Below are 109,227 nucleotides of genomic sequence, written 5' to 3' on the forward strand. Positions count from 1 at the left end.
GTAATCTTTTTTTCCATCTAAGTTTAGGGAGGTTTATAAAGAGACATCCTATTTGAGTTTTAATCGTAAAATTTGAAATTAAAAAATTCTCTTTGCTAAGAAAAAAAATTACCGATGTTATGATTTGACATTTTACTTTTCAAATTTATGAAATAGTCCCAAAACTTTTATTCATTCTTTTTGAAAATTCCTAGTTTTTAATTCTCTTTGATTTCTTGACGGTGAAGTATTTCTTTTATATCTCAATGGTAAGAAAATACAGAAGGAATAATTGAATTGTATATCTTGATTCTACATTAATCGTATGATATATATTGTAGATGAAGATGGTTTAGGGTTTGACGAATTTTGAGTTTGGGATTGAATTCAATGGGTTTTAAAGTGGCTTAGGTAAAATCTAAATTGAGACATTGGTAAGAGACGATGATGTGATTTTGTCTATATCTTAAGTGGTCCTATAAAAAGTTAGAGAATAGTAGTTGCAGCGTCGACGTGAAATAGAAACGAAATCGTAAAACTTTTATCTTTGTTGAAAAGATATACAAGAAAAAATAAAAGGAAAAAAAGGATGACACAACTATTATTACGATTTCGTTTCAATTGTCCAATTATTATTTTAAATTATACTTAATATTATATTTTGGTTTTATTTTATTCATATGTTGTTAAAAATTTAACAGTTATATTGACATGTCACTATAAGATAATGTAACATCATCTTTAAAAAAAATAAAAAAAAAATATCACATCAAGACTTTTATTTTTTTAATAATGGATGTTTGAAAAAGAATAGTTGAATAATCAAAACTAAATTATAAAAATAAGTTAGTGACTAAATATGTAGTTTACCTTTTTTTCGGGTATTTATATGAGTAGTAATGTCTAGCCTAGGGCAGTAAATGAGACGAGACAGATCGTGAATTACTCGAGACCGACTCGATCAAGGCTCGATAAATACTCGGATCAAATGGACTTGACTCGAGCTCCACTCGAGTTCTTAACAAGCCGAAACGAGTTACTTTATATTCGATTCAAAAAGCTCGTGAGTAGCTCGAAAATATAATATATTAAGATTTTGTTTTTTAAAATAAATTATTAATAATATTAATATTTATGTATTATTTTTTTTAAATACAGTAAGATTTTCATGTATTTAAGGTTTAGGTTCAAGTTTGAGGCTTCAATTTAGTTAATTTTAAGATTTTTTTTTTCATTTTGAGCCTTTTCGAGCTACTCACGAGCTTTAGTTCAGGATTTCAAGTTTGAGTCAAGTTTGAAAATTTTAAACTCGTGTGTAACCCCCTAGACCCAACCTATGCGTTTCGACTAAGTCTAACGGATTACATTAAATATTATTAAAAATATTTTCCAAAAACGTTATTCGATAATTTAAAATCATATTACAAATGACATTTATAAAAGTATAATAAATAACAATAAAAATCCAACTCGTAAATATAAAACTAAAAGCGACTAGATAAAATAAAACATGTAATAAATCCGGAGTATAGTAAATCAAATAGCAATAGCAAAATGAATAAACATCATAAAAAGATAAGTACTTCAAAAATAAGGCATATGTCACCCTAATTAAAAGCAGTTTGAAAGATAGAACATTACAACAAAAAGATATGTACTAAATGTGTTAATCTTTCAAGTGTCTGCTACGGAATGTCTATCTAAGAGTATCTCAAAGGGGTAAAACAGTTTGAAAAGTGAGCTAGAAGCTCAGTGTGTCCCAACAGTGTAGAAATAAAAACATACAGTTATGCTTTTTTAAAATCAGTACAGATCACAGTAATTAAAAACATCATAGGAGTTTTTAATTTAAAAACTTCAAATCGTCCTCCAACCGAATGTCATGTGCAGTCCCCCAGAACTGCATAACCTAAGGGAGTACCTTGGGGCCTGAGAGCCTACCTAAGACAGTTCTCCGGGCCACATAGGCTTACCTAAGAAAAATCTCAAGGTCGTAGAGCCTAACCGAGGGTCGCCTTAGGTCCACAAGGAACACACCTCGTAAAATGGGTCAGTCCGGAAATCTATCGAACACCACTTTCACTAGGCTCTTCGAATGAACGGGAACCTAAGTCATATCAGAACAGAGTCATATTCTGAATAATATTCTAAACAGAATAACTAATAGGGTTACAAAACTATACGGGTAATTACGACCTCTCAAAGACGAGCGGATAGGGAGGAATCGGGTCGAGCAGTGAAACAGTCAGGAGATCCTTGAGTACCTTTAACATACGATAACATTAATTAGTCCTTGACCATTCGGTTCAATTAACTTAACTAAAACACTTAAATAAATATGCATTTTTCAGGTTTACAGGTCAATTCAGAGGATTTTGGGTTTGAATTTGGCAAGACGGACCTCATAATCGGACTCGGGATATTAAAAATAAAATATGATTTTTCAAAAGTTTTAACTTTTTGGTCAACGATCAACGTTCGGTCAACGTTTAATCAACAGTCAACGGATGATCAATGGTTAACGGGAGGTCAAATAGGGTCAGCAGGCAGGACGGGTCAATGATTCGGACACAGGTAAGGTCGGACAACCAATTACAGGCTGTACACCATGTGTGGACCTTCCCCACGCTCAGGGGCGGCGCGTAGTGGTGCATGCGGCGTCAAACGGCGTCCTAAAAATTACACAATTTTTTTAAAATTATTTGAAGGGATTTTGAGACACTTACCAAGCTCAATTCACAACTTTGAACGGCAGAGAGCCCGATTTTAAAACGTCGAAAACTTTATATTCCTCACCCCCTCACACTCCGACGACGACGAAGATAAGAAAGACACCGGTGGACTCGGAACGATGCAAGGAACACGATGGTGCGGGAGGTATTGAAAATGGGGCAACGATCTATGACGAATCAACGATTTTCATGATAATGGTGTTAAAAAAAACTTTGAAACTTTGAGTCGAAATTCACGGCGTTAGTCGATGTTTTACAACGAGATGGTTGATGGTTTTTGTTCATCGGTCGACGACGAACCAAACGGGAATGATGGCACTAACTGGAACGACCGAACGACGACGAATTTGGATGTGGAAGAAAGGTCGACGGGGAAGGAAATTTAGGGATTTTGAGATTTTATCAAGAGCATTAAGTATAACTCAGCAATACTCAAACTCGACTGAACTCGTTTACATTTCTAATCTAGCATGACGCGTCGTTACATTTCGTCGCCACGGATTTCACATGCGATTTCAGGGTTTTCAATTTAATTAGGCGGCCGAAAAGAAGAGAGTCGAGGAGGCTAAAGATAAGGACCGCGTGGTTCACCTCCATTCAGCAAATTCCACGTGTGAAGATTGAGCCAATAAACTATTGACAAGTGTATCTGAATATATCACGTTTGTATTTTGATTTTAATTGAAACAGTACCGTGTTAGCATTGTCATGTCATTCCGAACCTAGCGCGTACTTTATTATAAACCACGTGGGTTGGAGGCCCACATCTTTTAAGTGCGTATTACGGCTCCCTGCTATTCTATTTTGATTTTAATTATATCGTGTAAATATTAATTGTAACAGTACCATGTTAGCATTGTCATATCATTCCGATCCTAGTGCGTACTTTATTATAAACCACGTGGGTTGGAGGCCCACATCTTTTAAGTGCGTATTACAGCTCCCTGCTATTCTATTTTGATTTTTTTCCAGTTTATTTACGGTAATTTTATAAGAATGGTATATTTTTGGAAAAAGTTCAAAAATAATTTTTAAATTATAGGATGTAGTTTTATTAAATATTTCAAATATTTAAATTATAAAATTATCGTTTAATATTTATATGTTTTAAATTATTATTTTATTAAAAAATTAATAATCGTCTAGTTGAAAATTATTATGTTAAATAATATTATATTTCCATGTATGAGAAATATTTATTTGCAAGTCCTTTGAATCCAAAGCGTGTGCCATGTGTTCGTTGAAGCAAATACCAAAATGCACAAAGTTAGAATTCTCTTACAAGCAAACAAAAGCACATTATTTCAAACATAATAAACTGTTTCAAAGAAATATACGCAGTGCCCTAGAGCTGACACCAAGGAGTTTACCTACAGTTCATCCTCCAAATTAAAAAAGACACAAAGTTACAACAGTAATGCTATTAAAATCCATGGCACTATAAAGTGTTCTTTCTTTTCGTCAAAGAAACATTCAAACAGATTGATTAAATTGGTGCTGGTTCTCTTATGAGTGAATGCAAAGCTTGCATATTCTTCTTCTATTGTAATTTGTCATGGTAGCCATCCCATCATGTAGTTATTCACACTCGGACCTGCGTCGACGAACGATATCGGATCGTGCTGGTATCTGTGTTATTCAAACAAATCAATTCAGTAAGTAAAAGCTATAATGTAGTTTATATATGTCTGCAATCTGCACATGTTTCAATACAAATTTCAGAGTGGATGCAAGAGGCCGTACCCGATTTGTAATGTTGGTTCACACTCCAATGGGTGAAAGAAGCCATCATCCTGAGGATGATGATGATGATGAGCAGGTTGTCCGCCGAAGCCGACGTCTTCTTCATTCGGATTCAACTGGAGTGAATTTACTTGGTAGCTTTCAATCAACTGTAAAAAGATCCGATCCTCAATGAATATGGTGTTTGATACAATATCTCAATTCGAATCCGAACCCGAATCCGAATCAATTTTTTAAGCAGGAACATGAAGAATGGCATACCCTTTGTTTCAGGTTCTTATTGGCTTCATTGAGTAGTTGTTCCTATATTAAAGAGATTTATAAATGGAAAATATTGCATTAGTGAGAGAAACAAGAGAAATCTGAGTTTAGAAACTTAAACAAATCTTAGTTAACATGATAAATAACTGCATACCTTCCGTCGGAGATCAGCGAGCTGGTCCAGCATATATTGGGTCTACAAAATAACAGCAAATGATCCATGTTCATTAGAAACAAAAAGGCATGCATAAAATAGATTCTAAACTTGTACGTAGAAGTCAATCTCTAGGTATATCAGGAGATTGCATTGTTCAGATTCTTTATAAACCTACTTTAAGTAGATTTTATTAAAAAAAATGTCCTATATAATCAAGTGATTATCTTTATAAATAGACACTAGAGATTATGGTTAGAGAAAAAGTTGCCACAGGAGGATTCCTTGTATTCATCTATTTGAAAATTCTTATTTTGTTTGTGATTTTTCTGAAAAAGTGTTTTACTAAAATTTAAATATTTATTTTATTGTGTTATCACTATGCAAGTTATTATCTTCCAACACTTCTCGTGTTTGTCACATAATAATATATGATATCATCTCCAACGATCCTTCAAATACTTTAACCGAGCAATTGAATCAAACAATATATATACTCGTTTTAGGTATATGTAGAGATTGGATAAAAGATACGAAATCCCAAAGAAAAATAGTCTGGATTACCCGCATTGATCGGATCTGCTTCAAAGAAGAATCAAGCTGCTTCTCAAGGGACTCAAGCTCTTTGCTGCTTAAAGGACCCAGATCTTCTCCTAGTAAATTCCTAACAAGATAAAATCAAAATAAATAAAGAATCATCCAAAACAGCCTCTGGGTGTTAAGTTTTAGTCCTTTTTTGAGGTCACTGACTCACCTTTGGGACCTTTGTAGGGCCTCGTACCGGCCCTTAAGCTTCAGATATTCCTGTTGACTGCTTAACTCCTACAAAGTAAAATGAGTATATGTGTTCAACTCTCGTATCTTATAAAAACATGAGTGTTTTGATATGAATAGAAAAACTTCGAAAGTAGCTTAATGTACCTTGAAAACCCTAATTTCTCATACATGGAAATATGATATTCTTTCATTCACTACCCAAATTTACCATCCATAAGACATATTACTTAAGGACACACAAGATAAATGAATTAGTATACGTACTGAGAAGCAGTCTAAAAGTACTAAACCATGAAGAACAAAGAGCAAGCAAGGGACAGTCTTATGTAAGAATAAGTTGCAGAGTTTTAGCCATTACCAGAGCCTCCCTAGCTGACACATTTGTCTCTGGAGCTCCATAGTTGCACTTCTGGTACCTCTCCAGTGTTTTCACCATGCTATATATATTTCAACGAACAATGATGAACAAAAGTAAGCACATTGACAAAGTTTATTAATCTTCATTCCAAACAAAATCTTGTTCGTATCACGGCATCTGCAATTCCTTTTCGTTCTCTTATTCTCAAACTATGATAACTTTATACCAAAAAAAAGAAAACCCGAAAACGATCATTCGAATTCATTGTCAAAACATAAACATCCATAGGAAAAGGGAAACGAATAATCATGTAAAATTCCTATGCTATAGGAAATAATGGACTTGAAAAAGCTTTTAAAGTACACAAGGGCATTAATATATACATGGTAGTAAATGAAGCTATCAAAATATAAATAATGGAGTAGTTGGGATATTTATTTAATTTATTTGGTGTAATAAATTAGTTTATTTAATTCTTCACCATATGCGAACATATTCCTTAATTCTGAAGTTCAAAGTTAGACTTCCAGCTATTTTTCACAAAAAAATCTCATCTAAAGCGTAAGTACATATTGTAAGTTCAGAACACTTGCATTATACTTATTCATGGTACATCAAAAAAGATTGGTTGCATCTAAATTTTGTAAAGAAATGCATTGAATTCTTATCGCTCAACAGTACAAAGTTAAAATCAAATATTGGCAATGGTAAATTATTTAAGTTCAAAACAATTGAAACTTATTAGATATTTAATCTAAAATAATTAAAGGGAATAAAGGTTGAATTTTACTTAAAAAATAAACTAATAATGACCTAAAATATCATCCGAACAAAAATTTTGGGAGGGACAATAGCCCCTTCCAATCTACATATACCATCAACCCTAAACTCAACCCATCAGTGTGATTTTATGTTAGTAGATGATGAACTTCTAAAATCTTATAAGAGATGAACTTATAACATTTTAGTGGAAAAAAATATTATCAATAAAAAATATCTAAAATATATAATAATAATAATATATAATAATTTGAAAATTTTAGGGTAAATATATCCCTGCAACTCAGAGCATATCAAAAAAATTAAATTACGATGTAGAAATTTAAAAAAAATAATGATAATACTAGGTTAGAGCGGTGTCAATTTTTTGTACAAAAATTATTATAAAATTCTAAAAAAAATAGTTATGAGTTAAAGTAGAAAGGAGTCAATATAATTAATTAAAATTAGGGTTTGAATTTGATTCACCACTAGTTTACAATGCTATGAAATATAAGTGAGTCACATGATAAAAAATTTGATAAAACATTAGATCTGAAGGAATCTGGAGCTCTTAAGATGGTTGGGACGATGCTGTAACTTTAAAGAATTGAAATCTGAAACCGTAACATGAGGGGGGGCAGCTTTAGGAAACTCAGAAACCCTAAAATTCCTCTCCAACACATTTTTAAATACTGGTTTAAATCATTCTCAGGGAAAAAGAACAAGACAAGAAGAAAACACTTATTTCTGGTTTGTTAATCTGTGGAATCGAACACACTTATGTATGGTTTTGTTTTCGTTGCTTCATTGATTATTGACATCTGAAAATTGTCTGTAAATATCAGAAGATAGCTTTGAGTCCGGTGGATTTTTGACTGTGTTGTTTTTTAATTTTTTTAAGAAATGAAAACATCAATTCAAATTGTTAAAACAAACTTCCAGTCAGAGGAACAGTGCCTTGTACGTATGAAAAGAACTAAAGCTGAATTTAAGTTGAAACAATAAAACCCTAAACTCAGAAACGGGACAGCTAACGAAGATGGAACATGGTTTAAACTTTTTTTATATAAAAATTATGGTAATTAATTAAAAGTTAACAAAAAATGAGCTTTGTAGTGATTGATTAACCATAAAAACGGAAAGAGATGAGAGAAAAGCAAGAAAAGAAAAGAAAATTACAAACTGAAACTTCATCTGTTAAGAACAAAACTGTATGTGAAACTTGAACAGATTTGGAAAAAAGGATGGAAAAGAAAAGAAAAGAGAAGAAAATTAGATGATAATCAAGGGAGAAAACTGGTAAAAGGGAAAGGAAAATAACAAAGAAATGAAATTAGGGTCCCAATATAACAGTGATATTCTTTTCATGGTTTATCAGTTGCAGATCTAACATCACTGGGAACAGCCAACAACACTTGGTCACTGTTGTGCTACAAACACCGAGACATTCACCAAAACAGTAAAACTGAAACTCAACTCATTTTTTTAATAAAAAAATTATTTTTAACTTTTCTTTCTCGAATTTTCCCGCTACCCAATCACGAAACCACCCGAAGCCTAAGAAAGGGAAAACAAGAGAGAAAGAGAAAGAAAATAAATCCTTTTATTTTGTTGGTGAAAATGAAATACCTTGAACTGCTGCAAAATTCGTACAGCTTTCCTCTAGTGGAGAAGATGATGAGAGCAACTTCGGCATCGCAAAGAACAGAAAGCTCATAAGCTTTCTTCAAAAGCCCATTTCTTCTCTTAGCAAAAGTGACTTGCCTGTTGATCTTGTTCTCAATTCTCTTCAACTCAACCCTACCTCTCCCCATTTTTTAAACTAAAACCCAAACCAAAAATGGCTTCCAAATTAAGAACCAAAAACCAGAGAGAAAGAATATTGTTTTTTTTCTTGTGTGTGTTCTTCTCTTTCTTGTTGCTGACCTTTAATAACCCTTTCTCTTTTTGGACTCTGCACTTTTAGATAATCTTAGCTAACAACTTCATTAGACAGAGAAAACGTTTATCTCTAAAATATTTGTTTTTTTGTTTTTGTTGTTGACAAAATTGACAAGACGGCCTAAACAAATACGTAGCAAATAAGATAGTACATAGGGTTCCTAACTTTTGTACGTTTAGTTAATGCCAGTCGTTGGATGGATGATCCAACGGGGAAAGTTAAATTATTAGGACGAGGAGATGAATGAGAGTTAATATTTAATGCATTCATCATTTGTGCCATTGCTATTATAATATATATTATCAATTACCACTTAAATCAATCTCTAGATAAACTGATAATTGATTGAACTAAATATGAACGTGGGATGAGTTGAAAGGGAGGAGATAGCGAAGGACAACTAAGGGGTAAATCTTGCCCGAAAGTCATATGCAAAAGAAGTGAAAATGGACACTGCTACGTGTCGAGAGGAGTGGAGAGGCTTCTGAAAATCCACTAATCATATTCGGATCCGGGCAATTATCTGAACTAAACCAGACGAAATGTGGTCTTTCCTATGTTCCCTTGTATTTACGGAATTTAAACCAATAAATGTATATCTCTAATGTAAATAGTAATTTATTTTAATTAATATTTTTTAATCAATATGATACTTCTATTATAGTTACATTTATATAATTATTCAAATTATAAATTTTAATAGTATACGATTATAATTATTATAAATAAAAAAAAACTCATACATACACATATAACGTACATATCTAAAAATCTAGTGTATGTATATAAACATAGACGGTCACGAGATTTTGTGTTAAAATGATAAAATTTTAAGAATAAAAACAATTTATCAATAAAAGTACTAAAAAATAAAATATTTAATAATTTAAAATTTTTAGTGGAAACGACTACATCATCTACCCCTTATCCATCTATGTATATAAAGGAAAGCACTAATTTTATTATAAGAAGTTTATATTGGTGTTTTGAGTTGTTGAGACAGATATTTTAAAGGTGAGTTCAAAGGTGACGCCTGACAGGAATAACGATTATCCTGCAGGTTAGTTCCAACAGATGATCACAACCAGAGAAAAAAGTCTCTAGGGTTTAATAAAATATTATAAATCAAAACAATCCTCAAAATCAGTCCACAAGTCGGACTATTATAGCAAAAATCTTGTTTATCGGAATTTACCAAAAATAACAAAATCCCAAAATCATTCTAAATTGAAATTCAAAATAAAATAAGTAATCTGTAAAAAATCCTGCCAAAATCATATTTAAAATGACTTCCTAATTGACAATCAAAATATTATCAAAATAGTAAAAATATCTAAATCTAGTGATTCGGAGGGGAAAACGACAGAAGTTGAGGTCGAAAAAAAGGCCACATGGAGCATAGCTCGATGTAGACAGCGTGCGCGTCGAAAAGAACTTTCTGGATTGGGGTCTTATGCGCGATTCTGACACCCGTAGCCAAAATTATGGCCAAAAGACTGAAGCACACTCAAAACGACCCAAATGAGGAACATATTACAATCAATTCCCGCCTTTGCGCTGATCTGCCAACTCATGGTATCTCAGCGCCATCAAGGTGCAATCTGACAGCTCAGCATCATCTGTCTCGGATCCCCTTGCATCAAAAGGTAATATGGAAATTAAGGAGGTAAGGAATATTTGTTGAGATATATGGACTGCTAGTTGTTGCATACTACTTATACACATTACCCTTTTCAGCTTTTCTTGTAAGTGAAGATTAAGAGTACTAATAAAAGAAAAGAAGATTAACAATGGGTGATTTTATGTACAAAAATAATAACAATAATTGGGTTTTTTTTATCGAATATATAAAGTTAGCATTAATATCTAATATACCGGTAATAAAAGATATATTTTACAAACGGAATTTTAATGTTGTCATATATTTTATTTAAAATTTATGATAAATTTTAATTTTTAAAAGTTGAAATTTTTCACGGTCAATATATACAACAATTATGCATAAAATTATTCAACAAAAGAGCAAAGTTGATTTGCGAAAGGTACAATACCGTATTTTGGCCAAGCCAGAGAGTTGCTGCCATCAGTGGGTTCTCCTTGCCGACATCCCAATTTGATCATTCGTGAAAACATATTAACGATAATACATCTAAATATTATCACTGAATTAAAAAAATACTATACTGTCATATTAAACATAATACATCTAAATATTATAAAATTCTAAGAAAAATAATGATAAAAGATAACTTTATATAATATTTTATCGATATAATCTAACAAATTAAATAATCGCTATAAATATATCTAGATATTTTCTTCGACATCTACTCTGTCGACAACATTAGACGATAAAGGTAAATTTAATATTATTTCTTTATACACGGTAAATCAGATTACTGACCACATATATTATGTGTATCATACTCAAAATTTCATTAATGATACTGTATCAATTCTTACATGTATCCGGTCAAATTTTAATACATGACAATAATACGTATATAGCTGTGTGCTCATTGATATTGTATCAATCAGAGAGGGCGGTTGCATAGATGACGTGGCTTTCAATAATTGGTCAATATATGTCAGCATACAGTTGTTTCATCAGCTATCTTTGTAAAGTGTAGTACTAGTCCCATGATGCCTAGATTTTTCACTCATTAACTACACTTGGTTTTAAGGTTAATGTGTATAGTTCCTTGGATTCGATCGTTTCGTGGGAAACAAGGAATCTACTTCATTGCATGGGATATTTAGTGTTCGATATTCACATAAATTTCGTTTATATTTAGGGTTGAGTTTAATTTTAGGATAAAGATTTTCTATAAATAATTTTTATTCACAAGGATTGAATCCAAATTTATTTTAAAAGACATTGAACTCGATACTACTCGATCAAACAAGCATTAGTATTATATTTATATATACCTTGAGAGTTTATTTAATATACTTTAAAAATGATTTAATATTGTTTTTGAAAAGTATTTTTAAGGATTTTTTTATAGAATCCATTAGTTTTTTTATTAAAAATATAAATATCCAAAATTACAATGAATGTTTACAATCATAAATGTAAGCTAAACATATAATTAGGATATTTTCTTATAATCATGAACATAGAAACTAATCACTTAATACCACACAATGATTATACAAGAAAAATGTTAAAAATTTAACAAAAAAACTCGAATAAAAGATAGATAATAACATATATGACAATTTTAAAAGGCAAACAACCAATTTAAATACAATCTTGTAAGTTAAAAATGTCCTTTAGATGATCTTTAAATTCTTTAAATATATAAATTTAAATTATAATAAAAATATGAAAATGTTTTTATTAAAAATTTTTTTTAATAATGTATGTATTTATGAAATATATAAGATTTAAAATGATTTTTATCTAAAAAATTGAAATGGAAAGATAAAAAAATCAAAATCATGAAAAACTTTTAATTATATAATTATATTTTAAAAAAAGAAATTATAAAATAAACACACATGGGATATCAAGAATGTTAAAACTATAATTAGAATCAAAAAGCACTTTTTTCAAACACAAAAGTTAGAAATTTAGATTTTTACGTTGTGATTGAAAAAATGATTTTCAAAGCATTTCTTCAATCAAATTTATCTGTTTTATATAGTTTATGGTTCCAAAAGTGCTTTTGCTTTAGAGAGTACTTCAAATAAACAATGAGAAATAGGTTTATGCAGGGTTTGAAGAGTAACTCTAATAATGGATTATACAAAATTCGTTAGGAAGTAATCAAACAATAGATTGGATATTGATTGTTAAATCCATATATATATATATATATGGTCTTAATTTGCACAATCATTCCTATTTTAATATTAAACTTTGAAATCATAAATCCTAATATTTGAATTTAACCTCTAAACCTTAATTAAGACAAATGATATTTAAATAGATAGAGACATAAACTAAATTTTACATAATCTCTGTTCATTCTTTATAATTGTCAAATGAATGAATTGCTGTCGTCAATTAATTAATTTTAACTTAATTTAAAAATAATTTACTAAAACACTATTTTCTTTATTTTTTTATTAAGAAACTATCCGAACTTCACCAAAATCAAACCAGATTCATTAAATTCAACCTCCAATCTAACTGTTGGAAACTCAAATTAAAACTTAAAATCGAAAGTACATAATGTTTTCATAATAGAGTGGACAAAATTGAATGAGGGGGGATAATAATTTGAAAAAACGACGGGTAGACCCCAAAACTAGCAAGTAAATGAGACTTGGATGAGGAGGGAGGAACCAAAGGTGTGATTGAAATTCCAATGGCCAAAAACTAAAGTAAAAAAGCAGAGGTCCACCTGTTTTCCCCCAAAGTTTATATCAAATGTCAGATTTCATTTCAGTTTAGGGCAGACACCATCAACGTCGATCATAATAACACGTGGACCATTTACCATATCTGGATAATCCTTCTTGTGGAAGTCACGTCAGTTGAAGGGTTAAATGGCAAAGGGCGGCAGGTCCCATCATAGGGCAACCGACTCCCTAGAGAGCGTTTGTTTCATACAAATAATATCAATGGGAATAGAAGATTATTAAGAAATATGATTAATATGAATGTTGTATTTTGTGTTTGGTTGACTTAGCATGAATGTAAAATTATCGTATTTGGTTAAAGGAATAAAAGATTATTGGAATGTATATTTGATCAAATTATGCTTATTATATATTTGTATAATATTATAAGTTAAAAAATATTTATATATTTTATTTGAAAAAAAAATAAATTCATAATATTTATATAATTTTTTTACAAAATTAAAAATATAAAAAAAGTTTAATGAAAGGGTAAAATTTTATTTTAACTCCTGAACTTCATATAAAATTTTAATTATAGATTTTTTTTATAAATCTAAAATAATTTAAGGATAAATTTGTAATTTAACATTCGTAGAATTTTTATTATTCAATGACAAATATATTTTGAAAAAAAAATTAAGGACATTTTAGTCCAAAACGCCGAAAATGTTACAATACCTAAGGAAGGGAGGTAATGACATTCCGGTAATATACCCCAAAAAATCCGCTATTGGTAATAAAACATTACCGGGAATGACATTTCTTGCCAACTAAACGGGGAATGTGGATTCCATTCCCGGGGAATCCCACATTCCCCTATCCAAACGCTCGGTCATTACCCTCCTTCCCTTAGGTATTGTTGGATTGCCGGCGTTTTGGACTAAAATATCCTTAATTTTTTTCTTCAAAAATATCATTCTTCTATTATTGAATAATAAAAATTCTACGAAGGTTAAATTACAAATTTATCCTTAAACTATTTTAGATTTACAAAAAAATCTATAATTAAAATTTTATATGAAGTTCAGGAGTTAAAATAAAATTTTACCCTTTCAATAAACTTTTTTATATTTTTAATTTTGTAAAAAAATTATATAAATTTTATGAATTTAATTTTTTTAAAGAAAATATATAAATATTTTTCAACTTGTTAAAAAACAAATATATAATAAGGACAATTTGGTTAAATATACATTCTAATAATCTTTTATTCCTTTAACCAAACACAATAATCTTAAATTCTTGCTAAACCAACCAAACACAAAATACAACATTCCCAGTAATCCAATTCCCTGGTAATCTTTTATTCCCACCGGTAATCTTACATTCCGTGAACCAAATGCTCATTTATTGTTATTATTGTTATTAGTTTACCCTTTGGAATCTTTGCAAGAACCTTATAGCAATTGTCTTTTGTTTCTTCTTTAGCTTGGTTGCGTGACATTAATAGAGCTATTGAATATTGCGATAGATAAAATTTTAAAAAATATATTAAAATGGGTATTGTTAAACATTTCTTTATTAAATTATATCGGAACTCAATTGAGATATTTTTCTTATTAAAATTAAATTTGAGTTCATATAATGAAAAGAGAAAAAGAAAATATACCAAATCTTTATTCCAAAAAGCACTATACTTATGTTTACAAGCATAACGAGGCATAAAATCTAACAAATGATTTCAGTAATTAATAAAAGTGTTATTCTCTTAGAGGTTTTGAGTAGTTACTTCCATAAAGTATGTGTTGCTAATAGTTAAGAAATATTTTAAATAGATACTATCAAATGAAGGTGAGCATGTGTCTATCTTAAAATCTGAATTTTATTCGGATAATTATTTATTTGATTGAATATGTCTATCTTCAAATTTTATTTGTGTTTATCCCGTACAAATATGTTATGTTGTTAATATATATGTCCAACCTAAAAAAATATTTCTGAATCAATCATCAATCATCGTGTATTATTATTTATCAAACATTTATCGTTATTAGATAATATTATGAAACAAAACGAAATAATCTAATTTGGAAAGTAATATAAAATTAGCTTAAAATTTAGAACGGATCGTGCAAAGTATGGATGAAACATTCCATGTTCCAAATGAATGGTAATCGAGTCAAAGCAATCAAATACATACATTTATAATATGCTCAGGTGCATGAAAAATGTGATAGTGATCCTAAAATCCAGAGGATACTACTTGAGCAATGTGCATCACCATGTTCACATGAATTTTTGGAAAATTTTACAATATAGTTTATAATTAAGAAAAACTTATTTTTTTTTGTATACGGTGCCCCAAAACACTTTAAAAATTATCATAACAGCTATATTATATATATATATATATATATATATATATATATATATTATCGTTTTAGAATTGGTCCACCGAGAATCTAAAGACAAGATCTGCTATTACATATATACATATATAATATAACTCATGTAATATATACATGAAGAATTAGCTAATATGGAAATTATATAAATTTTAATTATACTTGTCTTATTTAAGGTTTAGATTTTAGATTTTATAATTTATAATTTAGAGTTCAAGGTTTAGGATTTTGGGATTGTGATTAAAAAGTTAGTTTTCATTGTTCAAATAAATAAGATTGTATAAACATATGTATCAAAAAATTACTCTCTACATATGTGTATGCAGTGTATTTATACATCAAAGATTTTGGCTTGGTTTCATGTCTTCACTAACTATCAGTTGGTCAAATGAAATGAAATGTTAGGTCTTTTAAATAATGTTAGAGATTCGAATCCCAACGTTATGAATGAAGGAAATTAGAATGAGATGTTTATCTTTAGAATGAGTCTATGTAATGCTCGATCCAAATTAGATAATCAATAAATTAAATTTCAATAATTATTAAAAATATATCTAATTTAAATTCATATATAATTAAAATTAATGTAGTTATCGAACAATAAGAGATCTAATATTGATAATTGAGGGATAAGTACAAGTTTGAATATCTATGAATCTTAGAGTACTCAACTTCTTATTATCTATTAATTTTTGTTCATTTTTAATCCGAAACATGATCATGATTACATATATATTTTTTAATTAAATCATTATAATAGGTAAAATAATAATTCAAGTACGACATTTATTGACAATGTTAATCTTGAAATCATAATAATACATGGAATAACGGTTTATGTATCATACTGGATATTTCAATAAAATATAAGTATCATATTGACTATTTCGATAAAATATAAGTACCATGTCGAATATTTTAAAATATAAGTAACATATTAGACATTTTATCAAAGTACATCTACCAAATATGATACTATCCTATTTAAAATTAAGAAACGTTTTTTACTCGTGTTTGGTTGGCAAGTTTGTTGATTAATTGTCCATTCAAGTTTGTTTGGCGTCTTCAAATGGTAAGCAACTTGATATTATTTACATAAGATCTCGAGTTCGAGTCTTTGTGTATGCAGAAAATTATTGCCGGAAGACTTGCCCACTAAAGTTAGGTGTATGACTGAGATCGATCTGAATTAGTCAAGGCAGAGCCTTGGAATCGGGTGGACAACAAAAAAAAATTCTATTTTATTGACAAACTATTCAAATTGAAAACTGTTACTATTATTATTCATAGCCCTGATTTAATAAAAAGTTTGCGGGGGGGGAATAATTCGTTCCAAAGATCCATACATCATAGGGAACTCATTTAAAATCTACATTAATGTTCTAAACTTACTAACATTTGCAACTTAAACCAATCTATTCGAAGGGTAAATGGATGGCAATGGTGAATATTACTCCCATGAGGAGGAGTGTGTCTGGTGAGTCCCGGTTGCAGATAACGAGCCAGAACGCCAATTTCGAAACATTTCGTTTTCGTGGAGGTTGGTGTTACTACTGTCATCAGTGGCTAGCATAGTTCCCTCCTGTTTGCCCTGCATTGCTAGACAAGAAAACTGCAAGTTTGGGATTAAGGATGAAGTTGTTCCAGATTGCACCATGGGGCTTAAACCGATCTCCCCAGCCTCAGCCAGCTGCAATGACAGAAGACAGCGAGCACGATCGCAACCATTGCTTGATGAAGGATTGACATCGAGAATCGGTTGGCAAATGGACACTCCGGGAAGTGAGGAATTATTGGTTTGTAAGAACGAGAATTGCTCTTCTCCTATGTAGTTGTGAGGTAAAGATCCACGGAAGGAACCATTTAGGTTGCCAAAGTTTAACTCCGGTTCCAAGCTTATATCGGTTTCGGCTTTGACGGTCCCCAACCAAGAAGAGGTTATGACAATAGGGGCTAACACTTGGTGGCTACCGAACTGTGTATGTCTAAAACCTGCAACAGTCTCATTTATACCGATGCATGCAAACTACTACAGTTTCTGATTTGAAGATTAAAAGTTCACTCAATTGCAAACCTTGGAGATTGGAAAGACATCTTCCTGGACTTACAGACAGATAATCGGGTTGCAGTTTTCTACGTCTTCGGTTATGTCCGTCGAGCCGTTTCCTGCAGCTTCGTTTTTCTTCATCGAACTCCACCAAAGAATGAAACCTACTAGAATGCTTTCACCAGAAACTAAGCAAGCACTTGATCATATTATCAAATGATATTATATGCAATCAAAATGAAGGATCGAAGCACATCAGAGAACTTCATTAATTTGATTTGCATTTCTCTTGGAAACAAATAGCTGAATCTGCATAAAGCTATTGTAATTATTTACCTGCTGCATTGCTGGCAAAATCGTTGTTCTTGACCCCTTATTGTGACTTTTGGTGTTTTGGAATGAACTTCACATACTTTATGACGTCTATGATAGTCCCTGCATTTGCTGAGGTCCGTGGTGCAACCGTCGACCAAGCACGAAGGTACTCGGTTTCCCCTGCCAGGAGGCCGAGCCCTTTTAAATGAAATCGATGATGACGGCTCCATCGATGGGATCCTAGGACACTTAATATATTTAAGATTACTCCAATTCTCAATCCAAAAATGTCAAGCCTTGAAGGCAATATTGCAGCAACATTCAGCTAGCCTTCAATCCTCCTCAAGCCATAGCCCATCATCATTTTTCTTCTTCCGGGTTTCATTAATCAGATCGTTCGTAATAACATAAATTGAACAAAATCAGAATCAAACCAAAAATTCAAAACTATAATAGTACCAGCTTGCACAAGAAAAATACCAAGTAAAAAGGCTTCATTTTTACTTTTTTTTCTTTGAGAGTGCTATGGCTTATCATCAATAATAGCAAATAAAGGGCAGACGACAATAAACCGCAATTTGTAAATGATAAGTTTAATTATGAAAACGAAATCTTCAAAGGAAATGCACAATTAAACAGTTATATTCTCAGGACATACTTCCGATCACATGTTATATTCTCGGTCACTTACTATCAATGTAATAATCGACAGAGAACAGTTTGACAGAAACGGTCCCTTAACTACTAAGCAACTAAACTTCTATAACCTTAATGCTGCCTGCCAATAGGAATCAATTTTATTTCACCTCACTTTGTCACTTGACACAAAGGACACAAAAATAAAGTATATATGAGATTTTTTTGAATGAATCCTCTCTCTTCACCTTATTCCTCTCTACTTTCTTCTTACAAGATCTCACCTTCTATCTTCGTGGTCGGAAGAAGATTCTTCACTCACACTAAAAAAGTAACCGCAATTGAACGATCAATCCACTACCATCTTCAGTATGACAAACTATACTAATACATCATCTTTTCTTTTGACTGATGGGATTAAATGGATTGTGGTAGCTTTAGGTTATTCACTCATTCTGATTTAGACAAAGAATTTCAGTTGATGGTGGATTGACCGTTGGACGATATTAAAGTTATTTTATCTCCATAATCAGGTAGAAAAGAGACAAATGAGGGTGAAGTGATTTCATCCGGGTCACATCCCATCTCTCATTCTTTTTCGAGATGTTTTATAATGATTTTAAGAGCTGATGCCAGACATAAGGTCATTATGGCTACTCGTATGCTGATAGTCTAACAATAGTCGGCTAACGATAGGTTTAACTCTAGCAGGTCATGTGTGTCTATCAGAAGTTATGTCAATCGATTGTGGCTTCCCAAGGGATGTTAGATATTCAAGATCCTTCTTCCATAGACGTACTCCTCATTTTTCTCAAAATTCTCGAGAAATTCTTTCTTTGGATACATTCTTACAGGATACGTTCTTACAGGATCCTGCCTATGGGAGGTTCTTTCTTAGAAGACTTTGAGATACAGGTGCGAAGATTATGGGCGAGTATTCGATCGAGTCAAAAAATTTATAGTTATTCGAGTTGATGTGTCATATTTTATAATTCAAACTTTATTTGAAATTTTTATGAGTTGAGTTGTTCAAGTTTATGTTTAAATTTATTTGTAATTATTTATAATACAATGATATTATTTGCTTCGAATTTATACGATTTTCTATAACCATATACAAAATATATATATATATATGTCTTCATTTTTTCATATGTGATATACATATATCATGCAGATTTGAGAGACTCGATTCGAACTTGAAAATTAATTCACTCATTATTAAAAGTTTTGATTTATTCGAGTTTTATTATATAACTCTACTCAAAATTAAAAAGAATCAAATCAAATCGAATTTTTAACATCAAATTGAGTCGAAAAAAATCATTTAAGTTGAATCGAGTTTTACATACCAAAATAGAAATGTCACGAACGAAATTTGACGAAGGTATAATAACTATCAACAAAAGGCTTCCCTACTCCTAGTCGTATCATCCAATAAGTGACATATAAACGTGTATAATGTTATACACTAACCGTAAATTAAACCAAATGAAAATTCCAATCGGAGATTAAAGGAAAAAATATATAGTTCCATGAATCATTGGAAATATTCATGGAGGATGAAAGCTAGAATTTGTGGTTAATAGTAATAATAATATAATTGATTTTTTTAATAGGATGTTTCCCAGAGTAGAGACATTTTCTTTTTCTTTGAAGTTTGAGCACAAGTTGCCAGTTGCCAGTTGCCACAACCACTTTCATTGATTGAAAAATCAAAAGGGGAGACTCCATCTAGGTTCTTTTCTTCTTCTTTTAACCCGTGACATATTTTATCATTACAACGTGTAGATAAGCTAGCAGAACCCTAACATTTTCATAAAGCAGAAATTATATCACCGTAAATGGAGAGAGATAGCCTGAAAATATACACTAATCCAATAAAAAATGAAGAGAAAAAACAAAGAAAGCTCAGTGAAAAACTGAAAGGGTACCTGAGAGAATCCCAAAAATCTAGCAGATGAGACGATGAAACAACTGTGGAAATAGAAAACGGTCCAACTCGAATCCGAAAGCACTAAGGCCAAAAGTAGAAAGAAGAGGTGGAAGTAGTGATGTATGATTGTAATGTATACTGTTAGAAAGGAGAGGAAGAGAGAGATGAATGGGAATGGCAAAAGGGTGAGAAGAAAGGGGAGCTTGATCTTTCTTTTTAAGTCTTTTTCCTTTCATTTTTATGCCTAGAGGGGGTTGAGAAAAAAAAAATTAGTTTTACTGTCCGACAACTATAATATACTGTTAAAAAATACTTTAATATAAGAGAAGGTTTTACAAAAAAAAATTAATATTTTTTTAATATTTTTGATAAAATATTATTTAAAATATTAGTTTTTTTAACGAAAATATTAAATTTACTAACTAATTTTTGGTAAAATCTAATATTAACATTTTTAATAAAAAATAATATTTTAAATAATATTTTATCAAAAATATTAAAAAATATTAATATTTATGATAACATATATATTAATACTACTGCATGTATGCCATAAAAAAATTGTGTGAATTATATAAAATAATGATAGCATAAGAAGAAAAAGGGGGCGGTGACAGTCTTTTTTTAGCCATTATGCTGTCGATCTTTCAAGGAGAAAGTAATAATAGGAAGGAAATAAAGTTTGAAGTATACATTTATATATTTATATTATTTTTTATTTCTTTAAGTTTCGGTTCGAACATCAATAATGTTAAAGGTACGAACGTTCAATGTCAAATAATTAAGAGTTATCTTTAAACATATATTATCTTATACTTACTCCAAATTAATCAAAAAAATATTTTTTTTCAAATTAATTGATTGATAAATTAATAGATTAGTGTTATATCTCTATAATAGTCTCTAAAAACCTTTCAACATCTGATTAATCTATATTCCTACTATATATACTTTAGTCAACTATAACACATATAAGACTTTTGATAGATAAGTCATTTGACAGGCTCATATGATGCGTCTGAATAAAATCTAAAATTTGATTGTCGTATCTATCTAGCATGTTGCTTTACAAATAATCGTGATGATCTTGTAGTTGATACACGCACTAAAATCCTCTATAAATATCTTTAATAAAAATTGATAAAAGGGTTGGAACGATCCTAATCGATTGACCATTTTATGATAAACTACTCTCACCTTTTTTTAGATTTTGACTCATTATCATAACTCTTTGATCGATCATAGTTCTCCGTTTAAATTAGAAGAATCGTTTACGATTGACAAGCCAAATTTACTCCCATCAACAATCAATAATCTTTAGATGGAGGGGTTTCAAGTGGGTGAGGACCTAAGTTTATCGAATCCTAGGTAACTCCTTAATTTATTCTATAATTTTTTTTGTTTTAATATTTTATTTTTGAGTAAAATATATTTTCTTTTAGTATGATTTAGCATTCAATAAGGGTTTATATTATTTATTTTCTATTTTTTAAAAGTTTAGTTTTAATATACTGGAATTTATAGAATTATATAAAGTGGTAATTCATATAATTTACTCTTTATTTATTTATTCCGTAAAAATCTTGAAATTCAACAAAGGCGGAATTGAGAGAAGAAGAAGAAGAGAGAGAGAAATTATTGCGTGTGCGCATATTTTCCAATTGGGATGCAAAGTCAAATTTGGAAACGTTTCGCTTGTAATCTTTGAGTGTATCCGTGAAAGAAATTTCACAAACATGCTTGATCCGATGTGGAAATTCTATGAATTCTAATTGCTCCACCAGACCTCAATTATTAAACTATATTTTCTGTTAATGTACGAATTAAATTATTTCAACAGTTAAAAAATTATTATTATTATTATTTAAATATATGAGTTTGAGTATCACATATATATGAGTCTTCAATATCAAATGATTTAGAGTCTTTCAGCATATATTACAGTGTATTCACCACAATTAAATTAAAATAATAATAATAATAAAGTTTTATTAAGTATTTAATTGAAAAAAATAAAATAATAAATATTTAAATTTATTTAAATTTAAGTTGTTAATGACTTAAAATGATATTAAATAAAAAACTTAAGAGTACAAAAATCTATCACACCCTCTACGTACCTTTGTTTGTATGAATTCATATGTTTTTTATATGAAAAATGAATTTATACTAGCAAATTTAAAATAAATTAAAAATTAAGAACAGTTAGGTATATATCTAGATCATATCTTTATGTGTTTTTAATAAGGCTTAATATAGAACAACAACAACAACAAAACCCAATTCCCATATGCAATGGGGTAAGGGAGAGGTAGGGTAGTAGGCTGCCCCCAACGCCAGGTTGAGGGTAGCTTCCGTGGAAGACCTCCGGCAGTCAGAAAATTAAAAATATAGATAAAATGCAAAGCATGTATAAATAAATACATAAATACATAGTTGAACAGTATTCATATGCAGTCATAAATATCATTAATATCATATGCGCGTTTGAAATGGGAAGTAATCCCTGCAAATAAATCCCTGCGAAAAAATCTCTGCATATAGACAGAAACGTAAGACCCGACTAAATTTAAAAGTGAATAGAATATTACACAGAAGTCCACGATAGCAAGCCCAGTTCTAAGCCTTCATAAATACCAATAACAGAAACGTATAAAAAGTAGAATTCATGGAAATTACTACAAATGCATTAAAAGAAGACAGAGATTATACACCCTAGAGATGTGACCCACACTACTCGACTACCCTAGTCTTTAGTCTCCATACTTTCCTATCAGAGGTCATGTCCTCGGTAAGGGCTAAATCCATCAAATCAGATCTCAAGTAGTATTCCCACTTCCGCCTTGGTCGTCCTCTCCTTCTGGCACCGTCGACTGTAATCGACTCTACCCTCCTAACCGCATCCGACGGTAGTTGCCTAAGGACATGCCCAAACCACCGTAGTCTTCCCTCCCTCGATTTTTCAGAAACAGGCACCACCCCCAAGGACATCCTAATAGTAGAGTTTGTTGTCATATCCCACAGAGTCCTACTGCATGTTCATCGAAGCATTCTCATTTTTGCAGCCTCTATCCTCTTTACATGATCCTTCTTGGTTGCCCAACATTCTGATCCATACAACAAGGCTTAATATAGAAGTAATGTCTAAATTATACTTCTTTTTCCATTTAGGCACCTAAATATTTTTTGGTCAATTTAAGTGCCTAATGTTTTTAATGTAATAATCTAAGTGTCTCGACTGTAATTTATATTAAAAAAATCACCAACCACTCAGAATGTGACACCTTTGTAAATTTTTAAAAAATTAAAATTATTATTATTTTCAAAATAATCTGAAAACATTTCTAAAATATAAAAAAAATCACAAAGTCCTTAATCCCAAAGCATCCACCCCACCCGTCGACTGCCTATTGTCACTATCATCCCCACCGATCACCTACCCACATACGTTGATCGTCAATTGTGACTTAACATCCCAAAAATACCTAAACTCAAATCCTAAATCTGACACTCATCCATCTCAACCGGTGGGTGAGTAGCCGGTTGGTGGCCGATGGACTGGTGATCGATGAATAAGTTGATGATCACCGATGATGGTGGTGGTCGGCGTCGAAATTAAAAGTCTTGATATATTTTATGCAAAATAGGAAAAGTTGATAATTTTATGTTGTTGAAAATTTATTATTATTTTTTAAATTAAACAAAATAAAAAATCAAGTCACGTGTCAAATACTATGTGGTTGACTTATTTTTACTAGTTTTTTTAACAGTCGTTACGACGTAGGCACCTAAATGATAATATTAGAAGCGTTTGACACTTTAATTGACAAAAAAAAATTAAACACCTAAATAAGAAAAAATATATAATTTGAATATTTATTTTTATATTAAACCTTTTAATAAAAATGAAAGAGAAAAGTCCCGACCCAAAGCATAATTCCGCCAAGAAACTATTATAGTTGAGATAACATTGTATTTATTATTGATAGATTAGCTTTCGAGGTTTGGCCAGTATTGGTTGATATTTTCCCTTTAAATTTAGGCTTAGAGAAGGATTATAGAGGACGAGAGGTGCAAAATGGAAACTACATGACTCTCCATTACGAGTATAAAAACTTTTTCTTTGGGTGCATTATGTCCACGAAGGATGAACTGAGGGAGAATTAAATAGAGGCGATTTTTTTTCTACAAAAATTAAATCTCTATATTTTGAATATTAATTTTATATTTTTGTCTCTTTTAAAATTTTATAAATTTATTTTCTCGTATAATTTTATAAATAATTTGTCTCATGCCATAAAATCTTATATATGTCATTAGATTCAAGTGTCCACCTTCATCTTCCCTCGTTAAAGATTATAATATGCTTCCCTGAAAAATTATTTTTATTTGGGATTCTTTTGCGTTCGATCATCACACGTGGTCGTAGAATCATATTAGAGTTAAAGAGGTCATAACCCATCTTCATTTTTATGGTTTAATTGCATTTTAAGTTTATGAAAGTTTTAAAATCATTAAAAATAAGTATTCTCCTTTCAAAATTTTTTGATTCAATTATTGTTAAGATCTTGTTAGTTTTAAAATTTATGAAATTAAATATTATATATATTTTTGGTTTAATTACTTTTCAGGAGGTATCGATTTTAAAAATAGTAAAATTAAATTACATTCTTTTATTTTTATGGTATAATTATATTTTAAAACCTTATTAATTTCAAGATAAACAACTTGGCCTCTTTGCTGTTTTTATCCCTTTTTCGCCCATGGTCGTATGTGTGGAGAAGAGAATTGCAGTAAGCAAAAAGGAATTTTTGTTTATTCTTATTTCATTTCAATTATGATCGACAGGGATCGATCTAGGGGTGTTGGATAGTGCGGTTGCACCTTTTAGAATTTTTAAATTCTTTTATATTTTAAAATTTTTTCTTTATATTTTCTATTGATTATTTAATTTTGTACCCTTAAAATTTTATAATTTCGCACCTCTGAAATTTTAATATAACTTGTTAAATTCGTACTCCTAACATAAATTTTTGCGTCCGTCCCTGATATTCAATATATTTATACAATAGTGCTTGTAATTAACGGTGGAGTATTCAATACAATAGATAAGATAAAGAAAGGTTGTTGCTAAGATTAAAGAGAATCACAACAACATTTGAAAACTAATGAGGCTGCGACATTAATCTTATCTATAATATTTGTTTGAAAATTTTCAATTATTTAATAATAAACGTTAAAACATCTTCATAAACGTCATATTTAAACTCAAAATTTTTAAAAATCAAAATAATTATTTTAAATCATTAAAATAACTTGATTCATATAAAAATAACATTATCTTAATAATATATAACCGATGAGATCGCAAAGCGGTCTTTCCGGTTCCCACAGAACAAAAACCACGGTGTATAGATGCCATTGTTTTTAATATTAGCATATTTTAAATTTATAATAGTCCGTGATTTGGTTGGTAGGAAGACAACAAAAAATTTTGGTCAACTTTTGTAAATAGTCGTTGCATTATGCGTAAATTATGAATTTAGTTGTTATATTTTGATTTCATCAATTTAGTTTGTACATTTTGAATTTTGAAATTTTAATCTTAATCAAAACAATATAAAAATAATATGATTAAATTAAAAAGATTTTAAATTATCAAAATTGGAAAACATAAAATAAATTTATAACTTCTGTATAATACATAGACTCATAGTAAAATATAAACTTACACCTTTATCGAGTACCATTTGGATCAAGAACAAAATTATGAAATTTTAAAGATCAAATAAAATATAATGATTACAAATAGGATAAATTTATAAATTTCATATCATTCTACTTTTTATTGTTCTTATTATAGTCATTAAGTTCTAAAAAATTCAATTTACTCGTTGAAATTTCGATTTTATCCTATTTTAGTCATTTAGTTGTTAAATAATAAAAAACATTGTGAGTAAATGATTATCTTTTAAAAATTAAGAAATAACCTCAAAACTATTTTCATTTTGTGAAAAACTCTGATTTTTTATTTTATTTAATTTCTCGACGATGGAACATCTTTTTTCAAATCTTAATGGTGGGAAGATGGAGAAGGAGGAAGCGAGTTGTATATCTCAACTTTACGCTGATCAAATAATGGAAACTATAGATCAAGTGATTTAAGACTAACAAGTTTTAGATTTTAGGTTGAGTTTCTCGAGTTTTAAAGTGAATTTGTGAAGATCTAAATTCATTGAATTGGACGATATGGTGGCGTGGGTTTGACGATAACTTATATGGTCAGAGAAGACACTAGAGAATGAAGATTTTAGCACCAATGTGACATAAAGATGAAATCGTAAAATTTTCATCTCTAGAAGAATAAGATAAAATTAAAAAATAAAGTAAAAAGGAAAAATGATGTGGATGATAAGTTGATGCCATGTCAGCAAAAAAAAACAATTCATGTCAACACATGTGACTGCCATGAAACTTGTCTAATTTTTCTTAACGCTTGAGTGACTAAAATAGAAATAAATCAAAATTTTATTGAATAATGTAATGATTTTTAAATTTTAATGATCAAAATATTAATATTAACAAAATGAAGTGACAAAATTTATAAGGCTGTAGCCTGTAGGTATTATTTCATTGTCATCTTCATCCTTTTCTACAGCTATATATTCATTTTTTCCATCAACAATCCTTGAGTTAACTTAAGCATTAGTGAGTGTTTCAGAATTCGAAACATAGATTCTATAATTTGTTAATGTGTTGTTATTTTTTCTAATCTTTCTACCAAAACAATCCTCAATCAAATCACTTTCGAGAGTACTATTAATTTTGTATTAATATAAAACGATTACAATAAATATTTATTCGATTTTTTAATTATTTAACAATGAACGTTCAAACACTCTTACATATATTATGCTCGAAATCGGGATATATGAAAATAAGAATGAATAATGAATAACTTTTTAGGCCAATTTTTTAAAACTAGATTTTAAATATTTTTCTAAAAAATAAAATTTATAATCTTTTATTATAAAAAGTACTTTTGAGCAAAATTATATATATATAACTATTTTTATAATATTATTTAAAATACATATTATATATTCAAAAATACTTTCAATAACCATGCTAAATAATTAAGTTTTGAATCAAATGATCTAAAAGTATTTTTCATAAATACTTTTTAAACATACTTCTTCAAAATATTTTTTTAAAACAATACTTTTGAGCATTATGATTTAATATTGTTGTTGTCAATTGGATTAATATATTTAAATATATAACAGTTATAAGATGGTTTAACAGAATTATAGATTATTATTATTAAATAAAATTACTTAAATTATAACATTATAAATAGAAAATTAATTAAAAAATAATTCAATAATAAATCTATGTAAAGCATGATTTTATTATATATATATTTTTTAAAAATGAGATATTTTTGTTTGTTATGATGATCATTGCAACTAGTAGACGAATAATTTAGTTGTTTGCGATAATGTCGAGTGAGAATTCTAAAAAGGAAAGGTGACGCAACGCAATCCAGAAAACGCACAACAGCAAAGGTACGTACCTTGCACGCGATTACCAAACTCCTTTAAAACTCTCCTCTCCGTTTCACACAAATCGTTTAATCTCCCCATCCTGGTTTTCATTTCTCTTCTTCCGAGAAAAAAAAGATATGGAATGTTATTTTTCTTCGTTTAGTTCATTCATAGCTCGCTTCAGAGTTTCTGCCAATCTGTTCCTTTCACAATTCGAACCTCTGGCTCTGCTTCTCGCCCCTATACTCACTCTCGTTATCGCACGTGCACTTCAATCGCTTCTCTCCGTTATTCACGACAAAGGGCTCAAGGCTACGCTCATAGGCTTGTTCATGACTTCCGTCAAGTACTGTGTTAATATCACCATCTTTGTAGTCGATTTAAATTTCCTAGCGGAAATATTCGTTTTCGTTGACTAATCCATTTGTTTTCCATTTGGCAAAAGGTTGATTCCTGGCGTTAAGAGTTATATTGATGCGGAACAACAAAAGGTCAGATAATATATATTATTTTGTACAATTTGAAGTCATATTTATTGATTTTTTCCATCTAATTTATAAATTTCAGTATTTTCCGTACAGTGTACTAATTTTTAGTTCTCCGATTCGTTGCGAACATTAGAGAATTTATTACTCTTTTCTTTTTGTTTTGTTTTGTTTGGGCAATAAATGAAATTAAATAACTGGGAAGCATTTAATAGAAATTCTAACTCTGGCTGCTACTATTGTTTGTAGGTATTTTAGGATAACATTTTTCTCCCTGCTGATTTGTGAAACACATTAGCTATTTGCATTTTGTACTACTGAACAGCTTCTTGGATTTATTTAACTGCATTTATTTGGCATCATAGACTATGATTTAGTCCTTACTCTGTATCAACGAATATTTTCTCTTTTATTGACATAGAATTGTTTTGTGCCTACTTTATGTGCATTTAATAAGGAAGTCATAAATAGATAAAAAGGCTTGCAGTTTGGGTTGTGAGACTGTAGTGCAGCACTTGTTTGCTTTTTTGGTTTCTTTCAAGATGGAAACGGACTGGGTCTTTGTTTGAACTTTGAACTAAGCATGAGTACTGTTTTCTTTAAACTGTAAGAGGCTATAAGAGAGAAAAATGTTGGAATTCTCTCTTGTTTATCAAGAGTGTTGTTTTTTTTAAATCCCTGACGGACGAAATTATGCAGAAGACCGTTGTTTTTACATGTTGCAGAAACACTCATGTTCTTGCTTGTAGAACTAGAATGCTAATTTCTTCTCTAGCTGTTTCACGCAGCTTTATTTTCAAAAATTTGTTTACAAAATTTTGTGCACCACTCAATCAGGTCTAAGTACATTTTGTCTTAAATGATTAAAATCTTCTAAGTCTTCACAATTATTATGAGTATAATTTGTTACATGTACCGGTCTGCTGAACAATGCAGGTTGTGGACAAGTTGCAATCTGGTAGCAAATCCAAACGAGAAGACTGGAGGACAGAATTACCAATCACAGGTTTTGGACCAGGTATTATAGAAGAAATGAAAGACGCAAAAAGCAAGGATGTTGATTGGCAAGGAAAATGCTCCGGTACAGTGTATGTTTATAATTTTGTCTTGGAAACAATTTGTTTTGCTACATCAAATGTAAATATCAGTTTTTGTTGAATTGTGCTTGAGACTGATAAGTTGCGGGTTTACTTCGGTCCAGCTATATTGGTGGAAGTGAATCTGAAGGACATTTTTCTTTGATCAACGAGGCATGTTCAATGTCAGTAAGATATCCCAAATTTTTTGTTATTTTATATTCCTAAGAACATCTCTAATCTTTTACTATCTGCAATAAACTAGCTTGATTGGATTGCAAGTTGCATAAAATTACTTCACAATATATTGGTTTACAAGAAAATGTGTTAAACTACACTATTTGCACCGGTTAAAATTTTATATTGTTTTCTATATACATATATATATATATATATATATATATATATATATATATATATATATATATATATTGTTTCTGTTATAACTTTGAAGAAATGATGTCTGCCCCATTCTGCTTTTAGTTACACATCTTTAAATAATGATGTTGACTATTTTCAGGTTTGCGCATACCAATCCATTACATTTAGATGTGTTCCAGAGTGTGGGGCGATTTGAGGCTGAAGTAGTCGCTATGACAGCGGATCTACTTGGCAGTAAAGAGAAAGCCTCTGGAGGACAAATATGTGGAAACATGACATCAGGAGGAACTGAGAGCATACTGTTAGCCGTGAAAACATCTCGGGATTACATGAAGATGAAGAAGGGGATTACAAAGCCAGAAATGTGCGCTTTCCCTTACATTTAATTAAATTATTTCATAAATTTATTATCATTACCAATTTTATTAATTTGAATTATCCTATTCCCAAGCATAGGGTAATAGCTGAATCTGCTCATTCAGCATATGACAAGGCAGCACAGTATTTTAACATCAAGCTCCGTCGTGTCCCTGTCAATAAGGAATTCAAAGCAGATGTGAAAGCAATCAGACAGCATATTAACAGAAACACTATAATGGTATAATTGTCTATTATTTTCAGTAATCTTATATGCAGCTAAGTTCTTTGTTGTAAGTTGGCCTGACAAAAATCTTATGATTCTGCAGATTGTTGGATCTGCACCTGGGTTTCCTCATGGCATCATTGACCCTATTGAGGTAAGCCACTGCTCATTGCTTTTTCCATCAGGGTAGGAAGAGCATTTAAATGTAATTTCTTAATGTTATTTTTGCTTGGGACCTTACTGATAAAATATATAATCTTTCCCGCAGGAGCTAGGTAAATTGGCTGATAGCTATGGAATTTGTTTCCATGTTGACCTTTGTCTTGGTGGCTTTGTTTTGCCTTTTGCTCGTAAACTCGGGTATATGCTTCTGAACTCTCAGTTGTATGGAATTATATTATTTATTTTCTTTTCAACATGGACTAAGATATTAGATTTGTGGTTGTCATCTTGTATGTTTGGTTCTTGTTCTTTAAAGGCATGTTGTGTCTATTGTTGATTTGGTGTCAATTTCCCTCACTAAGGAACTGTTTGCTCAGGTCATTAATTTTAGCTTTCAATGACCAACTGGTTATTCACATTATTCTGAAGTAGTTGTCTTTTCCCCTGTAAGTGGGACTTTATCTAATTATCTCCCTTATACCGTTGTTGAGTGTGCTAAGGTGACCTTACTCTCGAAAAGTGCCTTCACTTTGATTGACATCATTTTCCCCTTTGAATGAAGATTCTTTAAAGGCATGTAGTTAAGAAGCTGTTTATTTAGGTCATTGCTAAAGTGTTTTCAAAATTGATGCCTGTCTGTTGTATTAGTTTTAGTTTTCAATGACTATCTGGTTATTCACTTTATCCTGAAGAAGTTTTTTCTCTGTAATGGAGGCTTTATCTCCCTTACTGTTGTTGAATGTGCTAAGGTGATTTTACTCTCGAAAAGTGCCTTCATTTTGATTGACATCACTTTCCCCTTCAATGAAGAATGTCTATAATCGAGTTTTTCATGCCATTGAGTTGATGGTGTTATCTGTGTAACCTGCAATTAGGTACAATTAGAAAACTGTTTTATGAGATTGGGCTGCCACTTTGTTCGTCATTTCTCTATGATCGTATCAATTTACCTTTTCCATTTTTTTTATCTTAAGCTCTATGTGTCTGTTCCATCTCTATCAGGAATGTTGGCTACAACTTGTTTGGTTATATAGTTATATTTTACACCCTTTTCCTCTCAGGTACCCAATTCCACCATTTGATTTCACTGTTAAGGGAGTAACTTCAGTTTCAACTGATGTGCATAAATATGGGCTGGCTCCTAAAGGAACAAGCATAGTTCTTTACAGAAATCATGAAATTAGAAAGGTATCTATCGGTTTTCTGTGAACAACATTATCATTGTTCTAGCTCTATTATTCGATTATGTCTAGTTGCTGAAGTAAAAATTTTAAATTGGTGATTTGGATGTATTAGGCTCTATTGGTAACCGTAAATTTTATGTACAAGTTCTGTAATGTGTAATGTGTAATATGTGTTTTTGTTGCTTGGATTCTGCCTTTTGATTACGCACATTGTGTTCACATAAACTTGAATAGAAACATCATGATTAATTTTCTGATAAAATTGGATAATTTGTAGGTTTTATCTCAAATATTTGTTTAACATGTTAACTTTACACTTCTGATCAAGTTCTTTACGATATGTTTTTCTTTTCATGTCATCTTGATTGGTGGCTACGAAATATTATGCTGGACTTCTTTGTCGACCATTCTCCAACAGCATCAATTTGTAGCTGGTTAGTAGAATCTCTACTGTCAAAGAAAAGAAAAAATAGAAATGAACCTGAGATGGGAAAGAAGGGTGGAAAGGGAGATGCTTAGGGTTGTTTCAAACATCTAAAACCGAGGAAGCAGATTGCTTCTAGGACAGTATTTCCGATTGTCTGGGGACATCTAAACATTTAAGATGAGACTGAAAAGCAATAGTTTGGTATAACAGGGAGGGTTAATTGAGACTGGAAAGCAATAGTTTGGTATAACAGGGAGGGTTACTTAAGACTGGAAAGCAATAGTTTGGCTTAACAGGGAGGGTTACTTTGAAAACGAGCAGATACTGTATTGATAGATTCTTCGGATGCTAGTATTAATTCTTAATTCGTGTAAGAAATGCAGTAGCAGTTCTCTGCATCAAGAATCTGGTTAATTATATATTTTTTTATTTATTGTCCATGGATAGTTACCGAGTGGTCGGGTGGGCTATATGTGTCTCCAACCATAGCTGGAAGCAGGCCTGGAGCGTTGATTGCTGGAGCTTGGGCAGCGATGATGGCTCTAGGACAAGAAGGTAGCAAAATTAATCTGTGAAGCTATGAAATGGTCATCTACCCTGTTGTCCGGTGTTCTGTTTTTGGGCTAATTATTATTTTTTCCAAAACAACTCGTAGGCTATTTGGAGAATACAAGAAAAATCATGGAAGCATCAAAGATGATTGAGAAAGGGTTCGAATTTGTTTCACTTATTTATACCGAATTCCTTAATTTTGAGATATATAGAATGACTGCCACTTCAATTGTAGGATAAAGGAGATTTCTGAGTTGTTTATCATTGGAAAGCCGGACATGACACTAGTGGCATTTGGATCTTCTGTTCTAGACATATTTGAAGTCAACGATATCATGTCTGGCAAAGGTTGGCATTTGAATGCATTGCAGAGGCCCAACAGGTGAGCACTCTCCAGTACCTCGTTCTTTCTTTTGATGTTGTGGTGAATTGAATTCCCATTTATTGTGAATTTTAGCTTCTTCCGTAGGTTGTAGTAGTGTATTGTATACGGTTGTCTTCAAGTTAGAATCTGTATTGAAATTTAACCTTTTTAGCGATGTCTCTAATAGGAGACTGAGATTCTTTTCTTTGATGTGTTTGAATCAGCCTTCATATCTGTGTCACTCTTCAACATGTACCAGTTGTTGATACCTTCCTCCATGATTTGAAGGAAGCCGTGCAAACTGTAAGCACAAACTCGTCTTTCTTGTCAATCAACAACCAAATAGTTCATCGGCCATCAGGGGACATAATCTTGCTTACTGGTACTTCAGAGTAACTTGTGTTATTGTTTTGTGTCAGGTGAAAGAAAATCCAGGGCCTATAAGCGGAGGCCTAGCGCCCATATACGGTGCTGCAGGGAAGATGCCTGATCGAGGCATGGTTCAAGAATTGTTGGTAAATTACATGGACGGTACATGCTGATGTTCCGAATATATGCAATGCCAAGCACATGAAGGTTGATTTTAGATCAATAAGCGTGCATCACAGACTCAAGTGCTGCAAAGAGGTTACAAGTTCAAGTCTCGGCCAATGAAATTAATACATTGATTACCATGTCATCCCATACCTCAGTTCTGATCCATTTGCTTCTTTACAATCTTTATTGGTTTGTAGTCTGTACTATAAGAATTGTGCTTAATATATTAGTCATGGAAAATAAATGTACATTTGCTTCTTTATAAATGTGTTCATATGATAACAAAGTAAGCAAATTCACTTGAATTTGCAGCTAATGTTTCTATACACTGAACAACGGAACACACACACACACACACACACTACATACTTTGGATCTCTCTTTCAATGTATATTTCCTTTGATAATTCAACATTGATCTTCGCAATCTGCGAAACGTATTGTATTATTGGTTTGTTCGGTTTATTTATGTCGACTATCAACCTACGCTAACTACGTGGGGCTTGAGCTTGCACGATTGAAATTTCATTTTCTTCGTCTGATTGAGAAACCAATTAATTTCGAGTCTCCTGATACTTCAACAGAAGAAAATGAAACTTGAATAAGCAAACTATAGAGACACCGAAACAGTGGGCAATACGAGTTGAATAAGCAAACTATAAGAAATGACACATGAATAGATAGAGGGAATTGAAGAAGCGATCGTTCTTTAAAAAAAATTAAATTATCAAATAATTTAAATATTTTTATTGATAATCTATTTTTAATCTTTAAAATATTTTAAGTTCATATTCAACGTAAAATTTTATGTTTGTTCATGAAGGCAAAAAGATGAAGACCTGAGATATGACTGTTGAGGTTGGAAGGTTGTTCTGGTGGGTCTGGGCTTGCGGAGTGTAGTTGGACTTTAGGCTGGGCCCCGTATGAGAACCGGTACTGACAATCAACTACAATAATACCTTAATGACGATAATCCGTATAAGAAAGAATTTAAAATTAAAATCGTAGTTTAAAAATATTTGATTTAATTAAATTTAATTAAAAATTATAATAAATTTAAATACATAAAATAATAGTACCAACAATTAGCTAATAGGTATTACCAATGGTGACACTGTTGATATATTTATTTTAACTATTAAACTGATCTCATTAATAAAAAATATTATTCTTTTTATATTTAAATAGCTTAATCTATAAAATATATATAATTTTTTAATAAATAAATATAATCTTATAATTATTTAAATTATTACAAAAACTTGTTAAACTGCTTTCACTAGAAGAATAAAAAGCATAAAAGAATAGTAACATCTTCTAGAGCAACGGTCAGCAATAACAGCAAAACAATTCAACACTTGATAATTGAGTTAAATTAAGAATTTGTTTTATGCTTGCAAAATTTATATTTATGTTTAGTTATGTGTGATGCAGTTTCATTTTCAATTTGTAGATTAAATGTAAGATTATTAATTAATTTATACAACTTAATTCAATAATTACATATAAATAATAAATATAAAAATAATTTACCATCAATCGGTTGGTCAATGGGATGAGGCACTAGGTCCGTTTAATTTATATTTTCTTCTATGTTCTATTACTAAAATGATACAACGTAATTATTAAAATCTAATAATTAAAATCAGATTAATATAATATATAAAAAATAAATATATTGAAAATGGATAGAATAGTTATAAGGAGTAATATTTTTCAGCAAAAGTATATTACATTAAATGGAAGTGTAAAAATAGTTCAGCTAAAACTTCAGTAGTAAGTATTTATCTTGGCCAATTAGCCATGACATGAAACAAAACAGCCGCCATTGAAGTGGGTAAGCTAAACAGAAGAAGAACTCCCATTCCCAAAGCAACGCCAGGCCTCGTCTCCATCAACTTCGTTTGTAAACTCCCCATCGCTTCGCAAACATCCACGTCGTACTTCTCCCTCTTGTATTGTTTCTCCCACTCCGTCCAATTCCGCGGCGGCTCGTAACTCTCCTCCGCCGTCTTTATCTCCCGAATCCGCTTTCTCAACACGATCATGCTCTCGTCTACAAGCTTCCCGTCGAAATCGTGATTGTACGGGTCGGATCTCTTCGACGCCATTGATCTGATGATTACCGTTTTAGATTTTCCGGAGAACGGACGCGGTGGGAAAAGAGCTGAAGTTGAGGAATAACGAAGAGAAGAAATGGTTGCTTCCATGTTTTCTTTTGATTCGATTGATGCATGAATTTGGGAAGATAGAGTATTTATAGAAGAAGTTGACCGTTATTGAGACAAGAGCGTGGAATTTTGTTGTGTCTTTGTTTGGAGAAGATAACGTGTGGGACAGAACGATCAATATAAGCAGAGGATTCCGTTATAAAATCAGGAACTTACGTGCATTGTACTTTTAGCCTGGGGTGGGCGGCGGGATATTGCACCGCGTGATTAGGTACGAGACTTTATCTAATCATTTATTTCGTATCATTGAATTTTTATATACTTTGCCTGTCTTGTATACATTCTACGTCATCTAATGCTACTTTATGCACAAATTAAGAAATTTAAGTATTTAAAGAGATAATTGTTATTTTTTAAAAAGATTTTAGTTTTTAACATGAAATTTATAAATATATTAAAGTGTTTATTATCGAATAATTAAATATTTTTATATAAATATTATCTTAAATTATTAAAAATAATATTAATTTAGTGGTCGCTATTTTATGATTTTGAGATTTAGGCTTTCATTCTTTATATTATGATTCTGGTTTAATTTCCTGGTTTAATATGTTGTTTGTCTTATTGTGATTTGTGATTATGTTATTTATTTTAATGAAACTTTTTAATAATAAATGATTTTTTATATTTTTATAGTTCATATTTTTTAGAGTTGAAAGTGGCATATTTTTTTTTATAGATGATGTTTATTTGTTTATCTATTAATTCATCTGTTTATTTGAATTATAGTGATATCAATTTATATTATTATTATTATTGTCGTGACCGTCTTTCGGTTGAGCCCCGGAATCGGGCTTCGACTTAAAAAATGTGGATTGGGAGTCGCCACCGACCATTTATTTAAAAACAGGTTGATCGGATACCTTATTTTTTACCTGATCTGAATCTTACCAAAGATGTGTCGGATTCGGGAGTCAGTTACAACCAAGGAAGGGTTAGCACCCTTGAATTGCCCTTTCGGTACTGTGTAATTTCCAGTTGTCTTTATCGCGAAAATTAAAATGTAAATTAAAACTTAAAGATTCAATTCAAATTAATTACCTTTGATCGATTGAAACTATCCCTAAAACAATGTTAGATAAAAATAGATAAATAAATAAATTAATGTTAAATAAATGAAAGGAAAAAAAGGGAAAAAATAAGAAAAATAAAGATAAAGAAAATAAAAAAGATATAAATCAGAAATACAAAATAACAATAGTAAAGAAAATGAAAAGAAAACATATTGAAATTACAAGTAAACAAAAAAATGTTTAAAGGATCATATTAAAATAAATAAAAATTTATGGACCAGAGGGATGCTAAAAAAACTGCAAAAACAAAAGAATAAAAGGTTAGGGGAATAATTAAACCATATATAAAAAATGACCAAAATAAAATATTTACAAATATAGTAATGAAAATCAAATATTAGTAATAATATATTATATATGAAATCAGTGACTGAAATGAAAAAGAATAAAAATCGATGGCCGAATTAAAGCAAAATGAAATAGAACATCCATATCAGAATAAACAAATAACATGACCCTGGTGATTATAATGAACTGAAAGTATATTAAGTAGCTTGAAATAAAAGGAATCAAATTTGCAAACACAGTTGGAATATAAGGCTTACAAAGAGAGAGGACAAAACATGCAATTGTCCCCAGCTGAACCAAATCACATCTTACGCCACTTACTTGAAAAATAGAGAGAGGGATGCACTAAATTCCAAATGGTACTGCCTGTGGCAATAAAGCATTATTATGCTTTTTTAAAAAAAGAAAGAAGAGCACAAGTGTTGTAGGCCCGCTGGAAATCAATGATGCCTCATTAGAAAGGAACTCAAACCGATCCTTTGCCTCATCGATGATGACAAATCAGAAGGCGGATCAATATTTCACTGCCTCGAAAAGCATATCCAAATCATCGCCCTTGATGTTCTGAATTCTTTTGGCTCCGGTGAATCAAGGGTCTTTGAGTTTAGAGGTAAGATTCCCGTCCTTTTTGGTATGTTTTTGGTCTGTGTTCTCTTTTTCTTTTTCTCTCTGCTCCCTCCCTTTGTTCGATTTTTCCTCAAAAAGTAACTCTATGCCTTTGTTCTTTTTTCTTTTCGAATGATCTCCTCTCGTTTTCCCCTTTGGTTATGTGTTGCTTTCCAAAACCCCCCCTTTGCTGGGTTTACAAGCTTATTATTTATAATACAAATAAACTCTATTTTAGCCTTGTTTGAGTCCTAATCGAACTCTACTTGTGTTGGTTGTTGGTGACGAGCGTCGGACGCTTCGGAGTTGTTGGAGGCGAGAGACGTGCGCCGTGAAACTCGGAGATGAGGACCCGTGAGGCTTGGAGATGCGGCGGTGGCTTGGATGAGATGAGATTAGGGTCTCTGGAAACCCTAATCTGATGTGGATCGTGGGTTGCTGGGCCTTGTTTGGGCCACCGGTTCTTGACCTGAAACGTGTAACAAAATAATAAATAATATATAATATATGTTTAATATAATGTATTGTAAAGGCACGATATATGGGACGAAATAGTGTGTCTACAGTTGCCCCTCTTTGCCCATAGTCGTGTAACGGGGATAGGGCAAAGATTAAAAGACACACTTTTCGTTTACCACAAGTGTATCCAAATTTAAAATCATCCATATAAGGGTCGAGTCTCATCGAATATCCTCTGTTGTAGAGTTGAAATCCGATAATTGGACTAAATCACATAATTACTCCCTCGCCGTGAGGTTGAGTTCAAACTGAGCCCGAAAATCCTTCATTGTGAAGTTGAAATTGAACTCGGAGCTTTTGGTAAGTGGCCTCTGAATCATCTTCTAGTTCAAGGTACTTCGTCGTGAAGGTGACCCTTGATCTGAAGACTGTGGTGTTGTGGTGTTACAGATGACTCCTTCGTCGCGAAGTTGGGTCAATCTGTTTGTGAAGTTGGAATTGTATATGGCTCCTTCGTCGTGAAGTTGAGCCTGAGAATTGGATATTGCAAGTTGCGTTGTTTCGAGGCCAATATCCTTCGCTGTGAAGTTGAAATTGACTCTGAAACTGGGAAGTTGTTTGTTGACAGCCAGCGGCCCCTTCGTTGTGAAGTTGAACTTGTGTTGTCTTAAACTGGGGAATTTTTGTTGACAACCAGCGGCCCCTTCGTTGTGAAGTTGAACTTGTGTTGTCTTGAGTCCAATATCCTTCGCTGTGAAGTTGAAATTGGCTCTGAAATTGGGAAGTTGTTTGTTGACAGCCAGCGGCCCCTTCGTTGTGAAGTTGAACTTGTGTTGTCTTAAACTGGGAAATTTTGTTGACAACCAGCGGCCCCTTCGTTGTGAAGTTGAACTTGTGTTGTCTGATACTGGGAAATTTTTGTTAACAACCAGCGGCCCCTTCGTTGTGAAGTTGAACTTGTGTTGTCTTGAATTCCAATATCCTTCGCTATGAAGTTGAAATTGGATTGGGAAATTGTTTGTTGACAGTCAGCGGCCCCTTTGTTGTGAAGTTGAACTTGAGCTGTCTCGAGTGGCACGATATCCTCCGTCGTGGAGTTGAAATTACGGATGGCCCCTTCGTCGTGAAGTTGAGCCTTGACTTGAATATCCTTCGTCGTGAAGTTGAAATCCAAGTATTGTATGTTGCGGGTGGACACGATTCCCTTCGCCGTGAAGTTGAAACCGTGGAGACCCCTTTGTTGTGAAGTTTGGCTTCGAGTTAGATATCCTCCGTCGTGAAGTTGAAATCTACTCTCGAGCACAATGTGTTGTTTCGAGCGAAACTGCCCCATGGGAGACAAAATTTGTTTTAAGGAAAACATATTTCAAATATTTTGTTCAAGGGAAACCATTTTCAAAGTAGATGTTTCAAGAGAAACTGTCTCAAGGGAGACAAAGTTTGTTTCAAGAAAAACTATCTCAAGCGAGATAAAATCTTCTAGTGAAAACGGTCTCAAGCGAGACAAATCTTGTTTTAAGAAAAACAATCTCAAGTGAGATAATCATCTGCGTTAAATGAGACTGTCTCAAGCGAGACAAAATTTATATTGAAAATGTTGAGTCCGAAGATGAATGTCAACATTTTCAATCTGTCGAGTTGGTGGAAATGTAGCTTCTTGCTGCTGAGTTAAACAACCAACATCAATCTCTAAAGGTGCTTTTGAATCGAGTATCCTTCGTCTTAAAGTCGAAACTTGACTCTAAAAGCTGTAAAAATTATGTATGTGGAAAAAATGATAGATATGATGCTCTAAAATGTATGCATAAGATGCATGTAACATGAATTGGTTCTGTTTTATCTCCTGAAAAAGGTCTGATAATTTGCATTGGGTTGTTGAATCCCCAACGATGCCCCAATATCCAAAAATGCCCTAATATTTGATGTTGAATCCTCAAAGATGCCCCAAATGTTCATCATTTCTTGCTTCAACATTGATTCCAAGCATGAGTTTTATGTCTAAGAGTCACATGTCATTTACCAAGATCCACTCTAGAGAGACTGTCTTGTTTAAAAAAAATGTTTTTCTTTCTCTTTTACTTTCAAAGTCCTGAAAATATCAAAAAGAGTTTCAAAAAAATGTTTAATCAAGAGTTTTGAAAATATTGTCCCTTTCACGGTTTTACAATTGAGACGAATGATAAAACTAGAGTTCATTGGATATCAAAGAATTAATTATAATGTTAATCCTTCAATAAATTATAGCTATTTGACAAGTGCCAAGATCAAAGCTATCTTTGGGAAATGGTTAAGTAAGGAAAGGATAAAAAAGTCTCAGGTTATTGTGTTTGGTCAAATGTTTGGCATTTTTGTTCATTTGATGCTCAAAGGTTTGGCATTGGATGCTCAAAGGTTTGTTGGGGTAGCTTTTATACTATTCTACTGGAAGTGTTCTCCGATGCGATGCCTTATCAAGGAATTTGTGTGATCGCCTCAATTGCACAATTTTTATATTCGAGCCGCCTTTTCAGGTTTTCAACTCGAACCCTCCTTTGGTTTCAAGACGTCATTCGGAATTTACGTCTTGAACCCCTTAGTTATTTTTCTCTATCATGCATTAAAGACATTGTTTTTCGTAAATAAAGATTAATCCTGACGGGCGGGATGAAATATGAAGATAGTCTCTCCTGTTTAGAAATCCATGTATGATTAGAAAGGATTTTTAAGGCACGTAATGTAGGCCAGTGTTCATGGTTATGAAAGAAAAAGATAAATAGGCTCAAACAAGTGTTTCAGGGTGTTAAACCAAGGATCAATTCATTTTGATGCCTTCAATCTTGTCTTGCTCAAAATGTCTCTTTCTCTTGATGCTCTATGATCTTCGAGTGAAGTGATTCGGGAATGATTGTGCTTGATCAATTTTGAAGCTTGATGTGCTATTTGTCTTTAGGGAATCTTTGCATGTGCTTTTTGTCCCTTTTTCTTTTTTCTTTTTGTTCTTTTTTTTTTTTGCTTTTGTTTTTTGCTTCTTCTTTTTTGCCCTTTTTATTCTGATTGAATCTTTGCACTTGACATCTGGTTCACCTTTTGGTAACTCCTTTGGATTGATGTCTTCACTAATGTGAGCAGATTTCTTCTACATTGCCCGCCAGTGTGGAGGGTGATCCTTGGTTAGGGTTGAATCAGAAGAAAATACTATAGGCTCAAAAGGGGACACAAGGGATATATATTTTTTTTGTTGTGAAGGGATAAAGAAAGAAAGCCGTTCATCATTTCATACATGTAAATTTTCACAGAAGAGGTATCCCCAGGGGGATAGATTTTCAGGATTAACTTTATTCACATGAAAACAGTGTAATTAATGCATGATAGAATTATTTCGAATGAATTTTTCTTCTTTTTCCCCCAGATGTCTTAATGTTCAAGCTCCCTGCGAGATGCCCCAAGTTATGTCTTAGAAGAATGCTCATGTTCAAACGAACAACTCGATGTTGTGGGCTTTAATGGTGTAAAAATGTCAATTTTGAGTCTAAAAAGATAATGGTGTGATCTTATTGACTCAAAGAAAGGTGTGGGTGTATCAAAAAGATAAAGATAATGTTCAAGAATTTCAAAGGGAGGTAATGTCAAAATTTGGTCTTTTTGGCAATGACCATGAGTTATTTTGGGTAAAGAATCAAGGTATTTTATTTTGGGGTTTGAGATGGGATAAGAAAGGTCGAATCTTGTCATATGTCAAAAATCTATAATTCTTGAAGAATTAAAAGAATCCTTAATTCATTTAATATTCGAAGAACTAAAGATTAAAATTTGTTCAATTGCTCCACCTTAGAAAGTAGCATAAATTCAATCATTTAACAGATTAAGCGAAAGATCAAAGACGTGTTCAAACAAAACAATCCTCTAAGTGCAAATGGTATATGTCATGCCCCCTTCTTCAGCAAGCGCCTTACAAGTTTCAGAGGAATGTTTGGGGCTTATTACGTGGTAACAGCTAGCAGCTTCAACATCGTAGCCCTTAGGATATGGGGATTCTTTTTTATATCATCCTGGCAAGCTTTGTGCTACAATCAGCTGATCCAGCTCCCCTTGTACTGATTTCAGTTTTTCTTTAATTGTTAAAATCTTGCTTTCATGTGGTGTAATGTGGTTAAGACCACTTTATCGAATCCTCCGTGACTTAATTTCATGTTTATGAAAATGCTTAAAAATGTAGATGAAGATGCAAAAATGCAAGAATGCATGAAATGTTCGAGGCATTGATCCAAGAAATGTGTCTGTTATTATGAATAATCCTTATTGGGGACAAAAATGTTTTATCTTTTAAGAGACAAAAATATCCTGACAGCTTCTGACATGTTGACTAGTCTTCTGCTTTCGTCTTTCACCGGTTGAATAACTTGTCGAACCGCTCTGGCCTCTCTGGATGAACCGTGAAAATGTTGAGTTATTTTTCGTACTGGTCCAAGAAGTCTCGAATGATCGCATCTCGAGCATTTACTTTTGTTGAGCATATTCCCAACAAATTCGTCATTGGAGCCATTAATTGATAGGAACTATGTGAAGTTCATTAATCTGTTTCTTGAATTCGCCAGCAATGGTCTCCAATTTCAGCTATCATTTTGCCATTGTCGTGTTCAAAGGAACTTCCAAGATACATAACCTTCATCATGCCCCTGCAACCTCTGCCAGTCAGTTCTTCAAAGATAAGCTTTCATTGTGCTTGATATAAACCCGGTTCATTCTGAGTCCTTTATAATGCAGCAGAGTGATATACTCTTCAATTGTGGGCACCACGTCTTCTGGATTGAATGTGACACATAGTCGCCTTGTAGACTATCCTCTGTATTTTCATCTCTTGTATTACAACACCTTTGTCCATGGATTTAGATTATTCGAGTTTTAACAAACACGTTTTGGTGGATCAATGACCTCTTTTGAATGATGCAAGTGATGAAAATAAAATAAAATAAAATAAAATAAAAGAAAGATGAAAAGAGTTAGTGAGGTGAAAAATAATAAAAAATGATCATAAAAATGAAAGTACTACCCTACATGGTATCTACCTCACATGCTTATTATTCCTACCCAGACATGATCTTTATCCCGCAAGTTGATTTTGAACAAGTCCTAACCGCATAAATTTCTAGTTCACATGCTTTGAACAGAAAGTAAAGCAGGAAATAATTCTGGCATCCTAGGGTTTGAAATGAGGTTTTGGGGTGGGCTCTAACTCCTTGTAGTCTCCCGAGTTAGGTTCTAAAAAAACGGTACCCGAGTTCTCCTTGCTGGTGCCTCCTTAGGCTTACCAGACCCTTAGTCCTAAACCCATCACATGCTTGTGTGGACTAAGTTAAACTCGAGAGGAAACATTCCCTTATGCCCATACGGAGAATAAATTCACACGAAGACATAAGGTATATGAATCCCGAAGGCTACTTGCTAGGCCCGCACGGTGAATAAATTCACACGAAGGCGTCGCTTTCACCCCCACTTAAATAGGGTTCGAAGCTCGGGTATAGAGCTAGAGATGACAATTTTGAAAATTCTGAGATCATTAAAAAAACGTCAGTACAACTATTTACTTGAAAAATAATCAAAGGTAACTAATTAGAATCGAATAAATAAATTAAAATTAAAATTTATAACTTTCGCTAAAAAAGACAACTGAAAATTAATTCCGGCCTGACTCACTTACCTGTCCCCAGCAGAGTCGCCAAGCTGTCGTGACCGTCTTTCGGTTGAGCCCCAGAATCGGGCTTCGACTTAAAAAATGTGGATTGGGAGTCGCCACCGACCATTTATTTAAAAACAGGTTGATCGGATACCTTATTTTTTACCTGATCTGCGTCTTACCAAAGATGTGTCGGATTCGGGAGTCGGTTACAACCAAGGAAGGGTTAGCACCCTTGAATTGCCCTTTCGGTACTGTGTAATTTCCAGTTGTCTTTATCGCGAAAATTAAAATGTAAATTAAAACTTAAAGATTCAATTCAAATTAATTACCTTTGATCGATTGAAACTATCCCTAAAACAATGTTAGATAAAAATAGATAAATAAATAAATTAATGTTAAATAAATGAAAGGAAAAAAAGGGAAAAAATAAGAAAAATAAAGATAAAGAAAATAAAAAAGATATAAATCAGAAATACAAAATAACAATAGTAAAGAAAATGAAAAGAAAACATATTAAAATTACAAGTAAACAAAAAAAATGTTTAAAGGATCATATTAAAATAAATAAAAATTTATGGACCAGAGGGATGCTAAAAAAACTGCAAAAACAAAAGAATAAAAGGTTAGGGGAATAATTAAACCATATATAAAAAATGACCAAAATAAAATATTTACAAATATAGTAATGAAAATCAAATATTAGTAATAATATATTATATATGAAATCAGTGACTGAAATGAAAAAGAATAAAAATCGATGGCCGAATTAAAGCAAAATGAAATAGAACATCCATATCAGAATAAACAAATAACATGACCCTGGTGATTATAATGAACTGAAAGTATATTAAGTAGCTTGAAATAAAAGGAATCAAATTTGCAAACACAGTTGGAATATAAGGCTTACAAAGAGAGAGGACAAAACATGCAATTGTCCTCAGCTGAACCAAATCACATCTTACGCCACTTACTTGGAGAGGGATGCACTAAATTCCAAATGGTACTGCCTGTGGCAATAAAGCATTATTATGCTTTTTAAAAAAAAGAAAGAAGAGCACAAGTGTTGTAGGCCCGCTGGAAATCAATGATGCCTCATTAGAAAGGAACTCAAACCGATCCTTTGCCTCATCGATGATGACAAATCAGAAGGCGGATCAATATTTCACTGCCTCGAAAAGCATATCCAAATCATCGCCCTTGATGTTTTGAATTCTTTTGGCTCCGGTGAATCAAGGGTCTTTGGGTTTAGAGGTAAGATTCCCGTCCTTTTTGGTATGTTTTTGGTCTGTGTTCTCTTTTTCTTTTTCTCTCTGCTCCCTCCCTTTGTTCGATTTTTCCTCAAAAAGTAACTCTATGCCTTTGTTCTTTTTTCTTTTCGAATGATCTCCTCTCGTTTTCCCCTTTGGTTATGTGTTGCTTTCCAAAACCCCCCCTTTGCTGGGTTTACAAGCTTATTATTTATAATACAAATAAACTCTATTTTAGCCTTGTTTGAGTCCTAATCGAACTCTACTTGTGTTGGTTGTTGGTGACGAGCGTCGGACGCTTCGGACCCGTGAGGCTTGGAGATGCGACGGTGGCTTGGATGAGATGAGATGAGATTAGGGTCTCTGGAAACCCTAATCTGATATGGATCGTGGGTTGCTGGGCCTTGTTTGGGCCATCGGTTCTTGACCTGAAACGTGTAACAAAATAATAAATAATATATAATATATGTTTAATATAATGTATTGTAAAGGCACGACATATGGGACGAAATAGTGTGTCTACAATTATTATTATTATTATTATTATTATTATTATTATTATTATTATATATTTTTATGTTAATGTTAATGATTTGTATCATTTATTATTAACAATGATGATATATATTTGGGGTGAATATAAGATATTATTTGGTTAAAGATTCTCACTCATTTAATAATGTACGTTCAACCTTTATATATGTAGTGCTCGAATTTGAGACCTCAAAAGATAATAATAAATTTATTTGTTACTGAAGTTGTTTGATTCGTGGTTTATGTATTTTGTTAAATTTGAGAGAAATGTTAAATTTTATATAAATAATTTATTATTATTTTCATAATTTAAAGAGAACATATTTGAGGGAAATATCTTTCAAAGCTGGAAAAAGACATGCAACATTATGCCTTGGATTGAGACGAAAACTATCAATCACATGACTTAATATGTGGGAACCCTGATTGATCAAGTCCGAGTCTGGACCCCACCTCTCACCCAGCCGAGTCAAATCGCCTTCCTTGGCGAAAGCAGTGCCACAAGAACAATGTGCACATGCCTATTTAATAAGCTTGAATCGATCCACTGAATTGACCAAAAAAAAACAGTTACATCGATCCAATGAATCTAACCAATTTCGTTTACCCTGAGACCAAGCCTTAGTACCCAGATTTCATGAAGCCGATGATACCAGTGATTTAGCTTCTATTATGTACCTATAAATGCGGCTGATTTGCTGCCGTAGGATTCTTAATTTTTTTTACTGAATTAAGGTAGATCTAAAATTATTTCTATAGAGGATGTGAATGATACAATAATCGAAAAATTATCGTGAAGATATTGAATCTTCGGGGAAAGACACCTAAAACACAATACATTTTCCCCTTTTTATGCCGCTGAACAAAGATGAAGACGTACTATCTTTCCGACGACTTTCGACGAAACTCTAACATTTACACTAGATCAAAAAATAATTTCGTTCAAACCCTATTTCAGCCAATAATTTTTTTCACAAGAGCAATTCAGCCTATAAATGCTAACATTTAGTGTACTATTTTTATAATATTCAATTCGGATTAATGATCAATAAATTAAATGTTGATTATTATAAAATTAGGATAAAAAGTATCAAAGTCCAACCACATGACTTAATCTTTGGAAACCGTGATTGATTAGGTCCGAGTCTGGACCCTACCTCACGCAACTGAGTCAAATGCCATTCTTTGGCATAAGCAGTGCCTCAAGAACCATTTAATCGAATCACTGAATTGCCCAAAGAAGAATTGAATCAATGTGACAAGGCGTATGCTTGTAAACTCTGGAATTGATGCTATTCTGATCTGCTGAATAAGTGGAAATTGAAAACGAGCACAATTTCCTAGATTGGACGTATATAAAGGCTCAAGGACCATCCATGCCAAACCGAGAACCGAGGTGTCCGCATGAACAAATTCGATGAAGAGTATCATAAGAGAAGGTGCCAAGGCCATTGCTGCTTCAGTGGTTGGGACCATGTCCCCTACTGTCAGACCCATTGCAGATGCAGCAAATGACTTCACAGTTACAATACCAAATCTAGAGAGTCAAACTTCAAGCTCAGTTCACCAAATCACCTAGCCATTACAACAACAATTCATTAGAACTATTCACCAGAGACGAAGAACAAACTGCTTGTATGGACATACCTGAAACAACCCCATTCTGTTTTGTATGGACATTTGAGATCTTCCCATTCTCCAGAAAACAGACCCAAATATTATAGCCGACGCAATTGACATTCTTGTTCGAACTTTATTTGTTGGTCCATCACGAGAAGCCTAGTTAACCATTTTTTCAATCGATTAAATGGAACAGAAGTTAGGATGATTCTGAATACATGCACAGGTACAGGTACACACAGCCACCCAAAGCAAAAGAAACAAAGAAATTAGCAAGATTTGTATGGAAAACACACACAAAAGAAGTCTAAATTGTGACAGTGGATTAGGAATTGCTGATGACGGTGTTGAGAATGCTTCAACAAGAGCATCGATTCTTTTTCTGAGAAGACACTGTCAGCAGAACTGTAGTCAAATGGAAATAAAAGATCAGCCAAAAATTCAGCAGGTTTTGCAGCATGCGTACAATTCAAATAGAAATAGTTTCATTTGAATTTCCATTATGTGCTTAAGAATGTTATTTAGCCACTTCCAAGTTGCAGTTTCAAGCTTCTTTCTGAAATCATGTCCAATGTATTTGATTGGAATCTCTTAACAAACTACTTAAAAAAAATCTCTTAACGAACAAGGATAATTTGACAGTTCAAAAGTACTTTCTTGTTTTATAATTATGATTAATCCTCGAAGGCAAACCCTGAATACCTGCTCCAGCAGCAAGACGTTCATTTATATTGATGTTCTAAGAGAAAGATTTAAGCCGATCTACTGTAAATACCTGCATCGACGATGGCTACTGGACAGAGAAACATGATGCATTAATCCCAGCAAGGACAAGTTTATGCTTACCCGGCCCTTGATACTATGTTATTGCAGAACACTACTTATCCGGTAGCACTTTGATATTTTACTCGTATGTATTATCCTATTTGACGGAAGATACGGTCGTCCAAGTGAAAATGAGTTACGAGATTTACCTTGACGTTGGCTGATGCTTTCATGCATGTTAAGCTGGTAAAAGGAAACTTAATTAATTGGGAAGAAATCATTTAAGTGAATTAAGATTGATCTAATTATCAAAATCAAATCTTTGAGAAAAGAAAATGAAAATCATAACCCTAATTAGCTCCTCAAGGTCAGCTCCTAACATTTAATTTTATCAAACAAACTGAGAATTACAGAACAGAGAAAAGGAGTTTTAATTGTTTTTATTGACATTAGATAGAGAGATAATTCAGCAGAATAAGAAATTCTACTATTTGGTCGAGAATTCATAATCAACAATGGAGTTAAGTCTACAGAAATCAAAGACCCCCAACTACAAATTTCCTAAAACATAGTTCAAAACCCAAATTCAACCCAAAGTTCCTCATTTGATGATCAATAAACCCATATGCTGAAATATTCAATCTTTGAATCAGAAGTTACAATTTTTCATTTTTGAAGAGCTTATTTGTTTTTTTGACTATGGGAGCTGAAAAGAAATGGCTTGTCATTCTCTTTTCAACAACACTATTCTCCATTCTCCTCCTCTCCCTTTACTCAATCTCCATTCAATTCCCCTAGACCTTTCCCTTCACCAGTTCAAAATGGCCTTCATTACCCACCAGCTTTTGGGTACTATTTATTTGGTGGAAAAGGTGATAAAGATCGGATCTTTAGGCCACTGCTTGCTGTCTATCATCCCAGGAATCGATACTTGTTGCAACTTGGAGCTGACGCTTCTGATGAGGAAATATATAGGTTGGCTTTGGCTTTGAAATATGTGCCTGCTATTAGGAGCTTTGAGAATGTGGATGTTATAGGCGAGCCTGATATGTTTTCTTATATGGGTTCTACACACATCGCCGCCACGTTGCGTGCTGATGCTATGTTGATGAAGCTTGATCGTGGTTGCTCTGAGTGCTTTGGATTATCCTTTGGTTACTCAAGATGGTAAGTGGCTTCAGTTCTTTCGTTTCTTCTGTGTGGAGTAGCTTAGAGAATTGAGGTTTTTTTTTTTTGATTTAGAGAAATTTCAAGTTCTTGATTTGGTTGGAATTACTTGAAATTTGAATGAATCTGCATTGGTTCTATTGAAAATTTGGTGCAATGCTTCCAAGCTTACAAAATTTCTTTCTGTCTAAAAGTTGAAGGAATGATGTACACTATTGAAGGAAAGCTATCAAGCATATGACAAATTTGGTTGTGCTGCATAATCGCTCATACATAACAATATAACATTGAGGGTATCAAATTGGGAGCTGAATGGTTAGAAAGTTTGTAATATAAATGAACGCGACACTTATGAGTTCTCGAGCCATATTGATGGTTCATGGGGTTTCAGTCCTACACTTTACTTTTGGGTCTAAATCTGCATATTTTTGGTGAAACCTTTAGTTTAGTGAACGGAAGCCACTGTTGAACCGTATTTCTACCTGTTAAAATATTTGTTACGTTGATAGAGCAGTCGTAGGTGTATCCCTTATGTTTCACTTTCAGACATGTTTTGGAGATGACCCGACATTGATATCGGTGCACCAGTTCAGCAATTGTTGGTTGTTTGACATGTGAAGTTAGATACTTAAGCTAATGCCCTTTGGCATTTTGGATGAAGTGCCATTTTCCTCGTACCATTACGACTCGAGGTAGCTGAAAATCTTATCATTACAACCTATTTAAGGGCGCAAAAAGTAGTTAACTTGTGACTCAATTATTAAAAGATTGGTTGGTTGCTATGTATTTTAAGGTTTAGTAGGTTAGAAGGAAAGAAAGTGGCTTACTATCCTTTGAAGTAATGAATATATGTGTAAATATCAGTTTTGTGGAGCTGAAAGTGCTATAAGTTCTGATATTCTATGCTTATTTTATCATGCTTGGGTGCAGAGTGTAGACAAAGTAACACTTTTACAACTAGACAGCTGAGGTCTATAATCCACTTATATATCATACCACAATGTTCTTGAAGTTTAATTTCCTAAGATTAGTTCCTACTAGGCTGTAAGTCCTCTATCCGTTGTCTTCCGGTTATTTGTTTTTCCCTAGCTCGGTATAGAAATACCTTAAATGAGGTAAGGTGCCAACCAACCTATGCACGTTATTTGCTTATGCACTATGCATATTTTCCTCTTATCATGCTACTTTGGACTTTCACCTATGTTTCTGTTGTTCTTAATTGTATCTACCGTCTAACCCTTTCTTGATTCGTATCTCAGATGTCTCACGTGTTCTCCTCGGTTAGGAGGGACCCCAATTTCCTTGATCATACTAATAACCTTGGGGGGATAGAGTAGGCGAAACTCTTTTATGAGATCTGTAGATCCTTCTGCTGCACATTCATAATTTAATCTAAATCGCATTGTCTCTTTTTTATGCAGAGATCAATGGATCGAGCCATATTGTGGTTGACCCAGGGCTTTACCTAGCTAGGAGAACCACAATTTTCCATGCTATGCAGAAACAACCGATGCCTGATGCTTTTAAAGTATTCACAGGCAATGTCTACAATCTGTATTATCTGTTAACTTTTCATTTTTTTATTATAAAAAATATCTCTTCATTTCTCTAGCTATGCTACACTCATTTACAGTTTGGTATTGAATTGCAGGTTCTCCATGGGTTGTCTTAAGCAGATCCTTTCTGGAATTTTGTTTCTTCGGGTGGGATAATCTACCCCGGACCCTTCTGATGTATTTTAACAATTTTATGTTATCCGAAGAAAGTTACTTCCATTCTGTCATTTGCAATTCACCGGAGTTCAAGAACACTACCGTGAACAGTGATTTATGATATATGATCTGGGACAGTACTTCGAAGACGGAACCCCACTTTCTCGAAATTTCTGATTATGATCAAATGGCTCAAAGCGGAGCAGCATTTGCAAGGCCATTTCAAAAGGATGATCCTGTGCTGGGCATGGTTGACAAAAAGATCCACAAGGAAGGCGAAACCTGCCCCAGGGGCATGGTGCACTGGCCGGCAAAGCTGGTGGGTAGATCCTCGCTCTCAATGGGGCGATGTGAATGTCTTGAAGCCTGAACCACAAGCAAAGAAATTCGTGGAAACTATGATAAACCTTCTCGACGACTGGAATTTGCCATCTAATCAGTGCATGAAGGGATGTGAACTAAAAAGGTGAATATCTCACATCGACCTTACATCCGAGTTCTGCGAAAGGCTCTAAAGAATACCATCAGATGAGATGTGTGATTTTCATACGAAGTACGAGAATTGAGGGGAGAAAACAAGCGAATTTGGTCTAAGTTGTTGGTTTTGGGGTCAGTACTAATGGTAAAGCAACCCAGAAGCCTACAATGAGTAAGGGGAACTTCTTATTGAGCTGCCATTTGCATGCTGTTGTTTAACACCATTCATCTTTGAGTTTATGTTATTTACTCAGTGGAATCTTACCTGAATAAACTCTTTCTCGTGTGGAATTTTAGGAGGCATGAATTTCACTAAAGAACTGCAAAGTGAATTTGAAGAAAGAATTTAACATTCTTCATTGTTCCACAAATCAAACAATGTAATAATCACATCTTCATGAGCCAATGAGTCCAAAAGAACTTGAAAATGTTGGAAATTTGAATAAGAAGGAATCAATAGAAAGAACCAAATTCCATGTGAAAGAAACCAAAATGAAATAAAAGATTTTGAATGAGTTTTTCTTTTTCCTCTTGAAATATCAATAATCAACTGCTTTATTTCATACTGCAGCTTTGCCCTCTTGGTGCCCCAATAATCCACTCTCCACAGCAGCTAATTGACTGGGAATTTGAATCAATGCAGTCACAACTAGCCTTTGTCTCTTGAGATTCAGTATTACATCCAATAGTTGAAAACTTCAGTCATCATTTCCAATGCATTGGATATATATATATTGGTTAGTATCCATTTACACGGTATAAAAATCTTTAGTTTTACACTAAAATATAACCATTGGATTAAACAAAATCAATGGCTGAGATTGAAATTTTGTGCATTCCCATTATCCACATCTCTCCTCATTTTTAACTGTGTATCTCAGCCATTATTAATCCAATGGTATTAAATAAGTGTAAAACTAAAGAATTATATACCATGTAACTGGATTTTATATATATATGTGCAAACCTGTTTCACAAAAACCCTTCATGAAGCTGCTTACCTGCTCTTTTTGCTTTCATTTTATTCTTTGGCAAAATAGCTGAGAAAGGAAATTGTGTCCTGAAATACAGTTATAGAAAAGTCATGCCCCTTTTCCTAATTTTCTTATTATTAGGCTCAAATTAAAACAAAACAGAAAACTATGTTCATGTAGTAGTTTGTGCAAAATACAGCTTATTTTAATGCATAAGAACTGAATTCTTTGCATGCAACATAAAGTTTCTTTTTTTCTCGTCGCCATATTCACAGGTCAACCAATATCTAAAAATAAGAAAGTAAATGAATGTACATTCACCAAGTTTAAAGATCTAACCTGCATTATTCGTGTCATATGCATATTACTGCACTATCTTCCAAACACGGATGCAGGCATCCTCCCCTGAACTAGCCACAGTGCAGTCATCAATAAAAACCAAACCATAAACTCCACCAGGATGAGCATGCTTTACGGTTATGCGGTTGGAAGCAGGTTTCGCAATTTCATATATGATTACATTAGTGTCTAGTGATCCCGTAGCCACCATGGTGCTATTAGGAGACCAAGCAAGACAATTGATACGAGCCGTGTGGAACAACATGTTATTAAGCTTCACCTGCAAAACAATTGGGAAACAATATTTTAGCTAGAAGGCAAAATATGGCTAAAACATCCAGTCCACTGCTAAAAGCACTTTTAATATATCTTGCTGCTCAATGTAATCAGAAATTTTTGTTGTACTATTCGTGATGATATTCAAGGGATCATAAACAAAAAAAAAACCAGTTTCATAATATCATAGTAGGCTCGTAATAAGTGCAAATTTAGAGAGCTGAGAACTTTTGGTTCACATCCTTGCATAGCAAGATGCTTCATGCCAGGAACTGGAGTTGATGCCAAAATCAAACATAAACAACCAGATAACTGAGAAACTAGAGGATGACCATAAAAAAGGCTGATTATCCAGGACCAGGAGTAATATCCCTCATTATATATGACTGATGGATCTGAATCCCATAATTATCTAGGACATTACTCTTGGTAAAGCTGTTTGAAGCATCCACTCTTGTTAAGGAGGAAACCATCTCTCTTAACTGATATGTATTCCCCAATTTACTTTTGACATTTAGGAATGTCAAGCAGAGTGTCCAATAAGGAAAGAACAAAAGGGTTGTTAAGCCCAAGCGTACATTAAAAAAAGGAATGAATCTAGTTACCATACAAGTTTTGTTGCATGGCTAGGATGTATTAGAACCAATTTGAAGTTCAAGTTACCTCTTTGGAGGTACGATCCCAAACAACTGCTTCACGGTTTAGATCAGCGGAAGCAAACATGGAAAAATCTGGTGAATACTGTAGTACGCTAATTGGACCTCTATGCTTCTCAAGGGTTGCTTCTTCTTTAAGAGAATCACCTGAGACAGAATATATATGCAACTTACCATCCTGGCCCCCCACAATAGCCTCACTTCCATCAGGTGCAATAACAGATGCTGTCACTGCAAACCCAAGGTTGATGTTTGAAAGTACTTGCAGATCCTTAAGCAATAGAACTCCAGAATCAGTTGAAACTAAAGCCAGCACAGGGGAATTAATGGCCTGGCTCAAGTCCTTTGGCTGACTGCCGACATCTATATGTTCTGCCTGCTCAGATTTTTCTTGATCTAGAGAAATTCTCCATACCTGAAATTAACTGAGGAATGGTTAACAGAAAAGACAACTTGTATTCAAGCTATATAAAGGGTGCAAAGTGTTCACGGTTAATATGAATCCATCAAAGTACTTATCTAGGTAGAGATGATATCAATGTTGAATAACAAAAAGGATTTTACACAAAATGACTGAGATTATTAGAGCATACATTGTTAACAATAATAAAATGCAATGTTTTTGTGGTATAAGTTTACCTTGTTGTTGTATCCAGATGTCATTATCTCTTCTTTGAACGCAACCAAACATTTAATTTGAGAATCATCCTTCCTCTTTAATTTGCCACTGTATCCTGTCCCTGGAATCCATCTAAAAATATATCCATCGAAGCTGCTGGATAAAATCGTCTTTTCGTCGCTTTCGAGTAGAGTTAATGTATTTACGTTCTTCATATGTCCAGACAAACATAATGGTTGTCTATCAAGATCACTAGCAGAGTACAAGTTAATGGTGCCAGAAAGGGAAACTGTAATGATATGATCATTCTGCCAGAGACATCCAACAAGCATGTCCTCCACTCCACCAGATCCAGTGCATCCCAATGTTTTCGTCACTTTTCCCGTACCATCCTCAAATATCTCCCATATCTTGGCAGTCTTGTCAGCAGAAACAGTAATTACCTGATTTAATCAATAAAGTAATTGGCAGATAAGTAGGAAACACATGATTGCAATTAAGACGTTGGATGTTTAGATAAAAAAAAGTGGTTGGATGTAGTTAAGTGAAGAAAGTAACAGAAAGTGCTTGGTGTTGTTGACATATACTCATTGAGGAAAACATGTCAATTGTGATGAAAACACAACTCTTAGGAATCTCTCGTGCTCTTAGTGTTAAACTTTAAAACAGAATAAATGCAAGACTGTAACTGACATCTTTGTTTGCTAAATAAATTAAACGCAATTGAGAACTTAAGGAAGATAAAGGACACTGCCAAGTTTTCAGTTTACAGAAAATGACTAGCTTCAAAGTAAATTGACTTGGCACTTCCACACACAGATTATGCTTAAACAACCATGCACGGATTTAAAGGAACATTATACATCTTCATTTTTAGCCTGAAAATAATTATAAGGGAAACCGAAAGATTAATGGATAGCTCAACTCCTCACTCTAAACTGCAGATAAGGGACAATCATAGGTTGCTTTTCCCCTTCTACTTTCGGGCTAAATCAATAACACAATGCTGGCTTTCTCACTTCATTAAAGAAAAACTGAAAAAGTTTGAACACTTTTATGAGGTGCGACACTTTCTGAAAATGCAATATGCCCAAAGGTTCCCGAATGCATAAGATGGTATTACCCTCCAAAAAAAAAATTATTTTGCTCCATTATCCCCAGCTTGTCAACTCTCTAGCCTAAATTCAGAAAGTGGTCAAACATAGGTTTTAAAAAAATTGGAATTCTCAACAAGGATGCATATAAATATACCCACAATTTGAAATGGCATAAAACATGCATGCACATGCATGAAACCAAGCCAATTTGGTGAAGAACAAATTCAAAACCTGTTAACTTGCAATTGGGTGTAAAGAAGTTCCACGAAAGAAAGAGTAGTAATCAGACGCACAATTGCATTGAATATTGCTCTTTCAAGAAGCAATGGACCTCATTTATTTATTTTGACAGAGCAATGGTCCTTATTAAAGCAACTAAATCAAATGATCAACCAGGTGCTTACATGTTTACTATCTCCGCTCCAGCTAACAGCATAAATGCTACCTGTATGACCATCTTCACTGGACAGTGCTCCCATTGTTTCACCACTCTTTGCATCATATATTAAACCCTTCTTATCTGAGCTTACGCTAATTAGTTTGCTGCCATCTGGTGAAAATCTAATGCAGTTGACGAAATTTGAATGCCCCCTGCAAATCATAAAACAAATCCTTGAATAATACTAAAACTAACATAAATCTTACGAACCAGTTGATAAGCTATTTTCCTAAAACAACTTATAATTCCCTAAGCAGTGTTCATTCTGTAGTGCACACTTCTGTTTAGACAAACCTTAGGAACGAGAAGAAGATTATTCTCAAAATGAAGCGATAAATAGCCGCGACAAGTTCTATAATTATTTGTTAGCTCCATATAATGACTTCCATTATAGATAAACAGTAATACCTACCGGTGAGATAACTTGAACTTGAAGGGTGGACCTTCATAAAAATTCACCAAGAAATCTTCTCCACAACTTGCAATTCGAAACGGCCTCGTCGGTTTAAAATGACAACTTAGCACCCTCTTCGAGTGCCCATCAAAATCCCCCACTGTTGACCCCGAATCCCACCTTCAAAATTTCAACATCACAAAAAACCTCTAATCAAAATCTAAACCATCTTCATATTCTCTTAAACAAATTTCAATTCAAACAACAGCACTGACATAAAAGCGCGAACAAACGACTTTCCTTTTCCATCGCCACAGGCAACGATCCTCAACCCGTCCGGAGACCACTGTAGATCATCGATCCGACCCGAAAGGACCTTGAACTCATTCTTCAAAACGAAATCGTTATGCGTCCCCCAGATTCGTATGACTCCAGAGACGTCAGCGGAGGCGATCCACTCGCCGTTGGGGGAGTAACGAGCTACGGTGACGGGATAACTGTGCTCACCGTAAACGGCGACGTCGAGAGGACGGTCGAGGTAACGAATGACGACGGATCTTGCGTTGCAATAAAGGATCGAATTGGATTTTGGATTACCGGAGATTAGAATCCCACGGCCACGTTCCGTGGAGGGGGCGCATGCGTAGGTTTCAACGAGATTAGTAGCCATTAGTGTGGGTGTCTGTGTGTGCGAGTGCTTGGCGAGGAGAGTTTTTGGAAAGGAGGAATTTAGTTTTCAGTTGAAAGGAAAAGTGCGGGAATTGAGGTGCCAACTTTTTGAACGAGTTGCTCGCTGACCACTTACCCTTTTTGGATATATATATATAATAAAAAAATGTTTTTTTTTAATTTCTAAGTAAATTGATTTCAATTAAGTTAAAATAAAATAACTATCAAATTAATTAAAACATGCTGCATAAATCATTTGAAAATTTAAAATATATGAAAATAATATGGTTTTAGAATGATATAAAAAAATAATATACATAACATGTTGCTTCGTTAAATAATTTAATAAAATAATTTAATGGGATAAGGTTTTAATTAAAAAAATATAAGAACAAACACATTTGGTCAATTGGTTAAACAACTCCTTAAATTCCTTAAGATTCATAATTTGAACTAAAAAATTCATTGTGTGTTCAATTTTTTCTTTTATTTTATTTTTTTTGAAAGGTGAAAGTATGTTTCATTGAAAGCCAGAACACAAACAAGATCGAAATCTTTAGCAAGAATCTCATTAAAATACTTTCATACACCTAAATATAGGAAAAAGAGTCAATTTAATCACTATCTTCACACAATATTTAAAATGTAAAATATAAAAGGAAAGGAGAATCGAATAAGCAAACTTATAAACGAATCGATAAAAGATTTTATAAACGAGTTTATAAACGAGCTTGTTCGTCAACATAAACAAACTAAACACACCTATTTGTGTTTGTTTGTTAGTTAATTGAATATAAAACTTTTATTCATACTCATTTATTTAATTTAATAAATAAATATTATACAAAAATTTATAAACAATTAATTAAATACTTTATTTATTTACACTACTATGTATCGAAATCCCTTACCTCAATCTTTCAAATGCCAATAAAATAAGATACTTCAATATCAAGTAAACGTTCATTACTTTTATAAAGATAAAATAGATCTTTATTCACATATAGCGATTTTAGAGCTATCATGTGATCAATGGATGCACCTTATCTATGTAAAGGGTATAGAGAAACACATGTTGGCATATCATAATCACAACTTGCCGTAGAGTTACATTGTCATTTATCACCTTCACTTCCTCATTTTAATTTGTATTCAACGTCAAATCATTCAACTTTGTTTTGATCGCCAAAAGTATATATAATGTACATATTCTATTACAGTATTATTCGTCTTTGTTAATGATGGAAGAAAAATCAACCATGAAAGAGATGAGGAAAGGCCAGCCGGAAGCAAACATGACGGATCGTCTTCCTCGAGAAATCATCGTCAACATACTATCCTTGCTTCCCTTAACATCTTTGCTGAATTCAAAGCTGGTTTGTCGAGCCTGGCGAACCCTAATACAAGATCCGTTTCTTATTAGAAAGCACTTGGATGAGGCTGCCGGCAATGATCCGAGCTTCGTATTGGAAAGCATTAGGACTATCCCCGACCAACGCTACTTCATAGATTTCTTCGATCATAGTGAAGGAAAAATGATCTCAAAGAAGCTCCCCGGTTTTCCTACGACCATGCATTTGGTAGATTCCTGTGATGGGTTGCTTTGCTTGCATGATACATCGCGAACCGTGTTCATTTGCAACCCTTTCACTAGGGTGTACGTCAAGCTCCGCAAACCGGTCAAGTGTCCCACAGTGGTGGGGCATTTGTGGTTCGGTTTTCATCGAACCACAAAACAATACAAGGTGATCTAGATAGTGCTGCAAAGAAGATTACCGAGAACAACAGCTTGTGTTCAATCGGAGGTTCAGATTCTAACTATCGGGACCCCTTTTTGGAGAAATTTAGGGACCGTACCTTATCATTTTTATCCATCGAGATCGAAGACATTTGTCAATGGCAGGTTCCATTGGCTTTCGAGGCCGAACAAGTATACCAAAGCTAGCTTGCTTATATCGTTTGATCTTGAAACCGAGCAGTTCCAGGAGGTGACGAAAGCTGATTGTTGTTGCGCCTCTGACATGTGTTTTCGTCAACTGACGGTCGTACGAGGTTGTCCGTCGGCCGGTGCGTTTCATGGTGACGATGAACGATCGGAAATTTGGGTTATAAAGGAATATGGTGTGAAAGAGTCTTGGATCAAAGAGTTTACCATCGGAACTTACTTGCCCCCGACGTTAATCGCCCAACGAGAGATTCGGCAATTGAGATATTCGAACCCTAATTTACTAGTTCAAGTTCTATGCGTGTTGAAAAGTGGTGAGATCTTGTTGGAGTTCTTAAGCAGCGCTCTTGTTCTTTATGATCCTCAGTATGAAACGTTCAAGGAGTTAGGTTTCTGGAAATGCGTAATTGCTTCAAAATAGTTATTCATGTCGGCTCGACAGTTAATTCTGGTAAGCTACGACGGTGGTTACTGAAATCACTTAAGTTTGGTGACCAAAGTAAAAGTGCCTTAAAAGTTCGGTGACTATCAGTGTAATTTATCCTATGTTATTATGTATAGTAATCAAATACGAAATCAATCAAGACGAAATATAGATAATAATAAAATGACGGGTTATGATTTAATTATCAAGCCATCAATTTAAAACTATAAAAAATTAAATTATAATGTAATTGAATACATTAAGTACTGGCTTCCATCAACGGCGGATTTACTCTATTTTCAGGGTGGGCATATATCTATCTTAAAATTTGAGTTTTATTCGAGTAACTACTTATTTTATTGATTGCGTCTATCTTAAAAGTTTATTTGTGCACACTCTATTTGAAATTTTTGTGTTATTAATGCATGTGTGCCCACCTTAAAAATATTTCTAGATTTGCCACTAACCTTAGTGGTTAAGAGGAATGTTGTTTTTTTAAAAGTCTTGAATTTGAGCAGCTACGTTTGCAGGGTATATATGTGCAGAAAAGCAATAACTAAAGAGAAAGAGTCAGAGTCGAAAAGAGGATTTCTCACCTTTTTTCTTTTGTTCAAAACTGTACGTGTTGTCAATGATTAAGAACGATTATGAGCATATACTACATTATAATTAGATTATTAAAAAAGAATTATAGTAGAATTTGTTTAATCTCAAAATTGATAAGATCTAAGAAATATTTAAACAAGAGAAAAAAAATATATGGCTAAATTTTCCTAATTTCAAAATTGATAATTATTCTAGATATATTTAAACCAGAAAAAAATGAGGGTAAAACTTAATTTATCTAATTTTAAAACTAATAGAAGTAATTGAATATAAAAATTTGGTAGATCATTAATTAATTTATTTAGTTTTAAAACTAATAGGGACTTGAGAAACAATTAAACCTAAAAAATTATGGTGTAGGCTCCTCCCACACTAATAGGGACTTAGATTGTAATTTGCTGCACCTTATTTATATATACCAGTAGGTAATATATACAATATTTTCTTTTCTCTGCTTCGTGTATTCCTACACAATAATAATATTATCTAGTGATATTATTGTATCAAGCTAGAAATTTATTATATCTATGAAAAATGGTATTAGATTAAATTATAATTGAAATTAATTATATTATTTCATGGAAATATATTAATCATAATATAAATTAAAAATATTATAATAATATATTAATATATTATAAAATAATATTTAAACTAAAGGTAAAATATTAAATGATACTTGATTTATAAGGAGATGCTTTGTTATGTGTTTTGACTATTAAAAAGTTATAAAATGATTCTCCAACTATATAATGTTATGTTGTTTTGTTGAGTTCCTCAACTATTACTGTAATATCCTCAATACCGGGTTAGTGACTAAATTATAAAATTTTAGAATTTGGTGATTAAAGTAGACTAGTTGAATAGTTCAATGATTTATTTGGGGATATTTCCTGAAAGTTGTTAGTAATTATCCAAATAATTAAATGACAAAATGGTCATTTGACAAGAAAGATATTTTTCTTTCCTTTAAGAAGAGAGAAACACGTTGGGGGGGAGAGTATCTGGAAAACTCTTCTTCTTCTTCTGGTTTTCTTCTTCACCGTGAACCCTCAAAGGCAAAGGTGAGTTTCTTTGTTAGTTAATTATTTGTTGATTTTATGGTTGAGTTTTGATCATTAGATGATAACTAAGCTTAAGGAAAGCTTAGGTTATCTTAAAATCAAAAGATAAAGGAGTTAGAGAAGATTAAAGATTTGGAGTTCTTGAGTGAAATCTTGAAATAGAGTTGATAAGTTGAATTTGACTTGCCATTAGCTTAATTAAGAAGTATTAAGTGTTAGAATTTGATTTGAAACATGTTGAAAATTGGGTATGATTCTTGAAGTTCATAAAGAGGAGAAGATTTTGAGGTTTAAGATGATATAAATGAATATAAAGTGGTTTAAGTATGTATATTTGAGTTAAGAATATGAAAGGGAATGAAACATGAAGAATTGAAGTTGGAAATAGTGAATTTTCGTGCATGAACAGTGATTTCTGGGCAAAAATTTATAGATTTCAATAAGGGTACCGATACCCTAGGGGGAGGTATCGATACCCCCAAAAGAAAAATGGAATTTTGGTTCATTAAACTAGCTTAAGTTATTAACATCAAGTTATAAGGTTTATGCTTTTGATAATCGTTTCGGAAATTATGTTTATGTAGATATTGAGCCTAAATAAGTTCCGGAACAATAAAAGAATTAGGATCGAATCAAAACAAGGCTAAGGTGAGTGCAATTTAATTTGTACTTAGGTTATTGAACAAACATTGGCTTGCCAATGACGGGGTTACTGTGGTAAGAAGTGACTCCTAAGATATTATTCGATTTGTGATTGATATGATGCTTATGTGGCATGAATGTACGTGATATATACATTATTGCCTATGTTAAATGAATTGTGTGAATACATGTTAGCGTGATAAGCTATGTGATATATGAACATATGAGATTAAGTGAATAAACATAGATGATATATATATGATGATATAAGAATAAGACTTGAATCAAATGATATGAGTTATATGGGAAGTATATGTGAACAAGATATGATATATATGTTTATGTGAAACCATGCAAAGTGATACGAGCTATGTGACATACGAATATGAAATCATATGAAAAGTGACATGAATTACATGAAAGTAAATTACGTGATTATATGCACATATGATATGTGATCATAAGAGCAATGATATGAGTACATGAATATATGAAGCATAAGAAAAATACCCATGTTATATGATACGAGAGCTATAGGTATAGTTGGCATGCCAAGAGTCGAGGGTTACAGTGGTCATTCGGGACAATACAGTGGTCCTTCGGGACAATATAGTGGTCATTCGGGACAAATTTCATATGCCACTCAGTGGGACTTATACGAGCTGTGGTGACAACATTAGTGCACAACCTCAATGTACTCGCATACCTTTAGTTCTCAACAATGTACATGGGCTAATAAAGAGATTTAATATATATACTGAATATGATATGTATATATGATTTGTTATATGAAATAGATCACATGATTTATGTAATGGTGTATTGTTTGGTTAATGCATGATATGTTAGGTATAAGATTGTTAAATTACAATGATTAATGATAATGAATGTGAAATGTTAAACGTGTTGATAAGGATATATGTGCATGTGGGTATATGTAACAGAAATGATATATGTTTTATATGATATGATATGTTTTATATGATATGTAGCAGGGGTATCGATACCCCTGAAGCAATCTGGAAAAATTTTAACATTCGGTATTGTTTACGGTACTGTTCACTATTGTTCATAGTACTGTTCATTAATGTTCACGGTACTGTTTATACCATATTTTATTATTCATAAAAACGCATATTTTTCTTAAATTGGTTATAACAAACATGATTCAACAATATATTATCATATTTTCTTAATATAAGTTCAAATGTTCTACTATCTTACAAGAATATAGTTTCAAAAAGTCAATGTGATATCTCAGACTCGTATTCGGATCGAATACGAGTTGGGTGTTACAATTACAAATTATAAAATATCACTAGATTATTCATATATTACAAACTCATTTATTTATATACTTTACACTATCATCGTTGAATTAGCGATTGAATTATATTTCTCTCACGCGTTGGTATATCAGAAACACAACTTGCCGTAGTGGAATCACTATGTCATTACATTATCATCGATATTCAATCACTTTCACTTTGTTATAATAAATTGTTTTCGAATCAACATCAACTTTGATTCGATCGCCAATGTATAATAATAATATATTGCTTATTTGTCGTCGTTAATGATGGAGGAATCACGCACAAATGAGAGCAAACTGTTGAAGAAAGGCTAACCAGCAGCAGCCAGCAAACATGATGGATCGTCTTCCTCGGGAAGTCGTCGTCAATATACTATCCAGGCTTCCCTTCACGTCTTTGTTGAGTTCAAAGCTGGTCTGCCGAGGCTGGCGAACCCTAATACATGATCCATTTCTCATTAGCAAGCACTTGGACGAGGCTGCCGGAAACGATCCGAGCTTCATCTTGGAAAGAAACTGGCCAATCCCCGGCCAACGCTACTTCATAGATTTCTCCGATCATAGAGAAGGAGAAGTGATCTCAAAGAAGCTTCCGGCCATTAATTATCGTACTACGCCCATGTATTCGATAGATTCATGCAATGGATTGCTTTGCATGCATGATGCATCACGGAGGGTATTCATTTGCAACCCTTTTACCAGGCTTTGCATCGAGCTCCCCAAATTGGTCAAGTACCCTTCACTAGTGGGGAATTTAGGGTTCGGTTTTCATCGAACCACAAAGCAATACAAGGTGATCCAGGTAGTGTTTCGAAGACAATTGAGAAGAGTCGATTCAAGTACCACATCTACATCGATATCTTCAACTCAGTCAGAGGTTCAGATCCTGACACTCGGAAGCCCTAGTTGGAGAAGTCTAGGAGCCATACCATATCGTTTTATTCATTCGAAATCCAAGGCTTTGGTCAACGGGAGATTCCATTGGCTTACAAAGCCTAACAAGAACACCACGGCTACCTTGCTTATATCCTTCGATCTCGAGACCGAACGATTCTACGAGATACCGAAACCCGACTGTCATTGCGGTTCAGACAAGTGTTTCCGTCAACTGATGGTCGTACGAGGTTGTCTCTCAGCAACGGCGTTTCATGGTAATTACGGTGAACGATTGGAGTTTTGGGTTATGAAGGAATACGGTGTGAAAGAGTCTTGGATCAAAGAGTTTAGCATTGGAGCTTATTGCTTGACCCCAGCATTATTGCAACAAGAGATCCTAAACTCCGGTACTAATTTAAGACCTAATCTATTTGTTCGGTTTCTGTGTGTGTTGAGAAGTGATGAGATCTTGTTGGAGTACAAAAGCAAAGCTATTCTTGTCTATGATCCACGGTCTGAAACATTCAGGGAGTTTACGTTCCCGGAGATGCCTAATCAGTTCAAAATAGTTGCTCATGTGGGAAGCCTGAATTGGCTTCCCAGTTGAATCTATGTTCCTGCAGATACAGCATAATCTGAGATGCTGTTTATGCCATTACCATATACAGATTACAGAGCACACATGCACGCATATTAATATATCTATTAATTCTGTGTAGAATTCCTACACTTATAGGACTTGGCTTCCTTTGTTTTATCAGCTTGTATCAAAGTGCAAAAAAGATTTAAATCATATAAATTATTTAAATAATTTAATGTCTTATCTCACTAAACGATCATTTTGTACATTTATTATAACTTCATAGTGATCATTTTGTAATAATTTAATAGATTAAATGATCATTTCGTAACTTTTGAGAGTTTTATGGTCAATATGATCATTCAGATATATTTCAGTGATCTATGTTGCACGTTACCCAAAAATAAATAAAGGAGTGGTGGTGGAAATGTGTGATTGGCTAGTAGTGGTTGTTGTGTAACAATTCACAATATTCCAAAGCCAACTGTATCCTCTTCCCCCCGCGAATCTCTCCCTTTCTGTGCTAAATTGTTAATCCTTTCTCAAATTGCAGCTTCAGCAGTTCCTTATGTTCGTCAATCCTTTTCATTAAACAAAGAAAGCTTCTTCTTTCTCTTATCGTTTCAATCTAAGTAGGAGCCGACGCCTGGCTTTCAAAAATGGCCGCCGAAGTTGTCGCCGACGCTTCTGCAGCGTTCTTGCTCCGCCTGGTCCACGATATCGTCGCCGTGAGTGTGGCTTCCGGAGTGTTTAAAAAGGATTGCACGGATCTGGTAAGGAGGATCGCTCTCTTCACGCATTTGCTCGAGGAAATCAGAGATTCTGGATCGTCTGATCATGATCACGCTTCGTCCTCTTCTGATTCTTCATGGTCGGATGATCTTGCCATTGCCCTGCAGGCTGCTAAGCGTCTATTGTCCGCTGCTTCAGGCTACCATTCCGTTAATTCCTCTGTAATGACCCGTCTCCTTTTTCTTCTTTCTTTATTTTGAAGAACACGAGTACTAGTGTATTATTCAATTATTCATTTTTATTTTAACTGATAGAATCAATTCTATTGCAAAATTGACAGAATCAGTCGACTATTTTCTTCCTCGGAAAATTTTCAAATTTCTAATTACCGAGTGAGTTTGTATTGATTGCGATAGATGATCTCCATCTCGAAAAGTATACATATAAAAAAAACTTTTGGACTAAAAAGAATCCAACTATTTTTAATGTGTTGAATATAGGTATGAGATAGACTATTTTAATAAAAATAAGAGTTCGAACAACGTAATCTATCTGAGTGATTACTCTGTTTCTTGATTTTCTAATATGAATTCAACCCCAAGGAATTGGAAGCACAATGTATAATCGAAATATTGTCAATTGCTAGTTTTTGTCTCAGTTAAAGTGGCAATTCCATTTAATATGCAATTGCAGGTCATGGAGGAGAAAATATATGTTTTTTTTTTACATCCCTTTTTTGTTAGCAGAGCGGTTGTAGCTGGAGTTTTTGTCGTGGTTATATGCATTTGTTCTTAATATGTTATGTTATAGGTACGTCTCTGAATTTTGCTATCTTAATTTAAGGATGGAGCTGCCAAAAGAATTTCTTTCCAATTTCAATGTGTTACATGGAAGCTGGAGAGAAGTTTAGCCAAAATTCCATTTGACCAGTTTCAAATCTCAGAGGAGGTTCAAGAACAGGTTTAGCTCCAAAATTTATAATTTATTTTAGTTTATTTTCCAAATTGAATTGCTTTTCTAAGATCAACTGCTTTCCTTTTTCTTTTTCCAGATCTCATTGGTGAGAGCACAATTGAGAAGAGCGACAGAAAGATACGGGTCTTTGAATTCGAGAAAAGTTTTGAATGCTATTTCTCAGCCACTGGAAAAAGAAAGTGGTGATGCCAATCATGAAATTTCTGCAAAGACAGATAACATTCCAGAAAAGCGTGGTGCAGTAAGACGTGCTGCAGATGAGGAAACTAAGGTTTTGGAAAGAGTGAATGGCTCTTCAACTCCCTCTGAAGTCTGCCTTTCGAACGAAACTGATTCCAAAGTGCAAGAGAATCCGGCCACTAAGGGTACTGACCAAACCAAGAAACCCGATGCACTAGTAATTCCTGTTGATTATCTATGCCCAATATCTTTGGAATTAATGAGGGATCCGGTGATTGTAGCTACGGGGCAGGTATAGTGTGCCACTGTGACTAATGGTTGTCGTTTCTATTTTCGTTTTTCCATGATCAGCCTTTGCCTTCTGATTAACTATCATTTGGATTTTACAGACATATGAGAGGTCTTACATACAGAGATGGATAGATTGCGGCAATGTAACATGCCCGAAAACTCAGCAGAAGCTGGAAAATTTAACTCTAACCCCGAACTATGTTCTTAGGAGTCTAATAAATCAATGGTGTGCTAAACATAATATGGAGCAGCCAAGCGGATTAGCAAACAGTAGGCTCAAAAAGAGTGATGGATCTTTCCGTGATGTTAGCGGTGACATGGCAGCCTTCCAGGCACTGGTTGCTAAGCTGTCAAGCCTGTGCTTAGAGGAGCGTAGGGAAGCTGTGGCTGAAATCCGATCACTATCGAAAAGAAGCACAGATAATAGGATACTAATTGCAGATGCAGGAGCAATACCTGTTCTGGTCAACCTCTTAACAGCAGATGATGTTTCATTACAAGAACATGCAGTAACTTCTATTCTTAACCTGTCAATATTTGAAAATAACAAGTCTCTTATAATGCTTGCTGGTGCCATTCCTTCCATCGTCCAAGTCCTCCGAACCGGAAGCATGGAAGCAAGAGAGAATGCGGCAGCTACCCTTTTTAGTTTGTCACTTGCCGATGAGAACAAAATAATAATTGGTTCATCAGGGGCAATACCAGCTTTGGTAGATTTGTTACAACATGGAAGCACTCGAGGGAAGAAAGATGCTGCCACTGCTCTATTCAATCTATGCATATATCAGGGGAACAAGGGCCGGGCCGTTAGAGCCGGGATTATAACAGCATTGTTGACGATGCTCACGGATTCAAGAAACTGCATGGTCAATGAGGCTTTGACGATACTGTCGGTTCTTGCTAGCAACCATGATGCTAAGGTAGCTATAGTAAAGGCTAGCACCATACCCGTTTTGATCGATCTGCTAAGAACAGGTTTACCCCGAAACAAAGAGAATGCAGCTGCCATTTTACTCTGTTTGTGTAAGCGAGATGCCGAGAATCTGGCCTGCTTAAGTAGGCTCGGTGCTGCCATACCGTTGACGGAGCTTTCCAAGAGCGGAACCGAGAGGGCCAAGCGGAAGGCCACTTCATTGTTGGAGCATCTTCGAAAAATACAGCATCCGTGATCCTTTTGCTTGCACCAGAGAGTTTGTTAATTGTTGTTTAATTGCTTGACAAAAACTGGCATTCAATTCCTTTCAGATATGTGAAGTGAGATGAGAGCATGAGGTACAAAGCCATTTTCATTGCTCTCTCTGTGTATTCATTTCTTTTATTGATGGGTGTGTAAAAAATTAATTTGATCTCAATAATGGTTAAACTTATGATTAAATTATTTTTAAGGATCTTTTTTCATTCTACGATAAGTTTTTAATAAACAAAATAGACATTTTTTATGAAACAATCTTAAATAAAGTTTAATTATATTGAGATTTAGTCCCTATACGATAACTTAGTGCAATTTGATTATTAAACTTTGATAAAACTATAATTAATCTAAACTGTTAACATCGTTAATTATTCTCTGTAAAAGTACTGAAGTGAAATGCTTAGAAAAACACCTTTAAGCATACAATTAACAAATTCACATCTAATTTTTTTACTAATTAAGTTATTTTATTAATTTTTTAAAAAAAATACCCTTAAACATTCGGTTCACTTGAAATTTTATATTTTAGAAAAAAATAATTCATATCAACACTTTAATTAAACCAAAGTACATAAATTAAATTATAAATTTTAATATATTAAAGGGACCAAAACCAAATTTGATAAAAAAATGTAACCCAAATTTGCTGTAATGTTAGTTTCCCACAAATTACAGGAATATACTGTGAAATTGTCTTAAACTCCTAGGGTTGGCTAACGTGTTGCCCGAAGCTCCTACAGAGGAAGTTCCGAGAACGGTTCGGTCGGGTGTGAACATGAGCGCAAAAGACACGTTCGAGAGCTTGATGTTGTCAAGGAGATCGGTTTCGGATCTGAGATTGACGAAAGGCAAAAGCGTGTTGGGCTGGTGGCCGAGGAGGGTGGAAGTGGGGCGGCGGCGATGAAGGTGAAACTGAAAGTGCCCAGGGCTGAAGTGGAGAGGTTGATGAAAGCGAAAATAGAGTGTCAGGTGAGAAAATCATGCAGCTTTGCATGGCGAATGCTGGAAGAAATAGCCCACGTGAAGGTGCCATTAATGTGGAAAGATGGGTTGATTTTGCAGCAAGGAGTTCATTGAACGGTAGCCATGGGAGCACTGGAGAAGGTTTCAACTTTCAAGGCACATGAGGTTAGTTTCCTTAGACAATGATCCCTGTTTTCATGGCTTTTTGTATACTTTTTTGGTTTTCTAACCAGAAGATTGGATCTTCACCTTACAAATAGCTGGCATGAATAAAAAAACAGAATAGATCTTAACCCAACGTGTATAAACATGCACGAACCTAATCACCTCAATGATTAAAAAATTGTTGTTATCACTTGAAATTTTGAATTTGAGCATAATGTATGTAGAATACGAGCATATATTATCAAATGATTGAAAGTATTTAAACAAATAATATCTTATATTTACTTTAGATTTATAAAAAAAAAAGTTATAAACACTTTTATTAGAAAAGTATTTAAATGTTGGATATATATTTGACACGGAAAAATACGTATGGAATATGGATTTGACTAAACTACATAAATTTGTTAGTAACTTTTGTAAACATGCATGCATGTTTTTGCATGTCCTGCATACACTTTTTCTTCTTTTTTTCTCTTTTATTTAAAGCAATAAAGATAATAATATATTTAAATTTCACGATCATTTTATAATTTTTAAGAGTTTAATAAATAAAATTATTGTTTTCATAGTTTTATAATTTTTTATTCGGTTGTCGATGTTTACAAAAACGTGTGAATTTCATGATAACGGGAGGAGGAAGGGTACTGCCATAACTCTCACCTACTAATATATATTCTCATGGATACTGCTAGATAGGATCGACATAAGGGTGTTGAAACAGTTTTATTCTGAATTTTTTAAATTTCCTCGTAGTTTAAATATTTTTTTAGTATTATATATTAATGGTTTACTTTTGTACTCCTAAAATTTTCTAATTTCAGATCTCTTAACTTTTTAATTCAAGTTTTTAAAATTCCACATCCCTAGTATAAAATCATTTGAGCTTCTCCATTAATGGACTCTTTTCTGTGTGTATATATACCAGCAAACGTACGAGGAGTTTATGTCAGAGCTGAGAGTTAAGAGAGATGTAAACTTTTGACGTACGTTACTACACGCATTTATGCAGTAATAATGTTATGTTTTTATTAAAATTATGTTGGTTTTATGGTTTCTTTCTTTTATCATTGTAATATCTATAATGTGCATTGATGTCCTTTTTCATAATGATGACAACGGTGTTGCATGAGTAAATTTTATCAAATCTATCGTCTAATTTGTTGACTAAGGGTTGGTGGCCAATGGCAGTTCATCTCGTTAATACAATATGGAGTGCCGTGGTGGTCGTAAAACGATATGGAGAGTCGTGGTGGTGCAGAGTAACTGGATATCATGATATAAGTTAGATTGAGGTAGAGCGAGATAAAAGCGGATGCATATATGAACATATATAATTATGCATACATGTATTATGAAATTCATGTTAGGGAAGACTATAACACATGCAAAAGGGAAATTGCATATATATATCTATACACGTTACACGAGCTCAGGATTCTTCCCTTTCCTTAGAGGTCATTAAAAGGAGTCCTCAAAAAGAAATCTCTGTTCACTCCCTCTTCATAGTGTACAGTTATAGGTCAACTCTCACCACAATGAAAAGAATTTTCCGAAAGAAACACACGAGGATCGAAGCGTAGCCAAAGAGAGAGGGAGAGAAGAAGGCAATTACAATTTTCTTATGCAAGAGTCAATGATGAAACTATGTCATGAACTCCATTGATCAGGTATGGTGAGAAAATAAGTTGTCATCGCCTTTCGGAATCTTTTCTTGTATTGTTTCGGAGAAACGATTGTTGGGGATGCATTCTTCGGGCCACCAAGTATTCCCGATGCCTTAACCCATGTCTCCAAGTGCTTGTCCCAGGTATATTGTCTCATGAAATCGATAATTCCCAAAACCAGCTCTTTGTGCTCCGTGTCCACCCCGACAAGTAAAGAATAGTCCATGACATCAACAGACTGAAATGCACAGTTCATTCGAAAGTAATTGAATGATGAGAAATCATTTTTTTACGAATTCTAATCGTAAATGCAAAACTTACTGCCAGAAAAGATGTATCATTCCAAATAGCTCTCTCGAGATTTCTCTTTGCCTTGCTTCCAAGAAAAATGGGCTCGGTTCGCAGTGTTTCTAACAGATTCATATCTAGCAGTACTTTGTTTGCCCCTGCTGTATCCGGATTGTATCGTGATCTTATCGAACCCTTAAGGTCATAAACCCTTGAGATACTTCTTCTGTAAAACAGATTCTCCATCACCATAAGGTCCATTCTTGTTTCTTTGCTGCCTTTCAGGTGTTTTACCGATACCTATCATCAAGCAAACCACAGAATTATAACAAGATATATTGGACTCTCCACACCTGGACTGGATGCACAGAAAAAAATGGTCTTAAAAGGTAAAACACGATGACGAAGAAAAACCTGATAAATGCCAAGAATTTTTGCGAGGCAAGTAGGGCTTCCTGAACTAAGAGAATCTGTCAAATACTTGAAGTATTTCATAGCAAATTCATCAAATGACTCTAACTCTGTCTTTTGGACTTGTTTTATAATGAATCTCTCGTCCAATGTTTTAGCGAAATACACACTGCTCTTTCCCCCTTGTGCACTCCATTTTTTACTACGGCTCAAGGAACGCAAAATATCCATTTCATCAGGGCAACATTTTCTTCTAAGAGAATCAAACTGTTTTGCATAATAACAAGTCACTGAGAACTTCACTTTGCCACCAGCAGCGGAAGAATCGTCTCCAAAAGAAACCGTTAAATGTGGAGACTTTTTCGTATTGGTATACGTGGCACCCACAGATGATGATGCATCTTCAGACCCAAAACTTCCATAACGAATATAATCCAGGTCCAGAGAGCCAAATGACTGCCAGGGTGAAAAGCTGGAAGCAGAAGAATCTTCTTTGTTCTCGTCACTTAAACTCCACCCTCCTCCAATTTCATTGAACTTATCAGTAACCCACTCATCATATTCTTCGGAACTGAGAGCATATGATATTATACTGGCAGGATCATTGTCGTATACAGCAATAACAATATCACTATGACCCCTCTGTGAAAGAAGTAGTCGAACCCCTTTAGCCATATGAGATGCAGAGGTGATTAAAGTGGATGTGGAACTGAGTGACAAATTCGACTTTTGTGCCTCCAGAGGCACTGTATGAGAGTAAGTCCTTGTTACGTTAGAAACCGGATCTCTAATCATACTTATGTAATCTCCAGAAGCATGGAAAGATCTAAGCATTGATAAATGTGTTGAAGGCAGGTGCAATCCTTTCTGAATTCTTTCTTGGAATCTCAATGCAAAATCAAAAGAATGAAGCCTCCTCGGAGATGCTACCTCACTCAAAAGAAGATTATTGATTTTACTTGTTTGAGTGATCAAAGAAGGTTGGACCTCATCTTCTTGAAATGCTTCTGGACGCTGAACTTTCAATGCAAGTAGATCAGTACCTGTCCAAGCAGAATCTATTCGTTCAGATAAAGCCGATGCAGGAGATGTGATGTTTCCATCCGACTGCATATCCTCCTCTATCTTCCGATCATACATTGCCAAATTAGATTCTTTTGGCACAACAGATTCCAAGTTCAAAAGAACAGAGTTCTCCAATTGCATGTAATTTTTAGGAGGCTCCAGTGAATCAGGGGATCTGTAGGCATTTTGTTCATGAGCACCAAGTTTCCCATCATTGGAATGATCCACTTCAACTTTGGCAGTGGAACCTTCCAAAGAACGAAGTTGCTGATCCCAAGCATACGAACTGATTAGAAGTGAACGCCTAAGGCGGTTCAGTTCCAGGATGTCCACAGCTGCAAGACCCGGTTGTGAAGTATCCATTACAGAAGGTTGCAGCAAACCCTATAACAAAACCAAATAAATACATAAATAAAACAATGTTAAAATTCACCTTTCAAATAGCACAGTTCAAAGATAACCTATAAAAAAATTATCAAATACATATTACCAAGTAATATTCGAGGTCATATCGGTTAACTAATAATCAGTGTTCTTACATTGTAATTATTTATCTCCTGTTGCATCTGTTCTCTCAATTCCATGATGTGATTCTGTAAATCACTCGCAGAACTGATCTTCTGTTCAATGCTGTTAAGCACATCGGATACCTCCGAATACAACATTTCCATTTTGACCATTAGCTACAAGAGACAGAATAGTTAGTAATTTCATAACACAATGATTCTAAAGGTATAAAAAGTAGATAATAAACCTCAGTTGCCTCTTTTTTAGTCCACTCCCGCTGAATGTTTCCACCAAATTCAAGAGTTGATGGGGGCACACATACCGATAGAATATCGATCGGAGAATAGCGGAAGAAGGCAACCATGTTGCCGAAGCTGTCAAATGATACTCATAACTGTAAATATTATACTTTTAACTGTCAAAAATGATTAAAGGTTTAAGCATTTACCCATAGAAACGAAGGCAATCCCTCTGCAATGAATGACCACATGTCGCAACACGATTAGCGGTCGCATGATTTGAAAAACTAAGCTCCAAAAACTTTCCGAAAGAAAGTCCCCAGGCAGCATCAGACATGACTACTCTACGAGTTGCTGGAGGAACCCCGTTTATATGATCACACTTTAGGCACCGGTGCCACATCCATATCTTCCCATCTCGTTCACCAGGCAGCTTAAGAGAGGAAATGCGTCTTACATTGATTGTCAGGTTACCTTGCTGGTGAGTGTAACAAATGACATGGGCTTCAACTGGGTCATTACATGACCGGCAGCACGATGCCTGCAAAGAAAACCAATTAAATTAAACCAAAGCACATAACCAGTTATTTCAGATGAAGACAAGCAAAATCTGAAATGAGTTTACTTGATTAAACAAGTCATCATGAAGATATCTTCCCAGTGGTTTATCAAAAGAACAGTAAAACTTTATTCGCAGGAGCCGAGCACGTTCGCAAACAGTTCCTTTCAGAACACACCGGCTTGAAAACGAAACCAATATACTCTGGTGTGTGTCGGTGGCTGAAAAATATTCGTTGGAGGCTTCATCTTCATCAATTTTTTCAGATTTTACCAATTCTTGAATCTCATGAAGACGACTCTCCTCTTCAGCCATGTTTTCTAGCGATTCAGATTGTGGAAAATCTCTAATATCACTAGGCAACATAGTGGACAGCTTTGAATCCTTGAATAGTTCTGGATCCACATCCAAACCCGCACCAGGAGACAAATCATCATTGTGTGAATCAAAAATAGAACCTTTAGATGAAAGAAAAAAATGATTTTGATCGCACTGCTTGGACAATGATTCCATTCCTCCTTGTGCTAGATTAAGACTCAGAGATGCATCATTATGAGCATCGACTATTGTATCGAAACTGGATGAAGGATGCGGACTAGGAACGACTGAAATAATATCGTCAGGCTGTGTTTTATCCGCAACAGAAACTGAATGTTTTACTTTCATCTTAGGCAGTGTAGCACCTTCATCAGCAAGGAAGGAAGTCTCAAGAGATAAGTGATAGGCAGCAAAATTAGCATACTGAACAACATGTTTGACCTTCTTTAGTTCTTCACGAGATCTGCCCCTCAGCAGGATCTATAAAGAGAAATTTGGCACAAAGATTGCATATATTTCATTAAAACACAGATCCGTTAAAACACTCTTACAAGAAAGTTTGACACCAGACAAGCATATGTGTATCTACTTGCCCCGTGCTATTTTATTGTTCATGAGCAAACCAATTACTACCCTCAACAGCCTATAATGATCAAGAGCAAAAACATCGATCTGGATTACATATGATCTTTCTGCACATTTCTCCTATCACCATTTCGGCATAAAAAAAATAACTGGAATAGCTAGGGTATGTGGCACAAAAACCCGTACATAATTAAGTCACTCAATTCCTGATAGTATCAAAATGATATGCACACACATGAACGGAGATTGGAGCGAAGGGCATAAAACCAATTCTTACCAAAAAAAAAGAACTGTAGGACCATACTATTGTTTTAGTAGAAAGAGAACAGAATCCAAAACAAAGAAATTTGGATAGACCACAACTAGAAATGTTTGTACCACATGGAGAAGCAAAAGAAAAACTAATCAACACAAAGGAAATGCAGTAGAGTTTTAGGACTGGAAGGAACTAAAGCATCAAAATGCTCAGATGATACAACAAACAAACCACATGTGCCAATAGTTACTGGTTCAGTGGCAAATTGTAACTTTGTTGGCATGAAGTCCATGATTCGGTTCCTTTTTGTAATCCCTTCCCCCCACCACCCCACTTTGAACATAAGCTTTGATTGTAACAGGAAAAAAATGAATGACGTGCATAAATATAAAAGATTACCGTGCAACATAAACGCCTGGGACAACCTTCGAAGAACATCAGTGTTTTTGATGGTTTCTTGTTGAACTGATTGGCCATTTCATGTTCTTCAGATACTTTTTCCAACCGAAACAGTTCACAGTGCCCCAATTGTGTAGTAGATAAATTATTGATAGACGGACAAACAAGAGCTCCAGTGCACCTAGCTATACGCTCCAGTAATGGCCTTTTCACATAGAGCACTAACGAAATTTCCTTTGCAAGTAGATACTCTTGGGCAAATGAAGACGCACTCTTTTCTACTAGCAGAACATTGGGGCGAAGAGCCTCAATCTTTTCAATGATCATCTTGAGGTGATCATTTTCCTACTCAAAAGACATCATTTAGAACACACAAATGCACTTTTTTAATCACATAAAAACCTTCTATTGAGCCGCATAAAGGGGAAAAGACTTTTGAACAAACCTGTTGAAGTAATGTACTAAAAGATGCCAGCTGATTTGGAACTTTTAGAAATTCAAGGGCGCCGCCTAAAAGAAGTAATCTAGGTTTTTTGTATTGTGAGGTCATTCGCTTGTGCTTTACATTTTTCGTACAGACCACTCCCTTGACAAGGGTGCTGCAAGAATGATGAAGTTCACAATTTAAGAAACCATATAATAAGAAACAAAAAAGGGTAAAAACAATAGAACATTTGAACTACAGAATAATGGAATAAAGTTAAAGCAGCCCGCACCTCTCACTGGGAGTTCCTGATGCTATACACTTGACCTTCACATAATCCCCAGGATCCATACTGCCTCCTCTGCTAGTATCTGGTTTTACAAAATTCGCAGCTTGCCATGCTATTGCTGTCACAATGTCAAGCCATCCCCCAGCAGCATTGTCCTCAACTTGGATACCCTCACCCAGTAAAAGTTGGGACACAAGAGCCCGAAAGTGCCCCTGAATTACAGCTCTAATAGGTTCTTTGCTTCCCTCTTGTTTCTCCTTTTCTGGGAACATGCTTGAAAGGCTACCACTTGATGTGAACATTACACCAGAATCCCCAACATCATCATCCTCATCATCATACGAAAAGAAGTTGCTCTCTGCCTCATCATTCTCATCCTCAGCAGGTGGGGGATACCATATTAGGCCATTGTTTTCGAAATCTAATGGCTTTTGAACAATAGACGCATCATCGGAGTAATCATCGGTATTCTCTGGTTCCTCAATAGCCATCTCTGATGGCTTTCTTAAGCCAGCCATGTTTTCTTGATCAAAGGGACCAACATATTGGGCCATTGGGCTCCCTTCTTGCCTCTGCTGTACAGAATGCCCATCTCTATAAGGAGTAAAACTGTTCCTAGAGGGGCTGACTGAAGGACTCGATCCCACAGATTTACAATTATAAAACTCATGTCTAGCACTAATACCACTAGAATCTATGTCCGAAACATCCTGACTGTATTCGACGGAAGGGCTAAGAAACTGCCTACCAGAATCATCAGCATCTTCTTCATCATTCCTACACCAATAAGAACAATACCAATTAACAAACCCATTACCAATTAAGAAAAACACCAACTTTAGGAGGTTTTTGCTCTCCTATAAGCATAAGAAATAAAGTTTCAGCAGAGTTACGTTATCTAAGTATACCTGCTGGCAGATCGCTGAGTAGAGACTGGAGGGGGATGCGTAATGAATGAAGTCGTACTCTTGCCTGTTACTGCCTGCAGAGGAAACCCACAATCACGAGCTTCAAGATATTGAGCAATATGATTATTCATAGAACAAGAGGATGGTGGTACTGGGCTCTCCCGGGGAGACTCGGAAGGGTGTACTTTCTCGGAATACTTCCTTCCTCCACTTTCATGCCTTGAGTTAACCCCATCACAACAAAATTGGCAACATTTAACACTCGTAACCCTTGAAAAATCATCATCATCAACAACTTGTGATTCATATCTTTCAACACATTTAGAACATAACCAACGACCACAACTTCGACAAGGGTATCTATGAGAGAATTCATCAGCAAACTTCACATAACATTCGGAACAACACATTTTTTAGCAAACACCGTTTTTGAGCATCTCAAATTCTTCACCAGTGAAACCGGAAAGATCACTTGATTCCAATGAAATCCAATACCCAGCTTTTTGTATTAGATCCGATGGTGAACAATCAGGTACTCCCATAAGAATCCCAAACAACCCCCCACAATAATTCCTACCAGCCTCTTTCCCCCTTTCTGTTTTTCTTCTTTTGAAACAGAATTAAAAATATATGAAAACCCACAATAAAAATGGTGGTTTTAATTAACTTTTCTAGTTAAGTGTTTCGATGAGATAAAATTTTATTTACACATTAAAAAAATCAACAACACCAATATCAGTAACAAACACAATTACACAGCACGAATCACATCAACAACAATATAAACCCTAAAATTTAAAAAAAAAACACTTTAACCCGATTGAATCAAAAGAAATCTGAAATATTGAAAGCCTAACCACTACCGGATTTATGCATCCATAGATCAACTCAAGCACCAAATAAAAGATTAAAAGTGGGTTTTGGTTTTTCAGATTGAATATAAGAGACCTTGAAGTTGAAGCACTAGAAGAACAAATTCAACAGTAAAATAAGGCCAAGTAAAGCCAAAAAAAAGTTCAGTTATTGAAAGAGAAGATCTAAAAGCAACAGATAATAAGAAGAAGAAGATTAGATTGAAGGCAAGATGAGGATCAAAAGAAGGAAAAGGAGGAGTGTGGAGAAGGTTCCTTTTCTACCGGAATCAGCACGCATTTCCATCGACTCTTTTCCCTCAACAACAACAACGACACTCTTCCTTTCCCTTTTCTTAATATTATTTCTATTTCCTCTCCCTTTTGTTATTATATTTTATCACTTTTTCTCTCTACTTTCATTGCCTTTCCCTTCCTTCTCTGCCCACTTCCCTCTCTTTTTCTCTCTCTGTCAACATTAGTCTCTTTCTTCCTTTTCCTTTTCTGGTCTAATTTTGATTCAAATCCCTTTATTTCAAAACATTAGATATGTAGTCCCTCTACTCTTTTAATTTTATAATCAAATTCAATGATAACGCTACCAAAATATTTTTGCTAAATTTAATTATATAAAACTTTAAAAAAATTACTCTTGAGACTGATATTATACATATGGAAGAACAAAAAATTAAATAAAAATATTAATTTTTTAATTTAATATTTTTATTTTTGAATATAAAATTGTACAATTCTTTAATGAGAAACATTGAGATAGTTGATAAAGGTTGATGCCCTAGACCCTTGAGCATCGAGATCGAATTTCAGCCTGTGTAAATCTTTTGTAGATTCTTTCCATATTTATTATGATTTAAATATTGTTATATGTTAATTTTGTCTAAAGTAACTCTAAATTGGGTTTAAAATAATTAGTGTGTAATTATTTATTATACTTCTAATTATTCAAATTTGTATTTGTTATAATTGTAGATCAATGAGTTTGTATTTGTACCCTTAAAAAGTTAGGGATTAAATTTCAAATATGAAAAGAACAAAGGACTAAAAGCAGAATCAAACTTTTTGCTTGTTTTCGTCTTCTTTGGATTAATTAGGGTTTAGATCTGGTCATCATCATACATTTTCTTATTTCTGTTTTCTTAATTCCTTATCTTTATTTTCAAACTTAGGTAAAGTACAGAAATGGTCCTAAATAATGCTGAATAATTTTTTGTCCATTAAAATTTTGAAAGCTATAAAACAGTTGTTAAAGTTATCAAATTATTACAAAATAGTCATTATATGTTATAAAATAGTGATAAGTTTGAATAATTTTAATGAATATTTTATAATAATTTGATAGAATCTACTGATCATTTTTATATGTTTAAGAAATTTAATGATCGTTGCACAATTTGCTCATTTTAATATAGTTTAATGATTGTTTATATACTTTATCTTTTAAGATTTTATCCAATAACTCAATATATTAATAAAAATTATAAATATAGAAGACTAAAAAAAATAATTTTCCAAGTCTATTTTATTTTTAATTTTCATTGTTAAAGGCAATGACTTTTTAAACTCACAAATACCCATGTGGCATCTAGTCATACATGCATCATTTTAAACCCAATGATAATTGGGATGACCGAATCGATCGGTTGAAGCGGTTGAATTAGTGTTATAAAATTGAAAATTTAATGAACATGTATGAATGTATGGTTTGATGCAAAGTGATATGGTAGACATCCACCCACAAATGCCCACTAAAGATGGACCAATGCTTAAACCGCTATTAGTCACTGCTTGTAAAGTGGTATTATATCATCATCAGACAATTCTCGACGACTTTGTCCCCAAACACATCATTTTCTGCACCAAATCATCAGACACTGTTCTTTTACTCGTGTTGTCGCGGCCGGTTTGGTCGTCATTGCGGTTTGATAACAAAAAGATTTGAACCGTAACCCGACCGTAGGACATCTATATTTTGAACCGAACTAAACCATGGTGAAAGCTAGAGTTTGCCACAGCTGATGTTACCTATGACAAAAAAAAAACCCAGAATCTAGAAATGAAATGAATTCTGCAACAATGGATGGAGAAAATGTAAAGTCTATATAATTAATACAAAGAATCAACTAACCAACCCTGTTCCAAAACTTATTCCTTCAGCTGATGTCACCTATGACATTTCTTTAGAACAGTAAGAACCGGTAAGTACTACGCATTCGAGTGTGCATCCCACGACCCTATTGAAAGGTCTCAATGATAAAAGGTAACGTTGTTCTTTATAGAAAACATGAGTACGAATAGATATGCCTGTACAGGGTATGCGTACGTTGTCAATTGATTAAGAAAAATTATAAATAAATATTACCTTGTAATCACCCTAGAAAAGAAACAATTGATTGATTCATTTCCACATCCACACAACAAGATAGAGAGAATCCAACTCCGAAACATTGCAAGTTAAGAAGCAAGAAGTATGTACTCAAAAAAATCCGGTTGAAACATTTATTTTTTGACAATGACGTGTACTTCAACCGAGAGAGTTGAATAAAGTTGCAGGATACATGATGTACCATGCGGAAATTTACAGATTTATGCAGAGTGCCAGAATCAGCCGTTGCCTGCAGGAATAATGATGTGTGTTTCCAATACGGGGAGAGTGATGCTGCTACCAGTGAACACGGTTGTTGTTATATATCAGGTGATGGACGTTCATGTCCAAGAAGAGAATGAATTTTAAGGATATTGTGTACGTAAGACTCAACAGTGGTATACCTTCAAAGAAGGATCAAGCTCTTGAAACACCATCTCTCTGCAAGTGCAATTCCAGCAATGATAACATCCCCTGCAATTGAACCCAAATGTCGTATATGATTTCTATGCAGGAAAGAAATTCCATAGGTTTGACTGAATGTTTGCTCCCTGTTGGTTTAACTAAATTTATCCAGATATAATTCAATTATCAATTTGATTATATCATATTATAATTAAAAGCATGCTCAAATCATATAACAAATTAGATAGTACAAGGAATTTTCCGCTCTATAAATGCAATAAATCATTAAGTATTCAACTAACTAAACTCATTCACACGGATATTTCGTAATGTAATTTAAATACAATAAATCCTTAAGTAACTAAAACCAATTCATTTTGATATTTTATAGTCTAATTTATATATAACAAGTTGGTACAATAATAAGAATCATAAATTATAAAGAGTCCGTAAACTCAAATCAACTAATTAAGGCCAAGCTCGAATCTTACAACTATCACTCTTGGTGGACAATCTATAAATTCCTATGTAAATTTCAATTGAGTCTTAAGTATGCCCTGACCTTGGACTGGGGAACCACCCATTACCTAAACTTTTTTTGTATCCAAAAAAAAAAACTCCAATCAACTAATGTAACATAATTAAATAGTAGCAGTTCTTGAACGGCATAATGTGAACAATCACGCAAGATTTCATTGGTTAAGAGATTATTGTAATTTTAGAGGTTTCGTTTTCAAATATGACATTTACAGAAATGTTAAATTAAACATTTATTATCAAATTGATTGAAAATCTTCGGAATAAATACTATTATATTTCATATTCAAATTCTTTTAATAAATTATTCATAATTCCTCAAATCTTTAAGCCGTTTCCATAACAGTTGCTGACATATCTGACGTTATGTTTGATGTAAAAAATAAGGTTTAGTTAACTTTTTCAAAGAGTTGAAACCCAAAGGACAAACCGTAATTTTTCAAAGATTTCGTTCACTTTGTTTCTAAATTGGCTGCTATTGCATTATTCAACTGCGACTTCCACTTTAAATTTACCCAATTAAATTTAGGTAAAGTAAATTAAAAAACATTTGAATTATATTTAAATGATTATTTTAATCATCCAAATCTTAAAAAGTTATAAAATTATAATTAAATTTTTTGAATGATTACAATTTTTTTTTATCAAATATTACAAAATAATTATTAAATTTATTAAAATTTTATAATTTATTATAACATCAGAATAGTTATTTTATATTAATTTAATAAATTGAATAATATTTAAATAAATTTATTGACTAAAATGATGATTTGATTGTATTTTAGTGACTGCTAACATATTGTATTATAATTGTTTTCAAAGGAAAAATGATATCCATTCTTCAAAACGTAATATTAAAAAAAACCATTCACTGGAAATCAATCATATAAAACAAAAGCCGTACGTCGTTGAAATCCAACCGCTGTCTCTTCCTGTTCTCATTATATATATATATATATATATATATATTGTATATATGTGGTCATACTACAACAACATTAGCAGATGAAGCTGAAAACATATAGTTTTCTGAAGAAATACCAAGAACAATGGGTTGTTCGAAGCTTTTGGTGGTTGTTTTTCTCGTGTTAATGGCGGAGGCTTCCATCGGAGAATGCATCAGACCAGGCGGTGGCGGTGGTAAAGATTTAAAGCAGTTGTTTAGCAGCCAGCTTCCTAGAGGACAAGTGCCTCCTTCAGGGCCCTCTTTTTGCCATAACAAGCTCGGACCCTACAAATACACCCAGTTCTCGTATGGAAGTGATTATGTGAATTGCCCATGATTGTCACAGATTTCTCTTTGTTTGTTTTCCGATCTTCTTCCTTTCTGTTTTCTGAAACATGTAAGAGAAATCATGAGTGGAGTATATATTTGGATCTGTAGTTTCATGATCATCACTTGGTCAATTCTTTTGTTGGAAATTTGTTTGTTCATTCAAGTTTCTCAGCATTATTAATATCTCTGGTAATTACCAGAAATACACCTTCCAAGAAAGATTGCTTTGATTATTTTCTATATTACGACGACTCCGTCAAAAAAGTTTAGTTGGTATTAAGTTTCAGTTCACACACTCGATCCTGAATTCAATTTTAAAATGTAATTTTATCTTTTATTTTGTTAAAATTATGACCAAATAACGATAGAATAAAATAAATATATAAATTTATACAAAGGGTTTTGAATACCCCACCAGCAAGTTTGATCAACCTGTAATCGTCCAAGGATACATAGAGCTAAAGAGTTTGGGTGAGTATTAAACAGTATTTATATAAAAAATAATTAATTTATTGATAATATACACACACCCTACAATTATATTCGTTTAAATTCAAGACCTTTAATAACATTTCCTTTTTCTGTAATAAAAACTTTGATTTCTTAATAAGACCAAAAACAATAATCAAACGTTTCATTATTGTTTTGGTCTTATTAAATAGCATGCATGACAACAAAATACAGGGCGAGAACTGAATATGGGTTCCAAGATGTGAGAACATGTCCTCTTACGCTCACTATTTCTCATCCCATAACCACGAAAGGAGGGAATATCATGGTGAAACAAAAAAGAACACGACCAGACGTGTGAATTACTTGCCTGCCTTGCTTATCATAATCTTCCTTGATGTTGAATGTATAGCCCTTAAACTCCTCACCAAGGGCATCACCACATAATCTCTCGTTACAAAATCAACTGCGGGCGACCAGTTTATTAATTTTAAAGTTGAATGATCATTTTATAATTTTTTATATTTGGTGACTCAAAAAAAATGATTAGGGTATTATTTGTGTATTTTACGTCAACACACATCATATATCGGCTGTCTTCCATGGGGGGAGTTGCTTTCTCTTCCTTTTCCTTTGCTTCGTTTCTTCATTTATATCAAATCCCTCCTGATTATCACGAACCTTTTTCATTCGTTCCCAAACTGTTATTTTTTCATTCTTGTCTTCCTTTCTTTCGTTGTCTGTTCGACCTTTAACACATCATTACAATAGGTTTTAATATAAGAATTAACCTTTGATACACTTATATATATATATATATATACAAGGTAGTAAAGTCTAAAGTCGAACTGATAGCGAAAGTGAGGTTTGAAGCAAGGGGCTGGTGATTTGACGAAGGGTTTGCATGGAAATCAGCACCTCGAAACCTTAATTGTAAAACCGCATATGCATGTTGACCCAGATCAGCTACAATATTCGAGGGTTAATTGTCTTCAAAACATGTGCTATAACCAATTCCCAAATGTTATGTTTTTTTTTCTTTTCAATTTCGTATTTGAAGTTTTCTTTATCCAATATCAATTATTAAATAATTATCTTTTATTCTAATACTCATATTTGATTATTTTTTAAATTAACACTTTAATCAGTCACGTAAGGAAAAGTGTTTTCTACAATAAGTGACTTAAAAAAGGATTTTTCGCAACGTGTCTTTCAAAAATTTTAAAAATGTAAAATTTCAGGGATAATTTAACTCCATAAATTGGAAAGACTATTAGTATTTATTTATATAGACATAATTGGAGTATTAATCATTATTTCTTATCAATGTTTGATTTAATAACTAAAGAGTATTCATCAGCTTTTAGGCTCTTAGGTAAGGTTGTCAAATGTCTTGTCTATACACTGTAATAAACTCAAACGCTTGTGTCTAGATAATTTGGACTCTTAGGAGGCTTCAGCAAACAAAGGGCATGGTTGATGGAGAGTTGACTGTTTTTGTAAGTTATGTCTGGACTCTGGAGGCTTGAAATTTTTTGGAGGTATAACAATATATGTATTCATATCCTTTTTCACATATGTAAATAATATTTTTAATTCTATTTAATAAATTAAATATAATCTAAAATTATATAATATATTTACAATGTTAATTTTTAAATAAGAAATTTTAAGAATAAAATATTAGTGAAATTATACAGTAGGAAGAAATAATTTGTTAGAATTAAATATAGAAATATAGGAGCAAGCTATTCAAATTTAATAAAAATAATTTTAAATAAATGAAATTTTATAAAGTAACTATTCCATAATATTTGAAAATTAAATAACTAATACGATCAATTGAATATAGTGAAGTGACCGTTGGTGTACTTTACCCTTACAAGAAAGAACAGTTTTTCTTCTCAAATCAAACCTGTCCAACCCATATTTGTTTCCAGCAAAAAAGCCCATCACGGCCTCATCTGCCATTACCAACTCTACACTTTTGACTGAACACTCGCCGATTCAAAGATAGGCTCTTTAGATCGTAAAGCTGAAGTGACACAACACTCCTCCGCCGGTGAGACAGACGGCATCTTCTAGCATGAGAACGATAAAAACCCACTCACCACTTCACTAGACAAAGGACACTCATTACCCATCAAAAACATCAGTTACGGGCGCTTCAAAGCTTAAGACAGCTACGGTTCCTCTGCAGGTATCGTTGCTCAATAAAAGCTTGCTTTGAATATTTTCTGTACTTACTGTTTCGAAGGAATAAAATGTGATCGGTGATGAGTTTCTTGTAGAATTCACGTTTGCATATTTATTTGTTGCTTAAATTTAGTTATGAACCCAAGAATGTGGAATCGGTGCTTACCCAGTTGCTATGGAACGAGATTAAATAAGTGAATGATGTTAAAATTTGACCCTGATTTGGTAGTTGGATTGCAAATTTGAAGCTAATGGCTTCTTTGTTTAAGTATTTGATGAGGAGAATATGGTGTTTCCTGGATATATCACATTGAATGTGAGCCTTTAGGACGTCTGAAACTACTATTTAGATTGTCATTTCAGGTGCCCTGATTTATTGTTTGAATCTTTACACAGTGCTCACTGAATTCCAGTTCTTTGGACGTCCTCGTTCATCGTTTTTTCATGTTTCTTTTTAAGTTTCCTACTGAAGTAATTGTTTGAGGTTATGCCTGTGAACAATGGCAAAGGGGAATGATCAATTTGGTAACCAGTGGATCATATAAAATGCGTATTATCTCACTGTAAAATCTGTCTATGGCTTCTTTAGTTATTTTCTTGTAGAGATTTCTTTTTAGGAACAAGTTAACTCTGTTTTGAGCGGCGAAACGAGCTGATAGACTATCTTTGTGGTTGATTCCATATATTTGTGTCTCAATGCATTAACATGTTCTTTGTCACATATGCAGGTGAAGTGCGAGAAAGGATCGGAACTGTCAACAACAAAAGGTTTAGCCGTTTCCCGAAGAAATATGATGTGATGTTTAACAGCCGGAGCTTTTGGTCTTACTCTTGTCCCGAACCCGCCGAAGCTCATATGAGCAGACTCTAAATGAAGATAAAGATGTTGGAGATGCTTAATGAGATTAGGGAGAAGGCTGGGATAGCTAAGTTAGAAACTGAGAATAATGGGATGAAGGAATCTCCAACAGAACCGTCACCAAAGGAACAAGTCTCCAACTTTGCCACCTCCGAAGGCGCAGCTGCACTGTAGGAGGAACATGGCTCCTACTAACAATGCTTCGCGATATTCCCGGTAGAAAGTTGGTCGGAATTTGTAACTTGGGACAAATGAAATGAATGCAGACTGATGAATTGAAGACCTGATCTTCCTGGAAAATGAATGTATCTGTGTAGCATTTACTAGACCAGAATGTTGAAGAAAATTATCAAATTTATAAATACAAGACATTTTAAAAATGTAAATAAAGATGGAAAATACAAAGATCAAAACTACATTAATTGGTTTTATGGAAAATACAAAAATCAAAACTACATTAATTGGTTTTCTTGTCCAAATTTTTGATAAGTTGTTTCATCTGAAATCTCCAAAACAAGAAATAAGCCAAACCGAACCCTAACAGAACATATATCCAAACATGTTCATCCTCGTTTTCTTTCTCGGACCTCACCTCCACGATCCGAAACTTGTCTCTCTCTCTTCCCGTTATGCCCTCCATCACATGTCCATATAACACATATGCCCTCCCTTCTTCACCCACCGCAACGGAGGTCGCAAACCCTTCTTCGTCGAGGTCAGCTTTGTCATACACCACGCCTTCCGACCAACTGTCATCGCTCTTCAAAAACCAAAGCTTCTGTGTCGAGACGACCAAAACGACACCGTCCCTCCTCATCGCGATCCCATCGGGCATCACCAGATCCCGGTTCAACAGAACGACCCTGGCTTTTCCATCGTCCGCATCGACCTTAAAAATCTTGCCCGTATTGGATTGTACCACCAATAGATATCCCTTGCTGACGTAGGTGATTCCGTTGAGGCCGCAATCGTTGAACGGTTGGTTTTCGTCCATGATGTTGGGGTAACGAGTGAAAGCGGGGGATTTGGAGAAGATCGAGGCCTCTCCGTCTTCGGTGACTTTCCAGATGAAGTTTCCGATAGAATTGGTGACGTAAGCGTTTCCCTTGAAGTCGACGGCTACGTCGTTGGCAACATCACGCCCGCGACGGGTGGAGGAGACGGAGGAATCGGGGTCGGAGGGTAGGATGGAGAGGAAGAGGCGGCGGCGGGTGCGGAGGTCGTAGGCGGCGAGCGCGTTGAATGGGGGGAGAGGGGAAAGGGAGTGGAGGCAAGCCAGGAGGCGTTTCTTGGTGTAATCCACCGTCAGGCCTAGAACGGTGACGTTTTCAGGGAGGGTGGGGTCGGAAATCAGGGTCTCAACGACGCCAGCATCGGAAACGGAGAGGATTGTGCGGTGGTTTAGAGATCCGACGACGAAGTGCTGGGCTGATGGGTCCCAAGCCATGCCTTCTGGGTAGAGGTTAGACCATCGGAAATCGATGACATGGGGTTTTCCGGCGGTGGCAAGGTCAGTAAAAACGATGATAATTAAGAACAAAAGGCTGATTTTGATTGCAGACATGATGAGTCGATTTTTTTTTTTCCTGCGGAGATAATAAGGAGGAGTATCGTGTGTAATCCCTCTTAAGTGGAACAAAGTAGAGTTTTCAAAGAAATCGACCAGCTTAATATTTTATTTTGTAATTTAATTTCTTGTCAAAAAGGTTTTCTTATTTAAACACGTGACGGGTTAAATTAAAGTAGTAGTATTTAAATTTAAACCTAACTCAGTAATTACTTAGATATTTAAAACAAATTTAATAAATTTTTATTTTATTTTATAGAATTATATTAAAATAAATAAATAAATTTGAGTTAAATCAAAATTCAAATTTAAAAGAAAATATTTTTAATTTATAAATTTTGAGAAAAATTGAATAATTAAGTTTATATTTAGATATAATTTCTATAATATTCATAATTCATCATTCTATGTTTTCTAAATCAGGTCTTTATTTTATTTAGGCTTAGTATAAAAGAGTATCTAAATTATCTCTTTTACTATTTAGATGTCTAATTTTTTATCAATATAAATATCTAACGTTATAAATATTATCATTTTAAGTGTTTCAAACATAACAGATGTTAAAAAAAATTCAGTCGACTACTCAAAATGTGACACGTGACGTATTTATAATTTTTATAAAAAATAAAATTATTATTATTTTAAAAATCCCAAAATTTCTCTAAAATCTCAAAAAACAATCAAAACTTTTAATCTCAAAGTTTCAATCCATCTTCGGCTAGCCCCTTCCATCGCCGCTGCCGCCGACTACTTATCAACCTATTTCCGGGCCTCCATTGCCGGATACCATTTATCATTGCCCTAAATCTCAATATTCAAATCTTTAAATCTAAACTCTAAATTCCAATAGTCAAACTCTTAATTCGCAATTAGAACGTAATCTTGGATTTCACTGGTGTTGCTAGCAAGAAGAATCTGCTTGACTTTGCTATCGCTACGTGGATTCGTCAGTGTTGCACAGGTGCGTGCATGGGCCCCATTAGATGGGTGGGTGATGGTGGCTGAAGGGTAGATGATGGTGGCCAGCGGCTCGCCGGAACTGTACGGGACTTTATAAATTTTGAGGTATTTTTTAAAAATAAGATAAAAAAAGTTTTTTTTTGAAATTTTATAAATTTTGTTTTTAAAAAATTAAAAAAAAATAGGCCACATGTCAAATATAGATTGGTTGACTTATTTTTAATGAAATTTTTTAACGACTGTCACGGACTAAACACTTAGAATTGTAACATTTATTACGTTAGGTACTACGTTGACCGAAAAAAAATGTAGATACATAAATGGAAAAAAAATTTGGGCACCTTTCTTTATATCAAGCCTTTTATTTAATAAGAATGAGAAATATAAATATAAATAAATATATATATATATATATATGTGTGTGTGTGTGTGTTTTAGTTTAAATATGATGTAAATGCGATTTTTTTATAAAATTTTATATCAAATTTTAAATTAGATAAAAAAATTATATCTGAATTGAATTGAATGACAAATAAAATATCATTATATTTAAATTAAATTCGCATAGATTAAAAACCTAACTTAAATAGACTCAAGCTTTATCCTTAGAATATTGTCTTTGTTTACCAACAAATTTGTGAAAAGTACACGCCAAAGGCAGATGAAGTGGAAAGTAAAATTGTGAAAATTAGGAAGAAAACATGTAATTTTCCTTTTTAATCATACAAGAGGAAGATGGATCAACATGATTTTTTAATAGTATAAGTGATTATAAGATAATATTTGTTTAAAACTTTTCTTAACTATTGATAGCCCACATATTTTCTACCGATGTATTTCCTCTATAAAAACCAAGAGTCATTTTTATCATTAAAATCGTTTGATATGAACCGAAATATTAATCAATGAAAAAGAGAAAATTCTGAGAAGGCAACTAAACATGCAATGGTGACAGAAAAGGGCACACAAGATTCCAAGATGTTGATTCTTGCTCTTGGCCGGAAAATGATTACTCTGAGCTGTGAGCCACCTTTCATTCAAACTTTTCATCTTCGAATAAGAATATCTTAATTAAAAGAGTCGCACCATAATAGACGATTACCTTAACGATGCTCATAATATTCAAAGAAAACAATAATAATGTGTATTTGATGAAATATCGGTTTTATACAACATGTGTTATCAGTACGATTAAAAGAAAATTTAATCTTATTGAATAAGTATAATTCTATTGGCATCGTTACTAATATATTATACAAAAAGATATGAGATAGAATATGGAAAGGTGTACACTATGGGATCCTTTAATGTTTGGACCATCGCATAATTTCCACATGCAAAGGGATTCCCTACCCTTTAAAAACATGTCTCGTTTGCATATTTTAGCCTTTCAAAGCCTTTGCATGTACCAAATAACGTAGCATCACCGCCAGCTCAAAAGCGAATCTCTTCTTCATTTCCTCCATCCTTTTCTTCTTCATAACATAACAGTCTGAAAATTTTCCGGAGCTCCATCGGCAACCATGTCCATAAAGCCTCGCCGATTTCTACCGTCGGTAACCATTTTCTTTGTAATCACCACCTTTGCATACCCCATCAACGGTTTGGAATCAAGGAAACTTGATGAGAGCACAGTACCAGGTGATCAAGGCGTAAAGTGTACCCCGTCATGCATACAAAGTCCGCCACCGCCGCCGCCTTCGCCACCACCTGCATGTCCTCCACCACCTGCACTGCCACCGCCTACTCCAAAAAAGCCACCTACACAATACTGTCCACCACCACCAGTGCCACCTAGTCCACCATCCTACATATACATAACCGGTCCACCGGGGAATTTATACCCAACTGACCAGAGTTTTGGTGGAGCAGACCGGAATGTTGCGGTGGGGTTATTGGCTCTGGTTTCTGGATTGTTTCTCCTACTCGGTTTTTGACATTCCGAAGGACTTAGGATCTTGTGCAAGGACTTGGATAAAGTAAGTACAATTTTTTTTTCTGTTTGTTAGGACAAGAAAGTAATTTTGTCCAAAGAGAGTTTCAGGAGTTATTGTACTTGCTGTATCAAGATTTATGTTCAATAATAAAAACGCAAAATTTCATTTTTACCTGATATTTTAATCACAATTTCATTTCCTAGATTCCAATTTTGATGAATTATTAATCTACTCAATTCTTTTAAAAAAATTATTAACTAATAATATATAAATTTATATTTAAAACATTATTTATATGAGTACTTATAACTTTTTTTAAGTACACGTTGTCTCAAAATTTATTATTAACATATTGATTTAAAATTTTAATGAGAGGTAAATAAAACTTCTACAACGTTCGTCGAGTGTAGATGAGTACAATTAACGATGAGTACCATTAAATTAATTTATAAAACATTAAATTATAAAGTACTAAACATATCATTATAAATTAGTTAAAAGTCTAAATGTAATTTAATTAAAACACAATATTTATAAAACATTAATTTTTATAATTTCATTTTAATTATAATTATATTAAATATTGATTTTGAAAATTTATAAACCCTAATTTATTTGCATGGCTTTGAAGTCACTACTGTCGTTGTCACCATCACCGTCGCCGCCATCATCTTTCGTTGTCGATTTAGTCTTTATCGTTCGTCGGTGGTAAAAGATTATACCAGTGGCGGCGACTGTAGCGACGACGACGACGTGAACTTCAAAGCTATAAAAATAAATTAGGGTTTATAAATTTCTCAAATTAATATGTGATCTAATTATAATTAAAATAATATTATAAAAACTAATATTTTATAAATATTGTATTTTAGTTAAATTATTTTTATAGTTTTAAATATTTTATAATTATATGTTTAATAGTTTATAAATTAATTTAATGATATTCATCATTGACAGTGTTCATCTGTATTTGTCGAGTGTGACAACATCATCAAAAGACAAATCGTAATAGATAAAAAAGACTTTTACCTCTATCTATTAAAAAATAAATTTTAATCAATAAACATTTAAAAAATTTAAAAAAATTAGTTAACCCCATTTTTTAAATTTTAGATAAATACTTTAAAAGTTTAAAATTTTTAATTTAAATATATAAATCTTTGAAAATTTTGAATAAATTTAAATTGTGTTGCGTCAGTTATTCTGAAGCCGTAAAGTTTAGGCCCAATGTTAGTTGGTCCGACGACGCTCTTGCGTTGGAGTTTAGTTGGCCACATGGAGAGAGCCAGGCAGCCAGCGGCGCATTTTTTCATGGGCTCCTCCTTCTAACCAATTTTGTTTCTTTAGTAAAGAAAAATCTCTATTTTTATATATCTTTAAATGAGTTTAGTGATAAAATGAATTATTATTTCTAGTGAAAATTTTGAGTTCGAGCAGTTGTGTCTAATTTTCAGTAGAGTATGTTTGCATTATCAATGGACTAAGAAAATTCTGAACAAATATATTATAATCACCTCGAACTATTAAAAAAATTAAATGAGTGGCAATGTAAGTATATCAAAATGATAGAATGTGCAAGTAATAATGATTAATTATGTAACTCTACTATTTTTATAATTAATAATTCATTTTTTTCAAATATTAACAATAAGTGACTTGATTGACATTCTTTAAATAGTTAAGTGATCTGATTGAAAAAAATAAAAGATCGATAGTCATATCTAAATCTCTTCATATTTTTTAAAATAAATCTATTCATAATTAAATTGTCACGAATATAATTTACAACATAATTTTTTAATTCCTTTTAATATTTGAATAATTATTTTTTATTCAATTTGTTCCGCAAAATAACAATGCTAGTCACGAAAATATGTCACATACTAACCAGGGGCGGATGCACTAAGTCCCCTAGGGGTCAAGTGCATCCCCATTATTTAGAAAAAAAAGTGAAATTTAGTATAATATGTTAAAGAAAATTTGACGAAATTTTTTTTGCAGCCCCATTATTTTTTTAAAAAAAATTAAAATTTTGGACCCCATTTATAAATTTCTAGATCCGCCACTGATACTGACAATCTTATTACTCAATTCTATATATTAAACGTCTCATATAATTTCGAATCTAAATTAAGTTTTTTTTTAATTTTGTTAGTCCAGTTTTGATCTTTAAGTTAATACTAATGTATAAAAGTACAAGGTTTTTGTTTGGAACTTGAGGGATCTTTTGATCATATAGCAATGCATTTGATCAAAGGTTGTTGGTCTTAAAAGGAATAGTAAAAGGGACCACTGTGTTTAATTAATGCTTAATTGTCATATAATTGTGTTTTGGAATCATTAATGTTAGTTATAACCACTACATCACTCGTCACATGTCATCTAATTTATTTCTTAAAATAATCACATTATTACCCCAATCATTAATTTTCAATGAAATTGATTAGCTCCAACTGAACCAACACTTGCACCAAATTTATTTCTTCATCTGAAATTTTGAGAGATTAGAAGCCAAAACATACATGATACATGTGATTAGGTGTAACCATATAAGATGCCCAAAGTCCAAAAGGATTATTATCTCTAATTAATCATTTATTATATATATATATATAGTATAAAGAAAATTACATCGTACGTAAATTTTATAAACCGAATTCATTTTTATCGAAAAGTTTAAGGGTCTCTTGCATCCTTAAATCATAATTTTTATACGTTATTTACTCGCATTTTAAGATACGATCTTAATCGAGACTTATAATTATTTAATACAAAAAGTCTTGGAAACAATATGTATTGTCAAAATTTATTTCTAACATTCGATAAACTAATCATTTGGATCTTTTTCTTTTTTCGAAAATCTTTAGTCCCGATATTTTATTTTAAGGTAATACGTCCCTTCGTTGAATGGAAATCATTAGTTGACTAATAGACAACATTTTATATGTCTAAAGTAATGATATGACATGTGTTGCGTCATCACATCAAACACTCGACATATATCACTTTATCAATTATGTGCACGTGACATGTGTTATATCATCATTTTAGATGTATAATGCTTGTTACATCAACATTCAGAATAAACATTTAATCAATTAATAATTTTCACATTATCATGTCATTTTATCTTGATGACAACAAGTGTTGAATATTTGTTAATCAACATTTTCTATTTGATCTAAAATAAAGTATTAAAAACTAAAATGTTTTAAAATAAAAATAAGAATTATTTTATAATTGTATTTAATATTATGTTTGCCATGTGCAATTGTCAACCACTCTTTCTTAACATACCTCATGGAAATAGCCTTGATTGCCAATTTTCTTAATGCATAGGGACCCAAATGTCTCTTCATTTTGAACCATTTCTTTTTCTTCACTAAAACCTACGTCTATTTCCTCTTTGTATAACATGGCCAACACACCCAACAAACCTCCACCTTTATTTTCTTCACCATAATTCTCAGCTTCTTTCTTCAAACCAAGCCAGATAACACATGCCCATATCCATGTTACCCTCCACCAACCGGCCCCAACGGCAGCACCAGCACGGTCATGCAACCACCTCCGGTTACTTATCCACCACCTTCACAAACAGGAGCACTATACCCTTCGCCGACAGGGAACTTACCCTATTTCCCTCCACCACCACCACCACCACCTTATGGTAATCTTCTAAACGGTCAGCCCTCGCCTGACTCTATCATGCCTTATTTCCCATACTACTATCGGAAACCTCCTCACCAGACTGAAGATCAGTCATCGACAACGACAACTACCATCGGAAAACCATCCATGGTGATGATGATTGCAACCGCTTATCTTGTATTTATTTATTTATTCTTCTAGTTTTTATTGTCTTGCTCAGGGAATTACTAGCAAATTGAATAATTAAAGAAATTGTAAAGTGTTTAATTTGTTTGGGTAATGGATGAGAATATGAGATGATCACGTGCTATCTTTTTTTCTATAAAAAAATAATAAATATTTCTTTATTTTCGTTCAAATGAAGTCATGTAGTTGTTTAAAAATTATCATAAAAAATGAAATTGTTGTTAACTCATGCATTAAAATATAATAAATAAATATCATTTTAATCGAACATAACAATGCATCGAATATTAACTCTAATTACATTATCTAATTTTCAATATTTTAAATAACGAAATGAATGATTGTAATAAATCCGACGTTGTAGTGAAAAGAATTTGGTTGATAGGCCCGTAATCGAAAATATAATTATCTATGTGCGATGAAGAAAAAGTTCATTATGGGTTTTTCAAATTACACAAATTTTGGGTTGGGCTAAACTATGAGGCTACCATATAGAACTATGATTTTGCCTACTACATAATATGGGCCAAACGTTTGTGCTTTCATCCCTAAAAAGAAAATAGGATCAAGGAAATGTGACTTCGATGGACCCAAGCATAGGCTTGACCCGTTCTTGAAACCCCAAGTTCATGGGGTTAATTTGGGGTCGATCCCCTATAAGCTTTCATACTAGTAGCAGGTATTATCTTTGATAGGTTATAATGTTCAAAATTTATGAATACTCCTTGATTCATCTGTTAGTTCCAAAAGGCCCCCAATTAGAGTTGCCGAAATTGTAACATGCACTCATCCCTATGTTTTTTTAGGCACGGTTAGTGTCATGTAGTTAAATGAGTGTTAATTATATCTAAAATCGGGGTTTATTGTTCTTGATGCTTAAACTCGAGATATTACTTATATCAAATTCTTTGTCATTTGACTCGATACATGTGGACAAAACAAAGGCACTTTTCAATGGGGAAAGTGAGAAAGAAGAGTGCAAAAAAGGGTATTGAAAAGAAGGGACAAGGGCATGGGCTAGACGAGGGAGATGCATCCCAAAAGTTTGAAATTAAATGTGAATAGTCAAGGTTTGGCTTGTAAAAGTAATCTTTATTTTTCTCTCAAAAGTCTAATCCCACAGATGGTCCATGGTCCCCCGGTGTGGCCCATGGTCCTTGACTCATGTCCGTGGTTCACCCTACATCGACCATGACACCCTCTCCCTCTCAAATGTCTTAATTAGCTTTTGTTGCCTTTCCATTGATTCCCGTCGGAGCCGCGGCTTTATTGCACGGTGCTCCTATTTTGCTCTTCCTCCACAAATGTATTCATCAGTCACAGGAAGAGAAAGTTAAATAAATTTATTATTTTATAACCAAACCCGGTAAAAAATACTCCATAAGTAAGTCAATTTTTTAATATTATGAGTTGATTAATTACAAAGTAATATCTGGTTAAAATATTTCTTAGTCATTATTAATACACGCACTCTATAGATATATCTACTAAAACCTGAAACCTTTAGATAGAATAACATTTTATTTTACTACAGAGATTTGTATGTTAACTCTATTTACTTAAATATTATTCAATACATTTAAATAATTCTAAATCTTACGTTATAAATATTAAAGTTTAAACCCCAATCTCTAAAATAGAATACATTAAACCCTAAATCTTGATAATTGTGACTTTGGATAGTGGCCCATTTTATGCTGTGGAATGAAGCCATGCACACGAGGACAGCACCACCTAATAATGCATTTACTTTTGTATTAAATTAATTTTCTTTCTATATAATTATAAAATGTAAGATAAATTATGTATTTAATCATTCAATTATTACTTTGATTATGTTTTGGTCATCTAACTATATTTTTTAAAAAATTATCACCAACGTTACATTATGGTTTAATTTTGGTAACTCTCCGTTAAAAAATTAACAAAACTAATGATGTGACAATATGTTTTTAAGTAGTGACGCGACACTATCTTATGATGACACGTTAGCATCACCATTATTTTTATAATAATGGATGACCAAAATGAAACCAGAACGTAACATTAGTGATAGTTTTGAAAAAAAAAATAATTGGGTGACTAAGATAGAATCAAAGTGATAATTGAATATCTAAATATTAATTTGCCTAAAATATAATATAATAATGTTTATTTGGGTTGGGAGCTATCTATTTTATTGTATTCACGTGCATGTGCTGCTTAAAGACATGTAAAAGTTCTCAGTAGTTGTGTTGCAGAACAGTTTTGATGACTTGAAAGCTTGAAAAAAGTGTTATATTTTATTTAAAAGAAGTAGAAGTTGATTTTTAACTTTCCCGGCTGTTGTTTTTTAATATCAGATAACGTATTAGTCAAAGATAGACGCGATATTTGATGTCAAAGAAATAAATTTATAATTTTAATGATATAATTAAAATATTAATATAAAATATAAAAAATTAAAATTTAAAGGTTTTAAAAATTCCCGAAGACGATTGTGTACCGTTCCTCGCTCAATTCATCCCCAAGGACCCTAACAATTAGTCATTCGAATCCAAACCATATCCTAATATTAGCAGGTAGTAGGGACAGTAGCTGCATGATGAAAACCTGCAACAGTATAGTGCAGAGAATTTTTCAGTAAATTAATGATTGATGAACTTCGTTTTCACTTTTGGATAATCATGTGCCCATTTCACCTAATATTTTACCTATCCAATTCCCCACCACCGTACAGTTTAATGTGTAGGAGCTCTATCTAAATTTATTTTAATATAATATAGATATATATGTATTATAAATTCGAAATTCGAATTAGTATCAAACCTCCTTCTCAACCAATATTTTGTCCCTACCTTAGTTGGAATTCTTATCTTTCCAACCGTTACTTTTTCTCACACACACCCCCACTTGCAATAATTCCAACACTATATCATGTAGTATCGTATTTGTATGCCTACAATAAAAACACCACATGAACATGATCACAACATGGGCATGACTATATGTGAAAATGGAACTTCACCGACGTCTTTTAGCCACGTGTACATGCACGTAGTGGACATTAATAACTACGTCGATGATGATGAGATAGCTCATTGGTGTATCAATGGGGTTTCTCTTTTTAGCCACGAAATACGGAGCTGCCATGTCATGGTATTGGTTTGGATTTCGATTTACGGTCCATGGATGGCTGCCTATGTTCGTCCGTGCTGTATTTATCGACCCTCGAATCACATGCTCCGTCCGATCATTATCATGTGGTCCTTGTCCTTTCTGTTTGGATTGATCTCAACACACATTTAATCTCATTGTATTCCATTATTCCTTAATGTGTAGTATGAGAGTATAGAAAATCAAACCAAACCCTAGTCCCTACCAGTTGTTACTTGTTTATATTCTTATACTTGTGTAGTTGTGTATGCTATTATATTTTTTACTTAAAGTATATAAATAATTATTAAATTATTTTAAAACATATTTCTAACTAAACTTAGAAAGAAAGAAAAACTAAAATAATCATTAATTTCATCAAATCAATACAAATTGATCGTTAAAATTTATCAAACTATAATCCTTAAATGTTATCGAACCACCTTTCAACCCTAGCACACCTTCACCCAAGTTCACCCAGCTAATGCTCTCTCCTTTGTGTTGTCGTGCTTGCTAGTGTTACCACACCAGTGATCTTGTTTGATGTGCTCTGCTGCCACGCACGACGTGATGAAGCAAAGAGAGTTGAGAAGTTATTAGAGTTTAGGGATTAGATGAATGATGAAAACGAGAGGCAACGGGTTTAGTACATAGGCGTGATTGTTGACACAACACACAAGAATGAGAGTGCAAAGGCGTTGTAGTTTGGAAAAGGGACATGCAATGACTGAGACGACAACGATAACCAAAAAAAGATGGTGGAAAATAAAACAAAATATAAAAAATCCATGGGTTAAATTAGAATCATTTTTATCAATGTGTTACATGATCAAACTAATGGGATTTAATGTCTCGTTGACTAAAATAAGATAGTTCGATAATGTAAATGACCAAATCGTTAGTTTCTCCAAATCGATGACCAAAATAAGACAAATCGAAAACAAAAATAACCATCCATGTGATTTTCAATGTTTCATTTTTTGGGTTCAAGATCCACACCAATAATAAAGTCTTCAATATTTTATTATGAATAGCTCAAGGTAATTACGATGTAGTATTTATGTATAATTTTTCTTAATCGTTGATAACATACACATCTTGCAGATGTAACTGCTTGAACCCGAGACTTCAAAAGAGAACAACACTCCCTTTTAATCATTGAGGTCACTCAATGGATTCTAACATCATTAAAATTGAACTTAATTATCTTCTTGAGAGTGTAATATACCTTAGTATCACACATATTACTTATTAATTATACATATATATTAACTAAAATTAAAATTATAATCGTAATTGTAACTTTAAAAATATCAATTATACATGTAACTTTCATGAAGAATAAAATGTAAATGCATCAAAATAATGCATATATGAAACCTGTCACGTCATATTTAATCTATTAAATACGTTGCATTCAAATCTATTAAGCATTTAGGTGTAGAATCAAATGGTCCAAAAACATGCTAGAAATCATATACTTAAGGTTGGAATAATATCAAAGAGTTGGGACATCGGAAGCAAACAAGGGAGATGGAGACATCAAGGCAAATTGAATGCTATGAATTATGAAGAAAAATGGAAAAGCAAGTTGCACTCCTTTCCTACGTATGCGCTCGGAATTAAACCAAATTATTTTATTACTATTCACATGTGACCCCTGAAGTATTCAGGTTCCATCCTTGGACGTAATTGTTGATATTTATTTACTGGAATAAATTATAGGATTGGTAATTTTGTTTTCAGTATTAAATAAGTAAATATATGGACAAAAACAATATAATTCAGATATAAAAAAAATACTTGACAGCATTTTAATTTTAATGACAACAACTTACTTTCTGTAATATATTTTGATAGTTGTGTCTGAAAATGAAAAGGTATAACCCTCAAATGGTCCCTGGCCTTGGGGTGTGCCCCATCTGTCCCGACTCATGTCCGTGGTTCGTCATACATGGACCACCACCCTCTCTATCTTTCCCTCTCAAACGTCTTAATTAGCTTTTGTTCCCTTTCTAGTGTTTCCCGTCTCAGCCATACCTTAATTGCTTCGTGCCCCCACTCTCTCTTCAAATTAATTCACCAACGACAGCTACAATTTCAAAAATAAAACATATCTATCTATCTATTTATAAATATTTTGTATTTAAAAAAAATTAAAGATGAAAATTAATTTTAAATTCATATTAGATATTTTTATTTAGATAAATTTTAGATGTACATTATTTAAAGCATGAGAAGTCAAAATATATCTTTAAAGTATTTTGACTTCTTAAAATTTCGAAAAACCTAAAAAATTATGACTTAACTGACGACTCCATTAATGATGGATGTTGGCAAAAATAATTTGTAAGCTTATGGCCCTCATCGGAAAGGGCTAGGATTCTTCGGTTCCGTTACCGTCCACCTATACTTTGATTGTCTGATGTAGAATGAATCCACATATTTGAGAACACCACCACATGTTCTATACTTCTATATTGAATAAAACCTATTGTGTTATAGTTTTTTAATAATCTCGAGTATTTACAAAATAATATTTATTTAGTATTTTTTTTATTATTGACAATACATATAATCACATAAACTATAGACATAATTGCTTAAATTCAAAATTTACAGAAGTATTGTACAAAATCTACTTGATGAGGTCTCATGTAACCGTTTTTATTATATTATATGATAGAGTTTTATATTTTTTGTACGTGTCATTAATCTTATACTATTTGATGTTAAAATCTATTTGCAATTTGATCTAATGCCAATCAAAGTAAATATCAGAAACAAATCCAGATTACATTTCTTCTCTACAAAATAAAAAAGAAAGAAAGAAAAACCCTTTTGCTACTTTCTTCAGAGTGAAATCAAACTTTACAAAAAATATAAGGAAGATGAAGAGACCACATTTTCCCTCTTTTTCCTCTTCAATGTCTAGCCTTATGGTTTCATCGTGTGAAAAATATTCTAAGAAATTGGATAAACTTGGCCTTTAATGGGGACATGATCCTTATATCGGGGAGGACACATTGCTAAGTCAAAATAACTTTACCTATGTCATCTCCAATGATTTTAGAACCTTTTTTTTACATTAAAGTCTTCTTCCCCGAAAAATCCTCATGTTAATTAACAACGTAATCCGGTTTCGATCGATGCTTCCGTTCCAAATGTATAGCACGAATCCAAACCCTAGATAACTCCCTTCATATTCTGGCTTATTACGGGAAAAAAGGGAAACAAACCCTCACAGTCCTAGAAGAACGTAGTAGACGAGCGTTATTGGTAATGCTATCAACATCCCAAAGATGACCCTGAAAAATTAACAAATGAAGACATCAGTTGTTCATACATATAACATATCGTTGAGGGAATCGGACCGATTTCATGCAAACGGTGTTCGGAAGATTTTTCGACATATATGATTAATATATTCAGGGTTTTTTCACTTACGCAGTGCTGAGGATTGCAGGGTGAACATTGTATTCTTTGGCGAACACAAATGGTACAATTCCTTGTGGCAGGGCCGCCTGTTAAATTTGAAACAAAAGTTAGCTAATAGGTTTAATTGTTACGGAAGAATGTTAAGTTTTTTTTCTGGTTACCTGAACGATGGCGACACGAAGGAGGGTGCCGCGCAATCCTACAGCAATCGAAGCAGCAGCCATGACGGCCGGACCGGTCAAGAACCTAACCGCCATGGCAAATGTAGCAACGGAGTTCCCGCAAGCGATGATCTTGGGTTGCAGTGCCATAAACAGACCTGTTTTTTTCACCATACAACAAGCCAAAAACATCATAATCTTTTCAATCCAACTACCTTTCACTAACTGTGGCCTAGTTGGCGTCTATCACAACCAATGCCCACCGGCTCTGGACCGCTGGTCACCATCACAACACGACCCCACTTGTCGGGAGATTAATCCCGTTTAGTCTAGAGATTAGCCTCCAATTTTCATGTAATATCAAAATCAATTTTGAAAAAGGAAAAAGGAAACTGGTCCATGGCAATTCATTACATGGACTTTTGTTCCAATGGCTTGCCTGAATTCGGCAAATGTATCATAAATAGTTGGCTTTGGATATTTATTTAGGCCAAGTTCAGTTGCAGTAATTGAATTTATCCGATAATTTTTATATAATATTTAAATTATCTGAATCCGAAATCCGAACACAAAAACTAATAATTATTACTTAAAGCAAATAACAGAAACGCTCACCTAAGCTAAACATGGCCATTCCCAATCCAGCATCTGACAGTATGGAGATGGACTTCTCTATTATTTTAGGCATACTCACATGCCACCTGCATTAATAAGAACACCCCAAATTCGTAATTAATTTTTTACCCAAAATCGGACTCTTAATCAAAATAAGATTCATATTATTTTTTTCATTCACAAAACTCGAGTCAAGAGTAAATGAAGTGACCTGAAAGCAATTAGGGACCAAATCAGTCCAATGAGGCTGGAATATGTGTTGGGGTTTCGGATAAGCTTGCGCCACACCATGATCAAGATCAAGCGGGTCATTACACTGGCCGGAGGCATTTGTTTACCACCACCAATATCCGGCGCTTCTCCGGCATTCGGGTGCAACTCGGCCGTTGAACTGGACCCCAACTTGTTGAGTTCATTGAGTCCTTCTTTTTCTTTCTCTTCTTCCCCATCATTTCCAGCAAAGCTATAGCCTTCTCCGTGAAAGTCACCACTGCCTGGCATAGCTTCACAAGCAACCATATTGTTATTAAAAAAAATACTAACCGACTTGATATATTAGTTTATTGATTTAATTATTGTACCTTTATTTTCCCCGTTTTGAGGGTGATCAGAAACCAACATTCTGATCTCTTTACCACCCTGCTCGGACCGTCCAGATTGGTCGGAAGCTCCGAAATCCGTGTTACCGAAGACTTGAAGTCCTCCGGTTTCGGATTCCGGCGAAGCACTCGAACACCACACAAACATGTGCAATTCCTTTGCATCATTGTTCTCTTTACTATTATCCTTCTGCTGCTGCGGTTGAACCGTTTGCTGCTGCTGTTGTTGGATAGCTTTAGTGTTCTTCGTTACGGATGAAAATTCAGGGTTCGGAGCAGGGTATGATGTCGGAATTGTTTGTGCCGGATAAAATCCAAACCTCGGAGACATAACCGAGCTGTTTTCTTCAAAATTCGATGGTCTTGGAGTCTGTTGTTGAACGGAGTACAAATCAGCCGGACCGAAATTGGATTGCCGTCCGGGAAATCCTTGAACACCCATCATGGAGTAAAAGTCGGAGTTGTTGAAATTTGAACCTCTCGGAGTCGGGTTCCTCGAAGAGCTCAAACTGTATATCTCGGCTCCGGTGAGATTTGACGGTCTCGGAGTCAATGCGGGAAGCGAACAAAGCCCCAAAGACCTCCTCGAAGCATTAGATTTCCTCACTGTAACGTGTAGCTTCCCGTCTTCTCCGATTTCAGCGTCGGTCTCGAGGAAATCTCGGCCGTCGAGCGACATGACATCGGAATCAATTTTGAAAGAAACAATGGAAGCTGCAGTTCCCGGAAATTGTTCCATGATTAGGATTTTGGCACCGCGGTACTCGAAAAGGAAGAGAAGGAGCGTGTACCAAATAATACACTGGAGCACCACGACTTGAACCATTAACATCCCCGAGTAAGGACCGTACATGGCGATCAAAAGCGGAATGCCCATCACGAGAGTGTTTGGAAGTGTTGATAAAGAGAAAATGGTGATCATCCATTCCAGGCTGCCGTTTTTAGTCAAATTAGCCCACAATCCCAGAACGAACAGCATGATGAGCTTTTGCAGCGTGTCGGCCGCTATGAACCGGAAGTTCATGGCGTAAGGGTCGTTGGTCGAAATGAAATGGAAAGACAAGAGCGGGACGGCGAAAATGGCGACGAAACGGTTGATTCCCGAGCACTGGTCCGGGGTAAAAATCTTCCACCAACGAACCGACCCGTATGCCAATATCATAGCAACGTACAAAGGGATCACCGCCGTTAAAACGGTGTAAAGATCGCCCCAACTAATCATCTTCCTTTCTCCGAATGGGGATCGTTAAAACCGTTATTTAACTAACTTGAAAAGATATCAGCACAGGTGCTTGAAGACTGCAAATTTTGCGGGAAAGAGAACGATAATGAGAACTCAGTGAAGTTAAAGGGTACAACTACAAGAGGGAAAGGAGAGTGATAAAATATATAGGGAAAGAGAGACTATGAGTTACATGGCATTGTTGTACTTGTACTCACTGAGCTGTGAAACTCAGTTTTGGTTTGGGACTTTGGGTTAATAATTGACTGTCCTCTGTGGTTAAGTTAACTAGAGAGTTTGGTTATTACAGTACAGGTGGCTCCTGTCATGTGCCACTGGATTTTTCCATGACATGGACTGCTCTCATTCTAATTTGTCCTAAAATTTTCAAATCTTCAATTCATCTCAAATTATACTTTTTATTTTAATTGATTTCTAAAATTTTAAAAATTTAAAATTTATCATCAAACTATTGTTGTATGCTACTTGCATCCCAGGTTAATAAAATTATTGTAAAAAAATTTAATTATTGAATAAATATTGACGTGTACTGTGTAATAATATGATATGGAATAAACAATAATTAATATCGAATTTAAATAAAATAATGATTTAATTTTGAAACGTAAAAAGAATTATAAAAAAATTGAGAGAAGAAAATAAAAATCAAAGAACCTTTCAATTTAATTATAAATAATGGTTTTGGGAATGTAAAATTAGAACGTTTAAAAATTTAGAGATTAGTTTAAAATGAGAATATACTTTGAGGATAAAATTAGAATGTTAAAAAGTTTACAGACTAGTTTAGAATTAAAAAATAATTTAAAAATAAAATTAAAATATTTAAAATCATGGACTAATTTAAAATGAAAGTCATAATTTAAGAATGTATTATATAATTAATTTTTTTTATATTTTACTGTGTAAAATAAAGAAACTCAAATCAACAACTTCTTCCTATTATAAAAAGAAGGTTAATAATGTAAAATCAAATTTATAATTAATTGATATAATGAGACGAGACATAAAATTTTTTTTAAACAAAACTAAAAGTTTATATCTTGAAATTGTGGATAAAATAAAACTTAATTTAAATTAACCGAACAACATATCGAATATCAATAGTTAAATTAAATTAATGTGAAATCTAATAATATGTGTATGATTAGCATATTATTAACCACTAAATTTATGAATTTGTTTAGGTATAAAATCAAAAGACAGAAGAAAAGTAAGATTGGTATGTTCATTTATTTGCATTAAGATGACGACAATTTGATTTCGATCGTTCTATGACAAAACCTCATCGTGCATGGAATTAAACAGACAAAACCCAGATTTTTAATCAGTTTAAACAATGACATTCTATAGCCAAATAACATTACTAATATGCTATTACCGTATGAGAAATAATAGATTAATGTGATTTTCTTTAAAATTAAGAAGGTTACAGATTATTACATTAAATAGAACTAACGTTCGCAAGGGATCAATAAATTTCTATGTAAATAATATCATAATGAATCGAAACAGGATAAAACTGTCGAGTAATAACCCTAGACATCCTTAACTGTATTTGTATTGATGGGAACAAATGAGTTATACCGGTCATTAATAGTTCGTTCATTTTGATTTGGATGGAGAGTCACAACCGGTGGTTGTTCCGTGATTGGTTGTTGTTTATGTCTTTTGTCTCCATGAAGAGGTAAAGGAGGGATACATCAGAAGTGGTTCCAGTCTCTCTCCCAGCCTTGATTGGTATGTTTTATAATGACTCTTAATGTTGGTGTCAGTCTTAAGATCATGATTATTACTCGTAAGTTGGCAGACTTAATTAAAAGGGTCGTAACTTCATTACGTCCAAAAATATTCTGTAAGGTCTTAACTACTCTAGCGATAATACAACAATTTGATATTTGATGGATCAAACTAAGATTAAGGGCTAATTAAAAGGGATGAGCTAATATAATGATGATGAGATGATATTTATAAAGGGGTATAATGGAAGCTCACGAGTTATTAACATCAATCACATTCACATACCTAAAATATCACTCTCCTTTTGCCCTATCATACAAAAAAGCAGCAACTTTTGGCAGCGAAGCTTACCCTCCATGATTTTTATTTCTTTTTTTGAAAAGAAAAAGCTCTTCTATGAAGAAAGTTAGAATTTCTTTTGTTAAATCCTTAAAAGGTAAATATTATACTCTTGATAAGAATTTAAGAACCCTAAACCCTAAATTTACAAAATAGGATGCTTTTATGCTTTGGAAGGAGAAAATAGCATTCTGTTATGTTTCCAAATTAGATAGGTTTTCTTTTAACTAGGAAGGGATACATGTACTTATCGATATGTACACATCTAAATTACTACAAGTAGAAATGGCCCATATTAAAATGAATATAGATAAAAAATTATATATAATTTACTCGAGATAAGATTCGAACCTAAATACTTCAAGTTTTAACGTATCGAATTTTCAAACTCGATTTTATTGGTTAGATGTTTATTTCACATTAGAATGTAATTTATAATGGATAAATATAATATAGTATTAAACAAACAAAACAAAATTTATTGAAAAAAATCTCTATATTCTTATGTATTCATTAATTTTTTCCATAGAAAATATTTTATAAGATGATTTTTTTTATCTTGGAAATTATTTAAAAGATCGAATCACTAAAATTATTAATTTTAAGTTGATTATTTGAAAAATATTATACCTAAAAAGAAAACCTAAGATTCCCTAAAGATCAATAATAGAGTAGGGGTCTTCCAAATTAAATGAACCTCACTCTTTCCTATGAAAAAAAAGGTGTGTTCCAAACACATCCACAAGCATATAGGGTTGTTAGCATCATATCAAGAGATCAAAGTAATTTTTTTTAAAATGTTGCATATAGAAATTCAACATCAAACCACCTATTCAAAAAGCTCAACAATGAACCCTAAATCAAAATCTAGAATATATGAAGAATATGTTCCAATAGTCTCACCAACTAATTTATGTGATGTAATTTAGCCATTGTTTCTCCCTAACATGTAGTATCAACAATGATGTTCGAATATCGACAATTATATCATGTAGTTAGGTTCCAACATCTTTGCCTGCCCCCTAATGTCTAGGGGTGGATCCAAGTATAATTTTGGATAGGCAAATGTTCATTCTGAAATCTAAATTTTCTTGCGTTAGTTGTCCATTTTATTGATTATGTCTGTTATGAAATTTTATTTGTATTCACTCGTTCAAAAATTGTGTTGTTAATATATATGTATACACCCTAATAAGTATTTTTGGATCAGCTACTACAATAACTTCGTCTTTGGTTGCAACGTGTATATATATACTTGGATCCACTTGCTTGGAATTGAAATGAGATGGAAGTTGCAAAAGCATGGATAGGGCTAGGGGGAAGGAATGGGAGAAATATGAGTGTAAAGAAAAAAGAATGAAAATGATTGAAGACGACGATGGAGATCAGAAAAAAACATACATGAAATTTAAGGACCCCATACCCATAAACCCATAAAAAAAAACATTGCTCGAGTTAAGTGCACAAGGAGCCACTAAGCTTTAAAACATTTTAAACTAGTCCATAAATTATTGATATCATTTTAAACACCTTCTTACGTTAGTTTAGTAAACTATTTGAGTATTAAATGTCAACTTAGATATGATATGAAACATATTTTAAAATATATGAGTCAAATTTTAAACATTATGCATCAATTAAATTTGGTGTGTTAAAAAATAGACATGTTAAACTCTAGTGATAGATAATTTTTTGTACGACAAATATGAACTATCTACGCAACATGTACATATGTGTTTAAAAATTGATCGAGAATTTTTAATATGCTTGGCGTTGGACTCGAATTGACATTTGACGCCCAATTAGTTTGCTAAGCTAACAAAAGAGTATGTTTTAAATGATATTAATAATTTGGAGACTAATTTTAATGTTTCAAAATTTGTGAATTAATATAAAGTTTGAGCATAGTTTGGGGATACCTACATAATTAACTCTATATAATATTATAATATAAATAGATAAGGCATGTCAGAGTTCACATGCAATGTGAAGGCAAATGTTATCACCCACACGTGCACATCAAATAAGAGACTGTTCAAAGATTGATTTTTAGTATTTGATCTATTGACGACTAATCTATATCGGGTACTGCAGAGGTGAGGGCGACTCTCCCAACCTAGTTTGCTCCATTCACAAACCCCATGATTCGAATCTCTGACCTTGCTTAAGGGACCTAGTGCCTCATCTCACTAGACCAATTAATTATTGGTTTAAAGATTGATTTCTAAATCTAATATATTAATCAAGATTTCATTTTAAGGGTATTGGGTTTTCTTATTATTTTTTCGCTTTTTCTCATGTGAGAAGCATGGATGGATCGAGAGAGGTATAGTTGACCCCTTAAATTTTAAAATTTTCATATATTTTAGATTATATATATATTATTGAAAATCTGTTTTATCATCTAGAATTTTAGAAGTTCTTCTTGTTACTATAAAATTCTACATCCATTCATGGGAGAAACTGGGTAAAGGATTCCTTAAGAATGGTCAAGAGTTCACATATTGACGTTGTGAATGAAACAAACTAGGTTGAGAGAGTCATCATTGCCTCTATAATACCCGATCTGAATTAATCGATCAATAGATCGAACACCAATTATTACTAAAAAAGAAAGCTCTATTCTTGTACTTTGGAATTCATTTTAAAAACAAAATATTCTTTTAGACACAAGTATATGTTTAGCAAATGGAAATACAATGCCCATTTCTCGCTCCATGATCCATTTGCTTACAACGAAAAACAATAACGATCTTACATTTGTTATCTACAAATACACATGTGTGCACACACACAAGGACAATCAATAATTTATATATTCATGTGCAACCCAATAAGAACATGACAATGGTAGGGTCCCTTTTGGCTAGTCGATAATCTTCTTGGAAAAAAGTTGGAAACGATATCTGATTTAAATTAGGAGGAAAAGAGTGGAGGAAACAGGGAAGGACACTACTTATGTCGGGATGAAATATTAGGGATTGATCGTTCCTATCCGTGTCTCTTAATCCATCCTTATATTTGAGGGTTGTTGATCCTAATGGAAATTAAGTTCATTCTTTGCTTCTGACGTGTCTCGTGCATTCCTTGAATCTGTCACATTTACCGCATTCTTTTCATTGTTTAAGAGTTAAAAAAAATGTTGAGATTCGAGCTCGAATTTGTATGATGCCATTTTTTTATGAGTCAATATAAGGAATCTATATTTAAACCCGGCAAAAGTACTAAAATAATGATGTGGGAATTTTTAATTCCCAAAGTAATGTAGTCATCCGATTAATTTCTGATATAGGGTGTTTTCTACAGGGTTTTGGGATTACCACTTAACACTTTCTGATACTTTTTTGACCCTTTCAAAATCCTATACGTATAGTATATTCTAGGAAACTTTGAGGGTTAGTAATTTAAAATATAAAAAAATTTATAAAATATTACAGATCATCATCATTTTGAAAATAATTTTACAGAAAGACAAGGTACATGTTCCGCATAGGATTTTGAAAAATATTTATAAAAGTTTTATAACTAATATTTATTTTTCAAAATCCTTGTGTCGCGCCTTTCTGCAAAATTATTTTTCAAAATCCTAGAATATACTATACGTATAGGATTTTGAAAGGGTCAAAAACGCATCAGAAAATGTCAAGTAGTAATTGGTAGACATAATTGTATTGTGTAATTTAATGCAGGAATAATTTTATAGAAAGTATTTAAAATATGCTAGATCCGTAAAATATTCTTAAACAATGTCTAACAAGTAATTAATTTATGTTAAGGTGATATTTGTGTAAAAATGTCAACTTTTTTTTAAAATGCTAAAGACACCGGGATTTCCACAATTGAATTCACCCAATGACGCCGAGAAATTTGGTCCACCCCTAAAGACTCCGAGAAATCCCAAAATC

General features: G+C 33.4%; 12 protein-coding genes, 1 long non-coding RNA gene and 1 pseudogene across 16 annotated transcripts; 7 read left to right on the forward strand and 7 right to left on the reverse strand.

Moving 5' to 3' along the window:
* Positions 1 to 3,950: 3,950 nt before the first annotated feature.
* On the reverse strand, positions 3,951 to 8,747 carry LOC120118051 (agamous-like MADS-box protein MADS4). Its single transcript, XM_039138197.1, has 8 exons — positions 8,396 to 8,747; positions 6,005 to 6,083; positions 5,624 to 5,691; positions 5,434 to 5,533; positions 4,870 to 4,911; positions 4,716 to 4,757; positions 4,455 to 4,603; positions 3,951 to 4,340 (listed from the first exon to the last, which is right to left on the reverse strand). The coding sequence occupies exons 1-8, from the start codon at positions 8,578 to 8,580 to the stop codon at positions 4,265 to 4,267; spliced, it is 741 nt and encodes a 246-aa protein (XP_038994128.1). The 5' UTR covers positions 8,581 to 8,747; the 3' UTR covers positions 3,951 to 4,264.
* Positions 8,748 to 16,734: 7,987 nt separating this feature from the next.
* LOC120118019 (teosinte glume architecture 1-like) lies at positions 16,735 to 20,431 on the reverse strand. Its single transcript, XM_039138167.1, has 4 exons — positions 20,339 to 20,431; positions 17,790 to 18,136; positions 17,481 to 17,617; positions 16,735 to 17,398 (listed from the first exon to the last, which is right to left on the reverse strand). Exons 2-4 carry the CDS (start codon positions 17,996 to 17,998, stop codon positions 16,857 to 16,859), a joined length of 888 nt encoding a protein of 295 aa, XP_038994098.1. The 5' UTR covers positions 17,999 to 18,136; positions 20,339 to 20,431; the 3' UTR covers positions 16,735 to 16,856.
* A 7,578-nt stretch (positions 20,432 to 28,009) lies between these two features.
* On the forward strand, positions 28,010 to 33,893 carry LOC120118018 (sphingosine-1-phosphate lyase). 2 transcript variants are annotated; one of them, XM_039138165.1, is made up of 17 exons: positions 28,010 to 28,233; positions 28,333 to 28,378; positions 29,309 to 29,460; positions 29,574 to 29,633; positions 29,969 to 30,193; positions 30,286 to 30,427; positions 30,516 to 30,566; positions 30,681 to 30,772; positions 31,636 to 31,762; positions 32,177 to 32,192; positions 32,633 to 32,740; positions 32,841 to 32,895; positions 32,973 to 33,119; positions 33,326 to 33,404; positions 33,521 to 33,662; positions 33,743 to 33,788; positions 33,822 to 33,893. In XM_039138165.1, exons 1-15 carry the CDS (start codon positions 28,025 to 28,027, stop codon positions 33,641 to 33,643), a joined length of 1,632 nt encoding a protein of 543 aa, XP_038994096.1. In that variant the 5' UTR covers positions 28,010 to 28,024; the 3' UTR covers positions 33,644 to 33,662; positions 33,743 to 33,788; positions 33,822 to 33,893. The 2 variants fall into 2 exon arrangements, with proteins under 2 accessions (XP_038994096.1, XP_038994097.1); XM_039138166.1 differs by lacking the exons at positions 28,010 to 28,233; positions 28,333 to 28,378 and having other exon boundaries at positions 29,391 to 29,453; positions 33,822 to 33,889.
* LOC120118020 lies at positions 33,823 to 36,482 on the reverse strand. The gene is made up of 3 exons (XR_005515712.1): positions 36,470 to 36,482; positions 34,125 to 34,129; positions 33,823 to 33,895 (listed from the first exon to the last, which is right to left on the reverse strand). It is a non-coding gene; the product is annotated as an uncharacterized LOC120118020 (long non-coding RNA).
* A 12,212-nt stretch (positions 36,483 to 48,694) lies between these two features.
* Positions 48,695 to 51,682, forward strand: LOC120118079 (annotated as a pseudogene).
* An 821-nt stretch (positions 51,683 to 52,503) lies between these two features.
* On the reverse strand, positions 52,504 to 56,936 carry LOC120118080 (actin-interacting protein 1-2-like). The gene is made up of 7 exons (XM_039138216.1): positions 56,542 to 56,936; positions 56,285 to 56,446; positions 55,838 to 56,024; positions 54,357 to 54,779; positions 53,725 to 54,132; positions 52,786 to 53,065; positions 52,504 to 52,532 (listed from the first exon to the last, which is right to left on the reverse strand). Exons 1-6 carry the CDS (start codon positions 56,934 to 56,936, stop codon positions 52,811 to 52,813), a joined length of 1,830 nt encoding a protein of 609 aa, XP_038994147.1. The 3' UTR covers positions 52,504 to 52,532; positions 52,786 to 52,810.
* Positions 56,937 to 58,176: 1,240 nt separating this feature from the next.
* LOC120118081 (F-box protein At3g07870-like) lies at positions 58,177 to 59,301 on the forward strand. The gene is made up of 2 exons (XM_039138217.1): positions 58,177 to 58,646; positions 58,839 to 59,301. The coding sequence occupies exons 1-2, from the start codon at positions 58,177 to 58,179 to the stop codon at positions 59,299 to 59,301; spliced, it is 933 nt and encodes a 310-aa protein (XP_038994148.1).
* Positions 59,302 to 63,262: 3,961 nt separating this feature from the next.
* On the forward strand, positions 63,263 to 64,411 carry LOC120118082 (F-box protein At3g07870-like). Its single transcript, XM_039138218.1, has one exon. It carries the CDS (start codon positions 63,263 to 63,265, stop codon positions 64,409 to 64,411), a length of 1,149 nt encoding a protein of 382 aa, XP_038994149.1.
* A 500-nt stretch (positions 64,412 to 64,911) lies between these two features.
* On the forward strand, positions 64,912 to 67,914 carry LOC120118022 (U-box domain-containing protein 11-like). Its single transcript, XM_039138170.1, has 4 exons — positions 64,912 to 65,337; positions 65,960 to 66,076; positions 66,168 to 66,563; positions 66,661 to 67,914. Exons 1-4 carry the CDS (start codon positions 65,044 to 65,046, stop codon positions 67,729 to 67,731), a joined length of 1,878 nt encoding a protein of 625 aa, XP_038994101.1. The 5' UTR covers positions 64,912 to 65,043; the 3' UTR covers positions 67,732 to 67,914.
* Positions 67,915 to 70,306: 2,392 nt separating this feature from the next.
* On the reverse strand, positions 70,307 to 77,532 carry LOC120118021 (putative 1-phosphatidylinositol-3-phosphate 5-kinase FAB1C). Of its 2 annotated transcripts, XM_039138169.1 has the most exons (12): positions 76,798 to 76,936; positions 76,638 to 76,666; positions 75,893 to 76,461; positions 75,622 to 75,775; positions 75,177 to 75,521; positions 73,685 to 74,416; positions 73,269 to 73,600; positions 73,068 to 73,194; positions 72,853 to 72,996; positions 71,252 to 72,697; positions 70,871 to 71,137; positions 70,307 to 70,787 (listed from the first exon to the last, which is right to left on the reverse strand). In XM_039138169.1, the coding sequence occupies exons 2-12, from the start codon at positions 76,662 to 76,664 to the stop codon at positions 70,533 to 70,535; spliced, it is 4,398 nt and encodes a 1,465-aa protein (XP_038994100.1). In that variant the 5' UTR covers positions 76,665 to 76,666; positions 76,798 to 76,936; the 3' UTR covers positions 70,307 to 70,532. The 2 variants fall into 2 exon arrangements, with proteins under 2 accessions (XP_038994100.1, XP_038994099.1); XM_039138168.1 differs by having other exon boundaries at positions 75,893 to 76,666; positions 76,798 to 77,532.
* An 8,600-nt stretch (positions 77,533 to 86,132) lies between these two features.
* Positions 86,133 to 87,360, reverse strand: LOC120118023. The gene is made up of 2 exons (XM_039138171.1): positions 86,214 to 87,360; positions 86,133 to 86,178 (listed from the first exon to the last, which is right to left on the reverse strand). Coding segments are annotated over exons 1-2 (1,107 nt in total). The 5' UTR covers positions 87,319 to 87,360; the 3' UTR covers positions 86,133 to 86,176.
* A 2,444-nt stretch (positions 87,361 to 89,804) lies between these two features.
* On the forward strand, positions 89,805 to 90,218 carry LOC120118083 (leucine-rich repeat extensin-like protein 2). Its single transcript, XM_039138219.1, has one exon. It carries the CDS (start codon positions 89,805 to 89,807, stop codon positions 90,216 to 90,218), a length of 414 nt encoding a protein of 137 aa, XP_038994150.1.
* A 3,558-nt stretch (positions 90,219 to 93,776) lies between these two features.
* On the forward strand, positions 93,777 to 94,116 carry LOC120118084 (leucine-rich repeat extensin-like protein 6). The gene is made up of 2 exons (XM_039138220.1): positions 93,777 to 94,046; positions 94,090 to 94,116. Exons 1-2 carry the CDS (start codon positions 93,777 to 93,779, stop codon positions 94,114 to 94,116), a joined length of 297 nt encoding a protein of 98 aa, XP_038994151.1.
* A 5,830-nt stretch (positions 94,117 to 99,946) lies between these two features.
* LOC120118024 (auxin efflux carrier component 3-like) lies at positions 99,947 to 103,322 on the reverse strand. Of its 2 annotated transcripts, none has more exons than XM_039138172.1 (6): positions 101,986 to 103,322; positions 101,616 to 101,907; positions 101,405 to 101,490; positions 100,790 to 100,947; positions 100,638 to 100,714; positions 99,947 to 100,498 (listed from the first exon to the last, which is right to left on the reverse strand). In XM_039138172.1, exons 1-6 carry the CDS (start codon positions 103,223 to 103,225, stop codon positions 100,432 to 100,434), a joined length of 1,920 nt encoding a protein of 639 aa, XP_038994103.1. In that variant the 5' UTR covers positions 103,226 to 103,322; the 3' UTR covers positions 99,947 to 100,431. The 2 variants fall into 2 exon arrangements, with proteins under 2 accessions (XP_038994103.1, XP_038994104.1); XM_039138173.1 differs by having other exon boundaries at positions 101,616 to 101,898; positions 101,986 to 103,242.
* Positions 103,323 to 109,227: the final 5,905 nt, after the last annotated feature.

The sequence above is a fragment of the Hibiscus syriacus genome, unplaced genomic scaffold, assembly GCF_006381635.1.
Source record: "Hibiscus syriacus cultivar Baekdansim isolate YM2019G1 unplaced genomic scaffold, ASM638163v2 tig00110325_pilon, whole genome shotgun sequence".
NCBI lineage: Eukaryota > Viridiplantae > Streptophyta > Magnoliopsida > Malvales > Malvaceae > Hibiscus > Hibiscus syriacus.

Coding starts and splice junctions, on each gene's coding strand:
- LOC120118051 (XM_039138197.1), bottom strand. CDS start 8,580: ATGGGGAGAGGTAGGGTTGAGTTGAAGAGAATTGAGAACAAGATCAAC. Junction 5,692..6,004: donor TGTCAGCTAGGGAGGCTCTG/GTAATGGCTAAA, acceptor TTTACTTTGTAG/GAGTTAAGCAGTCAACAGGA. Junction 4,341..4,454: donor GAACCAACATTACAAATCGG/GTACGGCCTCTT, acceptor TGAATAACACAG/ATACCAGCACGATCCGATAT.
- LOC120118019 (XM_039138167.1), bottom strand. CDS start 17,998: ATGGAGCCGTCATCATCGATTTCATTTAAAAGGGCTCGGCCTCCTGGC. Junction 17,618..17,789: donor TTTTGCCAGCAATGCAGCAG/GTAAATAATTAC, acceptor GCATTCTAGTAG/GTTTCATTCTTTGGTGGAGT. Junction 17,399..17,480: donor ATGTCTTTCCAATCTCCAAG/GTTTGCAATTGA, acceptor AGACTGTTGCAG/GTTTTAGACATACACAGTTC.
- LOC120118018 (XM_039138165.1), top strand. CDS start 28,025: ATGGAATGTTATTTTTCTTCGTTTAGTTCATTCATAGCTCGCTTCAGA. Junction 30,428..30,515: donor TTAACAGAAACACTATAATG/GTATAATTGTCT, acceptor ATGATTCTGCAG/ATTGTTGGATCTGCACCTGG. Junction 32,741..32,840: donor GATGGCTCTAGGACAAGAAG/GTAGCAAAATTA, acceptor AACAACTCGTAG/GCTATTTGGAGAATACAAGA.
- LOC120118080 (XM_039138216.1), bottom strand. CDS start 56,936: ATGGCTACTAATCTCGTTGAAACCTACGCATGCGCCCCCTCCACGGAA. Junction 56,447..56,541: donor TCGTTTGTTCGCGCTTTTAT/GTCAGTGCTGTT, acceptor GAAATTTTGAAG/GTGGGATTCGGGGTCAACAG. Junction 53,066..53,724: donor GGGATCGTACCTCCAAAGAG/GTAACTTGAACT, acceptor ATTGTTTTGCAG/GTGAAGCTTAATAACATGTT.
- LOC120118081 (XM_039138217.1), top strand. CDS start 58,177: ATGGAAGAAAAATCAACCATGAAAGAGATGAGGAAAGGCCAGCCGGAA. Junction 58,647..58,838: donor ACAGTGGTGGGGCATTTGTG/GTTCGGTTTTCA, acceptor TGTCAATGGCAG/GTTCCATTGGCTTTCGAGGC.
- LOC120118082 (XM_039138218.1), top strand. CDS start 63,263: ATGATGGATCGTCTTCCTCGGGAAGTCGTCGTCAATATACTATCCAGG.
- LOC120118022 (XM_039138170.1), top strand. CDS start 65,044: ATGGCCGCCGAAGTTGTCGCCGACGCTTCTGCAGCGTTCTTGCTCCGC. Junction 66,077..66,167: donor CAGAGGAGGTTCAAGAACAG/GTTTAGCTCCAA, acceptor TTCTTTTTCCAG/ATCTCATTGGTGAGAGCACA. Junction 66,564..66,660: donor TGATTGTAGCTACGGGGCAG/GTATAGTGTGCC, acceptor TGGATTTTACAG/ACATATGAGAGGTCTTACAT.
- LOC120118021 (XM_039138168.1), bottom strand. CDS start 77,207: ATGTGTTGTTCCGAATGTTATGTGAAGTTTGCTGATGAATTCTCTCAT. Junction 75,522..75,621: donor TTAGTACATTACTTCAACAG/GTTTGTTCAAAA, acceptor TCTTTTGAGTAG/GAAAATGATCACCTCAAGAT. Junction 72,997..73,067: donor CTAAAAAAGAGGCAACTGAG/GTTTATTATCTA, acceptor TGTCTCTTGTAG/CTAATGGTCAAAATGGAAAT.
- LOC120118023 (XM_039138171.1), bottom strand. CDS start 87,318: ATGTCTGCAATCAAAATCAGCCTTTTGTTCTTAATTATCATCGTTTTT.
- LOC120118083 (XM_039138219.1), top strand. CDS start 89,805: ATGTCCATAAAGCCTCGCCGATTTCTACCGTCGGTAACCATTTTCTTT.
- LOC120118084 (XM_039138220.1), top strand. CDS start 93,777: ATGCAACCACCTCCGGTTACTTATCCACCACCTTCACAAACAGGAGCA. Junction 94,047..94,089: donor TGATTGCAACCGCTTATCTT/GTATTTATTTAT, acceptor TGTCTTGCTCAG/GGAATTACTAGCAAATTGAA.
- LOC120118024 (XM_039138172.1), bottom strand. CDS start 103,225: ATGATTAGTTGGGGCGATCTTTACACCGTTTTAACGGCGGTGATCCCT. Junction 101,491..101,615: donor TGGTCCCTAATTGCTTTCAG/GTCACTTCATTT, acceptor TTATTAATGCAG/GTGGCATGTGAGTATGCCTA. Junction 100,499..100,637: donor CCTGCAATCCTCAGCACTGC/GTAAGTGAAAAA, acceptor TTAATTTTTCAG/GGTCATCTTTGGGATGTTGA.